Here is a 144,179-nt window from a genome sequence, read left to right on the forward strand (position 1 = left end):
CCTTGAGGTACCTCTGATTCACAGAGAGCAATTTAAAAGCTCTCCACCATTTCTTCCTACTAGGATAACCCTTAACTGTGTTTAGAAAGGACTGTGAAGAACTCAGTTGGATAGAAAAAGTTAATTAAGATATGTTTGTTTGAAGCACCTATGCTTTGTCAACATAATGTTAAAGTGCTTTTGGAATTCAGTAGTTACAACTATTTACAGAAGTACTGAACCGGAACTAGCTTTACCTGGAACTTGACTTTCCCAGAAACTTGGTCCTGTATCAAACTTGGCTCTCCCTGCTTTGTGGACCCAGCCATTGTGGTTGACAGGTGAGTACTAACCTTGAAGGGACTGTTTGAATGCTTGAAACTACTCACCTTGAAGGAAAGGCTTAGGCTAGGACTTATTTGAGGTGACAAAGTTGTTTTTTTTTTTTTTTCTTTTGGTGCTAGGGGTCTAACCCAAGGCTTGGTTAGCACAGGCTCTAACACTGAGCTATACTCCTAGCCTTAGGCAAAGACTTATTGTGATCAGGGGATTTAGAACCCAAAGAAAAATAGCAGTGAGGGGTGGGGGATACTAGAAAACACCAAGCTCTCCTGCAAATATAAGGAATCTGTCAACTGGAGTCAGTGGAATTCAGGTGGAAGATAACAGCCCCAGTTTGGGGATGGGGGTGGGGAGCTGCACATACAGTAAAAGTCCACCTCAATAAAGCATGTGGGCAGGGGTTTGGGTATGTTTTACCCTTTTCTCTTCCCCATATGCTACCTTGGGAGCTCCTTTACCCTTATTTGCATATCATTTGCTGCTCTTTCTCTTCCCCTCTATAGCTTGGCCCAGTGCTGGAATTCTCAAAGGAGAGACCCCTTGAGCTAGTGTTGATATCTTAGACACACAAGTCCTTTTTCAGGAAAGCAGAGCCTCCCGGGAACTACTTCATGTCCCCCTCCCCCTGCCATAACTAGACCAGACAAAGGACCTTTTGCTGGCCTATAGACATCAAACAAAGCCCTGAAAATTAAGTGGTAATGATTTTATTATATGATGAGAAAAAGACTGAAAACTCAAGGTGTAAGGGAGCTCATTTGGAGTGTTACCCCAATTTTGAAGGCCAGAGGACCCCTGAAGGCAGTGATAGGTACTCCAAAAGAAAGGCAGATGATAGATCCCTAGTTCCTTTTCCTTATGCCCTCCAATGGGGAGGCTGGCATGGGAGAAGCACAAGGACTCTAGCTCAGTTTTGCTGTCCCTCATACCTCCATATTGGTGCTATATTCCCACTCCCTGTCCAGATCCTTCACTGGGAGACAGAGTGGGCATGGGGTGGGGGCAGGTACTGACTTTAGAAGCAGCAAGCAGGCTTTCTGAGAGGTCAGGGGGAAAAAAAGATTTTTCTCACATTCCATGAAGTTGAGTGGAAGCACCTTGGAGAAGGGGTTCTTAATTTTGGCCCTTGATTTCTTCCTACTGGCTTAACCCTTAACTGTGTTTATCAAGGACTGTGAAAAACTCAGTTGGATAGAAAAAGTTAATTAAGATATTTTTGTTTGAAGCACCTATGCTTTGTCAACATAATGTTAACAACAAAAGTCAACAAATGGCATTTGGCTCCCACTGGGCCTCAATTTCTCAATCTGTGAAACAAACTTAAAAGCAGCTTCCTCAGGCTGGGGGTGTAGCTCAGTTGATAGAGTGCTTGCCTAGCATGCACAAGGCCCTGGGTTCAATCCCCAGCAACACACACACAAAGCAGATGCCTCTCTTGGCTGAAGAGAGAGGGTCAAGTGTGATGAAGGATAGGAGAACACATGTGAACTGTAAATTGTCCTCCCACAGGTGAGGGAGCCCTTGTTACCATTAGAGGGGGCCTCTGTGTCCAGCTATGCTGGGGGAGGCCCTTCATTCAGGAGCTGAGGGATGGAGTGTCTGCAGTGTGTATAGAGTACAGAGGTGTGAAATAAGCAGGCAGCTGGGAGATCCCAGACTGACAGGAGGAAACTCTGGCCTTAAGAAAGAAGGATCTGTGAGGCTGGCCCTCCTCAGAAGCCTCCACCTTGGGCAAGGGAGTGTTATGTGAGTGTGTGGGTAGTGCAGGTGGCTGCCAATCCACCTTAGTGGAGGTTCCTCCGCTTGAGGAAGCAGGTTGGTGGAGAATGGGTGGAGGGGTGTCTGTGAGGAGCAAATTGAGGAGGGCCAATCTCAGACACAAGGTGTTCCTTCCCACCACTACCACGAAGAGAGTTCTCCCGCCTAGGCAACGGTGCCTGCTCACCTGTGTGATCTCTGGGCAGTTGGTGGGACTGTGTGGTGGGCCTGCCTGAGCCCGTGAGGTGGAAGCCCAGAGTTCTGAGGAAGTTTTGTTTTTGTCGTTCCGTTTCACTTTATGCTCTGTATGTGTACGCGTGCACGGGCCTCGAGCATGCAAAGCGTGCGCTCTACCCTGAGCCACACACCCGCTTCCTCTGGGACTGACTCCTCGAGGCTGGGCGGGGGATTGAGCGGTGGGCCAAGTCTTTGGCTGGTGCAGCGCCACTGGCTGACCTCAGAGAGCAGGCGGCCCCGCGGGGCGGGCCCAGCGTTGGCGGTCGGAAAGGAGGGCAGAGGACGGCAGGAGCGTTTCCTCCGGGCGGTCCCCGCCCCCAGGCCCCTCATCCTGGCGGCCTCGAGCCTGGGCTCACGTAGGCCCTTCGCTAGCAGCGGCCAGACTTCACCCTTGGGGCCTTGGGGCCTTGGGGACGGCGCTTTCGGGTGGAGGGAGGAGGGAGGCCCTCGGAAGGGGCTCTCAGGGGCCCAAGGGGAGCGCCTCGTGTAGTAGTCGCCCTGCTGGCGGGGGGTGAGTTCGGGGCGCCGTGGCCGCTGCAGCTGCAGCCACTGGTGGCGGTGGCACGAGCCGGGCGGTGGGGGAGAGAGGAGGAGCAGAGCCCGGCTAGCGGGCAGCTGCCGTGTACCCCTGGGGCCCTCGGGCCAGTTGGCGCGCGGAGACTGGCTCCTCCTGCCCTTCTCCCGCCCCCTTGCCCCTGGGCGGGCCGGATTCCCGTCTGAGTAGCAGGGGCAGATGCGTCTCCGTGGCGCGGCTCCCGGGTGGTCACCCCTCCCCGATGGGGGAACGGAGAGAGGCCCGCCGAGGGGCAGCAACCCCGTGCACCCCCAGCTGCCCTCCCAACGTGACCAGAAGCCGGCGACAAGACCAGGAGCCACAGCCGGGGTCCCCAGCCCCATCTCCATCCCAGGCGCCACAGCCGGGGTCCCCAGCCCCATCTCCATCCCAGGCATCCCCAGAGTGCGGGGCGGGCCAGGGGACCTGGGGGTGAAGGGTACCCATTAGCACCCCTGGGTCCCGGTGTGTGTGTGTGTGTGTGTGTGTGTGTGTGTGTGTGTGTGTCTGCGAGGGCAAATAGAGCGGGAGTGTGCTGGGTAGGAAAGGGGGGCAGGGGTCGCCCCGCGGGTTTCTAGGTCGGTTGGGGCCACGGTCTCCGGCAGGAGCAGGGGAGCCAAGGGGCCCTGGGCAGGGGCCGCACGACAGGTGCTGCCAGTCGGCTGGTGGCACTGGCCCCAGCGGGCGCGAAAGAGGCCCGGCTGGCTCCGCCTCCCCTCCCCCAGCTGGACGGGGCTCTGACACTTGTTAGATGTGAGCAATGGGCTAATTTTATCCGGCTCGGGCTCAGCAGGAAGCCCACGCTGAAGCTAGATTTGTTCTTCCGGGCGACTCTGGCCCCCTGGGGGCCAGTCTCGGGGAGCACAGGGGGGAGGGGACGCGCCCGCCTCGGTGGAAGTGGGGGCGTGGTGTCCCCTATCTGCTCCAAAGTAGACCGAGTTTTGACGTCGGGGGTGGGGGGTGGTATATCCAGGACACTAAGACCCAGAGGAGGAAGATATTTTGGAAAAAAGATAGTACAAATTCCTTCTTGTGTTGCCTCACATTGTTGTCTCTAATTCTGTTTCTTTTCTTTTTTCTTTTTTCCATTCCTGAAGTCCCTGAGTTCTAGCAGTGCCTGACACACATTAGGTTCCTAGGATATACTGCTGAAAAGACATGAAAACCAGGCCTGGAGCTCTGTATCTGATGACCACTAGAGAGAGCTGAAAGGCAGGAATCAAGGGCCTTTGAAGAACAGCCTCCTCAACCTCCTGGGTATCTAATCCCTTTCCTTGTTCCTCTGGGGTCTCCGCTACAATTGAAGAACTTGTTTCAAGTGTTCTTACTCTAACCAGTCCCACTCTATGGGGCACCAGCTGTCAGACACCCAGGATTTGTAATCCCCCTCAGCTGGCTTGCTGTGCTACTGTGGAGAAGTGGCAGGGAGCTGCTGGCTGCCTTTTCAAACATGAAAAGGCCCTGGAGGAGAGCATATGCTCATAAAAATTATGGGATTCCACAGCTTTGAAATCTAAGGATCCTGAGTGATCAAACACAGACTGAGCTCTTCGGCTGCTGGGGGAGGGACTGGAGGGGCAGCAGATCTTGGGTGGGAGAGCCTGAGGCCTGGCAGCTGGACAAAGTAATTAGCCTCAGTGGGAGGAGATGAGGAGGCCGGCAGCCTGAGGGTGTCTGCACTAAGCAGAGGAGAAGCAACAATAGCTAAGAACTGGGTGGTAAACCACCCACTCCCAAAGGAAACCAGTCTCTTCTCTTTGTCCCTGTCTTGGCCATTGCACAGCCAGAAGGAGACGGACTTTATTCCTTGCTCTTGGTGTTCAGAGTAGAAAAGCAGTTGGTGGAAAGAAGCCTCCAAGGCCAAGGCTTCCTGAAGGTCTAGAATGAATGGGAGGGAGAAACCAAAAGTTTGTGTAGATTGGGGAATGAGAGTAATTGTGAAGCAATGGGGTATGCTGAGAGTCACACTGCTCAGCTTTTATTTCCACTAAGAGCTGGTCCTGCTGACACCCTTTTAGAAATGGGCTTCTGTGTGGTTGAGTGAAGTGGACGACTCCTTTTTGCCTTTCTAGGGCCAGTGTCTTCATCTAGCAAACAAGGGGTTTGGATTGGACTGGAAGTTAATTACCTGAGTTCAAGTCTTGTTCTGATGAACTGTGTGAACCTGCAGCAGGCCCTTCGTTTCTCTAGGCCTCAATTTCCCCACTTAAATTCAATGCAGAATATGGACAAGTGAGACTTTAAGTTTACTCCTAGTTTTGTCATTCTTGTAGGTCTCTCTGTTGTATCACCCTCCATTCCAGGCTGTCACTGTAGGGCTATGTAACCCAGCTAGACTAATCTCTTCAGGTTCCCTATCAATAAGGGAGAGAGAAGGGGTTGAATTGTAATATTGCTAAGGTCATTGCCAATTTTCAGGAAAGCACATTTATAGCAAGGTGGTGGCCTTGGCAGGCTTTTACTCTGACTCAGCCAGTAACCATGTTCTCATTTTGTAAAGTAGCCACTTTTCCACTTCAGAGCTCCCTAGCAAATGAAGTTTCAAACAGTCCACCCAAACCCAAAGCCTTATATAGCTCCTCTCCTTTTCAAATGTCCGCTCTTTCAGAGAGCACAGACCCTGGCAGAAATTTGATTTGGAATGAGGCTTCAGTTCTGAAGCCAAACTTCTTGCTGTTAACCAGGTTGACTATTTCACCCTTGTAGGCAACATCCATACCAAAACCAAACTTTTAGATCTGTTTATTTTGTTCCAAACCCCTTGAGGATTTAAATGTCCCAGGTCTCAAGCTCTGAAATTTTGTTCGTTCTCCTAGGTTTAACTGTGGTGCTTAAGAGGCTGCATCCTACTCTAAATATTAATACTGTGCTGCTTTTGCCAACCAACAATTCTCTCCAAAAGCACACAAGCCCACACATGCACATGCACATGCACATGTGTGGAAGAAGTAAATTGACACCCTGTCAATGTTAAGTGACACCTGAATAGGCAGATTTGGGACCTGTGAATATCTTTCCTTCAACTGGAGAGAAGTGGGTGGCAGCCTGATTTTTAAAAGCTATCCAATCATGAGCAACAAAGGAGGCCCTGCGGGACCACCCTCCAGCATCTCAGTGGGGGCGGGGCAGGGAGGAATGGAAGCAGGGGCATTGTTGCTCTGGTATTTCCAATGGTCTCTCTCAGGAGTTACAGGGCTCCTGCAGTCCATCTTCTCCTGTTCCACTGCTGTTTGAGCCGACAGGCTACTAACTAGGCCCTTTCCTACTTACAGAGCCAAGAACCAGTGGATTTTCCTTCAGGGAGTTGATAAGAGCTGGACTAGGACCAGCAGAGGTTGGGGGGGGGGGCTCAGACTTTGGCCTTGAATGAAACTTTCAGAGGCCAACCATGCCCCAGCTGCCTGTTTGTAACGGAAAAATTCATGTGTGGGGACCATTGTCTTCTTTGGAGCCCCTCAGGGCAACCTCATCCTCCTGGCCGTAGGATGACCCTGGTTTAGGGTGGCAAATTACTATTGGCTCCAAGTGACAGTCAGGGGTGCCTGGCAAAAAGATGATGAAAGGTTGGGTGACAGGAACACAATAAACAAAGGCCCAGAGAGGGGAGAAAGAGACACAAAGACAGAGGGAAGAGAGAGGCTGAGCTCCTAATGAGGTGAGCTGTGCTAGCTGGACACAGCCTGGCAGAGCCCTCTGCCCCTAGCCAGGAGCACCTGGAATGCTCTTCAGTAAGATTGTTGCGCAGAGCCTGGGTATAGGGAAGCATCTGGTACCTACTTCAGAGGGAAGAAGGTGGTCCAGAATCTACCTTTCCTGGCACCATTAATGCCCACTAAGCAGAGTGGCCCAGGATGTCCAGCATGGGGGGAACACTGGGTGGTAAAAGCTAGGGTGGCTTCCCCTTCCTAAAAGAAATTGTCCAACCCTGTGTGCAGCTGCTGCCTGTACCTTTGGGGATCCAGGTTCTGAATGAGGTTTTTCCTAAAACAGTCCATTTCCTGTCCTGGCCAGGTGGAAATATTGACCTGTCATGAAAACTAAGAGATGGAGGAGTTGGTCTTTCACTATGTCAATAGCCACTGGCCCTCCATGCACCACGCCAGCTCACTGTCCTTAGTCCTCCTCTGCCTGCTGAGATGAAAGGAGTTTCTTCACATTTGACAGGTGGATACAAGGATGGGGGACTGGGAAGGCCTCCAGGTTAATGCATTGGCTTGGAAAATCTGTAAAAAACAGTGGGTGGAACATGGAACTCTGTGGTGTTTAAGGTTCTTTCCCTGTGTGATATTCTACTCTTCCAGTCTATGATTATATCAGCTTGAGCCAAAAAATGAGATGAGGCTCAGCCTGAGATGAACGGGATTAATGCTAGTGTTAGGGCTGGACTGAGCCAATATGAGGCTGATTGGCCCAAGCTCTGGGTCCCTCCTTACTCCAAGCACCTATGTATCTGTGACAATCATAAAAAGAAATAGAGAGGGAAAAGAATGGAAAGGAGGCAGTAGAGAAAAATCAAAGGAAAGGAAGAGAGAAGCAGACTGTTAACCAACCATATCATGGGGATACTACCTGTATACAGCTCTCGGGAAGCCACAGCCCTCAGGAACTTGTGAGACTAAACAAGGCTCCTTGTCTCATTCTGCCTCCCTTCCCCCACCACCCAAATGGCTTCCAAGGATGAATGGCAATAAATTTCTCAGTAATCAGAGGCTTGAGTCTCTCCCACTAGGCTCCTGGGGACACAGTAGCACCTTTGGCAGTTAATTTTAGTGGGCGACTAACAAGCTGGGGCCTGGAGGTTCTATCATCCTCCTCCCCCCCGGGGTTAGAATGTATATGGAGAGGTTCCAAAGGCCAGGGGGAAATCTCAAGCTTTCCCAGTTCCTGGGAGAAGAAGGGCCCTGGCAAGTTTAAAGGCATTCATGGGGAAAATTTGGTTAATGAGTTTGGAACACCTAGAGCTTTGGCTCCAAGGGGATGGTCAGGTGGCTGAAATGCTGTGTGCACAGGTTTGGGAACTAGTGTGCTGGTGGCAAAAAATGTAAATGCTGAGCAGGGTGGGATAAGGGGAAGAGCTGGGGAGGAGCACACAATGGCAAGAAAGAGGCATTAGATTGGTTCCTCAGGGTTGGGGGAGCCTGGCAGCAGCTCCCCATTGGGGTCTGGATCAGGGACCAACATCTTATCCTTGCTGGAATCCCTCTGCTCTTTCTTGAACATCCTTTGATGCATGAGAGGGACGAAGAAGAGGATTACAGCCCCAATGATGGGGGGCACACCGGCAAAGTAGAAGGCCACATGGTAGTCCCCAAAACAGTTGCGGAGGAGGCCTGAAACAGTCAAGAGACACAAGTCAAGCTCGGCTTTTCCCTACCACCCAAAGTTGCTCTCTGCCTCTTCTAGGGGCCATCCCAGTGCCTATCCAGAGAATCTTGGCCTGTACTGTCTTGACTCGGGAGTTCCCTCAACTTAAAGGCAAGTGGTTCCTCCCTGAGGTAATGGGGTTATGGACCCTTGAGCTGAATGCTTATTATGGAAGGAGAGAATGAAGCCCCTCTTAAGATTTCCACGTTTGTAACTTTCATCAAGCTATAGCTACCTTCCAGACACTCCTAGGGATGGTGTTAGGAGGGAATCTAGTTTAAAATAATTCCAAGGAATTATTTTAATCTGTGAAATATTTGAATCTGTTCACAGTGATATTCCCCACCCCTACTCCCATTTATTCTCATGGAACAATTTAGCTGAGTCCCTATTTACTTTTTCTCTGAGGTTCCCTTTCTCTGAAGTTCCAGTTCCCCTAGGAAGAAGTCACACATGTCTTTTTTTTTTCAGTTATAGATATGGTTGGCCCCTCTGGCTTCTTCTAAGCTACCAATACCGTGGATGTGTTTGGCATGGGATGCAAGGCCTCTTCCTGTTCACCTCCAGAAGCTAACATGAGCTACCTCATAAGGAGGATGAGCCCAGAAGCAAAGGCAAGGATGCCCTTGTCCCTTTGCTTACTCAGGAGATAAGCAAAAGGGAAAGAGTTGTGGATTCTGGACCACTGTTGCCATCAGGGACTGGATAGAGTCTCCTCTCCCCCAGTAAGCAGTGTGACTGTTGCACAAGAGCCTGATTGAAACCTTTTGCCACTGTCACATGGCACCCTCACAACACCTTGTACATAATTGGTGTTCAAGGAGTATTTGTTGAATTAGCCCATTTGACCAACTTAGGGGAGACTAACCCTTGAATCAGTGTTTGTAGTAAATCCCTAGAAAGGAAATGAACTTCTCTTTTCATTGGGTTTCTTATTTCTTATGTTCCCTTGGTTACCAACAGTGCTCTCCTGGGAGGATGGAGGGGGAAACTAGGAGTGCTGAAAAATGGCACACCAGCCTGCTGCCTGCTGGAGGTGAACTTCACTGGCTCAGTCTTGGGGTGTTTCCTTAATAAGTTTAATTCTTAAGCCAGTAGAGGAGGAGGAAGAGAAGGACATCTCAAAGTTTTAATAAAACTAGGGCCAACTTTCTTTTTTTCCCTACCTCTTTTACTCAACTACCTTAAATAATCACTTAACTGTGAGCAGAGCAAGAGAACACTGGACAAATAGAATGGTCAAGAAGGTCCAACCCATTTTTCCCTCTACTTTCCTGGAAGGAGCCATGCTGACTATAATAAAACCCCACTGAAACACCACCATGGAAAACCCATCCCCCCAAATGAATCCATGCCTGTGTACTGTGTTTAATCTCCTTCACCAATGGTGGTAAGGGGTTTCATGCACTCTGACAAGGCTGCTTATGCAGAAAATATGAGGAAAGGGGATCTTAAACAGAGATAGAGCCTATGGAAAACAGGCCTCTGACTCATGCCCTCCCTGGAAATCAACCTCACCTGCAATGGGGGGCCCAGCAATCATCGGCAGGGCCATCATGCCCAGGAGGTAGCCAATGGCCTGTGAGGCCTGCATTGGGCCCACCAGCTCAAATGCGATGGGGGCCATGATGGTGATGAAGAAGCCATCGCACAGGCCCAGGAAGAGGCAGACAACGATGAGGCCCCCGAAGTCCCGGCACAGGGGAATCATCATGGACATCAGGCCCAGGAGCAGGAAGGAGAGGACCTAGGGGAGCAAGGGCCTGTGGTCATGTTGTGCTGACCAGGCAAGACCACATAGCACATAACATGTCCTTTTTCAGATCTTCATTTCTACCATCTATAAAATGGGTTGGGGGAAGCAGGGTATCAACAAGGACAGCAGTTGGACTAAGTAGTTACTCAGGCCCCTTCTAAGTTCTTCAATGAAGGGTTCAAAGTCTTTGTGAGAGCCCCAACTTAACTGAATCTAGCAGGACTAAAGAAAGGGAGGACATGGCCCTGGCCTCAAGAAGTTGGTCTTTGCATTGGATCCTGAGATAAAGGGAATGCCGTTTCTTCTTTCTGAGCCTATGTCTGAGTGTCTCAGGTATCAGGACCTGGAATCAGGTCATATTGATATTCTCAGATTCAAGTAAGGTATGGGAAAAGGAAGGGGAAGAGGGAGGATGGCTTGCACGATGACTAGATAGGGGGTACAAAGAAAGGTATGGCTTTCTAACATGTGGAAGGAGCCAATGCCCATTTTGGTGGTGGTAGATTTTAGAAAACACCTTGACATGAAAGAAACCATTAGGGGGTTCACCCAGGTTCTTTATGCTTTAGGTACATTCGACACATCACCTGTCTCAAACACCTCAGGCAGCATGTCCCTGGGGGCCTCTGGGCTTGGCTGGATACCCTGAGAAGGCGACAAAGGGGCCTTTCAGGAAAACTAAGCTAGTAGGTGGGTGTCTAGGAAGCTTAAATCCAGACCAGGAGCACTGACTAGTCACTGGGCCTTCTTTTGGGCTGAGAAAAAAAATTGACTCCAAAACAAAGATAATCACTTTGCAGTGGCTGGTTTTTCCTCTCTCAACAGAGAAGGGCCACAGGAAACAGCCGATCTTTTGATAAAGGTCATTTGCAACTTGTGCCTGTGAAGTTGACTGAAGACCTTGGCTGCAGGCAGAGAAAAGAGCACTGCCTGTCCCTCCACCAATCTCTGCAGCCAGCAGAGTCAGGTTATCCCAGGGCCAAGGCTAAGACCTGATCTGTTTACTAAGGCCTTAAGAGGCCCAAGGATTTGCCAATAGTTTGTAGTTGGTCAATTTGCCCAGGAACTTGTGGGAGGAGTGGAGGTCAAGTCTGTTTAAGGCTCTAAAGATTTTTTGTGTTGCAGCCAGGTGTGGTGAGCATGCCTGTAATTCCAGAGACTCAGGAGGCTGAGACAGGAAGATTGCAAGTGGGAGGCCAGCCTCAGCAATTTAGAGAGACCCCGTCTCAAAAAGTAAAAATAAAGGCCAGGCACTGTGGCGTAGGCCTGTAATCTCAGAGGCTTGAGAGGCTGTGATAGGAGGATTGCAAGTTCAAAGCTAGCCTCAGCAATGGAGGTGCTAAGCAACTCAGTAAGACCCTGTCTCTGAATAAAAAACAAAATGGGACTGGGGGTGTGACTCCCCGTACAAAAAAAAAAAAAAACAGAAAACAAAGGCTGGGAATGTTTCTGGGTGGTAGGTGCCCCTGGGTTCAATCCTCATATCTACAAAGAGAAAAAAAGATTTTCTGTATTGTTGCTCACAGTGGGTTTGTTAGGTGGATTAGTTGGGTTTTTGAGAGGATAATGCCATCTGAGGACATCTCTTTGTTGGGGAAACTTTGAATTTGAGCAGGTTGTTTTGAGGTAGGTAGGCAGAATTTAGGAATAAGAACAGGAGACACTCCAGCTTCACACACAACTATGAGATAAAACCAGATCCACCTATCAACCAAGCCCATTATGGTAATTAAGAGTTAATACCATTATATAACACAAAGGATGGCATTAACTGATTTTAATCAGCTCTAATTGCTACCTATTGTATCTAGTTGCCTCTTAACATCCTCTAGAAGGCCTTGCCAAAGTTTGGAAATAAAAAAAAAAATCCCTCTTGGAACTGGGAATTAGGCCTCAAGAACTGGTCCAATGTGGGGCTCTCTTGCAGGTTGTCACCATTTCCTTGCCAACAAACTGTGCAGAGGCTAGATGCCAGGCATGTATGCCTGTCTTCACGAATAGTAAGAACCACAGGGTCTAATGGGTGGTTTTTCAGAACCTGAGGCTGTATATCCTCCTTTTCTCTCCCAGACCTGTACTCCTGCATCTGACCCAGAGACAAAAAAAAAAAAAAAAAAAATTCCTGTGATGGAGTCTGTTGAGAAACTCAAGAGAAAGGAGTAGTTTATCCATTGTCTTATGCTCTTGGCCTGAAAGGAGTAGTTTATCCATTGTCTTATGCTCTTTGCAAAATGAAAGAGTTGAACTATAAGTTGATGAAGATGTATTTCAACTATAATGTTCTAAGATTGTTTTATATTATTTTAAGTGGTAAAACTGGGTCAAGTAAGACTAAGGAAAAGAAGCAGGAGCAGAGGGTGGGAAAAGTTAGCAGAAACACTGAATTCCAGCCTAACTTGGCCTCCATCCAGCAATGCTTCCCAGTGCCTTGGAAATCCTGCTGCACAACAGAAAGCAAAAGCTGCTGGTGCCTCATCTCTCTCCTGCAGACTATAATGAGAAGCATGTGAGCTATATGGCTAGTCAGGGGCTGCTGCCTCTCCTCAAGATAAAGCCCTGGCTCAGTGCCAGATTACTCTGATTTCCAGAACCCTTTGGCATCTTGGCTAATAGTGGCAGGGAAGACCCATGGCGAGTGGGGGCTTGTGAAAGAGGCTGGAAGAACATGCATATTCCCAATGCAGAAAGCCACCCAGATAAAGCACTTGCTGTTATTTGCACAGAAATTCAAAATTTCATAATCCCAATCATAGGCTCTTGGTTTGACCTTGGTCAAGTCAATTATTATTTCTGAAACTTGACTCTGTCATCCGTCACTTAGGGTAAGGTATGATATGAGAAGAGTGCTTCACAGGAGTTCAACTCTGCCATTACTGTCTGAGAAGCCTTTCCCTCAGTTTCTCCATCAGTGCCATGAGAATTTAGCCTGGCTGGAAATGAAGGGCATCTACAGCTCTGGCAAAAAAGATTGGCCAGATCTCTCAAACTAACAGGAGTTAAACACAACAGGAAAAAATTAATCATGTCCTTATCCAAAACAACTGAGGGTATTTAGGAACACACTTGGGACAGATAAATCCCTGCTGTGAGTATCTTCAGGGCCTCTTGGAAGTGCCCTTAGGGCTTTCCCAGGTGTTCAGTCCAAACACAACCACCTTCTGGATGGATAATTCATGACTATTTGTTTCTTGGGGCTGCCTTTGCCCTTCCCACAGGCTTCCACACTTAGGAACCTTCTGATAAGACCAGCTATAGGAGTAAAAAGCATGAGACAGATCAGGAAGACATTATTGCTGCCAGCCAGCCAAAGACAGACAACCTGAGTAGTAGTAGTCTGTACTTGAATCAAAACAGGGCCCAGTGCACACAGAAAGTGGCCTCTGGAGCATCCATGTTTCTGCTGCCCACAATATGAGGAAACTATGTCACTATCAGAAGGATTAAAACCTGGTAATACTGCATTTCTTTTGATCTTCACCTGTAAGGTGAGATAGGAAAGAAAAGAATTATCTCGTTGCATAAATTAGTACAGTGAGGACTAAAGAGGGGAAGTGAGGTCTGGCCTTTTCTGGCCTTTTGTTTTTGATTTCCACTGAGAGGATGGCAATTGAGAACCATTGCTTGGGCGGGCACAGTGGCACACACCTGTAATCTCAGCAACTTGGGAGGCTAAAGCAGGAGAATCACAAGTTCAAGACCAGCCTCGGCAGCTTAGCAAGATCCTGTCTCAGAATAAAAAATAAAAAGGGCTGTGGATATAGTCCAGTGGCAAAGCACCCCTGGGTTCAATCCCTAGTACCAAAAAGCCGGGGTGGGGGGCTGGCAGGATTGGTGATGTAACTCAGTAGTAGAGGGTTCAATCCCTAATACCAGAGAGAGGAAGAGAACCAGTGCTTGATGCCAAGTAGCTCTGGAAGTATGAGACATGATAGGCTTGAGCCTGGGCCTAGAGGAGAGAGATGCTGGGTCACACGGAGTGTTATAGCTGCCTACAGTCCTCCAAGAGAGTGTACGGTAGCAATGAAATCAGTCCTTACTGGGGTCTGCATTTAACTTCCAGCCTCAGTTTCTTGTTTTCAGATGAACAGCTATTATTAATTTTTTAAAATGCCTGTAAAATGTTCTAAAAGTTTCCATATACACTGATTTTACTGGATACACATTCCATCTTGGTAAAGGAAGCATAACAAGGATGATTGCTTTTGCTTGAAAACAAGGGAAACTGAGGCTCAGAGAATTGGATTGACTTTCTTGTGTCACATAAGGGCCCAGGGAACTACAGTGGCACACCCTACCAATCTGTTCCAAAGCCTAGAGATAACCTGTGGCAGGCTATTCTTCCTCACAGTGTACATATGGTCACACTCACCTGCAAGTAGATCTTCTTAAGTCCAGGAATGGAGTCACTGACATGGCCTGACACAAGACGCCCAAGGCCTGAGGTAGCCCCAATACACACCAAGAGCACCCAGGTCTCCTTGATTTCCAAGAACTCCTCTTCCACATACTTCATCTGAAAAGCAGGACACCAGGACCCTCAGAACACAAGGTGGAAGAAAAGCTGACTGGTTAACTGTTGGCATATTCAGGACTCTCTACTGCTCACTTTCCTGGAATAGGACAAGAGCTCCTCCTGTAGTCCTCTCCCTATACCCCTGGCTCCAAGACAAACTTTCTACCTGCTTATAACAGCCCCAAAAGCTGTTTATCTCTCAGTCATCTGGATGTTGAGCTTCTGAGAAACAGCCAAGGAAGGTGGGCATCTCCAAGCCCCTTCTAGGCCCTGGTAGGACACAACACAACCTCTACAACTGAGAAAATCCAAGTGTTCCTCTGTAATCTCCTCATTCCCTGGCCCAACACTGACAGCTGGAACAGTATCCAGTCACCAGGAGAGAATAATCTACCAACTTCCAGGTAACTCTTCTAAAGCATGTTTTAAGAAACAGTCTATGGAGGATAACAACTAGATTACAACTGAAAGTTCTGTGGCATAGAAGTTTAGTGAATGCTGGAGTAAACAAAGCTGAATGGGTTCTTTTAATGCAGGATTTGTTATTACCTTAAAGAGGTTACTATACATCATGAAGTGAGATCTAATATGTGCTATTTTCAAAACAAAATCATGTGACCACAAAGACCAGCATTCCACACAGCCGTAGAAAACTCTCTCAGGGGCTGGGGCTGTAGCTCAGTGGTAGAGGGCCTGGGTTTGATCCTCAGCACCACATAAAAATAAATAAATATATTGTGTCCATCTACAACTAAAAAATATTTTTTAAAAATAGTTAAAAAAAAAAAAAAAGAAAACTCTGTCAGACCATCTGGGGTCAGTCTCCTATATCCCAATCTGCTTATCTCCCCAAAATCTGTCTAATTGTTTTTGCATCTTATTTTTATTTACTTAATATTTTATTGACAACCAGGCTTTTTTGTCAATTTTTTTTTCACTGTGAGGGAAACCATAATGTATGGACCTTCCCATAAGGAACTCCCCCCATTTTCCTTTGGGGTCCTCCCTTGATCTGTGCTCTGTCCCTCTCTGGTTATCTCCAACCACGGTTCTGTCTCTTTTTCCAAATGTCTCAGCTCTGCCCTTTCAATATCCCCCACCCCTACCCTCTGGACTCCAGGCAGGTTCAGGGCAGGTCTTCCTCACCAGGTGTACATAAGGAACGAAGTAGCCAAGGGCAGCAGCAGCAATCCCAAAGGCCCAGATGCGGTAAGTGCGTTGGCGGAACACTCTCATGTTGAAGTACTTCCTGAGCTGAGCCAGAAAGCGCTGGTGCAAGGTGCGGACACCTCTCTTGCTTGGGGTGTCCTGGGAGCTGGGCAGGAGGGGCCGGTAGGTAAGTGAGAGCAGCATAAGAACAAACATGAAGGTACTCAGCACCTGGAAGGTTTGGGCCAGCTTGATCTTATCCCCCAGCATTTTGATGAGGAAGGGGAAGGACATGGAGAAGATGCTACTCCCAGCAGACACCACACCATTGGCCAGACCCAGGCGGCGTTGGAAGTAGTGGCCCAGGATGACGAGGGATGGCTGAAAGGCGAAGGAACAGCCACAGCCAAACAGAATTCCATAGGTGAAGTAGCGCAGGCTTAGGGAGCTGTGGGAGAGACACAGAGAGCTATCCTCAGCACCCTGACCATCTGCCTCCCCAGTTTGGCCTCTTGAGACCTCCATCCCTTAACCCAAGCCCCACTTGCCATTGACCCTCAGAGCAGGCAAGGAATTGGGCCTTCTTTTTTATTTACTTTTTTTAAAATTATACATGTCAGTAGAATCTATTTTGATACAATTATACAAGCATGGGATATATCTTATTCTAGTTAGGATCCTATTCTTATGGATGTACATGATGGTGGGATTCACTATGATGTTTTCATACAAGTACATGGGAAAATTATGTCAAATTAATTCCACTGTCTTTCCTTTTCCTATTCCCCCCTCCCTTCCTTCTATTCCCCTTTGTGTAATATATTATACTTCTATTCTTCACCTCACCCCAACATTCAACCTTTGGTTTTTGGGGACTGGCTTACTTCACGTAGCAGGATAGTCTCCAAATCCATCCACTTACTGGCAGATGTCATAAAGTCATTCTTCCTTATGGCTGAGTAATACTCCATTGTGAATATATACCACATTTTCTTTATCCATCCATCTGTTGAAGGCACTTAAGTTGGCACCATGACTTAGCTATTGTGATTTGAGCTGATGTAAACATTGATGTGGCTGCATCACTATAGTACACTGATTTTAAAATTCTTTGGCTATATACTGAAAGTGTAATAGCTGGGTCAAATGGTGGTTCCATTCCTAGTTTTTTTGAGGAATCTCCATACTGCTTTCCAGAGTGGTTGCACCAAAGGAATTGGGCCTTCTGATCCCCATTTTGCAAGTGAGGAGGCAGATGCTCAGAGAGGTGATTTACCCAAGGAAATGTAACTGGGGATCAATTATGCTTGGACTTGAGTACAGGTCTTTGTGTATCTAGCATGAATTGCAGCACCCTAGCAAACATGGTTGTTCAAAACAAAGCCATAACCAGCCTATGCAAAGGCTATATAAGGGGCTACAGGGAGTTAAGTCAGTGCCTTAAAGCAGTTTTGCCCCTGATGCCCTACCCCATTTGCTCTTTCTGTAAGAACATTTCTGGATGGCTTCACAACCAGTGGAAAAATGGTTCTACTTGTGGCTAGAGCTCCAAGTCATCCTTCCTGTTATCTCAGTCAGAGCTCTGAGTTCCTCTGGATGACATGGAACTGGTCATGACTACTGCTCACCTAGACACCACTTTGGCTAGTGGCCAAAGCTTTATTCCAAGTAACAACAAAGGTCTGCAAGGAACCAAAATCCTTGAAGGCTGAAACTTCCATAGGATTCTTCAATGTCTTTCTCCACATTCAGGGACCTTAGTATTTTAGAGAATGGCTGATGATTTGAGAGACAGCCACTCCCCAACTCTTCCCAAGGTCCAGTGACCCTAGGTCCTGGATGATATCCATGGGGATAACAGGGTAATGAGTCCCTTTAATTTCCAGCGTCCTGCCTATCTTTCTGGACATGGTATTTATTAGTTCTCCCAGAGTAGAATGGCTGCTTGAAAGAAAGTGTAGCCTCAAAGAAGTTGTGGGCCTGGTCAAGTAAGACAGGTCCTGCCTTAAAACCTTAGGCCCTGCTGTGGCCATAAGCCTCTGTAACAGAAGGCAAAGTGTCAGAAGGGGAAAGGCCATGGGAAGGTCAGCTTGGCCGGTCATCTGCCCCCAGACAATATTGGCACAACCTAGTGAAGAGTTTTGTTTCCCTTTTGATGCCTCCATATATTTTGCAAGAGTTCTTATCTGGCCACTTTATTACCCAATACTCTTCTTGGCCAGGCAGTTCTTCCCTAGAGATAGACCCAGTCTTCATACTCAAGGACTCAGCCTATGCTGCAGAGAAGATGTGGTGTTAGCCCCCATGATTCCAAGATAGCTTTCATAACTGTTACTTTCTGTCTGCTTGTAATCACTGGATATGGGCAGGGGTTCTGGTTTCAAACAGGCTGTTTCTACCTGTTACACATAGCTAAGCCAATTGCTCTTCTGTCAGGTTCCTTGGGGCTTCCTCCATTAGATTCTAGGTACCCTATGGGATTGGTCTGGGATGGGACTTATCTTAGGGAGAGAAGCTAGACCTTCAGAGAGGGGCCTGTATGGGCAAAACATGAGATTTAGTTATGGTGCTATGTGGTGAATTTGTTTCTAGCTGGGCCACAGGACAGTAGGCTCCTGAGTTGGGCTTGCCAAAGCCTCATCAGCCCTGCCTGTACTCTACCCAGTTCCGTGTCATCCAGAGGAACTCAAAGCTCTGACTGAGACAACAGGAAGGATGACTTGGAACTCTAGCCACAAGTAGAACCATTTTTCCACTAGATGTGAAGCCATCCAGAAAGTTTCTTGGCTCTGGAAATGTTCTTACAGAAAGAGCAAATGGGGTAAGGGGTCAGGGGCTAGAGAACAGAACGCCTACTCCAGTGTGCCTAAAGAAGAATTCCAGAAGAAAATACCACATCTGAGCTCCTTCCCCTCCTGTGACTGAGCCCATGTGAATTGGAAAGGAAATGGGATCCATATGTTGCTAATTTGTTTACACTTTGCTCTCCGTGCCTCAAGCAACAGGCCTCTGCTATGCAGTACTGAGAATGGAGTTGCTAGCTCCTCCCCACAAGAAACCAGGCACCAGCTTGCTGGGGGCAAATGAGGCTGACCATCAGAGGGGTCTTGAAAAGGTTTGAAGCTGCTGTCCTGGGAGGGCTGACCAGGTTCCAGGCAGGGCATGGTTTTCCCTCCTCTGTCCCAATTTGATGGGATGGAGCCAAGAAATCACTGCAAGCCAAATCTGAGCTCTGCTGGAGGGCAGGCTGAGCAGCCAGAAATGCTGCTCACCCTCATGGAGCCCAGTTGAACACAATTATCATTCTCTACCGTGAGTGGAACCTTATGCCTTGAGAGCAAGTTTCTGACAAGTTAGCTCTGCCCCCATTGCAAACATGTCACTGTGGCCACTTCCTTGTCTCCAGCCCAGCATTTTCCTACATCAGCCCAGGAAGATTGGAAGGAGGAGGTGCCATAAGTTCTAAAGTGTCTGGAAGAAAGAAAATGGAGTTCTTTAGGAACCCCATATTCCTCCAACTATGATGTAGGGTCTTTATTCTCCCATCCCCTATACACATACTTCTGCAGGGCTGGTTAGAAAGCACAGATGAACTTAAAGCCTATTTCTTGATTAATACTACCTAGTTCTGCCAGTGGGGAGCAGTAGGACTAGGGTTCAAATTTACCTTTGATCAACATTAGTATGTTAGCCTATACCCAGCTGGGTTGCTGGGTTCTGGGTCTGTAACTCAATGAGGGATGCTGTTAAACATCTTTTTTTTAATCTTTGTTTTTTAGTTGTAGTTGTACACAATACCTTTATTTGTTTTTATGTGGTGCTGAGGATTGAACCCAGGACCTTGAGCTTGCTAGGTGAGCACACTACTACTGAGCCACAACGCCAGCCCTGTTAAACATCTTTATCATGTCAAAGACATAAATCTTTATCTGCCCCAAATCATCTATCCATTGGCAGCCGGAGATATCTGGGAAACGGCCAGACATGTTAAATGGCTTTGGGCTCAGCTGACTGCTTTTTCAGGATTGGATCCCTTCAAGAATTCTCGAATACCAGAGGCTTACTCAAGAGTTCACTCCTGGGAAGAAAGGCAAGCTCATGACATGTGTGGTACATTGAAAGGAAATAGAGTAGTAGAGCTTGGAGAATCCTGGAAAGATCATTTGGTTTAATTCTCCCATGTTATGGATAGACAAATTGAGGCACAGACAGGGGAATGATACCCATCAGTTTTCCATAAGCCATTTAGTGGCAAAAACTGGGCTTGGACCCAGGTCTATGAACTATCAGGCTTAGGCTCCTCCCAACTCTTTGGAACTCTTGGGTCCTCTTTGGGGATATTCCCTTCAAATGTGTCCTTCAGACCCTATCTAGATGAATCCATTGGTTTATGAATCCTGGGAGCAGGGTCTTTGAGAGTCCCACATGGCCAGGGCCATAGAGGATCCTACAATGAGAAGAGTGTCTCTAGCTGAAGTCCAAAAAGAAGCCAGTGGAGAAACAGCCAGCAACTCCTAGCCTTACCTGGTGAAGGAGCTGGTATGGAGGCCAATGAAAGCAACAGCAGCGCCCGCAGTTGCTGTGATTCGGCAGCCCAGTCGGTCAGTGAATATACTCACAATGGGAGAACAGAAGAAGATCATACCCATCGCAAGGGCTCCTACCCATGCTGCAGAGAAAAGAAGCACAAAGACACTGTAGCTTAATGTGGTACCTGGTTATGCTGCTGGTATCTCAGTTCTTCTTCTGTGGATGTTCAAGGGGGTCATTGCATTGGTCTGCATTGTCAGCCTGCTGGTCCCTGCTGGTCAGAAAGGTATGCAAGCAGATGCTAGATATTATGAAACAGGGGATCCCATTGCTGGGGTCACATTTGGACTTGCCAACATTTTAGGCCTTTCTGGGGGACACTAAGCCAGATCTGTAGCACTGGGCTGCCTGGATTCAAGGGCAAGGAGCATGGGGGTTAGCTTTTAGGAGCTATAGTCAGGTTTGTCTTAGTCATTGGGACGACTCTGTGAAGATGCTAAGACTAAGGAGCAGAGAAGGCCAAGACAAAAATCTTCTGGAATTGTACTAGGGTATAAAGAAAATTCAAGGGCTACCTAAAGATTTCTAAGGACACTGTGCAAGAGGGCTATGTAACCTCATCCTAAAATCCTGCATCAGAACCAATGTTTGGCAAATCTCTGATTCCAACTCAAACAGTAAGTCCTGTATTTATTTTATTTTGGTACTGCAGATTAAACTCAGGGACACTCTATCACTGAGATATACCCTTATCCCTTTTTATTTTAATGCAGGGTCTTACAAGGTTACTGAGGCTGGCCTCAAACTTGTGATCCTCTTGCCTCAATCTCCCAAATCTTTGGGATTACAGGCATGTACCACCATGCCCAGTGAGAGTATCCTGTTTTTAAAAGCTAAGTATCAGCTGGGTGTGGGAGCCAGGAGGATAGCAGGTTCGAAGCCAGCCTCAACAACTTAGCAAGGCTGTAAGATACCTAGAGAGATCTGTCATGAAATTAAAAATAAAAAAAGGGCTGGGGATAATAATAATTACTATTATTAGTATAATAATAATAAAATAAAATCTAAGTATCTATAACAATCCTGACCAGGGAGAAAGAAATTTGCCATTTTACTTAGATTCTTCCAGACCATTTCCCCTTGCTCAGCCCTCAGAAGGAAAACCTAAATTTTCTTTTTTCATTTGTTTGTTTGAAGGCTGTTATCAAATTTCATCTTGAGCCTCTCGTTTCCAGGATAAATAATCGTAGTTCCTTAACTTTTCTTCTTAGCTTTAATTTCCAACTCTGTATTTTCAGAATTCTCTTCTGAACAGGTTCCAAGTCTTCATCATCATCATCATCAAAAAGTATTCATTGAGTGTCAGCTAAGTAGGGCTCTGGATCAGCTTCTGGCTCTCTTCAACCGTAGAGCCCCAGGTAGGCCAGAGGAGCACAACTGGAGTGAAGTTAGTGCTAGTCTACAACTTGTGTCCCATACCTTAGTGCCAAGTAGGATGCTCAAATCCCCACCAGGAATCTTCACTTCTGGGCCCTGTCCTGAGCCCGTGATGCCTGACTCGCAAAACACTGGCTGGGGGCATCAGGAAATCTGAACTTTCATTACAATTTTACCTCTTATCAGCTGTGGAACCTTGAGATGGTACATAGCACTTCTCTAATTAATTTTTTCATCTGTGAAATAGGGATTAAAATTCCTATTGTGCCTTCCTCAAAGTTTTTAAAAAATATTATAAATATATATATATATATATATATATATATATATATATATATATATATATATATATATATAGAGAGAGAGAGAGAGAGAGAGAGAGAGAGTGTGTTTTGGAAATATTAACAGTTACATCATATACCAAAAAAACAACGTAAAATGGATCATTGACTTAAATGTAAAAAACTATAAAATTTCTAGAGGAAAGTATAGGAGAAAAAATCCTTCTGACTTTTGGTAAGGCAAAGATTTCCAGATATTCATAAAAAAGTATGAGCCAGGGGCTGGGATGTGGCTCAGCAGTAGAGCACTCGCCTAGCACGGGCAAGGCCCTGGGTTAGATCCTCAGCACCACATAAAAATAAATAAGTAAAATAAAGGTATTGTGTCCAACTATAACCAAAATATAAATATTTTTTAAAAGTAAAAGTATGATCTATAAGAGAAAATTTTGACACATTAGACTTTATAAAAATTTAAAACTTCTATTCTTTGAAAAAATAGTTACAAAAGTGAAAGGCAGGCCATAGACTGGGGGAAACATTTACAATGCACATATCTGGCAAAAGACTGGTATCACATATCTGGCAAAAGACTGGTATCACATATCTGGCAAAAGACTGGTATTCACAAGTGTGAATTGACTCTCACAATTCAAAAAGAAAAAAAGCAAGCAATCTGATATAAAATATGGGCAAAAGACTTGAAAAGACATCGTACACACAATATGAATAGCAATTAAACACATGAAAAGATGCTCAACATGATTAATCATTTAAGTAATGCATATTAAAACCACAGTGGGATACCCCCTACATACCCACTAAAAAGGCTTTTAAAATGATAATACTTAGTATTGGGGAGGATGTGGAGGAAATGGAAATCTTATACACTGCTGGGAGAAATGAAAAATAGTAGACTTTTTTGAAAAGTCTGGCAGCATCTTGTGAGGTTAATCATATATTTACCACATCATATACCACTCCTGGGTATTTAATCAAGATGAACAAAAACTTATGTTCATTCAAAAACCTGTACCTAGACAGTTATAGCAGCTTTTTGCATAATTGCTCAAACCTGGCAACAACCTGAATATACCTCAACTGATGAATAAATAGACAAATGGGTATTACATTAATGCAGCAGAATAAAATTCAGCAACAAACCAGAATGAACTATCGATACTTGTACAATTCTCAAAGGCCTTATACTTGGTGAAAGAAGTCAAACTCAAGTGACTCATAAGAAATTCTGGATAAGGCAAAACTATGGGACAAAAACACCCGCCAAATTGGTTGGTATCAGGGGAGGGGATGGTGTGAGAGGGTTGAATATGGAACGAGGCATGAGAGAATTTGGGGGATAATGGAAGTGTTATATATCTTGATTGTGGTAGTGGTACTCTTTGGGGGATATAGCTTAGTGGTAGACCAAGTGCTTAGCATGCAGGAAGCCTGGGCTCTAATCCCCAGCACCAAAAATAAAACTGGAAAACCAAGTATATAAAAAGCATAAATATTATCATACTTAAATTATATCTCTAAATTTGATGTTATTAAAAAGTGAGGGCAGGGGCTAGGAGTGTAGCTCAGTGGCACAGCATGTGTTTAACATGTGTGAGGCCTGCAGTTTAATCTCTGGCACCAGAAAGTGGGCAGGGGAAGGTACAAAAACAGGGAGTACCAGTTAGAGATCTCATTTATGGGGCTGGGATTGTGGGTCAGCGGTAGAGCGCTCGCCTAGTGTGTGTGAGGCCCTGGGTTCGATCCTCAGCACCACATAAAAATGAATAAATAAAGGTATTGTGTCCAACTACAACTAAAAAATAAATATTAAAAAAATCTCATTTATGGTATATATACTTTTGTTCTGGCCAGATTTAAAAAAAAAATAGCTTAGATGCATTGTTGAAGAGGAAAACATAGCTGAATTTAGTAAATAATTTTACTGACATTCTATAGCCAGAACTCACTATTGATTGACCCTTCTGAGTATATACAAGATAATGAAAACTGATGATTCAGCTTGTAAGGTACTTTTTGTACAGTCTAAGAAAGTGTAAATTGAATTTGATGTAGCTTTTAAAAATTAATCTGCTTTTTTGTTTGTTAATTTTTTTTGGTATTGGGGATTTAACCCAGGAGTGCTTTAGCACTGAACTACATCCCCAGCCCTTTTTGTTCTTTGAGACGGGGTCTTGCTAAGTTGCTTAGGTCCTCACTAAATTGCTAAGGCTGACTTAGAACTTGCAATCCTCCTGCCTTGTCCTTCTGAGTTACTGGGATTACTGGTGTGCACCACCACACCTTATTTGGGGGAGGGCATTACTGGGGATTAAACTCAGGGGCACTTGACCACTGAGCCAATTCTCAGCCCTATTTTGTATTTTATTTAGAGACAGAGTCTCACTGAGTTGCTTAGTGCCTAGTTTTTGCTGAGGCTGGCTTTGAACTCACGATCCTTCTGCCTCAGCCTCATGAGCCTCTGGAATTACAGGCACACACCACCATGCCCAGGTATCTGCTTAATTTTGGAAAATATTTTTATTTTGAAATAATTTATTGATTCACAGAAAACAGTTGAAGTAGCTCAAAGGGGTTTAATGAACCCTTCACCCAGTTTCCCCTTATGTAACTATAGTACAATATAATAGGAAATTGATGGTGGTATAATGTGTGTGTATAGTTCTGTATCATTTTATCATGCGTAGATTCCTATAACCATCATCACAATCAAGGTACACAAGAATTCCAAAACTACTAAGGTCTCCTTTGTGCCATCCATTTGCAGTCACACCTAGCCCATTCTCCCACCATCCCTAACTCCTAGAAATTATCACTGATTTGTTTTCCATATCTATTATATTCTTATTTCAAGAAAGTTATATAAATGGAGTCGTATAGTATATAACCTTTGACATTGGCTTAACCTTTGATGTTGACATTTTGACACCCAACATAATCCTTTGGAAATACATATTTGAAGTGGGTTTCTTGGAGACAACATATAGTTGAAGCATGGCTTTCCCCCCACCCATGTACTCTGCCAAACTCTGTCTTTTAATTGATGTATTTAGAGCTTTTACATTTGATATAATCACATATATGTTAGGGCCATTTTATTTTTGTTTCTTATGAACTCTAGTTTCTTTTGCCTGAATGCAGTTTACTTAAACAGTTTTTAGAATTCTGTTTTAACTGATAGTGCCTGAATGCATCCCTTTGTATGATTTTTTAAGAGGCTACTAAAAATTCAAAGAATTCACATATGTATATAATATCCCAGTCATCTTGAATATTTCCTCTATATAGATTGATAACTACATCAGTTATAGTTATAATTTTTCCTTAACTGTTAAACATAATTTAGAAAATACAAAAACAGAAGGAAATCCCATTATATTTACCCATTATTTTACCCTTTTCACTGTTATTTCTCCCTGTTTTGATTTGAAAGTGAGGTGTTCCCCAAAAAGTTCACATGTGAGACAATGCAAGAAGGTTCCGAGGAGAAATTATTGGGTTATGAGAGTCTTAACCCAATCAGTGATTTAATGCCCTGATAGGGATTAACTGAGTGGTCACTGAAGTGGTAGGGTGTAGCTGGAGGAGGTGAATTGGGGCGTGGCTTTGGGGTATATTTGTATCTGGCTAGTGGAGTCTCTCTCTCTGCTTTCTGATCATCATGTGAGCCACTTCCCTTTGCCACACTCTCCCACCATGATGTTCTGCCTCACCTCGGGCCCTGAGGAATGGAACCAGCCTTCTATGGATTAAGACTCTGAAACTGTGGCCCTCAAATAAACTTTTCCTCCACTACACTACAGTTGTTTTGGTGGAGTCTTTTAGTTACAGCACCAAAAAAAAAAAAAAAAAAAAAAAAAAAAAAAAATCTGACTAAGACACTCCCTGATATTTCCTATCCCTTCTTTTATTATTTCTTTTCTAGTTAGAAAAACTCCTTTAGCCATTCTTTTTATTTCTACTTTTTATTGGTACATTATAATTATACATAATAGTGGGATTTGTTGGCTTTACCCTTTCTTTTAGGGTAGGTCTATAAATAACAAATTCTCTTAGTTTTCCTTCATGTGAGAATGTTTTGGTTTTCCTATTCATTCCTGAAGGATATTTTCACTGATTATACAATTCTAGGTTTTTCTTTCAGCATTTAGAATATCATGCCACTTCTTCCTTTTGCCTTCCATGATTTCTAATTACAAATCTATTGTCTTAGAATCGTTTCCCCCTTAGAATTAATGTGTCATTTCTCTTTCACTGTTTTCAAGATTATTTTTTGTGTATGTATGTTTATGTGTGTATTTAGTTTTCAGAAGTTTAACTATGATGTGTCTTGGCATAGATCTCTTGTAGTTCAATTGTCTTTGGGGTCTACTCAGCATCTTGAAACTAGACACTTATATCTTTTTCCATATTTGGGAAGTTTTCAGCACTATTTTATTTAGTACTTTCTCAGCCCCATCTTTTTTTCTCCTCTCCTTCTGGGAATCCTCCTATGGCAGAAATGTGAGACCCTTTGTTATATCATCACAGGTCCCCAAAGCTGTGTTCACATTTTTCCCCAATCTATTTTCTCTAAGTTTTTCAGATTTTATCATTCCTATTGTTCTGTTTTTTTAGTTCACTGATTCTTTCCTTTGTCTTCTCTAGTCTGCTGTGGAATCTACCCCATAAGGCTTATTTAATTTTGGTTAGTATTTTTTTCAGTAGTGAGGATTGAACTCAGGGCTTTGCATATTCTAGGCAAGCACTTTAACACTGAGCCACATCCCCAGCCCTTTGTATTTTTTTATTTGAGACAGGGTATCAGTAAGTTGCCCAGGGTGGTCTCAAACTTGTGATCCTCCTGCCTCAGCCTTTGGAGAAAGTTGAGATTACAGGTGTGGGTCACCATGCCTGGCTTATTATATTTTTCAGTTCTAAAAATTTCCATTTGTCTTGTCTTTATGACTTTTATTTACTTGCTGAGACTTTGTGGCTTTTTTTTTCCATTTATTTCAAGTATGATTTTAATGGCTTGTTATAGCATTTTTTTATGATAACTGCTTTAAAATCCTTGCCAAGTCTAATTTCTGTGTCATCTTGGCCTTGATGGTCTTTTTAAATTGAAGTCAAGATTTTCCTGGTCCTTGGTGTGACAAGGGATTTTCTATTGTATCCTGGGCATTTTGTTGTGAGACTCCAGAGCTTATTAAAATCTTGTGCTTTAGCAGGCCTCCTCTGACAACATGCCAGCCAGGCAGCACCAGGCAGCACTGCCAAATGAGGGTGGAAGTCCATGTTCCCGGCTCGGCCTCCATTGAAACACTGGGGAGGAAGGTTGCCTTGATATTGCTGAGTAGGCGCAGCAGTTGGTCAAGATCCCCACTAGGCTTCTTCTGATAGAAAGGAGTAGGGGTCCCTTGTTACTGTTTCCCATGTGGTATCAACTGACACTATACTAGGGGATAGTGAAAGTCCCAATGTCCTACTTGGCCTTCACTGACACCACTTTGGCACTTTTCCAGGAACAGGAGGGGTGGTCAGAGGTTACAGTCTGGCAAGGGTAAAAGTCCAGGTTCCCTACAAGGTCTCCACTGACGCTGTGGGGGAGGGGTAGGCCTTGTTACCACTGAGAGGGGAAGAAACTTCTGAATCCCTACTTACTTTTCTCTGACACCACTTCAGCATGGGAGGTTGGCATGTTGGGGCACCTTCTGAAGCTGGGTGAATGTAGAAATCTAAGATCTCTCCTAGGCCTTTGCTGACAAAGTGTGAGTGGGATGCATTTTTTCCTCCATGGTGTTTGCCTGGAGTAGAGAGGTTGTTGTCTAAAGGTTTTCTGTCTTGCTAGGCTGCCCCTTTCCTGGTCCTTTAGCTAAAGAATCAATTTTTTTTCTGCTTCCACTAGCATTTCTGGTCCATCAGTTTTAGATGTATTTCATGCAAGGAATAGGAAAAAGTGCCTTGATATTTTTTAAAAAAATTTTTTAGTTGTAGATGGATATGATACCTTTATTTATTTATTTTTATGTGGTGCTGATGATCGAACCCTCATGCATGCAAGGCAAGTGCTCTCTCACTGAGCCACAATGCCAGCTCTTGATACAGTTATTAATGCTAAACATATATATATTTTAAATTAAGTCACCCATGTATAATATTCATTTATTGAACAGTTATTTAACATTATCTTTGGCCCAGACACATGGCTACCCCACTTGCATTGAGGATGCTAAATAAGTAACATACAGATATGGTCTTTGACTTCAAGGATCTGACAGTGGGGTAGGGAACATGTTTTTTTTTTTTAATAATAGGGCAATACAATTTATAAAATCTTGTGATTCATGACCAGAATTAAATTGTCTAAGGATTTTTAAAGAAATCAAACACTCCAAGTGAAGGAAAATTTACTATATTAAGGGAAAGAAAAGTAGCCTAATAGATTAATGAATGAAGAACAACATAGTATAAGACTTAAAGGATAGTGGGATAGGTTATCAGAGGAAATTTAGTAAGAGAAAAATAACCAAGCAATGGACAATTTGAAAAAAAGAACCAACAGCTGGGCACAGTAGCGCATGTCTGTAATTCTAGTGGTTTGGGAGGCTGAAGTTGGAAGATCGCGAGTTCAAAGCCAGCATCAGCAAAAGTGAGGTGCTGAGCAACTCGGTGAGACCCTGTCTCTAAATAAAATACAAAATAGAGCTGGAGATGTGGCTCAGTAGTTGAGGGCCCCTGAGTTCAATCCCAGGTACCCCTACCCCAAAAAGAATAGAACCAACAGTCATATAATAATGATATGGTCTTTGACTTCAAGGATCTGACAGTGGGGTAGGGAACATGTCGTTAATAAATGAGCATTATTACTTGCCTTTGCCCTTTTTCCACTTGGTTTCTGTTTTTTGGAAAATGCAAGGAGTAGTCAAAGTTTTTGACAACTCTGACAGTTTTCAATCTGGACTCAAAGTCCAGATTCTATTTGTTTCTTATTATTACCCTTGCTGTCACATGGGGAGGACAAAGAGATTTTGATGAAATAGCTGAGATTATGGGAGAGTTGGGAAGAGTGAAAAGTAGATTTCAACAAAAGAATACCATATTTCTAAACAAACTTGGAAAAATCAGATGGGACTCCATAATTTCCCATCATGCAGAGGGCATTATTTTCAATTCATAGCTGTACCAAGTGCTAAGGAAGTGCTTAATTTCTGACAAATTTTCTTTGCAACAAAGCCCTGGTCTCTGAGGTTCAACTATATATATAAACCCACTGATATGGTTTAGATATAAGGTGTCCTCCCCAAAAGCTCATGTGTTAGGCAATGCAGGAATGTTCAGAGGCTAAATGATTAGATTATGAGAGCTATAACCTAATTAGTGGATTAGTGGATTAATCCATTTGATGGATTAATAATTTGGATTACTGGGCAGTAACTATAGGCAGATAGGGCATGGCTGAAGGAAGTAGTTCACTGGGGTCATGTCCTTGTGGATTATATATTTTGTTCCTGACTTTCTGTGTTTCTCTCTCTTCTCCTCCTCCTCCTCCTCCTCCTCTCTTTTCTCTCTTTCCCTCCCTCCATCCTTCTCTCCCTCTGTCCCATGCTCTCTCTCTCCTTTCTCTCTCCCTCTCTCCCTCTCTGTCCCTGACTGCCATGAACCCAGCAGCTTTCCTCCTCCACACCCTTCTACTATGATGTTCTGTTACACCTTGGGTCCCAAGCAATGGAACAATGGAAGAGGCTGATCATGCACTGAAATCTCTGAAGCCATAAGCCAAAATAAACTTCTCCTTCTCTAAGTTGTTCTTGTCAGGTATTTTGTTCACAATGATGAAAAACTGACTAACACACCCACCATCCACTCCTTTCATCTAGTAGTCCCCAGAAAATTTTTTCAACCTCAACCACTACCTCCAGGTGAATGACAGTTCACCCCAAAAGGCCTGTATTTGAAATGAACACAATGGCTGTATTCAGCAGGCAAGCCCTTCCTTTCCTCCTCTAAGCACCCATAGCTGTGGGGTTTCTGTTGGGCCTGGGCAGCACAAGGTCAGAACCCTGGCTTTTTTAGCTCTATCCTGGACCTGTTGGCCTTCCAGATTCCTCATCCTCAACATTTTTTTCACTCAAGTGCCCAATTAGTGCCCTGGATCCTTACCCAGGCACTCAGGCAAATGTCTTTGAAGTATAGGGAGACCGCTCAGAAAAGAACTCAAATGTGGGACCAGATTCCTTATTTCTTGTTTGCCAAAAACCAAGCACTCCAAGCTCTCCCCCTGAGTTAAAAGAGGGAAAGAGGGTACTCCAAGAGCCAAACTCTCCAAATAAATTACAGGCTTTCACAAATTCCTGTTATTGTGAGAAACTAACAAAAGTTTAAATGAGGGAATGATGGAGCATAGCCAATGAAAGGCCAAAACTGGTTAAGGGATAGATGGGTGAGAGAGGTAAGGAGGGGTGACATGAGGGCAGAGGTGGCTCTATTCAAGAGCCCCCTGCTGCTTCCTGACAAGGTGCATAGTATAATGAAAGCATAGCAAATAGGATTAAGAGATCTCATTCGAAGCTTAGCTATACAGCTGCTATGCGCAGTGCTAAGTGGAGAGAATAGCACCATGAATTGGAGTTTGTGTTGCCAGAAGTATCCCTCTCCTTCTGTCTCATCTCCATATGCTTTCAGAGTTCTCAGAACCTGGTGGAGAGTCTAAATCTAGTGGGAATAAGTGACGGTGGCTGGAATGGTATAGGCAGGGTAAGGGGAGAGTGTGGAGTAGGTGGCAGGCAGGTCAGGACTGTGGTGACTATGCTAGCACATCTGGTCAGGTAATCATCACTCATTAACTAGATGACTGGAAGCATCAGTGGAACACATTTAAAAGGAGGCGGGTGGGTGGTCATTGTGGCATGTACTATCATTCAAATACTTGGGAGGGAGAATTGCTTGAGACGAGGAGATTGAGATCAGCCTGGGTCACACAACAATATCCAGTCAATCAATCAATCAATCAATCAATTGATCTTCTGCTCCCCTCCTCTCCTCTCCTCTCCTCTCCCCTCCCTTCTCCTCCTTCCTTTTCTCCTCCTTCCCTTCTTCCTTCTTCTCTCTCCTTTTTCAGTGCTCAGAATCAAACCCAGGGCCTTCCACATATTAAGAAAGTATTCTACCACTGAGCAACCCCTCCAGCCCCCTTTTCCATTTTCTGACATACATTATGTTGAAGAGCTCTTTCTTCCAGCTCCCAGTTCTCTAAACCCATTAGCTTTGTTAGCAACTCATGATCCATCCATTGTGTCTGGGACTCTGCTCCAGATTTGTAGTACGCCTTTATTTAAAAAGTCAAAAACTACTTTCATATTTGCCCTGGCATTTGATCTTCCCTGTGTTCTTTTTTTCAATATTAAAATGCAGTGAGGGTTTTTTATGGTATGACCCGGCAATATTGGAAAACATTCTTTTCCAAGCATTCGACACCTAAACAAACCCTGTTTTTATTCTTCCATGCCTTGTCCCAATACATGGATTATCTACTTTTCAGTTTCAAAACTTTTGAAACCAAATAATCATTGAAAATATGTTAATGTTTCACCCCTTATTCGGTCATTTGGCCTCCTTTCCCTTGCTATTATTGTTTATTTACTTCCTTTTTCAGAGTACAAAAATCTAGAGGCCTAGTTCCTCATTTTACAGATAGACTGAGGCCCACAGAGACCCATCTCAAGGAGTGACCATGCCAAATTTGAGATAGCAGGCTAACTACTGTCCCAGTCCTTCAGGTATAACTTGGCTTTACCTAATGGCCTATGGCTTACTGATTTGGCACCCACTGTTTTTCAAACAATGGTCAGTTATCTACTCTAGTTACTAAGGCAGATTATAGGTGGTTATATGACCAAAACATACCAGAGTTGGAACAAACTATGAAATGAAAGAGTTTCCTCCACTTTCCTCTGGGAAGGCAGGACAAATGTGTACAGACTCAGACTGTCAGACTCAGATTGTCACTTAATAGAGGATATGGGAAACTGAAAGGAGATAGACGGATAAGATATAAAGAGACAGAGGAGAGATACACATCTAAACTGGAAAGAATCTTACTAGAATTGCAGAATGTCCAAGATGAAAGGGCCCTTAAGAATCATAGAGGGGACAACCAAAATGGCTTCATGGGTGTATTACAAACATTTAAGGGTGAAATGATACCAATTCTACACAAATTCTTCCCCCCCCCCCATAGAAGGAAACACTTTCCAGCTTATTCTAGAAGCCTAACCAGATAAAGTTATCACAACAAAAGTACAGAAAATGTCCCTTATAAGTGCATTTAAAAAAACACCTTAATAGCATTTTAGCAAATTGAATTCAATAATATATAAAAAGGACAAAACATCATGACTGAGTAGGATTTATCCAAGAAATGTAAAAAATCAATCAATGCAATATGCAATTATAACAGACTAAAAATAAAAAATATAATCATGTCAATATATGGATAAAAAGCATCTTACAAAATTCAATAACCATTCAAGATTTTTAAAGATTTTCAGCAAACTAGAAGTAGAAGGGGACTTTCTCATCCTGATTAAAGGCAACTATAGAAAAGCCTATAGCTAACATCATAATAATGAAAGGTTGGTTCTAAGATAAAGAATAAAGAAAAGATGTCTGCTCTCACTGGTTTTATTTAACATTCTGCCAGAGGTTCTTACTATTGCACTAAGAAAACAAGAAGAAATAAAAGACAGACAAATTGGAAATGAAGAAGTAAAGCTGTTTCCCAGGCTGGGGTTTTAGCTCAGCGGTAAAGTGCTTACCTAATATGTGCGAGGCCCTGGGTTCAATTCTGGGCATCACATAAAAATAAATAAATAAATAAAGGTATGTGTCCAACTACACCTAAAAAATAAATATTAAAAAACTGTTTCCATGATTATCAACCTAGAAAATTCAAAAGACTCTACCAAAAAAGCTACTAGAACTAACACATGAGTTAAGCAAGACCTCAGGATACATGCTGGGTGCAATGGTCTGTAATCCCAGTGGCTCAGGAGGCTGAGGCAGGAGAATTGCAAGTTCAAGGCCAGCCTGGACAATTTAGCAAGACACTCAGCAACTTAGTGTGACTCTGTCTCAAAATAAAAAAATAAAAAGGGCTGGGGATGTAGCTCAGTGGTACAATCTCCTAGGTTCAATCTCCAGTACCAAAAAAAAAAAAAAGAAGAAGAAGAAGAAGAAAGAAAAAGATCCCATGATACATCAACATGCAAAAATCAATTGTATTTTTATATATCAGCAATTCATAGCAAAAAAATTAAAATGAAAATAACATTTGCAACATCACAAAAATTTGAAAGACTTATGAATAAACTTGATAAAATTGTGTAAGCCTTCTATCCTGAAAATTATAAAATGGTTCTTAGAAAATTAAAGAAGACTTACATGAATGGAGGGAAACACTTTGTTCATGAGTTAGAAGACATGATATTGTTAAGATGTCAATTCACCCCTAAATTGTCCTTGGATACAATGTAATCCTAATAAAGATTCCAGGAAAGTTGTGGGGATTTTTAGAATTTGGGACATTTATTTTCAAGTCAATGTGAACATAAAGGACTTAGAGTTGAGAAAATAATTTTGATAAACAAATTTGGGAGACTTACATGACCTGATTTTAAGACTTTTTATGAAGTTATAGCAATCAAGACAGTGTGCTATTGGCATAAAGATAGACATACAGATCAACGGTACAGAATAGAGAGTCTAGAAATGGGCCCACACATATAAATCTAGTTGGTTTTGGCAAATGTGTTGAGACAATTCAACAGGGAAATAATTTTTCAATTATTATTCAGGGTCAACTGAATATACACATTGCAAAGAATAAAGTTGATTTTTATCTTACACAATATCCAAAAATTAACTCAGAATGGTTCAGACATGTAAATGTAAGAAATGAAACTATAAAACAGGAGAAAATCATACTGATCTTGGGTTATGCAAAGATTTCTTAAAGAGAACACAAATAACATAAGGTGTGAAAATACATGAAATTGACTTAATTGAAATTTTAAAATTTACTCTTCAAAGACAGTTTTAAGAGAATTAGAACATAAGCCACAGACTGGGAAAAAATATTTGCTGGTTATATATCTGGTAAAGAAGAGTGTGTGTGTGTGTGTGTGTGTGTGTGTGTATGTGTGTGTGTGTGTGTGTGTGTGTGTGAGAGAGAGAGAGAGAGCATGCACATGGATGCACTCTCAAAACTCAAAAATAAGAAAGTTTAAAAAACCAATTAATTTGAATCCACATTTCACCAAAGAAGACATACGAATGCTACAAAACTCATGAAAAGATGTTCAATATTGTTGGTCATTAGAGAAATGCAAGTCAAAACCCAATAGGACGTTACCACATGCCTGTTAAAACATCTAAAATTTTTAAAACTGACTATACCAAGTGAGGATTTGAAACAACTGGAACTGTCAGCTCCAATTGCATGGCTGCTGTGAATGTAAAATGGTGCCGTCACTTTGGAAAACAGTTTGGAAGTCCCTCAAATGGTTAAACACAGACCCAACAACCTAAACAAAATGAAAGCATGTGTCCACATCGGGACTTGTGAATGAATATCCATAACAACTATATTTGTAATAGTCAAAAACTAGAAACAACTCAAATGTCCATCAAGATGTAAATGGTTGCACAAATTGTGATATAGAAATACCAAGAAATACTACTCAGCAATAAAATGAATGAACTATTGATACATGCAATGACATAGATGAATCGCAAAACAATTATGGTGAGAAGAAGCCAGAGTAAAAAAGTAACTACTTTTTATTCCATTTATATAAAATTATAGAAACTGCATTCAGTGACAGAAAGAATGGCAGTGGTTGCCTGTGCTTAAGGAGAGGACTTTTGGGGATGATGGATATACTCATCATCTTGAATATAATGACAGCTTCATAATATATACATAAATAAAATTTATCATATTGTGCACTTTAAATATAGGCCGTTTATTATATATCAGTTATGCCTCAATAAAGTGACTTTAAAGATACAGTAACATTTTTCTACTTATTAAAATAGCTATAACTTTTTACAAAGTAAATAGGCCAATCCTGAAAAGCCAAAGGTTGAACATTTTCTCTGATATGTGGTAGCTAAACCACAATGGGGGAGGGAGATAAAGAAAGAATAGAAGTTCAGTGGATTAGACAAAGGGGAATAAAGAAAAGGGAGGAGGGATAGGATAAGGAAAGATAACTGGATGAATCTGACATAATTTTCCTATGTACACATATGAATACTTCACAGTGAATCTCACTATCATATACAACCATAAGAAATTAATTTAAAAAACAACTATGGGTAAATGGCAGAAAGATGAATAGAGAGAAGGGAGTAGGGGGTGTGGGAAGGGAACAGAGGGGAAGGAGAGGTACTGGGGACTGAATTACAACAAGATATATTCCATGCTTCTATAAATTATGTCAAAATGGATTCTATTGTCATGTATAATAAGGCCAGGCATAGTGGCACAGGCCTGTAATCCCAGTGGCTTGGAAGGCTGAGGCAGGAGGATCATGAGTTCAAAGCCAGCCTCAGCAATTTAGTGAAGCCCGAAGCAACTCAGCAAGACCCTGTCTCTAACTAAAATAGAAAAAAGGGGGCTGGGATTGTGGCTCAGTGGCAGAATGGATGCCTCGAGCATGTGAGGAACTGTTTGATTCTCAGCAACACATAAAAAATAAATAAACAAAAAGACTGTGTCCATGTATAACTAAAAAAATTTTAAATAAAATATAAAAAAGGGTTGGGGATGTAGCTCAGTGGTTAAGTACACCTGGATTCAATCCCTGGTACCAAAATAAATAAATAAATAAATAGGAAACAGAGAAGCAAGGGAAAAAATCCAAAATTCTAATTACTAGGAGACAAATATTTTTACCTTGGTATGTATTCTTCCAGATACACACACACACACACACACACACACACACACACACACTTTTGTCAAGACAGCATATTGCATACTTACCACTTTATCTACTTTTAAAATTGACGTATGTTAAATTATATATTTTAATATACCTAATTTTCAATATTGTCCAATATTTTTAACTACTTTAATATTCTAGAAAAATTACATGTGTATGAAATATTTTTATATAGCACTTATTATAATTAAACATTTAAAACACATAAAAATATGCTTGGGATGAGCATTTTTCTTTTTGCCTTAAGTTGTATTATGGTATGGTATGACAAATCAGATCTTGTTTTTAACTAAAATAGTATTTTGCTCATCATGGATTTTTACATTAATTTGGACTTTTGAAACTACTGTATTAAAATGTTACTTACCTTGAAAAAAATTGATGTATGTTTTAGAGACCTTTCCATGATTATAAACTTCCACACTGGAAATAATGGGAGGATGGGAGGAGGGGAGGGAAGGAGAAACTACTAATATATGCAACAATATGGATAAATATCAAAATAATCATGTTGAATAAAAGAAGCCAGATCTTGCCAGAAAATACATACTGTACTGTATAATTCCAACCATGTAAAACTCTAGAAAATACATACTAATCTATAGTGGCAGAAAGCATCTCAGTGGTTGTCTAGGTGTGAGGAGGAACAGGGAGTAAGATGGGAGGGATGAATTAGAAAAAGATATGACATATAATAATAAAACAATGTCAAAATTGTGTGACCTTTTTACCACAAGTTAATCTTGGAGTCAATCCTAGAGGACTGATACCTAACCATATTTGGCAGATGAACGTCACACACTTGCCAGAATTTGGAAAATTAAAATATTTACATGTTACAGTTGATACCTCTTCTGGATTTTTGATAGGCTCCCTTCATGCCGGAGAAAAAACTAAAGATGTTATAGCTCATTGCTTACAAAATTTTGCCACTGTGGGCATTCCTAAACAGTTAAAAACTGATAACGGTCCTGGCTATACCTCTACCTCTTTTAAACAATTTTGCTCATCATTTGGTATTACTCATATAACAGGAATTCCATACAATCCACAGGGACAAGGCATAGTTGAAAGAGCTCATCAAACTATTAAAACGTACTTATTAAAGCAAAAAGAGGGAATTGGAAAGGGGTATATATCCCCCAAAGATAAACTTAAAATAACGCTTTTTACTCTAAACTTTTTAAATTTGGATTCATCAGGACTTAGTGCTGCGGAAAGGCATATGTATCCAAAAAATGTGCATAAGCCTAAAGTTCTTTGGAAAGATATTCTAACAGGACAATGGAAAGGTCCTGACCCAGTAATTGTCTGGAGTCGGGGCTCTGTTTGCGTGTTTCCACAAGGAGAACAGCAACCGATTTGGATTCCAGAAAGACTAACCAAAACGATTTCTACAGATCGAAAAGAAGGTGATTTGACTCAAATCCATAACAGCTGATATCCAGAACTCCAGCTTGGCCATTCTTACATCTGCGACTGTGATTAACCAGGATGCTTTTTTCAATATCTATTTTATTATTGCATTTTTCCCACATCATAAGGTTCTATTTTTATTTTTTGAGCTCATACAAACCTAGGTTAATGTTTTTTTTGATCAGTTTTATTTTTTGACTATAGAGTTTTTAAACATTGCAATGGAGATTTCACCTAGGTAAAGCTACAAGGCCTTTATTATTATCTTATGTGTTGTACGTTTGTTTGCACATTTGTGTTTTCTGTTGTATGTCTGTGTGTCCATATTTCATATATGAGGAGCGCTCATGAGAAAATGGATCCAAATTATTACTATTTTTATTCACGTGATTTAAATGGCTTAATTTAAATTAGGTAAACAGCTGTTAAAGATTGTTTTTAAAGGTGGTTAACAGATCTGCTTGTTTACTAATTTAAATCAGGTAAACAGCTGTTAAAGATTGCTTTTTAAGGAGGTTAACAGATCTGTTTGTTTACTTTCACCTTTCCTTTTCATTATATTTAATAATTCTTTTCAGGATAATGTCTTTTTAGCATCATTGCCAGAATTCCTATCTTCATCCCAATGAATATAACTCAACAAGTATGCTCAATCAAGGAGTCAACTTACTTTGGGAGGCAACGGACTTTGGGAGGAGACGGACAGATTGATAGATTCCTCCACTTTGAACTGCTTACAGAACTTGCCTAGACTATGTAACTACGTTTAGTGCAGCAAATTGTGGTAATGCTGGCATATCTTTGCTGATGGTGTCACCAGTGATGCAATTTTTATTTCCTTGCCAGCGCACCACATGTTAATTGTGGTAATGCTGGCATATCTTTGCTGATGGTGTCATCAATGATGCAATTTTTCCAAAGGAACTGTCAATTGGCTTGGTGTCGTGGCATTTCTGTATCCTCCTCCCTTCTGCTAGTGATGGTCTAAATTTGGGGGCCAATGGCTATATGCTGGACCAGTAGTCAGTGACAGGTATGATCCAGTTGCAGTGGTATCAACCTAAGACAGGAGGCTGACGCCTAGAGGTCAGTTTTCCAATGACGGGTAAGAACCATATATTGAATTGGACAACCTACCAGGCATGGTCCTTAAGCCACATTACTTGTTGTTTAATTAATCAGAAGGGGGGAGATGCTGGGAGCCATCAGCCAAGTAGGTATGACAATTTCCTTGCCAGCTTACTCCCATGCTGTCTAGTGGAAGGACTTCTGAAAGGTGACCTTGCTCAAGGACCAGGGCAGGATCCGTGTTTAGGGTGTTCCCTCTTTAGAATAGGGCAGTTTAGCATAATAGGAGATTAGGGTGTTCCCCCTTTAGAATAGGGCGGTTTAGCATAATAGGAGATTAGGGTGTTCCCCCTTTAGAATAGGGCGGTTTAGCATAATAGGAGATTAGGGTGTTCCCCCTTTAGAATAGGGCGTATCCTGCTGCTGAGTTCCTCTTGAGTGCTTAGGGTCAGACAGTATATTTTGGGAGACAGAAGCCCATGCGGATTGGATTTGGGCAGAGTAGTGGATTAGGGCAGAGTGTGGATTTGGGCAGAGACCGTGGATTCCCCCAGAACGTGTTTGTAGACGGCCGGTGTGAGTTCGGGAATAAAGAATTGCTGTTTGAATCTACAAGCTGTGTGGAGACTCGTGATTTGTGCCCAGCCAGAGACTGCGGCAAGTAGGGGCTGGGGCTGTAGCTCAGAGGCAGAGTGCTTGCCTGGTACATATGAGGCACTGGGTTCAATCCTTAGCACCACATAAAAATAAACAAATAAAATAAAGGCATGCTAATCATCTATAACTACAATTTTTTTTAAGTGTAACATTGTGTTTATTTAAAAAAAAAAGATATGAAGAAAAATTTGGGGATGATATGTATGTCCATCACCTTGATTGTGATGATGGTTTCCTGAGTGTGCACAGATGCCAAAACTCATCAAATTGTATACTTGGAATATGTGTGGTTTATTGTTTTTTTTATTGGTTGTTCAAAACATTACAAAGCTCATAATAAATCATCTTTCATACAACTTTCATACATTTGGATTATGAACTCCCATTTTTACCCCAAATACATATTGCAGAATCACATCGGTTACACACTCACCTTTTTACATAATGGCATATTAGTGATTGTTGTATTCTGCTACCTTTCCTATCCCCTACTATCCCCCCTCCCCTCCCCTCCCATCTTCCCTCTCTACCTCTTGTGCTGTTGTTCAATTCTCTCCCTTGTTTCCCCCCCTTTCCCCTCACAACCTCTTCTATGTATTTTGTGTAACATTGAGGGTCTCCTACCATTTCCATATGTTTTCCCTTCTCTCTCCCTCTCTCACCCCCCAATCGTCTTTGTTTAATGTTAACCTTTTCCTCATGCTCTTCTTCCCTGTTCTGTTCTTAGTTGCTCTCTTTATATCAAAGAAGACATTTGGCAATTGTTTTTTAAGAATTGGCTAGCTTCACTTAGCATAATCTGCTCTAATGCCATCCATTTCCCTGCAAATTCTATGATTTTATCATTTTTTAGTGCTGCGTAGTACTCCATTGTGTATAGATGTCACTTTTTTTTTTATCCATTCATCTATTGAAGGGCATCTAGGCTGGTTCCACAGTCTAGCTATTGTGAATTGTGCCGCTATGATCATTGATGTGGCAGTATCCCTATAGTATGCTCTTTTAAGATCCTCAGGGAATAGTCCGAGGAGGGTGATAGCTGGGTCAAATGGTGGATCCATTCCCAGCTTTCCCAGGAATCTCCATACTGCTTTCCATATTGGCCTTACCAATTTACAGTCCTACCAGCAGTGTACAAGTGTACCCTTTTCCCCACATCCTCGCCAACACTTATTGTTGTTTGACTTCATAATGGCTGCCACTCTTACTGGAGTGAGATGGTATCTTAGGGTGGTTTTAATCTGCATTTCTCTGACTGCTAGAGATGGTGAGCATTTTTTCATGTACTTGTTGATTGATTGTATGTCCTCCTCTGTGAATTGCCTGTTCAGGTCCTTGGCCCATTTGTTGATTGGGTTATTTGCTTTTTTGTTGTTTAATTTTTTGAGTTCTTTGTATATTCTAGATATTAGGGCTCTATCTGAAGTGTGAGGGGTAAAAATTTGTTCCCAGGATGTAGGCTCTCTATTTACGTCTCTTATTGTTTCTCTTGATGAGAAAAAACTTTTTAATTTAAGTAAGTCCCATTTATTTATTCTTGTTATTAACTCTTGGGCTATGGGCGTCCTATTAAGGAATTTGGAGCCCGACCCCACAGTATGTAGATCGTAGCCAACTTTTTCTTCTATCATACGCAGTGTCTCTGATTTGATATCTAGCTCCTTGATCCATTTTGAGTTAACTTTTGTGCATGGCGAGAGAAAGGGATTCAGTTTCATTTTGTTGCATATGGATTTCCAGTTTTCCCAGCACCATTTGTTGAAGATGCTATCCTTCCTCCATTGCATGCTTTTAGCCCCTTTATTGAATATAAGATAGTTGTAATTTTGTGGATTGGTTTCTGTGTCCTGTATTCTATACCATTGGTCCACCTGCCTGTTTTGGTACCAGTACCATGCTGTTTTTGTTACTATTGCTCTGTAGTATAGTTTGAAGTCTGGTATAGCTATACCTCCCGATTCACACTTCCTGCTTAGAATTGCTTTTGCTATTCTGGGTCTTTTGTTTTTCCATATGAATTTCATGATTGCTTTATCTATTTCTACAAGAAATGCCGTTGGGATTTTAATTGGCATTGCATTAAACCTATAGAGAACTTTTGGTAATATCGCCATTTTGATGATGTTAGTTCTGCCTATCCATGAACAGGGTACATTTTTCCATCTTCTAAGATCTTCTTCTATTTCTCTCTTTAGGGTTCTGTAGTTTTCATTGTATAAATCTTTCACCTCTTTTGTTAGGTTGATTCCCAAGTATTTTATTTTCTTTGAGGATATTGTGAATGGAGTGGTTGTCCTCATTTCCATTTCAGAAGTTATGTGTGGTTTATTGTATGTTCAATGTTCCTCAATAAAGCATTGGGAAAAATCACAGATGGGGAAATTGAGGCTCAGAGAGAATACAAATTGCTCAAATTCATTGCTGAGACAGAACTAAAACCCCCAGCTTTGGATTCCTAATCCAGTGTTTCTTCCACTGCATCATGATACCTGATAGGCTTTCAGTAAGACTGCTGTTCTCAGATCCTCTCTTCCATTGCCCTACCCTTCTGAGTCTTTCTCTCCTGAAGAGTCATGGGAAAGTCCCTGAGATATCCCACCCCCATTGCAGATCTGCTTTTCTCTGCTTACTCATCCAATTATTTTGACCTCTCTTAACTTAGACATTAACCAAATTCCAAGTTGCCTCTCCTTTCAGCCAAGTTTGCCTGCTTCAGGGGTGCTCTTCCTGTGCTCAATTAGGTAATGGCACTATTGGCCTTGACATTCCTGAACTCTAGGGCAGTGCCTCTCAGCTTGGATCTACTTCAAGGTCTCCACAGTCCCACTTCCAAACTCTCTGCCCCAAATCAATAGGAATCTTGTGGCATTAAGAAAGACTGATCAGGGGCTGGAGTTGTGGCTCAGTGGTAGAGGGCTTGCCTGGCATGTGTGAGGCCCTAGGTTCAATCCTCCAGTGCCACATATAAATAAAGAAAGAAAGGAAAAGGCTAATCAGTGATCTCCCTATTGTTTACAGATGATGAAACAAGGCTGACATAGTTAGTTCATGGCAGGGCAGGGTCAAGGCCTCTGGTCTCCTCCATCACTATGCCTTGTCTACTCCCTTGTCTGGCTCCTTGCCATTTTAGCATCTCTCTCTTGTGACCTCTAGGTGGTAGCTAGAGGCCTTATCCTAACCAGAGTTCTGTGAGATTGGGAAAAGGAACTCCAAACCCATGGTTTAGAAGGAACAAGTGTGTAGTTAGGCCTGGGTAATAGTGCCTAGAGCTCACCAGCTGCTCCCTACTAGATTAGCAAATCTCCAGACCCTCCTTGGAAACATGTGGCAGCTTCAATGATCTGTCCAACCACCAGAAAAGAAGTATCATGGGTCAGATGGCCAATTTTCTAAGTTTTGCTTTCACCAAGCATCAATGCCTTTGCAGAGCTAAAACAAGAAGAAACAAAGGCAAAAATGATGATCCCCTTCCTACCCTAAGACGGTACCTAGATCAGGCCCCAGACTCACCTTTAAGGACACTTTTGAGTTAAGGAGGCAGCCAGTTTGTGCAGCTGCTTCCAGCAGTTACACCAAGGAGACAAGTCTCCAGAAGCAACTGTTCTCAGGCTTGTAGTTCAGTATTAGAAAGGAAACCTGGGATAGTCTGCCTGGGGAAGATGACAATCTAATCAATCTAGGGAAGATTGGCTGCCAGGATCAATATGGCTTTGATCCTCAGAGCTGAGCCAAGCATTAACATTGATTTCACGGGGGCCTGCTGCTATGATGTCATGAAGCATCAAAGCCCAGAAGAAATATCAAGAGGACAATTCAGCCATGTTTCTGCCTTTGAGCAGGAATCTGCTGACAATTCCTAGGTCGTTGGATCCCTTATTAGAGCAGAGGTATGGAAGTAGGGGGAAAGAAAAAAGAGACAGGAAAAATATGAGCAGAGCTCATTTTTCTATCTAAAATGTCTTTCCCGGGTATACTGCCCCTTTCTCTTAAGTGTTTTCTGAGGAGGTGAGGAAACTGAGGGAAAGAGCAGAGGAAAGAAATCAAAAGTCCCTTCAGGCCAGAGAATATTACAGTGGTTTGTAACTTGCTCCCCTGTTGAAACAAGGAACCTGAAACCAGGCTGAAAGCTGTACCACTACAGGAGAGTTCTGGGCTGAGTTCATCTTTCTATAATGTTAAGAGTTCAGGCTCTGGAGTCAGAGAGACATGGGTTTGGTTTTCATTTGGTTTTGGTGCTGGGGATTGAACCCTTACACAAGCTAAGTATGTGCTCTACCAAAGAGCCATGCTCCTTAGCCCAAGCATAAGTTTAAGAACAAGATCTACTTACTCACTAGTTGACCTTGAGAAATTTTACCTCGTATCTCTGTCAGTTACCTCATCTGGAAAATGGACCCTACAAAAGTACCAAGTAAATGTTTGTTTTGTGAAGATTAAGGCAACATAAGATATCTTGCATTTAGAATTAAATTCTGTCCTGAGGCAAGAGATGAGGACAGTCAATCCTCAGAGGCTGCTACAGAAAAGGAACCCACCTACCTCAAACGTACACCCCCTCCTTTAGCTAGTCCAGGTTTATCAATGACTGTTATGCAATGGAGTATTTTTGTGTGCAGAAGTTAATGATCCCTCAGTGTGGTGGGTCCTGACACAACTGCATGAGCTCCAGCATGCCCTAAAACCTGAAATGTGGCAGCAGGAAGCCTGATCACTGGTAAGGACGAGCTAGGCCTTCAGCAGAGCAACCACAAAGTGAAGTCTGGGCCTAGGCTGAGCACTGGCTACTTGTCTGAGAAGTACCTCTGCAGTAATGGGGAGGTGGCAGAGTTGGCAGAAGGATGGGGGTCAAAGTTTCTAATCCCTTCCTCCACTGTCAGGAGGAGAAAATCATCACAAAAGCAGGATGCATGGGTAGGAGGAGGGGAAGGCAATAGCCACTCACACCAGTACTGAGCAAGACAGAGTCCATAGACTCAGGATAAACCTCTTGACAGTGAGGTGGGAAGACCCAATGCCTCTGTCTTTTAATGTAATTCCACTGAACATTTAAAGAGTCCTTTTATCTTCCAAAATCCTTTTCTAGAATTTATTTCATTAGATCCTCAGAATAAATGTGTTAATTAGGCCAGCAAATGTCTTCCTATACATCTTCTTTCCCTTCATAAAAAGCAGTAGTAGTAATAGTTAACACATATATAGAACTTACTAAATGACAGGTACCATGTCAAAATTTTTACATATTTTAGTTATTTTATCTCATTTAATTCTCAAAACAACTTCATATTGGTGTTTCATTTACTTTCCCTCAGTAAATAAACAAACAAAGAGACATTGATGAGTAGATGTTGTAGTTTGGGTCCTAAATGTCCCCTAAGGGCCATGTGTTTAAATATTGGTCCTCAGGGTGGTGCTATTGGGAAGTGGTAGAACTTTTAAGAGGTAGGGCCCAGTAGAAGGTCTTCAGGTCTCTTGAAGATATGCCCTGAAGTGGGTAGGAGGATTTTAGCCCCTTCCTCTTCCTCTTTATCTCTTTCCCTTCCTAGCTATGAGGTGAGTGGTTTTGCTTTGATGTATGCTCCGTGCCATGATGCACTGCCTCGCACCAGGCCCAAAAGCAATGGGGTCAATGGGTCATGGACTGGAATCTCCAAGTTTATGAACCAAAATAAACCTTTTCTCTACAAACTGATAATATCAGATATTTGTTATAGTAATGGAAAGTTGACTAACATATTAGAATGGGTGACACAGCTAGGAAGTAGTAGAGGGGGGACCCCAATACAGGTCTGCCTGACTTTAAAGGCCATGCTCTTAGCTACTATGCTATGTGTACTCTCTTTTGCAAAGAAATTAGAGTCAAAGAGATTGAGTGGCTTGCTCAAAGAAAGCTAATACCAGAAATAGGCCTAACTGAATTTTATTACTTTTTCTAATATTCTTTCCCTTATTCCCAACTGCATCGTCAATGGCAAGCCTTCCCACCCATGGGAACTGTGCTCCAGGCATCCTATGGTCACCATGACCTTGGAATGTAAACATGCCATCTTCTGGCAATGTCAGAGTTTAATCTCATTATTCATGATATCCACTCAGTAGATGAGGTAACCAAGGTGCAAAGAAGGCAAGCAGCTTACCCTGGCTCCCCACTGTACCAGGAGCAGAGAAATTCCTCGAAGTTCTTAATTCTCAAGTCTGGGCTTGTTTCACTTGAATATCTATGCATGTGCCCACAGGGCAGCAAAGAAAGCAGTGTAGGTCTAAAGAAAATCAGACAAAAGAAGCCCAGTCTGTTCCCAGTCTCCTTTTAATTGGGTCGTAGAGGCCTCCTGGCAGGGACAAATAGAGCTGACACAAAATTGAGGTGGCTAAAGAGAAAGAAGGTCAGGGGCCTGCAATGAGAGGACAAGAAAAGTTTGAAAAATCATATACTTTGGTTAGAGGTAGAGGGAAGGTAATGTCAGAGTCTTTTTAAAGGCTTGGAGTGTCTTTCTGTAGAGATTCTGTGAGGTCCCAGAGAAGGGCAGGGTGAGGGCAGGAGTACAGGCAGAGTTGTAAACACATTTCCACCCTGGTCCATAGCCATGAAACCAACACTAAGAACCTGCCAGGATTTGGGCCTGGCGCTCAAGGATGCGGTGGCTATGGAGCAATGCAAGCCAAAAGGTCTGGCCAGTCCAAGCAGAAGGCTAACTTAAAGGAAGCTTGTTCAGTGTTGCTGAATGCCAGCCTGTGGCCCATGCTTGAGCTGCCTCTGCATCACCTGGGTAGTCCAGGGACACTACCAGGTTTGGGAAGAACTGGGCTGAATCAACTAGTATTGTCAGGGTCCCTTGTGGAGACTGAGGAGAGCAGAAGAGGAGGTCAAAAAGGCCATTTGGCTGGAACACTCCTTCAGAAAAGGGCTCCAGTGTAGACCTTACTAATCCTGTAATTATCTTGTGAATGATATATATTGCGTTGTATTTTGTGATATATGTTAGAATATGTAGTTATTAAAGGTAAATATTTCAAAAAGTGCCACAACTTCTAGTGCTGTATTTTGACATTTCTTCATTTTAGAATATCCACAAAGTCTCAGAAAATTGATGTGTCCTGCGTCTTTCTTCAACTCTTGAATGTGGAGAGCTATGAATGACAGTGTCAGGAAATGAACTTGGATCTTGAGGTACTAGATGCCATACACAAGGTCCAAGTGGAATTTTAAAAAGATGACTGGTTGAATTCGTTCATTTTCTGTTGCTAATAACACAATACCACAGATTGGATATGTTTTTAGAAAAAGAGGTTTATTTTGGCTCACTGTTTTGGAAGTTCAAAATTCAAGATTGGGTGGGCCCCATTGGTTTGGCCTCCGGTGATGGCCTTGCTGATGGCAGAATCCTGAGGCAGTACAGGATATCACATGGCAAGAGACAGGGAGTGCACGTGTTGTCTGTGTGTCTCCTCTGGTCTCTCACTCATAAAGCCATCAGTATTCAATCATAGGCATTCCACCCTGATGACTATCGGATCATAATTACCTCCCAAAGGCCCCGCATGTAAACACCATAGTCAGATGAAATTTCTACATCACAATGAGGATTCAATTCCAACATGTGAAGCTCTGGGGGACACACTCAAACCATATCCACACCATAGCAGTGGTCATTGTGTACTGAGAGGTGTGGGGGTAGGACTGGAAGCTACCACCGAGGAGACTGATGTCACTTTTTTAGGGAAGGTAAGAGGCAGCCTGGTCTGAGGATCTGCCCTGGGAGGAGAGGTAAGACAGAATCAAACAGATGAGAGTTTAGAGAAATGACACTTAGTGCCATTTTACACGTGGAGAAACCAAGATCCAGGGAAGTGAAAATGTACTGCCAAAGGCACCAATCTGTTGGTGCCATACTGTATTTTTCTATTACACAAAGACAAGATATTAAACAAGACAGGACTCTGTCTGGAGAAGTGGGGAGGAGAGAGCTGAGAAGGACTGCAAAGTTTCAAGCCTGTACCTGCATTCTGGATAATGCTTGAAGACAGGACCCCTAACATGTTCCCTGGCCTTTGGAAGGTAGGCGGAATTTGGAGGAATACTTTGAAGAGAGTTGCTCTGCCCTCAGGACTGAGTCTTGGGTGCTTGGAAGATCCCAGAGGCTCTTCCATGTGCTGGGTAGGTGCCGGTCTGGGCTCTGGTGAAGGGTGCCCATCTGGTAGGTTTGGGTGGAACAGCAAGTGTTAGTAAAAGCCAGACTGCCTAGCCCCTACGGCGGCCTGTTGCATTCTTCTATATGGGTGGCATTCCCCAGGGGTGGGGGTGGGGTGGGGTGAACAAACTAGCAAGCACCAAGGTAAAGAGGAGTACAGGTTGTTTGTTAAGACATGTGCTCTTTGGATGGGGTGGCCTCCATGCCAAGACAAACTCCTTCAGAAATAAATATTTGACATGAAAGACTGATCATGGGTTTGAGTTTGGGGCTTCATAGAAAGACATATGGCTCAATTCAGGATGAATTTTTGCAGCCTGTAGTACCAGGTTGGAGAAGGCAACAAATGAGATGGAAGAGTGGGAAGTGAATATTTTCAGTAGCCCTCAGAAATTTTACAAAATTGGATTTCCCAGAAACTGATAGCAAACAGATCTGAAGCAGATGTGGGGCGCACCAGAGATGGCAGCAGCAGAATGCGGTTCTTGCATCTTGCCCTATCTGCTCAGGGGTTACAGCTACACCCTTTCCAACCTCCCCACTCAACTGGCCGGTGCCATTGTTAGCAGGTGCCATTAAAAAGGCTCTTCACCAGGCCTGGAAATAGTGCCCCTACCCACCCACCTAACATGCTAGCTGTCTGCACTACCCTCCAAGCCCAGGTACACTGTATTTCCAACAGGGCACAAATAGAGGCCAAGAAAGTTATTCTGTGCATTTCCCTGGCCTCTCTAGTGAAAGTTTGGTCTAGAGACAGTAAAGAATACTGTGGCAATTGAGTGCCTGGCTGAACCTCTGCAAACTAAATCTAAAGGTTAGCTTCACTTGTTACCTTCTACATCCCTTCAGACATATAACTTAACCCCTTAGAACTCATTTTCCTACTGTGCAAAATAGGGGAATTATAGTTACATTACAGGATTATTGTAAGGACTATATAAAATGATGTATATGAAGAAAAATGAATGGCACATTAATAGGAGAAACACATAATTTATGATCTAAACCATGGCACTTTTTTAAAAAAGAGAGAGAGAGAGAGAGAGAGAGAGAGAGAGAGTTTTAATATTTATTTTTTAGTTTTCGGCAGACACAACATCTTTGTTTGTATGTGGTGCTGAGGATCGAACCCGGGCCGCGCGCAAGCCAGGCGAGCGCGCTACTGCTTGAGGCACATCCCAGCCCTAAACCATGGCACTTTTAAGAGGAAATGTTAACAATTAGAATGGAACAATTGTCACAAACTGAGACATCCAGTCATTCTATTTATAAAGATTACATATTATTAAGAAAACCTGGGCTGAAGATGTAGTTCAGTGGCCAAGCATTTGCCCAGAATGAGTGAATCCCTGAGTTCAATCCCCAGGACTGTGAGGGGAAAAAAAAAAGAAAGAAAACCTGAGTTTGAGTTCTTTATAATTGATTGCTGTGGAACTTGGAGCAAATGCACACCCTTCCCTAGAACTAACTTTGCCCAACTGTGAAACAAAGCAAACAGAATGCAAAGGGTAGGCTGAAAGTTACACTTTGAGATTCGTTGTGAATTGTGCATTCTATTCTAGAATATAACCCTGCAACAAGCACTGTTTTAAATTACTAATAACTGTAAAATGAGGTTTTCCAGCTTTCAGGTCCCATAAACAAGGGCAAGTGCCCTATGTTCTCTGGTCCTCAACTCCCAGCTCTGAGGATGAACATGATGTATACCACCCTGTTCAGTTTTCTCCCTTATCCAAGGTCTGGTGGGGTAGGGCTTGGCATGGAAGAGAAAAGAGAGGTGAACCCAGGACCCAAAATTCTGGACAGCCACTGTTTTCCAAGGGCATAGAGCTTTTACTAGTGCCAGCAGCAAAGACAGAACACTTCCACATTGCTAGGAAGCAGGTAGAGGACATGCTAGGGACTAGAGGGCCCATTCTCTTCTTGTCCAAGAAAATACACAGCTCTTCAACAGCTCAGTATTTACAAATCAGCCTGGAAAACAAGGTTCAGAAACCAAATAATGGGACTGACCAGACAACTAAAATAGGTATTTCACTTAAACACCTTTGTATGTCACTGAGGACAGTGAATGCAAAGTTCACAGGACATTTTCCCACGTGTTCACTATGGCTTCCAGTGTCATCCCCCAGTCCCTACATACATAGGAGAAGAGCAGCAGGGATGGACAAAATGAGCATCTTGCTCAGGCACCTTTATGACAATTAAGTCAAGGACGATGTACACTACATCATAGATATAAATTTGGGGAAGGACACTTTTGGCTTTCAGCATCAGCAGAGAAAGAAAAGAGAACTCTTTTCAGAATCATTGAACTTGTGCCATGTTTTGAGGCCCTAAGAACATACTTCATATCATGAACCAATGAGAGAAAGGGTACCCAGTTCACATGCGACTTCTGGGAATGGGGGTAGTCTCAATGGTAGACTATTTACCTAGCATGTGCAAAGCCCTGGTTTGACCTCCCAGTAGTGGGAAAAAATAAAAGAAATATGAAACATCCACACTTCTACTTGGAAAAGCGATGGAAGCCTCCACAGTGGGCTTTGGGATTCTAACCTGCTACCTGGAGGTGAACCCAGGGCCCTGGCCTAAGGAAGGGGAGCCAAGCCTGGTGAGGTGGTACACAACTATAATCCCAGTGACTCAGGGGGATGAGGTAAGAGGATTGCAAGATTGCAGCCAGCCTCAATAACTTAGTGAGACCCTGTCTCAAAATGAAATATAAATGATAGGGGATTAGCTCAGTGGTAGAGCCTAGTAATCTAGCATGGGCAAGGTCCTGGGTTTGATCCCCAGCATTGAAAAAAAGAAAAGAAGAAAAGGAAAGAAATATATAGGCAGTTTCTACTTTGAAAGATCACTGAAACCTCCACAGTGAGCTTTGGGGTCCCATCTTGTTACTTGGATAACTTCTGTCCTAAAGAAAGGGAAATTCACCTCTCCACCAAGTCCCAGAAGCTGCCCAATTCTTGCTGACATGTTAATTGTCAAGGACAAAGTACACCACATCACAGATACAAGTTTGAGGTAGGAAACATTTTGACCTTCTGCATTAGCAGAGAAAGAAAAGAAAACTCTTTTCAGAACCATTGAATTTGTGTCATGTTTTGAGGGCCCTAATAACATACTTCATATCATGATAGCCAGCAAGAGAAAGTGTGTCCAGTTCCCATGCTATTTCAGAGGCTGTCGGAATGGCTCAGTGGTAGAACACTGGCCTAGCATGGGTAAGATTCTGGGTTTAATTCCAAGCACTGAAGGAAAAAAAAAACAGAAAAGAAGTTAGCTTCTGCTTGGAAAGGTCAGTGAAACCTTCATAGTTGAGAAAGGTCACAACCTGCTACTTGGAGAATATCTGGCCTAAAGAAGGGGAGCCTTATCTCTGCCCCAAGTCCCAGAAGTGACCTAATTCTTCCCATCATGACAAAAGTACCTGAAGGTCAGCCACATCCTTGGCCTTCCTTGTCTAACCTGGAGATGGAAGAAGACCAACTGCTCTCTAGGGCTACCTTCCTTGACCAGTCAGAGCTAACTTCTCCAGAAATGGACATAGCCAGGGCAGTGTCGGCAGCATAAGACTGCCCATGAACCCCTGAGATGGGCTCTTCTGGGTTCCCACTGCCTTCTGGGGTTAGCCTGGGTTGGAATTGCCTCCCTACTAGGGTACAGGCTCCAAGTGGTGGTGGGGGCCCGATTCTCTTGTTCACTCTAAACTTCCCAATAACTCAGCCACTATTGGTTGAATAATGAAGCTGCCAGGAGACTCAGTGGTTCTTGGGTGGGGTGGTCAGGTTTGAGTCTCAGCTCACACCCCTGGCCTCTTCTCTGCTATGTGCATGTATGCAGGCATGCACGTGTCTGGTCCCCCCCAGGAGGACTCAGGAGCTCCTGAGTGTGGGGGCTACAGACTGGTTTTAGTTCACACCCCAACTGTTCTCTCCTAGGTGACTGGCTCTCCATTTCACAATTTCCTCCCTGCCCAGGAAGGATCTCCCCTGAGGGGGTAAGTGTCCATCCCTCATGTACCCCAGGCTCCCCCTGTCTCAGCTCTGTGCCACCTAGAGCAGGTTCCCAGTTCCTTGTGTGGAAGTTGGGGAGCAGGGCTAATTGCAGAGCTTTGCCTAGACACTGCTGCCTCCTGAATCTTGGGATCAGGAGCAGAGACTCAAGGGCATAGACTTCACTCTCCCACTGTGCCTTGAAGTGGGGTGATGAAAATGCCCGTCACTCACTCAGGCACTTCTGGGATGATCAACATACACAGCCCTTGACCAGAGGAGACAAGGCTAAGAGACAGTAGGCATGAAGCAGGAAGACCCTCCTGACAGAAAGGTCATTAAGGCCAGAAACCATTTACCAAGTCTTGTGAGGGTCTCCTTTTGCTGGAGGTGATAGAAACTTGGAAGTTAATGGGTCTCTCAAGATCATCTGGCCTAGGCTCTTCATTTTCCAGATAAGGAAACTGAGACCCACAGAGAGGAAGTTGCCTGTTGGGGGTCACAGAGCTGCATGATAAAGAGCAGAGACCAAGCCCTGAAGCCAGGACTCACTGGCCAGAGTGGTTTCCATTACTCTAAGCTGAGAAGCCTCCTCAACTGCAGAACAGCCAGGCTGACTCTGGAGCATCTTCACTGTGCAGGTGAGAACTCCCCGTGGTCCCCAGAAGGTGAATGGCCAGTGGCAGGAGGGTTAAGATCAAAGCCCTTATCTTTAGGGTAGTCAGGGCCAAGCTGTTCCCTGGACACTGCCTTGCCCCCTCTGAGGACAAGATCGGCCACTGTAACTCTGGAGTGTGTGATGGCTGGCTCCTGCTGGGGTCTGGGATCTCTCCACAAAGACTGGCCAGTAATTTCCACCCCACCCAAGACCTCAGGAAAATAAACAGTTGGCTCCCACTTGGGTAGCACCTTCCAAATGGTTCTGGCTGAGATTTGGCTGGGGTGGGAGGCGCAGGTACCCAGGAGCCAATGTCCCTCCCTGCATGTGCATGGCTGCTGGATCCAGGGAGACCAAGGCACATGCACCCAAGGGTAGATATGTGGGAGGACAGAGCTGGGCCAGAGATGAGAGGAGATCACAGGAGGTGGGGCTGCATTGGCCTTTGACAGATGCTGGGTAGGATCTGGACCAGGCATGGGGTGTCAATGGTGGAGCCTCCCCTGCCTTCACCTTCCTGCTGGGCAGGCAGAGGTGGCAGAATGTGGGGGTCAGGGCATATGCAGAAGTCAGGATGCCTGACATGAGTTAAAACCTGACCCAGTCACTCCCTCACTGGGTGACAGAGAGCTCTTCATTTCATTGCTTTGAATGTCAGTCTCTTCTGGAAACTTGGGAGCTAGTATAGCCTGAAGTGGGGAAGGCAGAGCACATGGTGGTCTCAGGAGGAGCCTGAAGGTCAGTGGTTATGGGACAATTCTAGTTCCTATAACTTCAGACTAATCAAGAGGGGAAACTGATGGATTAACGTGTGGACTTCATGTAGATCCTGACTGAAATAAAGGGAAAAATAACCCCACAGGGGCTGGGGTAGAGTGCTTGCCTAAAACATTTGAGGCATTGGGTTCGATCCTCAGCACCATATAAAAAAATAAATAATCAAGGTGTCCCCCCACCCCCCCAAAAAAAAAAGAAAGTAACCCCACGAAAACCAAAGCCTTCCATTACATTGATGAGACAGACATTTGGATACTGACCAGGTATTTGATCGTATTGTGGGATGATAGTTATTTTAGGCTTTATAATGATATCTTACTAGTGTTTAAAGAGGTGCAATCTTTCAGAGCTACCTTCTAAAATTCTTAGTGATGCATCGATAAGATGAGTAGCCAGGACCTGATAATCGCTGAAGCAGGTGTTGTGTACAGCAGGGCTCATTATGCCACTCCACTTGTGTATAGGCTTGAAATTTTCCATAACAATAAGCTTTACATATGAAATAGAGAAGGGTGCATGGGGAAGGTGTTTACCCAAATGTGGCTTATCTGTCCCCCTTTGGAAGACCTTTTACATGGAGAACAACATTGGAAAGGTGAATAAAGTCTTGTGTTCATGTGATTGTAAGTACCAGAGGCACTGCTGGAGGTGGCCTGTGTCTACAGACAGCCATCACACCCCCTAGTTTCAGCCCCCTCATTCTGACAACATCTGTGCTGCTCTGCTCAGCTTGTGGTGGCAGGTTTGGTTGCCAGGCAATGGAAGGCAGAGGCCAGAAGCCCTTTTCTTGGGAGGGAGAGAAACAAGAAATAAGATCTTCATGGAAGGCTTGTTTCTGTCCCAGAACCCAGCCTGGGGGAGATGGGGTGTCCCTTGATTCCAGTTTTCCCAGGGCCCCACTTTCGTGGTTTGCTCCTGGGGGCAGCCTCACTGTCAGGGCTTGAAGTCCTGGGTAATGGATGGGGAATGCCAGCACCTGCACCTCCTGTGAGAGCCAGGCAGCTCTGTGACTAAGGAAGATACCCATGATCACCCTTTGCACAGAGTCAGAATTCCAGAGAGGCCTCTTCTGGGCACTTCCAAACTGTTGTTTTCAAAACTTCCAGGAAATCAAGCTCATCAAATGGAGAATCTGCACTGGTAATAACCTTGAGCTGGGATTATCCCAAAAGACAGGAGGGATGGGGCTTCTTTGGGGGTGAGAAATCTATCTTAGCTATCTTCTGGGGGGAAGAAGCAGAAGGCTCAGGAGCTGCACAGGGGCCTGGCAGTCTGTCTCACATATATTGACCTGTTGGGGGATCCTTTGTTCTGGCATTGAGTGAGATCTTGTGAAAGGCTATATGGGACTGATCCAAGCTCTGATTCTGTTTTTTGAGCTCTAATAGCAAGTTATTTTTTATGGCCCCTCACCATTTTGAGGCTTAGTTGAACTGGGATTACAGTGTGCCTCTGCCTTCACCCCAGGTAGGAACTGCTCTTACTCAGGGTGAAAATAAGCTGCCTGCCCCCCACCCACCCACCAGGCCAGCTGGAGGAACCAACACAGTCAATGGCTTCTGTCTCTGTTTAGTGAGGGTACTTCCTAGAGCCACCCTATTGTGGTCAGGAAGTGGCCTAGGAGGTGGGATTCAGAGAGGCTCTAGGCTGGCAGCATGTGTAGGGTGAGGTTTTTCAGTTGCCTCAAGTATCAGCTTTTCAAGACCCAACACCCAAGAAAAGACAGTTGTCTATGCTCTTTAAGAAAAACATCGGGGAGACCAGCAGTCAATAACTAAGTAAGAGCAAGGCCCAGACAGCCCCCTCTTTCTGCAGCATCTCTGTGACTCCTGGTTGCTAGGAGCTGGTGCTTCCGTTGCTAAGCAACGGGAGCCTGGTGGATTAAAATCAATTTCCTGAGCTTGCTGGAAGGGGGAGGGAGAAAACCTGGAATGCAGATGCCTTGGGAAAGCTCATTCCTGCCTCCAAGCTTTGCTGGATGATGCAGGCGGAAGGTGAATATGCACCAGGTAATCAGTATAAAGACCTAGAGTAAGGTTGACAAATAAAATGACGTTTAGAGCACTAATAAATGCTAATGGTGCTCCTTTGTGAAACCCCAGAAAGGCCTGCAGTCCCTGGGGTCTTTCCAAACCCAACCTGGGCCAATAGGACTGGGCAGATTTTGACCTCCAAACACTAATGATCTGAGCATTTTAGGGTCAGTAGGACTCAAAGTTCTGGGGTCTACTCTCTGGATGAATGACAAGAGGCTCCTGCACATATAGGCCTCTGTCCTTTGTTTGGGTAATAACCACAGTGATCACAGGAAGTTCACTTCCTCCTTCTGAACCTTTCTGAACATAGACAGTGCTTTGTCTTGTTCAACCCAAATCAGTCTCCCTGTGGCTCCTTCCTGTGAGAACCAAGTGAGCTACTCCACTCTGCCTCTGTATAGGGACCTGTAGCTTCTTTTTTCTGTGAGTTTCATCCCCCACCCCATCACCTCTTGGAGGACAGACTTGGTGTGGGGAGTGTAGGGAGGTGGCTTCACTTTGCTCTACTTGATCCCTGATCTCCCACTTTGTCTTTACCCTTCTTAAAGGATGAGCCACTTATATAGATTAATGTGCAGAGTGTCCAGGACCCAAGTCTTACTCCAGGTTCAAGGTTTCTCCCACTGCCCTGCTTAGGTGAGACCCTCTTGCCATAGGACAGTCTGTGAGTCAGAGAAACAGAAGAAGTCTATGAGGGAGAAATTTACAAACTTAACAAAGAAGGTTCCAGATTCAGAATGGGGATATATAGAGCCCTGTAAACCCTGGAGAAACAACGATAACTGCTGAAATTTATTTTAAAGACTTTAAGTCTTTGTAAATTGTCTAATTCTCCTACTACAAAAGGAATAATGAAGAAACTCTAGTAAATTTTGAACCCTGACTTTCTCCCATCCCTACCTGCAAGCTCAGCATAATGAAGTTCTTTTCTGGTGGGGTATGACCAATAACATGGAGCTCTCTCTTTTTCCAGCTCCTCCTATAGGGAAACAGTTTGTTCCAGGGGGATAGGCTGCTGGGATCTCTCATCCTCACCAGATCCATGTTGCACAGGCTTGGTTCCACTCAAGCATGGCTGAAAGGACAAGGGAGCCCTTCCTTTACTCAGCTCCCATTGATGGGATAGAATCTCTACTTTAGGCATGGCAGGGCAGTAATATTATGCCTCTGATAATTTATACCCCATACTTCTCACTCATAATGTGGAGGTTCCATGCTGGGAAAGAAGTTAAGAAAAGCATTGGCTACCATTCCTACCCAGCACCTACTTGTAGAACAGGTGTGTCACTCTGGGGAAAGTAGGCTTCTCTCCTTGTCTCCAGCACCAGTGCAGTGAGTAGAAGTTCTTCCCATGAGAAGATACAAGCTTTAAGAATAGGGGCTGGCAGGGGCTGGGGCTGGGGCTGGGGCTCAGTGGTAGCGCACTTGTCTGGCATGTATGAGGCACTGTGTTCCATTCTCAGAACTGCATATAAATAAATAAAATAAAAGTCTATCAACAATTTTAAAAATATTTTTAAAAAAAGAACAGGGGCTGGGGCTGTGACTCAGCAGTACAACACTTGCTTCGCACGTGTGAGGCACTGGGTTCAATCCTCAGTACCACATAAAAACAAATAAACAAAATAAAGGTATTGTGTCCATATACAACTAAATATATATTTTTTAAAAAAAAGAATAGACAGCTCCTTAACTCTACCTAAGGGGAATACTTCTACTTGGAAAAAAAAAAAGGAGTGGTGACATTTTTGCCTAAAGGAATTGTCAGGAACAAGGAAGCACTTGGGATGAGCAATTAAGAGGGGATTGGGAGTTCTCTGATTCTAGGAGCAACTATAGAATAGTAGACCACATAGAGAGTTAATAGAAAGAACCGTGGTGGGGGGCACATGACACTAAGAAGAACCCTCTTAATATGTGAACAAGCATCAAGCATGTACCCCTGCAATGCGCCCAACTTTAATTGGATCAGATTGTAAAATAATTTATACTTTGAGAATTTCTTTAAAAAACAATGGTGAGCCGGGCATGGTGGGCCAGGCTAAGCAACTCAGTGAGACCCTATCTCTAAATAAAATACAAAATAGGGCTGGGGATGTGGCTCAGTTGTTGAGTGTCCCGAGGTTCAAGCCCCAGTACCCCCCCCAATAAAAAAATAGTGAAATTAAAAAACAATTAGTGGAGGTTAATAGTTAATAGTGATAGATCATTCCGAAGCTAAAAAAGGGATCTCAGGGAGAGAGACAGAGAACCCAGCAAAAACCATAGTAATCACTGTGATACATACTGCAGACATGCTCAAGACTCTGACCCCTGAGGAACAACATAAAGGCTGTATACTGCAGAGAAATAGACTTTATTGAACTAGTCTAGCAAAGTTAGCGACAGCATCTAGAGTTGCTATTTTATTTGAAATGTCCAGCCTTTAACAAAAAAAATTATGAGATGTGAAAAAGAAAAAGAAAAGTGTGGCAAATAAAAAGAAAAAAAGCAAGTAACAAAGTAGTTTGAGGGGGCCACATGTTGGGCTTCAAGGATAAAGCAGGTATTATACATATGTTCAAAAACTAAAGAAAATTATGCTTAAATAACTAAAAGAGGGCTGGGTTTGTAGCTCAGTGGTAGAGCGTTCGCCTAAAATGTGTGAGGCACTGGGTTCAATTCTCAGCACCACATAAAAATAAATAAATAAAATAAAGGTATTGCATCCATATACAACATATATATATATAGAGAGAGAGAGAGAGAATGCATGATGACAATGTTTTATCCAAAAGAGAATATCAATAAAGAGAAATAACAAAAAATAACCAAACCAAAATTCTGCATTGAAAAATGCAATAACTAACTAAAAAATTTGATAGTGGGGCTTGTCAGTAGATTTGAAGTGGCAGAAGAAAAAAATTAGCAAATTTGAAGATAGATTAATATATATTATGCAAATTGAGTAAAACTTAAAATATAGTATTAAAAAATGGACAGAGCCTTAGAGAAATGTGGGACACCATTAAGCATACTAAAATACATGCAATGGGATTTCAGAAAAAGAAGAGAATGGGACACAAGGAAATATTCAAAAATAATAAAATCTTCTCAAATTTGAAGAAAAACATTAATCTCCATATCTAAGAAACTCTACAAATAAAAAGTGGGCTAAACACAAGGAGATACACTCAATTAAACCACAGTCAAAAATGTTTAGAGGCTGGGGTTGTGGCTCAGTGGTAGAGTGCTCTTCTAGCATATGTGAGGGCCTAGATTTGATCCTCAGCACCACATAAAAATAAATAAATAAAAATAAAAGTATTGTGTCCAACTACAACTAAAAAATAAATATTTTTTAAAATGCTGAAAACCCCAAAATAAAGGGAAATCTTGAAAGAAACAAAAGAAAATGACTCATCTTGTACAAGAAAAATGCTAATAAGATTAATGGTTAACTTCTACCAAAAATAATAGAGGTCAGAAGGCAGTGGGATGACATATTAAAAATGATGAAAGAAAATAAATGTCAGCCAAAAACACTCTATATGAAATGACTAGTATAGGCAAATTTATAAAGACAAAGTAGATTACCAATCATCATGGACCAGGGGATGGGGGTAAGGGGAGATGGAGGTAAGTAAGGTACAGAGTTAATTTGGGGGACTATGAAAATGTTCTGGAATCAGATAGTGATAATGGTCATATAACATTAGAAATATGGTGAATTTTGTGATCTGTGAACTTTTTCTCAATGAAAAAAATAAAAAATAAAGATCTTAAATCAATAACCTTATTTTCTACCAAAATAAACTAGAAAAAAAGAGCAGACTAAACCAGAAGTAAGCAGAAGGAAGACAATATCAAAGATTGGAATAGAAATAGAGAATAAAAAACAATAGAGAAAATCAGTGAAACCACAAGTTAATTCTTTGTAAAGGTCTATAAAATTGACAAACCTTTAACTAGACTTCCTAAGGAAAAAAGAGAAAAGATTCAAATTAGTAAAATTAAGAATAAAGATGGAGCTGGACACGGTGGCACACACCTGTAATCCCAGCGGCTGGGGAGGTTGAGACAGGAAGATGACGAGTTCAAAGCCAGCCTCAGCAAAAGTGAGGTGCTAAGCAACTCAGTGAGACCCTGTCTCTAAATAAAGTACAAAATAGGGCTGGGGATGTGGCTCAGTGGTCGAGTGCCCCTGAGTTCAATCCCCAGTACCAAAAATAAATAAATAAATAAAGATGTGTATGGCACTAAATTAGATTATTTAGATAAAGTAGAAAAATTTCTAGAAAGCCACAAACTACCAAAATATATGCAAGATGGAAAATTTAAGTGGAATTGTAACAAGAGGTAGAATTATTAATTAAATCATTACTCCCCATCCCAACTCAAATAACCTCATTTTGGTGAATTTTACCAAACATTTTTAAAATAGTTAATACTGATTCTTTACAAACTTTTCCAGAACAGAAGGGAATATTTCCCAGCTCATTCTATGAAGTTAGTATTATCCTGATACCAAAACCAGCCAAATGTACTACAAGAAAAGTATGAATCAATATCTTTTATGAATATTGATATAAAACTCCCCAACAGAATCCAGCAAATTGAATCCAGTTACATATACAAAAGATTATGCACATGACCAAGTAAGATTTATTCCAGGAATGTGAAGTTGACTTAACATCTGATGTGTAATATACCACATCAATAGAATAAAAGAAAAAAAACACATGATCATTTCAAAAGATGAAGAAAAAACAGTTGACAAAAACATACCATTCTTCTATGATAAAAACATTCAACAAACTAGGAATAGAAAGGAATTTCTTCGATGTGATGAAAGCCATCTATAAAAAAACAAGTCTAACATCATATTTACTGGTGAAAGACTGATTGCTTTCCCTCTAAGATCAGAAATGAAACAACAATGTCTGCTGTCATTATATCTTTTCAACATTATACTTGAGGGTCCAGTCAAGCCAACTAGGCAAAAAAAAAAAAAAAGATATCCAGATTGGAAATAAATAAATAAAACTACCTCTGTTTTAAGATGACATGATCATGTACATAGAAAATACTAAGAAATTTACAAAAAGACTATTAGAAGTAACAAATTAGTTCGGAAGGTTTCAAGACACAAGATCAATTTTATTTCTATACATTAGCAATAAACAATCTGAAAATAAAAATTAATAAAACAATTTCAGTTACAATAGCATCCAGAAGCACACAAATTTCTCAGGAATAATTTTAACATAAGAAGTATAAAACTTACACTCTGAAAAATACAATCATTGTTGAAAGAAACCAGAAATAAATGGAAACACATCCCATCATCATGGATCAAAAGAGTTAATATTGTTAAGATAGCAATCTCTCTAAATTTACTTACAAATTCATCACTATTCCTATCAAAATTCCATCTGCATCTTCTTTGTAGAAACTGACAGATCGATTCTCAAATTTGCATAGAAATGCAAGAGAACTAAAATAGCCAAAACAATTTTGAAAAAAAGAAGAGCAAAGTTGGAGTACTCACACTTCCTGATTTCAAATCCACTATAAATCTACAGCAATCAAGGAAGTGTGGTACTACCATAAAAACATACAGATAGGTTAATGGAATAAAATTGAGAGTCCATTAAAAATTTACGTTTAATGTTAACTGATTGGGAGCAAGGATGTCAAGATAATTTGATAAAAATAGTCATTTCAACAAATGATGATGAGATAACTGGATATTCACATGAACAAAAATGAAATTGGACCCTCTACGTGACATCACAGAGAGAAATTAACTCAAAGCACAGACCTAAATGTAAGAACTCAAACTACAGAACTAGATGGAAGCATAGAAGCGAATCATAACCTTAGATTAGGCTTTTGGTTTCTTTGATGTGATTTTAAAAGCACAAGCTACAAAAGAAAACAATAGATAAATTGGACTTCATGAAAATTAAAAGTTTTTTTTCTGGGTGTATACCCAAAAGAATTGAATTTGGAGACTTGAGCAGATATTTGCACACCAATGCTCAGAGTAGCACTATTCACAATAGCCAAAAGATGGGAAAAACCCACGTGTTCATTTATAGATGAATTGATAAACAAATTGTGATATATACATACAATAGAATATTGTTCAGTCTTTAAAAAGAAGGAAATTCTGGCACATGTGCCAAAATGGATGAACTTTGAAGACATTATGCTCAGTTTTGTTTTGTTTTTGGTACTGTGGATTGAACCCAGGGGTGCTTAACCATTGAGCCATATTCCCAGCCCTTTTTTATGTTTTATTTTGAGACAAGGTCTCACTAAGTTGCTCAGGGCCTTGCAAATTTGCTGATACTGGCTTTGAACTTGCAATCCTCCTGCCTCAGCCTTCCTAGCCATTGAGACGATAGGTGTCCACACTGAGCCCAGCTATGTTCAGTTTTCTAAAGAGGCACAAAAGGAAAATATTATATGATTTCACTTTAATGACATAGCTAGAGTAGTCAAATTAATAGAGATTAGAAGTAGAATGATGGTTGCCATGAGCTGAAAGGAGGAAAATATGCAGAGTTATTTTTTAATGGACACCAAATTTCAGTTCAGAAAGATGAAAATTTTCTGGAGATGGATGATGGTGGTGATTATATAACAATGTGAAAACACTTACTGATGCTGAAATATACATTTGAAATGCTGAAACTTGTAAATTTTATGTTATATGTATTTGACCACAATACAATAAGTTAAAAATTTGTTCTTCAAAAGATACAAGTCAGAAAATTAAAAGATAACCCATAGAATGACAGAAAATATTTGTAAATTATTTATCTGATAATATCCAGAATATATAAAGAATTCATATGATTCTGCAATGGAAAGACAAATAGTAACATTTAAGGAGTTTGGAAGTTGTCACTCTGTCCTAACAATAAATAAAAAGCTAAACTAACTGAAAAATCAATAATTCTTTTTTTTTTTAACTTGGCAGCTATACTGTTACTCATATTGATGTTTTTATAATGTTATTATATTTTTATACCTCTATTTTATTTATTTATTTTTATGTGGTGTTAAAGATTGAACCCAGTGCCTCACACATGCTAGGCAAGTGCTCTGCCACTGAGCTACAACTTCAACTCATATTGATGGTTTTATAGATATACATATACATATTATATATATATATATATACATAGATATATTATGAAACAATGGATAATTATTTTGATTTCAACAAGGAACTAAGATTTTACTATAAGAGAAGCAAATGTAAAAATCAAAGAAAATAACTCTAAAATTATATTTTAAGTTTGAATTTGAAACCTTTTTTTCTTTTTTAATTTGTTCTTTTTAGTTCTATTACATGAAAATAGAATTCATTCTGGCATAATTATAAAAGCATGAAATATAATTTGTTCTAATTCAGTCCCAGTACATCCCCTTTCCTCTCTTCCTCCAAACCCTGTTCCCTTCCCTCTACTCCACTGATGTTTCTGCTATTTACTTATAGTTTTTTTTAAATTAGTATCTTGTGGATGTATATTGATGGTGAGATTCACTGTGATATTTCATATATATACAGAGATGTGTTAGTTCAGATTCATTCCACAGTCCCATATGTCCTTTCTTGCCTTTTTTCCTCTTTGTCTATTCCACTAGTCTTTCTTCTATTTGTTTTTTTATCCCTCCATACCTTATTTTGGATTAGCTTCTGTGTATCAGCAGAAACATTTGACCTTTGACCTTTTGGGAGTGTCTTATTTCAGTTTGCATGATAGCCTCCAGTTCCATCCATTTGCTGGCAAATGCCAGAAAGTCATTCTTCTTTATGGCTGAGTAATATTCCATCATGTATATACACCACATTTTCTTAATCCTTTTATCTGTTGAAGGGTACCTATGTTGGTTCCACAGCTTACTCATTTTTAATTGTGCTGCTACAAATATTGACATGGCTGTGTCATTGTGGTATGCTGATTTCAAGTCTTTTGAGTATATACCAAGGAGGGGGATAACTGGGTCAAATGGTGGTTCCATTCCAAGTTTTCTGAAGAAGTTTTCCAGAGTGGTTGCAGCAATTTTCCATCCCACCAATAACGTATGAGTACCCTTTTCCCCACATCCTCACCAACATTTACAAAATAAATAATTGTTCTTAGAGTCACCAGAGAAAATGAATTCACAGGGTAAACAAATGCACCAAAAAAATTGAGACAGACAAGAGAATACAAAATATCACAATACCAGAGCAGAAAACTACAGGAACCACCACTGGAGTAGTACAATCTGAACTGTAACTGACAAACTGCTGGAGGTTCACTGTACACAAGTCAGAGAGCTAAAAACTCCAGGGGGTGCCTAATCATAGAAGGATTCCCCCCCCACCTCACATTTTTTTTTTTAATTTTGCCACTAGGAGCAGGTTCTCATAGTGAAAATTGGAAGAAAAAAAACTTATGTTTCCAGCAGAGAGAAGGAGAAATTAACCATTTTGAAATACTTTAGAGCATTATATTCTTCTTAACAGGGCCTGTCTGTACTCCAGAGAAAATATTTTAGCAGAGCTTAAACTACTGGGGTTTATCAGAGCTTAACTGACCTGGGGAAAGAGAAATACTCAACTCCAGCCCACTCTAGCCAACCTGTTTCACATGGATGAGAAGAACTGAGAAGCACTTGTGAAGTTCACAGCCCAAAAGCACAGGTTCACTAAAGACTGAGGCTTAATCATAGGACTACAGAATGTTTCTCGCCTCCCTCCACACCTTATTACCACACCACTATTTACCTAGGCCTATTTACTAGAGTTCCTTTTGCTCAGTACATCATGTTCAGCTTTCAACTTAAACTTTCCAGACATACTAAAAGGCAACAAAACAAAACAAAACAAAAAAACAAACCTGCAATTTGAAGAATTAGACTAAACATCAAAACCAGACTCAGTTGTGGCAGGGATGCTGGAATTATCAGACTGAGAATAACACAATTATGACAAATATGCTAATGGATACAATAGACAACATGCAAGAACAGATGGGCAAAGTACGTAGAAAGATGAAAATTCTAAGAATCAAGAAGAAATACTAGCAATAAAAAAAAACACTCTATAACAGCTAGGGATGCAGCTCATGGTAGAGTACTTGCCTAGAATGTGTGAGTTCCTGGGTTTTATCCCTAGCACTACAAAACAAAACAAAAACCACTGTTAGCAGAAATGAAGAATGCTTCTGATAGGATCATTAGTAAACTGGACATGGCAAAGGAAATAATGTCTGAGCTTGAGGATAAGTCAATAAAAACTTCTAATATGGAAAAGCAAAAAAAAAAAAATAAGATTGAAAAAAAATGAAGCAGAATGTCCAAGAATGGTGGGACAACTACTGAAGGTATAATGAGTAATGAATATAAAAGATAAAAAAGGCAAAGAAACAGAAGAAACAATTGAAGTGATGATATGTGAGAATTTCACCCAAATTAATGTCAGGCACCAAATCACAGATCCAGGAAACTCAAACAACATAAATCAGGATAAATGCCCCCAAACAAAAATCACATGCAGGTATATCATAGTTAAACTGAAGAAATCAAAGACAAGAAAAAAATACTGAAAGGAGCCAGAAGAAAACCCACTTTAGCTCTAAAGGAGTAAAGGAAAGAATTACATTTGACTTCTCTTTGGGAAGAAAACATGCAAACAAACAAACAAACAAATAAAAAAGAGTGGGATAAAATATTCAAAGTGTTGAGAAAGCTGGACATGGTGATACATATTTATAATCCCGGCAACTAGGAATGTTGAGACAGGAGAATCTCAAGTTTGAGACCAGCCTCAGAAACAGTATTAAAGCACCCCTGGGTTCAACCCCTAGTACCAAAATAAATAAAATAGAGAGCTGGGGTGGGGGGTGGGGGGAACCAACAACAATAAGACCAATCTAGAATTCTGTACTCTGTAAAATTATCCCATAAAAGTGAAAAAGAAAACTTTCTCAGAAAAAAAAAAGAAAATGAAGGAATTTGTTGCCAGTAGAACTTCCACAAAATAAATGTTAGAAGTTTGGTGGCGCATGCCTGTAATCCCAGCAGCTCACGAGGCTGAGACAGGATGATCATGAGTTCAAAGCCAGCCTCAGCAACTTAACGAGGCCCTAAGCAACTCAGTGAGATCCTGTCTCTAAATAAAATACAAAATAGGGCTGTGGATGTGGCTCAGTGGTTGAGTGTCCCCTGAGTTCAATCCCTGGTACAAAAAAAAAAAAGTTTGTCATAGAAAAGGAAAATGATATAAGTCAGAAATTTCAAGTCTAGGGACTGAGGGTGTAGTTCAGTGGTAAAGCACTTACTAGCATATGTGAGACCCTGGGTTCAATCCCCAGTATCATAAAAGTGAAAAACAAGTTCAGGTCTACATAGAGAAAGGAGCAGCATTGGAGAAAAGTATAAGAGAAAGTAAAATAAAAACTTTTTGTTCTTAATTGTTTCAACATATACCTATTCATTCAAATAATATCAATGATGTATTTGATACAGGCTTATTTGTAAGTGTAAAGAATGACAGTAATGATACAAGTGATGGGAGGAGGTATTAGGATTATTTAGTTATTATGAAGTACTTGCAGTACCCCTTGAAGTGATATTCTATTATCTGAAATTAGATTTAGATCAATTTTAAATGTATATAATATACATTTGTATGTTGCAAATTCTAGAGCAACTATTAAAAATTAAAAATGAAATATAATTGATATACAACAAAGGGAGAGAAAATGGAATCATAAAATTCTAAATTAAAACCATTAAAGGCAGAAAAAATGAAATACAAAAATTGAAACAAAGAACAAGGATAATAAATGGCACACAGTAACAAATATGGTAGATGTTAATTCAACTATATCAACAATCACTTTAAACATCAATAGTGTAAATACCCTAATTAAAAGAGCTTGTCAAGGTGAATTAAAAGACAAGATATATGTTTTCTTTAAGAAATTCATTTTTAATATAAACACATAGATTAAAAGTAAGGGGATAAGAACAGAAGTATTTTGGATTAGACAAAGGGGAATGAAGGGAAGGAAGGGAGGATGGGAATGGGAAAGAGAAGAATGAATTGGACATAACTTTCCCTGTGCTCATATATGAATATACAACCAGTGAAACTTCACATTATGTACAACCACAAGAATGGGAAGTTATACTCCATATACGCGTAATATGTCAAAATACATTCTACTGTCATGTATAACTAAAAAGAACAAATTTCAAAAATACAAAAAAGTAAGGAGATAGAGAAAGATACATCACATTAACATTAATCAAAAAAGCTTGAGCAAATATATTATATTACATTTTATATAAGCTAGAAATAGAGATACCATATGACCCATCAATCCCCTACTGAGTATATATTGAAAGGAATTGAAATTAGTATGTCAAAGACACATCTACACTCATACATTTATTATAACACTGTTCACAATAGCCAATATATGGAATCAACCTAGATGTCCATTAATGGATGAATGAAGAAGATGTGATATAGATATAGATAAAATAGAATATCATTTGGCCATAAAAAAGAACAAACTTCTGTCATTACAGAATTTATAGCAACATGGGTAAATTTAGAGTACATTATGCAAATGATATGTCAAGTGAAGAAAGGCAAATACATTATACAATGTGTAATGATCATATCAGGGTAATTGGCCTATCTATCACCTGAGACACATATAATTTCTTTGTGCTGGGAAACATCCCCTCTACTCATAAGTGGAAGCTAAAAAGTTGATCTTGAAGTAGAGAATAGAATAGTGATTATCAGAGCCTAAGAGGGGTGTGTGTGGAAGGGAGAGTGATGGAAAGAGGATGGTTAATGGGTGTACAGGAATGCAGTTATATATGAAGAATAACTTCTAATGTTCTATAACACAATAATTATGGTTGACAGCAATTACTTGAATGTTTCTGAGTAGTTATTAGAGGGGATATTCCTAATGCAAAGAAATGACATGTGTCTGAGGCAATAGATATGCCAATTACCCTGATATGATCATAACACATTATATACATATATGGAAATGTCACACTGTACCCCATAAATATGTAAAAGTATTATGTTTCAATTAAAATTAAAATATTTCTAAAAGCTTTCATACAGAGCAAACTTCAGAGTAAGGAAAGTTATCTGAGATAAAGATGGGTGCTATATAATGATAAAAGTGTCAATTTTCCAAGAAGACATAACCATCCTTAATGTGTATGTGCCTTACAACAGAGTGTCAAAATACACAAGTAAAAACCATCAGAATTATAGAAATAAATAAGCAAATCTATTATAGTTGGAGGCTTAGAATTCAACACTCCTCTATTAGAAATGGACCACTCCAGCTAGCAGAAAATTAGTAAGACATCCTTTCCAAACTCACACCAAACATTGACCAAGATATACCATATTCTGGACTCTAAAATATACCTTAACAAATTTAAAAGAATAAAATCATACAGCATCTGCCTTCAGTCTAAAATGGAATTAAGCTAGAAATTAATAAAAGAAAGCTAGCTAGAAAATTTCCAAATATTTGGATATTAAACAACACACTGGTAAATTACACATGGGCCAAAAACTAAGAGAAATTTTTAAAATATTTTGAAGTAAATGAAAATACAACTTATCAAAATTTGTGGGATGCAATAAGAACAGTGTATCCAGGGAAATTTGTACCATTGAATGGATATTTTAGAAAAGAAAAAAAGATCTAAAATTAATAATCAAAACTTCCACTTTAGGAAATTAGAAAAAAGTCCTAATTAAATTCAAAGTAAGCAGAAGAAAAGAAGTAACAAAATTTAGATCAGAAAATAATAAAATTGAAAGCAGGAAATAGAGAAAACCAATACAACAAAAGCTAATTCTTCAAAAAGATCTGCAAGTTCAATAAACCTCTAGACAAGCTAACTATGAAAAAGGAGAGAGAAGACACAAACTCCTAATATCAGAAGTGAAAGAGTACATTAGTATAGATTCCACAGACATTAAAAGGATAATAAAGAAACATTATAAACAATTCAATGCCTACAAATTTAATACTTAGATGAGAAGGGCCAATTTTTTGAAAGACGCAATCTGTAAAAAGTCACACTAGACATAGTAGGCAACCAGAACAGCCTTATATTTATTAAGGAAATTAAATCAATAATTTTAAAACTTCTAAAGCAAACCCAGGATCAGATGAGTTCACTGGTGAATTCTACCAAACACTGAAGGAAAAAATCATACCAATTCTCTACATTCTCTTTCAGAAGACAAAAGTAGAGAGACTTTTTCCTAACTCATTCCATGAGGCCAACATTACCCTAATATCAAAACCAGATAAAGACATTACAAAAAATATGACCAGTATCTCTCATGAACATTCATGCAAAAGTTCTCAATAAAATTTTGGCAAATTGTATTCAATAATGTACAAAAAGAATCATATACCATGACCAAGTGAGATTTATCTCAGGTATGTTTGGCTGGTTCAACATTCAAACATCATTTAGGTAATCCATCACATCAAGAGATTAAAGAAGAAAAGGTGATCATATCAATAGATGCAGGAAAAGCATTTGGCAAAATCCAAAACCCACTCCTGATACAAACTCCAAGCAAACCTGGAATAGAAGGGAACTTCCTCAACTTGATAAAGAACATTTACAAAGAACTGACAGCTAACACCATACTTAATGGTGAAAAACTGGATGCTTCCTCACTACAGTGAAGAACAAAGAAAGGATTCCCCTTCCTACCACTCCTTTACAATATTGTACTAAAAATCCTAGCCAATGATACTGTAAAATAAATAAAATAAAATGTGTACCAATTGGGAACAAAGAAACAAAACTGTCCTTTTTGCAGATGATAGTATTGTCTATGTAGAAAATCTGAAAGAAAGAACAGACAGAAGAACTTCTGGAATTAATAAGTGATTATTTTGGCAAGGTTGTAGGATACAAGTTCAGTATACAAAAGTAAATTGTTTTCATTTCTACCAGTAAAGAACAAGTAGAATTTAAAATTAAAAGAATAATTTTAATTTTATATAATATAATTTACATTTTTACTTCCCCCAAATGAAATACTTTGGTATAAATATAACAAAATATGTACAAGATCTAGGTGAGGAAAATTATAAAATTCAAATGAAATAAATCAAGAAACTAAGTAATTGTAGAGATATTCCAAGTTCATGGATGGAAATACTTGATGTTGTCAAGGTGTCAGTTCTTCCTAAACCTCAATGCAATCTCAATCAGAATCCCAGAAAGTTACTTTGTGGATACTGAGAAACTGATTTTAATATTTGTCTGGAAAGGCAAAGACCCAGTATAGACAACACAATATTGAAAGAAAAGAATAAACCTGGAAAAGTGACACTAACTGACTTCAAGACTTCCTATTAAGCTTCAGTAACCAGGACAGTATGACACTATTGAAAGAATAGACAAATAGTCTAATGGAACAGAATAGAAAATCTAGAAATAGACCCATATGAATACAGTCAATTGATCTTTGACAAAGAAGCAAAAGCAATACAATGTAGCAACAGTCTCACTGGAACAAGTGGATATATACATGAAAAAGCAGACAAATAAATGTAGACACAGACCTTATATCCTTCACAAAAAATTCACTCAAAATTAATCATATGCTTAAATGTAAAACACTAAAACTCCTAGGAGATAATATAGGAGAAAATTTAGATGACCTTGAGTGATGACTTTTTAAGATACAGCACCAAAGTTTCAATCCATAAAAGAAAGAATTGATAAACTGGACTTTATTAAAATTAACAACTTTTTTTCTGGTTGATGAAAAACACTGTTGAGTGAATGAGAAGAAAAGTCACGGGGAAATCTATTTGCAAAAGACACATCTGATAAAGGACTATTAACCAAAATATACAAAGAACTCTTAAAACTCAACAAAAAAAAATGAACAACTAGATTTTAAAAACAGGCAAAAGACTTGATTTCCTCACCAAAGAACATATGCAAATGGCAGATGAGCATATGATATCATATGTCATTAGACAAGTGCAAATGAGATACCACTACAAACCTATGAGAATGGCCAAAATCCAAAACACTGGCAACATCAAAGCCTAGAAAGGACATGGAGCAACAGAAACTCATGCATTGCTGTTGGGAAGGCAAAATGGTACAACCAATTTGGGAGACAGTTTGGCAGTTTCTTACAAAACTAAACATACTCTTACCATAAAATCCAGCAATCACATTCCTTGGTATTTATTCAAATGATTCAAAAACCTATATCTACACAAAAATCTACACTTGTTTGTTTATAGCAGTTTTATTCATAATGGTCAAAACTTGAAAGCAATCAAAATATTCTTCAGTAGATGATTAGATTAATAAACTATGGTTCTTGCGGACAATGGGGTATTATTCAACACTAAAAAGAAATGAGCTATCAGGTCATAAAAATGTATAGAGGAATCTTAAACACACATTATTAAGTGAAAGAAGCCAATATGAAAAGGCTACATTCAGTATGATTTCAACTATGATATTCTGGGAAAGGTAAAACTATGGAGATAGTAGAAGGATTAGTGATTGCCACTGGTTCAGAAAGAGGGACAGATGACTAGATAGGGTACAGATGATTTTTTGGGTAGTGAGGCTATTCTGTATGATACTCTGATGGATGCATGTCATTATACATTCATCAAAACGTACAGAATGTACAACATCAAGAGTGAATCTAGTGTAAACAAAAAGTTTGGGGCAATAAGGATGTGTCACCATAGGTTCTGGATTGTAACAAATATACCATTCTGGTGCAGGATGTTAGTAGTGGGGAGGCTGTACAATGTGTGGGGACAGTAGGTATATGGGAAGTTGAACCTTTTGTTCAACTTTGCTACAAACCTAAAACTGCTCTAAAAATAGTCTTTAAAAAACAGGCCAAGGGTTTGAATAGCAAATTCTCCAAAGAAGATATAGGAATAGCCAATGAGCACCTGAAAAGATACTTAACATCTTTAGTCATTAAGGAACTACAAATCAAAACCAAAATGAGATAACATTTAATACCCACTAGGATACTAATTTAAAAAATAACAAATGTTGGTGAGGATGTAGAGAAACTGAAATTTTCAGGCATTGCTGGTAGGAATGTAAGATGTTTTAGCCACTTCAGAAAATATTTTGGCAGTTCCTTAGAATGTTAAAGAAAGTTACAACAATTCTACTCTTAGGTATGCACCCAAGATATATGAAAACATACATCTACAACAAACCTGTACAGAAATGTTCATAGCAACATTATTCATAATAGCTCCAAAGTAGAAACAACTCAAATATCTGTGAATTGTTGAATGAATAAAAGAAACATGATACATCCACACAAAAGGTATTATTCAGCCACAAAAAAATGAATTACTAACACATGCTGAATATAAAATAAACTTGAAACCACTCTAAGTGAAAGAAGACAGTCAAAAAGCACCATATGCTGTATGATTTCATTTACATGAAATGTCCAGAACATGCAAATTTATAGAGACATAAAATACAGTACTATTTGCTAAAGGTTGGGTCAGAAGAGTGAAGAAATTGGAGGATGATGCTAAAGGACGTGGGTTTCTTTTGGGGTGATAATGTTCTAAAATTTATTGTGTTGGGGTTGCAATTCTGTAAATTTAATAAAAATCATAGAACTATACTTTAAATGAAACATATGAATATTGTCTTGATAAAGCTGATATTTTTTTTAAAAAAGCCAAATAGAATAGAATGTATCTTTGAGTTAAATCCTGAATGATAATCAAGTAATCAAAATGTAGAGAAAGAGCCAGGTGTGGTGGTGGTGCACTCCTGTAATCCTAGCAGTTCGGGAGGCTGAGGCAGGAGGATCGTAAGTTCAGAGCCAACCTCAGCAACTTAGTGAAGTGCTGAGCAGCTCAGTGAGACCCTGTCTCTAAAAAAAGTACAAAATAGGGCTGGAGATGTGGCTCAGTGGTTAAGTACCCTCTCCAGTACCAAAAGAAAAAATGTAGAGAAAGGTATTTCAAGCAGTGGATTTGTATATACAATACTTTGGAGGCTTCAGATATGAATGATAGAATGTGAGTAAAAAAGATATCTGTGGATGGTTCAGGTAGAGTTGGGTGGAACAAAATGAACCGGGGAATGTCACTTGAGAACTTAAATGGTGTCCTCAGGAGTTTGGGTCTAACCTCATCAAGCCTTTAGAGATTATTGGGTGATTTCTGGGAGGGTGACTAACAAAGTCAGATTTCTATGCCATGGAGCATGTCTGACAACAATCAGTCTGCAGAATACATGGAAGGAGGCAAGAATACCTTTTGTAAACTGTAACTGGATTTTGTAAATTGTATAGTTTCCAAAGTCTGTTAATGGGGGCTTTCTTAATTGTCTTCTCTGAGCTACCTCCCTCAGGGCCTGCCCTTAGCCTTGTTCCCACAGGGCTTTGCCTATTGTAGGATTTTATTTTAGGAAAATTAAATGTGCACAGGCTTCAAGCTCCAAAAGAATTAACCTAGAGGCAGATTTTCTATTTCTGAGAGATGCTTTGTGTGTCAATGCCAAGAGTCCACCAGGCTAACCAACATTATATGGGGCCATAAAGTCCAGGTTATGGGTCTTGACCTGCTTTCTACATCCCCTTCCCCTAATACATACACTAATTTAGGATATCCTCTTTGTTTTATAAGCTTCCCTTCTACCCTTAGCCATAGACCCCAATTCCAAGCTTTACCACTAACCTGATGTGTGGTTTGTCTATATCATGAAGATTCTAAAAAAAATTATCTCTAAAGTTCCTTACCACTTTATAGCTTAACTTTACCTAGATGGAGCTAAGCCTGAGCAGACAGAGAGACAGAAAGATGGAAAAAAACAGGAATATGAAAGACAGACGTAAGCCCTTAATGGGCCTTAGATCTTTCTTTCTGGCTGAGAACTATCTGGTTTTGCATGACCTAGTTTAGAAGAGTGGGGACTGTTCCCAAGCTAAGCATGCTTACCTTAAATTGGCCTACGGCCCTAAGATTTTTCCACTTTCCAATCCAAAATGCATTTCATATTTTCCTTTGTTTTCTGTAGCCCCAAATCTCACCAGAGCATATTTCCCAGCAGTGCATATTGTTTTGGGTAGGCTAGGAAAGCATGTCCTTCATTAACAACCCAAATGATCCATTGAATAATGCAAGGAGAACCAAAAGGGCATTAGAACTTGGGCTTGACTGAGCTACAGTGAGGATCCTTACCCTGGGCCCTCTTGCCTGTCTTAAAAGGGTTTCTGGATTCTAGTCCATACTTCATAAAGTGCCTACTAATATAGAGAAATGACCCAGAGCAAAAGGCCTACCACTTGCACAGGGAGCCATGGCCATGTTTGGAGGTAGCAACCAAAGTGGAACAAGCAAAGGACACAGGGACTCCTGGAGCCCCATAGAGCTAACAGAAGCTTAGGGATCATCTACTTTAGCAGCTTCTAACTAAGAATGGTATAAGGTAAGTGGAAATGGAAATCAAAAAAGAAGACTTCAAGTGAATCCAAAACTCTCAAAGAAATTCTAGGTTGACCCAGGATGAGGTGGCATGTGGCAAAAGCTCACTAAATTGCAATTTCTTTCTGGTTCTAATGGTCATTATCTTCTGCTGATTAGGAGTTCTAACTGGCAGTTGTATCTTTGGCTAGTAAAGGACATAAATTATTGTATAATCAATGTATTTATTGGTAAGCAAACTTTTAAAAAATACATGGCTCAGGAGGAGAAATATTTTAAAAGGGGAAAAATTTGGCAACTGCTGATGGAACCTACACATTTCATTTTACTCATGAAGAAACCAAGATCCAAGGAGGAGAGGTAACTTATCCAGAGTCACATCATGAATGGTCCCATCAAAACTGAAGCTTTGAACCATCAGCTAGAACCCTTTTTTGTCTACTCCACTCTATTCTAAAACTGCCTGCTCCTCTACAATATAATGTAGATGCCCAGGAAAGTTTTGTTGAATTGAATGAAACTCAACAGTTTTGCCAGGAAAGTGTCTGACTTGATTGGTTCTATGGCCTAAAGTGATCTAGCTTGGCAGAATGGCACTAAAAAACCAGAATCTGGGTGTCTTTGTTTTCTATTGCTACAACAAGACACCTGCAACTGAATAATTTATAAAGGAAAGAAATTTATTTGGGCTCATAGTTCTGGAGGCTGGGAAGTCCACCTGCATGGCAGCAGTGTTTGGTGATGCTGCTTCATCTCATGGTAGAAAGGTGGAATGGCAAGTGAGCACATGTGGAAGAGACAAAATATGAGGGGCAGCCTCACTTTATAACAATCTGCTCTCATGAAAATTAATCCAGTCACCAGAGCAAGAACTCACTCCTATAAGAATTAACCTAGCCTTGCAAGAGTCGTATTAATCTCTCCCACCACCTCTCAACACCATTGCATTGGGAATCAAATTTCAACATTAATTTTGGAAGGGACAGACCATATTTGTCCCATAGCACTGGGCTAAAACGTCTAAAACTCCTTTAGAGCCATGTCTTTTACCAGTGAGCATTGCGACAAAGCCATGGACTTCTGGACCATGCTAAACCATGGCAAGCCTAACTTAGGTTAGGACCACAGCCTGGTCTAAACCCAAACTAGAGGTTCCAGAACTCTTAGATCCTTCTTACCAGGTAAGTGTTTTATTGTGCCCCCAGCATCACTAAAGTTGTACTCATTGTGGCTCTGGCCCAGGAGGAGCTTGTTAAAGCAAATTAGAGAAGGGCAACTTTGTTTTTACCAGATAGAAGGAAGCAACTGTTGTATGACAAGGAGAAGCACAACAATCCTGAGAGAAGCATGGGTTTGCAGCAGACCCCAAATAAAATATATCCAGGTGAGAAGAATGGCAAGGAGGGAGTCAGGGGAGGGTATGAGAGAATGCTGGAGCTTGAGTAGCTGTTTGGTTTTCATAAGCTTTTTAGGAGCCAGGTCTAGAAAAATCTCATAAAGACAAAGTAAAAAAAAAAAAAATCCACACCAGCCAAAAGCACCAAGGCTTTGAAGCATTGGTGGGAGGGTATGAAGTCTGAATCCACCGCCCATCCGGACTCCTGGAACCCTGGGGGCCTTGGATGGAGCCTGCCTTCTTCTTCCTAGGCTTTCCCCAAGAATGGTGCTACCTGCTGGGTTTCTGGTACTCTTGGCTCTCTTGGATCCCTTCTCCTCTCTCCTTAGAGGTGGTATTGACCAACCCTCTCCCACCAGATAAGGAAGTCTTGTTCTTCCTGATCTAGGAGAGCAAAACAGTCTTCATTCCCCGGGGGTTGGGAGGGCCTGAGAGGGGAAGTTCTGATGATTGTAAGCAGATCAGTCAGTGGTTTGGGCAGCCCCAGGGGCTCCTGGTCCCCATATCCTCCACCACCTCCTACTGGGTCCCCTCCCCATCTTTTCCCTGCTTCCTCACTGGCCATTCAATTCTGTGGTTCAATGCCCAGAGACTTGCTGCAAGCTAACAACAATGTATTTCACCTCTCCAAAATTGTCACCCCAGTACTGAGGTTGGCTGGGAAAGAAAATTGTGATGTGCTTCTCACTCTGCTTCTATCCAACTCTGTCCATCCCTTTTCTACCTTCCAGTGGGGACTGCCCTGCTGCACAAATGCTATCTACAAAATTGCCTGAGCACCACCCCCATCCTCCCTGGCAGTCCAGACAGTGAAATGTTGCTCAGGCCTATCTTAGGCCCAGAAAAAGAATCTGAAGAGTGAGCAAGGGCCACAAGAAACTGTGGTGTCACAGAATTGGATGGGCCAGTGCTTCTCAAAGGGATGTGTTTCTGCCTTTATCTGCAATAATTCTTTCTCCAAAGGACACATGCAAGGATTCTACAGTCCAGGCAAAGTTTTTGTGCTTGGATTCCCTATTCTAGGCTGCCCATTTCCACACTATGGCAAAATCTCCTCAAGCCACTCATTCCTTGTGGCCTGCAAAGTCACCCTTGGTCTCCAAATAGCCCCCTAGGGCCATTTTGAATTTTATTAAGGAAATATAAAATAAGAATGAAATACAAGTATAGCCATTTCCTTGGAGATACTTGCCTGGAAGGAAAAAATGAAAGGATTCCATATCCTGTTCTGTTAACAGTGTTTATGCCATGCAATCTCTCTCTGAACCCTTTTCCCAAAACAACAGCTTTTACTGGCTGTAGTCCAGAGTCCTCTGTGCTTCCATATTTCCTGACTCATTGGAGGAGCAATAGGTCTGAAACTACCTTAAGATTGTCACTTGTCCACTCATGATCTTGTAGTCTCTGCTAACTGGGAGAACACTCAAGCCTTTATTTAGGTTAGTGAATTTAAAAAGAAATTAACACCCTCTGTATTTGCTATTATAATCTATTGGTTTGTTTTAGTAAATAAAAAAATGTTTATACGGGCTTTGCTTCTCATTTTGCCCCTAAGACAACGCTTTATACATAAAGTCTTAAGTTCTTCAACTGAAATTCTTCCTTCATGGATTTTCAGAAATCCATTCACAATGCTTAGGGAGGTGCTACTGTAGGATGTGTGATAACATCAAAGGATATAAAATATCAACAACAACAAAAACTGCCAAAAATAGCCTTCGGTACAAAAGAGAAACACCAATGCCAAGTCAGCTTCTGCTTAAAAAAATTTTTTAATGGAAGTGATCAATGATCAGTTAAAATTTAAAAATACATTAAATTACTTATACATAAATGTTCAGAACAACTTAATTTATGGTAGACCCAGACAGGAAACAACACAAATGTCCATCTACAGGTAAATAGCGGAAAAGAACTGTGGTATGGTCACACAGTGGAATACTATTCAGCAATAAAAAAGAAAAAATATTGGTACACACATTATTCTGAATTTCAAAATAATTATGCTGAGTGAAAGAATCTCTAGACAAAAATAGTACATACTGTATAATTCTGCTCATATAAAATTCTAAAAAATTCCAACTAGTTTATAGTGACAGAAGATCAGTGGTTGCCTGGAGATAGAGGTGCAGAGAAGAACTGACTGCAAAAAGAGTATGAAGAAATTCTGGGCTATGATGATGGATATGGACATTATCCAGATTATTGCAATGATTTCATAAGTGTGTAGACTTGTCAAATTTTGCTAAATTATATGCCTTAAATATCTGCTGTTATTATATATCAATTATACCTTAATAAGCTGTTAAAAGGTAAATAGATTTAGAGCAGAAATATTAATTTTAATACATACTGTTGAGCTGACTAAATATCCATTTCCAAGTCTCTTTATTTCTGTCACTGTTACAGAAGCTACAAAATTAAATGCTTATTTTTCAGACTCACTAACAAGTAGGAGTTAGAAAGCTAAATCAATGGAACCTCTTTCTTTTCCAACTGAAATCTTTCACTGATGTATATTATATAAATCATAGAAAAGCAGGAATGCTCTGGTGTGATGGGGGTGCTTTTCAGCTTACTGGAGTCTCCACTGACTTTCTCATTTACTTTCTCTATACCTATTATGGTTTAGATCTTGGAGGTCTCCCAAAGACTCATGTGTTAAAAGCTTGGTCCACAAACCAGCAGTGTTCAGAAGCAAGGCTCTTGGGAAGTGATTAGATCATGAGAGCTCTGACTTCATCTGTGGTTTAATCCACCTATGGATTAATAATTTGATGGTATTATTGGAAGGTGGTAGAAACTAGGAAGTGGAGCCTAGTTGGAGGAAGTAGGTCACCTGGAAGGGTATATCTTGTCCCCAGCCCCTTCTTCCCTTTCTGTTTTTTGGTTTTGTGGCTGCCATGAGACAATGAGCTTTCTTCCACTTTGCCCTTCTGCCATGATGTTTCTGCCTTAGAGCCAGCCAACCAATTTCAGAGTTCCAAGACCTCTGAAACTACGAGCCAAAATAATCTTTCTTCCTCTAGCTGGGTGTAGTGGCACTCGCCTTTAATCCCAGCAACTGGGGGTGGGAGGCTGAGGCAGGAGGAACATGAGTTCAATACCAGCCCCAGCAACTTAGCAAGGTGCTGAGCAACTCAGCGAGACCCTATTTCTAAATAAAATATTTTTAAAAGGCTGGGGATATGGCTCAGTGGTCGAATGCCCCTGAGTTCAATCTTGGCACCAAAAACAAAACAAATCTTTCCTCCTCTTAGTTGTTTTTCTCAGATGTTTTTCACAGTGAGGAAAGGCTGACTAACACGCCACCCATCCTCTCCCTCTGCAGTAGTCACTAAGGAATTCTGAGCAATCTCTGGAGTTATACAGATCACTTCTTTCTTAGGCTAGCTACTATCTCACTTCTATCCTAAAAGATGATAGATTCTAACTGTCCTGTTTTTTACAAAGTGAGTCACAAAGATGTAAAGAGGTGACCTACACATGGTCTTACAAGACAGAAGCTCAAGTTGGTGGCCCAAATGTTTTGGGTATCTCAGACTTGGGTCCTCTTGTTGAGCCTGTGTGTGGCATTTCTCAAGGCCTTTCATTTCATGAGATTTTTTTTTTTTTTGCTTCAGTTTCTTCACAGATGTCTTGAGCCCCTAATGAAGTCCTACAACCCTAGTCCTAAGCACAACTACTTTTCTGTCCCATGCTCATTCTTGTTTTTCTTTGGTCACGGTCTTCCAAGCCTATGAACCTTCCCCCTGCCTTTGGAGGAGCCCATTCTCCACAGATCTGCTGCAGACTTGCTATTAGAAGTTGTGAGATGCTAGGATAAGAACACCAAACTAGAACTAAAAGCTCTGCGTGAAACACTGGTAGTCAGGAGGCTACCCAGGAAACAAATACCTCAGACCCACCTCTATGAAGAGAGCCTCAGGCCCCTAAAAGAAGCTGGGAACCAGAAAGCACAACCAACCATGATTCATCTCAGCAAAGGGCTCCACCCAAATTTAGAAGGACACCTCAGGACCCTCTTTAAAGACACTGGGCCAACAACAGAGGCAAGGTTTCTGTCACTAGAGGGAAGAGAAGGCAGGAAGAGGGAGTTCAGGGGAGACACCCCCTATTAAAGGCCCCAACTGGCAGGCTTGGGAGGAGACACTCCTCTGTGTGAGGAGACAGAAGACAGTGGAGGCCACTTAGGGGACAGAGTTAGATTTAGAGGAGTCAGGGGCTTGGAACAAAGCATCCTGGCCTCTCCAGATGGAGCTAGAGATGGGATTAAGCTTGAATCCCTCCTAGGAGGAGTTGTAAGTGATTAAGTTTCAAATCTCTAGGGTGGTTTCTGGAAACATAAAGCTAAGAACTGGAATGCCTTTCAACCTTACAATTTCTTTAATTTGGTAATTATACCAGAGTCACAGATCTTGTGTTCCTTACATTTGTATCTGCCAGACCCATCCTGGGCAAAGGAGCAAGGTAAAGAAGACTGTAACTCCAAGAAGAGCCTTCTTGCAAAAGTAGGTCACCATGTGTGTTGCCTAGCACTGCATGTGAGGGAACCGCCAAGCAAAGCTGGAAACAAACTGCACAAAGATGTCTCACTTCGGAGCTTGCTCTCTCCCTCTTTACCCGCTCTCTCCTGCCTCCCCAACCATCTCTTACACACCCTTTCCAATAGGCCACTGCCTTTTAGAAGAACTTGAGTTCTACAAGTTCTGAGGAACGCAAGTGAGGTAACAGAAAAAGAGGTAGTTTGGGGTTGGGGATACAGCTCAGTTGGTAGAGTGTTTGCCTTGAATGCACAAGGCCCTGTTGGGTAAAAACATAAAGACAGAGAGAGTGATAGTTACCAAAAAAAAAAAAAAAAGAAAGAAAGAGAGCTAAGACCCAGAAAGGGGAAGACATAGGGAGTGTGGGATCTAGTCCAAGTTAACATGGTTTGACAATGATTTCCTTGATTCCCAGTGCAGAATGAAGAATAGGAAGAAATGAGTGCTTCTTAGGTGATATTACAAACTAAAGAAAGATCTTCCTCCATAACAAGGCACATAGGACACTGAGTTGGAACAATTTTTAGACAAATAATTTTTAAGACAGTGATTTGGAGTAAAGTAATAAATTTGGATCCCTCACAAATCTCTCTAAACTTTAGAGCTACTTCTTCAATGTTTAGAAACTTGCTTTTTTCTAAATGTGACCCAAAGCTTCCCATTACACAGGATCCTGGGTAAAGGTCCTGAATCCAGGCCAATTTGATTTTAGCTTGGTCAGAATTTGTATTAACCTGAGACTTTAAAGAGGCAGACAATAAAATGGGGTTAAACAGGGATAGGAATGTGGCTCAGTGATAGAACACTGAGGCCCAGCACCACAAATAAATAAATAAAAATTTTAAAATAAAATGGGGTTAGAGCTGGGCACGTGGTGCACACCTGTAATCCCAGCAATTTAGGAGGCTGAAGCAGGAGGATTGTGAGTTCAAAGCCAGCCTCAACAATTCAGTGAGGCCCTAAGCAACTTAGCAAGACCCTGTCTCAAAATAAAACATAAAAAGGGCTGGGTTTGACAATGATTTGACAACATGGTTTGACAATGATTTGTCAACATCATTTTGGTAGCAGGGATTGATTAAGGTTAAGTGCCCCTTAATCAATCCCTGGTACCATAATTAATTAATTAATTAAAGTGGGGTTAAACATATAAGAATGTATTAAGGGAAATGAGAGCAGATATGGAAAAAGTCTGAGAAGGCCAGGATAGCCCTAAGACCATAATGTAAATCTGACTCTGAGAGAAGGAGAGAGGGAGGGAAGGTTGGGTAGAAACATCCTAGCTTCCCCTAAACTATAAATAAGGTTTGGCAAGGCTGTCAGGGATTCATGAGGTGGTGGTCAGTCATCAGTCAGAGGAGTTCTGCGTTTCTTAGGAACGGGCCTTCCTAAGTATTCCTGCCATCTAGCAAGAGTGACCTCAGTGCAAATGCTGGGATAGATTTCAGAGCATGAGGACCAAGCTTTTGGTCAATCATGCTCTCTGTAGTTGGAGGTCTGCAAGGCATATTCTCATGGCAGCCACAGAGCTTCACCTTTAGTATCTATCATACCCCTTCATTGCCCAGCTGTGAGGGTCTTTTCCGCACACCCACAGAGGGCAAAAACAGAGGAAAATGGGAACCAGCAAGCCTTTACCTGCAGCATGAAGTTAGAGCCACCTTGAACCTTGGCTCTTTCCATGTGACATCCCAGTACTTGCTCTGATGTGGACTAACATATTCATACTATCAAGGCTAATTGTTGAGCAAAGCCATTCAATTCATGTGGCCCTTCCAAGTACACTGAATGTAGAGGCCCTTTTCTGCTCCAGACATCCCTTGTCCTTCCTTTTCCTACACTTCTAATCACCTAGGTCTGGAGAACACAGAACAAAGCATAACGGCCAAGTCTATGGGGCAGGAGTTGGGAGAACATCAGATGCAACTATTAATTCTTCCAACAGTGGATATGGTAGGGAAAGTTTAGGAAACTTACATTTTGTTGACACTTTCCTCTCTTGGGAAAAAAAAATGGTACTGAGGATTGAACCCAATGGCATTGAACCCAGTGGTAACTGAGCTACATCTCTAGTCCTTTTTACTTTTTGAGACAGAATCTCACTAAATTGCTGAGGCTGGACTCAAACTTGTGATCCTTCTGCCTTAGCCTCCCAAGTAGCTGGAATTATAGGCCTGCTCATCTATGCCCCACTACCCTCCCTCCTCTATGTATTTTACCTGCTTTACTTCACATAAAACTATACTGAGAGGTATAAATATACATGCTTGATGGGTGAAAAACTGAGAATACATGTAAGACACTTCATAGTGACAAGAGCCCCAAATTTCACAAAGAACCAGAAACCCAGTGAGGGGGGACAAACTTCATCCTCCAGTGAATGTTTCTTCTTTCCAAATCCCAAGAACTTGCAGGGTTGCAGTCCTCTCTGCAAGCAATTTCCACTGCAGGCCACCACTATCAGCATTTCTGTCTCCTGACTGACATGATTCAACCCAGCTCCAGCCCATTGGGGTCTTTCACCTGTGGTCTTGATAGGAGGCAGGGAAAACCTGATTAAGACTCTGGTCAGGACACTGTTACAAGTACAGGCCAGAGCAGAGGTCTGTAACTACCATGAGAGGATCCAGGGAGATGTTGGTGAGCCAGCTGGACTTTCTGAACTCTCCAGACCACTCACGACCACTGCATTAAATAGAAGAATAAGCCATTGTACAACGGTGGCCTATGGAAAACAGTATGGAGGTTCTTCCAAAAATTAAAAACAATATTGCTATATGATCTAACTATCGTATTCTTGAGTATATATACAAAGGAATTGAAATCAGTATCTCAAGGAAAGATCTGCACTTCCATGTTTGTTGTAGCATTATTCAAAATGGCCAAGATATGGAAACAACCTAAGTGTCTTTCAATGGATGAATGGGTAAAGAAAATGTGGCATATACACAATTGAATATTATTCAGGCTTAAAAACAAAGGAAATCCTGCTATTTGTTTTTTTTTTTTTAAAGAGAGAGAGAGTGGGGGGGAGAGAGAGAGAGAGAGAATTTTTTAATATTTATTTTTTAGTTATTGGCGGACACAACATCTTTGTTTGTATGTGGTGCTGAGGATCGAACCCGGGCCGCACGCATGCCAGGCAAGCGCGCTACCGCTTGAGCCACATCCCCAGCCCCGGAAATCCTGCTATTTGTAACAACAGGGGATAAACCTAGAGGACATTCTGCTACATGAAATATGACAGACATAGAAAGACAAATACTGTACCATTTCAAGTGTCTGTGAAATCTAAAAAGTTGAACTTACAGAAGCAAAAAGTAGAATGATGGTTACCCGGGACTGGGAGGTGAGGGAAATAGGGAGGTGTTGGTCAAAGAGTATAAAATTTCAGTTACAACATTAATAAGCACAGAGACTATAGTTAATAATACTATATTATATAAATGAAATTTGCTAAGTATATAGATTTTAAGTGTTCTTACCAGCAAGAAAAAAAAAAGAATAACTATATGAGTGATGGATATGTTAATTAATTTGATTGTTGCAACCATTTCACAATTTACACATATATCAAATCATCACATTGTAAAACTTACATATATACAATATTTATTTGTCAATTATACCTCAATAAAACTGGGGAGAAGACCACTTAAAATAGCAAAGTGATGAACACTATTAATAACACCCTTCAGCCTTAGTATTTGAGGAAAGATTTATGTAGTATGTTGAAGAAGATGTTTTATTTAGTACCAAATGGTTAATTTTACCAGCGGAATATTTCAGTAAATCTTATTTTCTGAACAAAGAAAAACCATTAGTAGTGTAGAAAAGACACACATATGTACTTTCTCATCCTCAGGCAAGTCAAGTTCATACATAACTATTGGCCCAGAGCCAGCAAGACAATAAGGCAGAAATGAACAGGCATTGAGTATCCCAGGGCCCAGCGTCTCCCTTCTCCCTGATCTGTACTGGGTCTCCCTAATAGTCTCGTGCTTAAAAAGCAAGCTGTATATGTGAGAATAGGAAGTAGACAGGGGTGAAGACTGCTGGATGGTTTCAGGTACTCAACACAAGTCCTTTGGAAGACTCAGGGAGATGGCATGGCTCAAATGGAGGATGCCAAGAAAAGTCAGAAACATGGGCAAATTGTTTATGGGCTTCCTGTTAGAGGCAGGCAGTTTCTTCAGAGGCCTTTGTGATGAACCAAAAAAAAAAAAAAAGAGTAAGAAGGCTGGAAATGAAACATTTATAAGATATGATGAGGGAAAGGCAATGACAAGAGTGTTAATGGGGCTCAGGACAACACCAATGACCCTGAAACTCCTATTCCCAGACTCCGAGGCCCTCCGCATACCAGAGTTCAGGGCTATGTTGAGGTAAGGGCAGTCTGGACTGCATGGAACCATGGCTGGGAAGCCTGCTTCATTGGGAGTCTGTCCTTTAGGTTTCCTCACAGATGTGAGATGTGTTTTCTCTAGAGCAATGATTTTTTTTTTATCTTGCCTGTACATTAGAATCACCTAGGGAGCTTTTTAAAACATCACACCATCCCTCAGAGATGAAGATTAAATTGGTCTGGGGTAGGGCCAGGATGTCAGTATTTCTTTAATGCCCCCCAGGGGATTCTGATGGTCTGCTGAGGTTGAGAATTGCTGCTCTAAAGGAAGCCCATAGACACAGTATGAGGCTACACTGGGGGACAGATCAAGGGACAGGAAGTTGGTGGAGGTAGAGGGATACAAAGTAGAAAGACAAGGATGCTGTGGAAAGCACACGCTGGCCTATAAGCCAGGAGAAAATGGGTTAAGGCCATTTCTGTCACTGCTTTACTATGTGACCCTGGTCAGGTCCATGTCTCTCTCTGAGTTTCTCTGCCACTAAACTAAAGGGGTCAGACTCAATGGCCTCTCAGAGTCTTTCTGAATTCCTCAACATTCTAGGAATTTACCAGGCAGAAGAAACACCTGGTACCCTTGTTGGTACTGCATGGGCTTAGCCTGCAGAGAGATGCAAAAGAGCACCTCCAACCCAGTCATGGGAAATTGTTGGTCCCAGGGAAGTGCCTCCCCAGAGCCCAGAGTAGAAGGCATAGAAATGGTCTTCAGGGTTTCCTCAATTGTGAGCCCACTAAGCAGGGTCAGTGCCCAGGTTTAGGCTTTTTAGAATGCTGGTAGCAGTGGTGACATTACTTATATTTAGTAGTAATAATAGGAGTAGAAGTAGTAGAATAGTATTAGTTGTAGTAGTAGTAGTACTAGTAGTAGTAATGGCAGCAGTAATGATGATCTTAAGCTGACATTTAACTTTCCCATTCTATAATAATGACAGTTCAAATGTGTCTACAGCAGCATCCCAGGAGCTGAAAACATGTTCGTTCTCTCTTCTCTCTCTCTCTCTCTCTCTCTCTCTCTCTCTCTCTCTCTCTCTCTCTCTCTCCCCTCTCCCCTCTCCCCTCTCCCCTCTCCCCTCTCCCCTCTCCCCTCTCCCCTCTCCCCTCTCCCCTCTCCCCTCTCCTCCCCTCTCCTCTCCCCTCCCCTCTCTCTCTCATTCCTATCATCGCTCTCCCTGAGGAATGAAAGCCCAGGGAGGTGAAGTAAAAGTGTACATTAAAATCTTGTGTTTTTAATTCACTAATTTCTAAGCCCAGGCCTGGCCAAGATTCTTGGTCCACACATTGGACTCTAAGACTGGCTCAATGCCCATTTGGGAAGGGTGCAAAGTATCTTCTCCCACCTCCAATCCAACCCTTAACCTCCATTCTCTGCACTTTGTTCCCCAGCCAGTGTCCTTGCGCTACCTGGAAGTTTTGCCACCTATTTCTTTCCTCTCCCCTCAACCCTGTCCTGCTTATGAATTACAGAACACAATCAATGAATAACAACTCCACTATGGAACAACCACAACTCACACATAATCAACCATAGTCAATTACCTAGACTAGAAGCTTCTTGGAAAAGACACCTTGCTTCTCCCTTCTCCTCAGTGTCCCACAGCCTAACACAGAAGTGAGCACACAGTGGGTACCATTCGAAGAGATCAGCTGGCTCATCTGATAAAGATGCCAGGCCTTATTAATCAAGGATTATAAGAACCCAATGCAGTAAGCAAATAGTCATGAATTTTATGAGAAGGTATTTTGGAACACCAGGTCCAAAACATTGGCTTACCACTGCAAGTTCTTTTCCTCCCTCTCCCACAGAGCATACTCTGCCCATATCATAGAACTACTCCTGGCTTCTCCCCATATGCATGCTCTAGTGTTTCCACTTCAGATTCCTTTTGCTTTTACCTCTGACCCTCTATACCAGATATAAAATGCAGGAGGAGCCACACCTCACTCTAACCATTACCCCACTTGGGTCCCCCTTGCCTAGAATGGCTAGACAGATCCTTATCAAAGTCAGTCAGATCCTACCCTTTTCTCATTGCTTTCCTATCACCATCAGCAAGCCTTCCCTATTCTCCCTAGCCAAAAGAACTTCACAACTAAAAGATAAAGAAAAGAAGGAAGGAAGGAGCTGGGCTCAGTTGCACACGCCTGTAATCCCAGCAGTTCAGGAGGCTGAGGCAGGAGGATCACAAGTTCAAAGCCAGCCTCAGCAACTTAGTGAGACCCTGTCTCTAAATAAAATATTAAAAGGGCTGAGTATGTGGCTCAGTAGTTAAGTACCCCTGGATTCAATCCCCAGTACCAGAAGGAAGGAAGAAAGGAAGGAAGGAAGGAAGGAAGGAAGGGAGGGAGGGAGGGAGGGAGGGAGGGAGGGAGGGAGGAAGGAAGGATAACCTGAGAGCAGAAGAGGAACTCTTGGGAATGGGAAAGGGGCCAAGGAGGTGGGAGAGGGTAGGAGGAGAGGGCAGAAAAAGGGTGGATGGACATGATCGATGCATGAAAATATGCACATATGAAAACATCATAATAAATGTCATAAATTTGTATGATTAAGATGTATTAATGATTACAATAAAAAAGAAGATCTTCCAAATTGCCAGGGGCCTTTTTCCCCCCTCTATCTTGGCCTTTAGCATTTTCTACTATACTTTATAGTTAATCCCCTAATAACCCTAAAATAACTCACTTGTTGTATGATCCTAGACAAGTCACTTAACTCCTCAAGCTTTAATCACTCATCTTTAAAACAGGGATAAAAAGCCCCGCTCTAACTTTTTCCTACCAGATCAAATGAGATAAAATATCTAAAAGTATATAGTATATAATCATAATGATAGTTGATAGTTATTGAACACTTACATGTATACACACATACACACACACATACACATACACACATACACATATGCTGAAACCACCAAGCAACCTTCTGCAATCAGGATTCATTATCCTGATTTATGAGGACACTAAGAGACACAGAGAGATTAAATAATTTGCACAAGGACATGCAACTAGTGAATTACAGAACTGTAGAATTTGATTTGAACCTAGGCAGTCTGGCTTTGGAGTGACTACTTATATGACTCAGTCACACATCTCCAATGTATGCAATAAGACATTCACATATATAATTCTTAAATAAAATTAAGTGTTTTAAAATATATAAAAAATACAATGGAAGTTTACCAATTCAGAGATAGATCAATTTTATCTAGAGCTATCAAATAAAATATCATGTAAGATGTAATGATTTAAATTGGGTCATGAAAGATATACTAGAGAAGGGAAGGTATCGTAAGTGAGGGCTTAATTTAGTCAAAAGCCCAGAGGTAGAAATATGTTTGAGATACAGAAAGGAAAGTAATGATAGCACTAGTTTGGCTAGAGTGGGGGCATCATGATAGACAAAGGATAGATGAATGGTCTGGAAAAAATAAATATGACCTGCTGAGCAATAGTTATGTAGGGTTTAAATGCAGCTCTCTCTGAGCCAATGAAACCAAATTTAAATATGCATGAAGACAGTCAGGGATGGGATGTGTAAGTGGATTAAAAAAAGGTGAGTCAGGTGAAAGGTAAACTGTAACAGAGATAAATGATAGTTTCTATAGTAGGATTAAAAAGCAACCTGCACAGAAGTAGGATAAGAAAGATAGGGCTTAGCAGAGACGTGTGTAAGAGACACCTCAGGGTTTTGGACAACTGTCACTTCATTAGGTAGCAACCTGCAATGTGTTGCCTTATTGGAAATCTTGAACTCAGTTGTTTAAAATGTACTGGTCAGAATAAAAAAGGAAATAGCTGTGTATTCTTCTGTTTTGAGCAGACTACATCTACAAGGCTACCTGGTTCTGGGGCCCCCATATCTTATACCAACTTGGGTGTTTAGAGGAGAGTGGACTGTAGACTGAAGACACTTGAAACTGTGTTATGTGAACATTAGTGAAGGGAGGCCTGTGTATATTTATATATCTGTGTATAACCATATATGTAATAATATGTATATGTATTATAGAAATATATGTCACATGTATATCATATATACATATTTAAAATTATATATGATATTTATATACACCTTAAGCAAATTTCACAAAACAGTAATCATTCCTACTCTATGTGACAAATTGACATTTTCTATTGCACTTTAGTTTTTTCAAATATAAATTGTGTCTTTCTAAATTGATATTATAAATCACTAATGGGTTATAATGCAGATTTTGAAAAAACATTGTTACAGAAGACCTTTGAGGTCCCCACATGCACTAGGCCTTCCCCTTCTGTGCTGCTCATTTTTTACTCTCTAATTCAAAATGGTACCTGGACTGTGGGCAACTCCCTTCTTGTTTTCCCAGAATGGAAGCCAACACAACTGCTTCCAACAGGACAAGAGGGAAGGCCTGCCACTCTACAGGACAGTAACCAAATCCACTACTGAGTGCAGTAGTTGGAGGAGCACTGGCCCAACCTCAATGCATGTTCAGTCCGGAGGACGCCTGGGGGGCTTGCCAACTCTATTCTGGTCATTTCACTATGGTCCAAGGGGGTCAAGGACCAACCTGCTGCTAGTCACTTAGCTCAAATTGTGCCCGGACAGGGACGTTGAACTTTTCCCTTCTTGAAATAGAGGGCCTCCTTTGGCCCCTTTCCCAACTATGACATCCTCCAAGCCCCTTACTAATAGTAATACATCACTTCTCTTTCTGACTGCATGACACATTTGAATTCAAGCTCATCCCTCCTATTTATAACACCAGGAAGGCTCAAGTAAGCCAAAAACATTTGATCAGTGTGACACATTTACTGTCACATTCTCATGAGACATTTGTCCCATGACAGGTGGAGGAGGAACCCCCAGGGAATGATATTTTAATATAAATTGACACATACCTATAACAGATTTTCCCTATACTCTTCCACACACTTCCTTTATGACTTATTTTTTAGTTACTGGGCCCTGGGAATCCAAAAGTTTCTCTTACCTCATAGCGCATGCCCCATCACTAATCATCAACCTTCTATCTCACTTTATGATCAAGCCCACCTAGGTTTAGCCATTTCAGTTATTTGCTCTTTGCCTGGAATCAAACGTTGAAAGTAACCACAGGGAAGTCCCTGGAAAAACACACTGAAAGTCTGAATAATTTCATAGGTTCAGAGAAAGACCAATAGAACTGGAACAAACCTCAAAAATTATTTAGCTTAACTGATATCTGATCATAGAGACTAATCATATATGAGGGAAAGAGGAAGGTGTGAGAGATCAGCTTCTCAAGTTATTGATTACACATTTTAGGCTTCTGATACTATTCGTCTGATAAATAAATATGCTTTTCTTTTCCTCAAACAGTAGCCTCTACCTCCCATCTGAAATTCAGCACATATACACATAGTCATTGCCCAATTCCAGCTCCAGCCTGACTCACCACAATAAAATAACTTACACAAAACAAACCACCTTTCTACTGGTTACACATTTGGAATCAGAGAATCATAGATTTCCAGGATTGGGAGGTCTGTTATAGGTCATCTTTAATTTAAAATAAAAAAAAAACTAAAGTTCATGTGCTTTACCCATAAAACCCATGGAAACTCAATCCAGAGAGACAAGAAGAGAAAGGCAAACTAAGATAGATTCTACCTTTACTGGGTTTCTGCCTGGTTCTGTTTAACACCAGGAAGGTTGGCATATGCATATTTCATGGACAAGACTTTCAAACTCAAAATCTATGTGCTTGCAACAGGGGACAAGTATTTTGTTCTGCCATGATCAGAATTCCCACATCTCCATAAGCCTGCCACTCCAACCACTACCAAATCCCAAGGGATATACCACTCAACATACTTCTCATTGGACATCAAAAGACAGGGTAAGGGAGGCAAAGGGGGCCTTTAAGTTACGGAAGCAAAACCTGGTTAGCAACCCCATTGGCATGGTGGGAGGCACTGACCTCTCTGAAATTGGCTTGGTCCTGAATCCAGAATTTTGTCCCTTTTTTTCCATCATCATGAGCCCAATTCTATCTGATGACCTAGATTAATGTTTCTTTTGCTTCTTGGGGAAAATGGAGTAAAGTGGTATTTGGCACATGAGCATAGATCACAAAGTCATGAACTACCAGAGATAGAAGACTCCTATGGGATCATTGAATTTAGCATAAAATTCTAGAGGGAGAGACACAGGCTCAAAGAAAGGAAAGAATATGCTCAAAGATACAAGATAGGCTGGTGACTGACCCAAGTCTCGTGACTCAGCTAGCACTATTTCCTTTGGGCTTTAGATCTGTTTAGACTTCATCTTTTCAGTCATTATTCATTCAACAAATATTTATTGAGTATCTATTATGTGCCAGCCAGACTTTGTGCTAGGCCCTGGAGCATATAATGGGGGGGTCCATAATTTCTCAATAGGAAGGACTTAGGGAAAGCAACTGGTTGGAAGGAGGTGACTAGAGGACTTGTCTTAATGCTTGCTGGCATGAGTTTTGCTTAGATTATCTATTTATTAGTCATGGCTTTGGAGGATGCTAAAATTCCCCCAAGCTAGCCTTTGATGCTATCACTGATGATGGAGGAAGGATAGACCTTTCTGATAGTACTCTATTTCAAGACAAAGATCATCCCCTTATTCCTGGAGGGTAGGAGGAGAAGGGAGTATAGGTTGTTAGGAGGAGAAGGGTTAGGCTGAGAAGAAATCCCCAGAGCAAAACAGCTGCCAAATTTAAGAGTTCCCCACAACAGGATGAATCAAGGCCTTTCCAGTCAGAGAAACCACAGGCCGCTGGCACTGAGCCGGTGCCAGCAGGGGACCTAGTTAGAGGGGTGTGTGGCTAAAGGAGTCAATGTGCTCAAAAGACCTGCAGATGTTGCAGAACAGGGCAAGAGAGCACCACAGATGGGATCCTGAAAAGTCAAGTTAGCTACATCCTCGGGAACCCAGGACTGGTAGAAAAACAGTCTTCAGATGTTGCCTTTGAGAAGTTAGAGTATCCAGAGTACAGTACAGCCAGCCTGAGCTGAAACATTGTCAACCAAGGTGGGCTACAAACATATGCAAATTGCTTCAGAAGTCATATCTTGAGCATTTGAGGATAATATATCTTCTCTAAGAGTGAACTCAGGATATGAGATGAACAGGACCCGTGAGGACAGGGAATGAGCATCACCCCCCTGACCTTATAACTTGAATCATTGAATTAACATGGCTCAGTCATATCTGAAAGGCTCCAAGTCTATGCTCATTGTGCAGGTAGAGACACTGGAGCTTAGAGAGGTAAGAGCCTAGTCTATAGTCACACAGTTAAGTGAACATGGCAGTGGTAATGTTAGAGCTCAGGTCTAATAATAGCACTTCTTCCATAATCCTCTCTTGCACTTGGCATTGAACTCATCTCAATGCACACAAAAAATGCCACTAGCCCTGCCTTGCCTTCCACCAGCCATCATTCCATTCTACTTTCTACCCGGGCCCTGAAGACAGCAGACCAAGGCTCTGGGCAGCCTTGCAGACTTAGGCAGGGTGAAACACAGTGCTGTGAGAGTGATAAGCACAGCTAAAGATGTGGACATGAAGAAACAACTCCCAGGGGTTGTCTCAATGCCGGGTAATTGAAGTTTGAGGCATTTTTCAAACATGTCATTATCCTTGCACTTAAGGCTGCCGCCGGCGATAGTGTAATGGGAATGAGGCCAAAATTCCCCAAGATAAACAAACAGACATTCAGCTCCAGCCTGAGCTTCAGGTAACCTGTTGCCACCAGACATTCTGGCTCCCTTAGCACAAGAACTGGACTTCTAGCTCCCACGTGGCTCTGGACAGATCTCTACCAGCACACACACTTTGAATCTTGCAGTTTTCCCTGCTTTGTGCTTCTGCCCCAACCGTTTGTCTCTGGGAAAATGGAGGCATAGGGTCTAAGAATGTACATCTGCCCCAAAAAGTTAAGAGGCTGGTTTTGGGTGGGGGGATGTGTAGTTTGGTGGTAGAGTGCTTACCTAGTATACATGAGGCCCTGGGTTCAATCCCCAGCAAAGAGAAGACAGAGACAGAGACAGAGACAGAGACACAGAGAGAGAGAGAGACAGACAGACAGACATACAGAGACAGAGACACATCCTGGCTTCAAGGATCAGGTTGAAAGACTTGGAATCCTCAGATATGGATCTTGACATGATCCCACCATCAAAGTACTCACAATTCTGAAGACATGGAAAGACAAGTAATTGATCAGGCAGATAAGGAAATGTTATATGGGTGTTCTATGCAAAGAAGGAATAATGAGAACCAAGGTACAGGTGCTCTACTCTTATTTTCCTGTCTGGCACTTTGCTACAGGCTACTGACCCTTTGAGCCTCAGTTTCCTCATTTAAAAAAATCAAAGGATTCAACCAAACATAGGGTTTCCAAATTGTCTTATTGTCGGAATTACCTGATTATATTATTTTAAATGCAGAGATTACAGCCCCTCTTCAGCGATTCTGATTCAGTTAGTTTATTATGAGCCCCCAGAGAAGTTATATTTTTAATACACTCCCTAGGTAATTTTTTTTTGGAGTGCTGGGGATCAAACTTAGTGCCTTGGGCATGCTAGGTATGTGCTCTACCACTGAGCTTCATTCCCAGTCCTTCCCAAGATGGCTTACTGAACTGGATGACCACTGAGGAGTTTCTAGCCCTGACGTGAGCAAGTACTTTGTCACAGTTATCAATATCATCAGCGAAAAAGCTTTTATCATGCAATTACCTCCATATGATTCAGACCTGGGCATTTCACACAGGAAGTTAGTGAGCCTCTGAAAATTCACAAAGATTGAAATTGATTATGTATTCAGACCTTAAGGACATACCTAAAGTCTCTTGAATATTGGATGACATTTTATTTGAAAAAGAAAGTCAATAATAACCTTATTAAGGAAGAGAAGGGCAAAAGCACACTGAGGGGTGGCAAAGGGAGAGGTGTTCAATTACATGTTGGGGCAGGAATGGGTGGGGAGGAATGCATTCTCTGTTGCAAACAGTTAGGTAACTCTGTCATTCTGTCATTCTCATCTTCACCAGGGCCTTGCACCAAAATCTGTACTTCCTGCTCTAAGAGAATAGGCAAAGACCATCTTTCTGGCATGACTGGAGGCAGGAGGCTGAACCCAAAGGCTTAGGGAAAACTATATGTCATAGCATCTTAGAATTCTAAGTTGAGAAGTTCTTTCCTCTAGGTTTATTTTCTTATGCTACAAGCAAACCTCACCAGTACTCTGGTCTTTGGGTAAAAGGGAGACAAGTTTAAATAGCCATTTCCTGGGTAAGTATGTGACAGAATTCTCTTGAACTCAGGATGCTAAATGACTGTCCCACTCAAAGTGTCACTGGGCTGGCAGGAGTGGAGCCTGTCTCCCCAGTCAGCTTTTCTCCTGAAGAGGAATAATGGAAAGAATTGACTTAGGTTAGATCTGGAAACTAGGACTAAGGAGGTAAGGCTGTCAAGGGAAGGACATGACAGATGTACATTTTTCCTGTCTATCTACGCCTGGAATGCTGATGAAACACGTGGTGCCTTGGTAATTCCAGACTGCAGCCAGAGGATGGGTGAGAGTGTGGCTTTACTCTGGATTCAGAAATCTGATTGGACCAAGAGGAAGAAGAGGAGGAAAAAAATCTTGGCCTCCACAGTTCAAAATTAGAGTCCATAGACAGGGTAAGGAAATTGGAGAGTCATTTTCCAAGTGTCCAGAAGCAAAGTGAATCTTGGGGGCTTCCTGTGGGATTTCTTAGGCAGAGGGGTATGGTCAGCAGTCAAAGGAAAAACCAAAAACCCTGACCTTGGTTGCTAAAAACAATGATTTGTAAAACAAATCCAAACACATCACACCTTGAAAAGTAGCCTTGCAAATAAGGGCTGAGAAGGCAGCAGTAGATAGTGGCTTTGACTAGCCTGCCTGGAGTGAGAGGCACAAACCATTGTGGGTCTTCTTGCCCACAATGCATTAACCTTTCCCCAAACATATCGTGTTCTCCCTCATTTAATTTCAATACACTTTAGTCAAGAACAAACCATTATAGTGCCTTGTGTTAGCTGCCAGAATCACTTTATTTCTCCTTATAATGCATTATACTCAATGGTTACCTCTTATTGTTATCCATCATGGTCTACCTTGATTCAAGTATGGTGTGTGGGTGTGTGTGTTTGTGTTTGTGTGTGTGTGTGTGTGTGTGTGTGTGTGTGTGTTCATATAGACTTCATTCTCTGTTTCTCTTTGACCCTCTCCCATCATAGCACTTAGCAAAATGTGCTGTTTCTAGTGAAGTGAAAATGAATCTTCTTGCAGGAACCCAAGCCAAAGAGAGAAAGAAAGGCAGAAAGAGTACATAGTCAGTATCTTTTTGTTCTACTGCCTAATTTTTATTGGGCTTGCTGCCTGGTTTTATTGGATTCCTGGAAACTGATGGTTATCTTAATAGCAAATCCAGATTCCTCACCTCTTGTATGCCTGTAGATAAACTTACTACCCACTTCAATGTGCACACATACACACACAACTTCAAGTCTGCCACCTGTTGTCTATGTGCCCTTTACTTCACTTCTCTGAGCTCAGTTTGCTCATCTGCAATAATGGGCTAATAATAACATCCCAAGACAAGCTGCATCTTCCCAAATAGATCTGTCCTACTGGTTTGCATAAACTCAAAGTTGTCATTGCTCCTTTGAGTGAGATGGGAAGGCCCTTCTGTACAGAAAGGCCTAGCTAAGTTTGTCCCTAAGAGAGGGAAAGGGACCTCGTGGGAAGCCTGTGATTCTCTATTATAGACACAAAGACTGCAGAAGCAGACAGCCACCGAGTCTTTAGAGCAAACATGATAGGGGGACAGGACATTGGCCAGGCTGGGCAAATTTGAATTCTTGTGTGTATGGAAGGGCAGCCAGGGAACACAGAATATTCACAACAGCAACTTCTCCTGTGCCAATGGGACTTCAGGGCTCACCAAGTATTTCCAGATCATTCCCTCATTTGATTCTTAAGATGAGCAACAGAAATCTGGATGTTTTTGCCTACTTTTTTTTTTTACATTTAAACTTTGGGTCAAATCTTTAAAACCAGGCTGATTTTTATAACTGAGGAAACTGAAGTTCAGGGCAGTAAATCACTTTGCCCAAAGTCACATGGGATAGTGGTGAAGTCTGCAGAGGGTGACAGAATCCATGTTTTCTGATTCCTTGTGGTGTGCTCCTCCCCCTGTACCAAATAACAAGGGTGGTGTAAGTGGCAGGATACGGTGCCAGGACTGCAGAGATTGAAGAGGGAGGCAATATGGAAGGGGAAGACAAAGAGTGTGAGGGCAAAGGATGGTGAAGAGTGAATGGGTCTGGCATCTGAACCATAACCCCTCCCCGAGACATTTTAGAAATTTTAGTAATTTTTTAAAGGCCTCTTAGGGTTCTTCCAGGGAACACCTCTCTCCCAGATGTTGCCTCCAGAAGCAACCTGGCTCTTCCCAGATCCTGGCCACTGGGCACATTTGGGTAATGCTCTACTGAAGCCAGACAAAAATCCCTGCCCCTCCCCCAGACACACATGCATACGTGCACCAAGTACCTGACCCTGGCCAATATCACTCTATGAGCCAAACTGCCTTCCTCTTCTGCTCAACATTCAGAAGGGGATGGAAAACCCATCATCAGCTTCCCATAGGAAAAGGCTGATGAGATGGGCAGGGAAGGAAATATTCATCTCAGCCCATCAAGGAGGGCTATGGACAATGCAAAATCAAGGTTGACCTCTGTCTGTAATTTCTTCTGACTGTATCATGCACCTCAAGAAGTACACACACTGATATGAGCACAGGCACAATTACAGAAGGCATGGAGGCAACTTCCCTGGGGCCCTTTTGCAATGTAAGGAGATGTTTCCTGTTTTTCAGAGGGAAAGAGTTACAGGCCTGCTTAGAGCCCAGAGCAGCTTCTGAATGTTGTTACAGAAAGTATCTTACCTGAGATCTGGGGCCAGGAGTGAGGGAGTTGAGTCAGAGTCCCAGACTGAATCCAAATGAGCTGACTGGGAGGCGGGAGCACTCACTCATTCTACCCTGTACAATACACAGAGAGACCCTAGACAAGGAAGAATGAAAGTGGACCACAGCCAAGTGACCCCAAGGCTGCTTGAGTGCATGGGAAAGGATTACCATAGAGTTGCTGACCTCTAAGATATCAGAGTTGGAAGGGGCTTGGGAATCATTTGGATGTGGAATATGATATCCACAGAGGAGCAGGGGAGAGATGGCCCTAGGCTTGGGAATCAACAGGCCTGTATTTGAATCCTGGCTCTACTGTGAGTACTAGCACTTGACCTTGGATAACTTACCTAATATTTCTGTTCCTTATATGAAAAAAGGTGGGAAAAGTATCCCCCCTATAAAGGTATTTTGAGGATTAAGTGAGATAATCCATAGAAAAATTTTAGCATAATGCCTGGCATGCAGTAGGTTCTCAGTAGTCAAGCAGAGTGGTGGTTGAATTCTTACTCCCTCATTACTAGCTATTTTACTTGGAGCAAACTGTTCTACCTCTTAGAGTGTCTTAATGGGATTAATCCTACTTCACATGGTTTTTGTGAAGACTCAGTGAAATAATGCAAATCTAGCATGATGCTAAACACACAGTAAGTACTCAACAAATATTGCCTGAGTCTAAATTGGGTGTCACTATCCATAAGACCTAGAATGTTTTCTTGTTTTTGTTTTTTTGTAAATATTTTTTTAGTTGTAGATGGACACAGTATCTTTATTTATTTATTTTTATGTGGTGCTGAGGGTCAAACCCAGGGCCTCACACATACTGGGCAAGGGCTCTACCACTGAGCTACAGCCCTAGCCCCTAAGACCTGGAATGTTTTCCCAGAATTGTGCTACAGCACCCCAAACTCTTGCCTCATCCTTTGTGTGACATGTCAGAAAAATGGATACAGCCTAAACAGGCTCAAGTAAGCTGAATTTTCTCAGATGAAGACTGAACCACAGTTTGGGGTTTGGACTTTATTAGTACTGCACTATCCTCACTTGCATGACCAATTCCTCAATCACAGATAAAACAGACCAAGTCTAATGAGATAGCCACCTACCATTCTCTGAGGGCACACATTCCCATTCTGATACTCCTAGACCTCTCTAGCTATTTTCCCTGTCAGAGCCCAAAGTGAGAGGGCAAGAGCAAGGAGCTCAGGGTCTGGGGAGAGAGAGGCTTTCCTGTCTCTTACTGCACAATCTAAGGACACTTTTGGCTTATGTCTGACCTGTATGCTCTGAAGGCCTCTAGTGGATCTCTAATGGAGATCAAGGTTTGTCTCCAAGGCAAACCACATCTGTAGGTTGTGGGATGAAGAGGAGGGCACTGAATGATATTCAAAGCCCTGGAAATCTTCCATCACTTGATAGGATCCTTCAGAGACACAGGTCAGGCGGAATCACCCATCTGTTAAATCTTCCCTTTGCACTCAAGTCTAGGCCTTGCAGGCACCTCAAAGTAACCCTTAAGAAGCTTCTTCTTGGCCTTGTCAAGCAACTATTGTTTGTGAAAACTTAAAAGAAGTAGCTAGGCTTTTATACCAATGCATGGATTGGCAGCTGGTTCCCAATCAGGATGATAGTGACTGTTGCTAGTCTACCCTTTACTACGGCCAAGCAAATAACAAAACTGTGTCGGTCTGAAGACACATGCCTCAGTTTCCTCACATGTAAAATGAGATGGTGGTCTATGTGATGACTATCTGGAATTTGAGTCCACAACTCAATGAACAAGTGGTCACAGGCTCTACCCTGCATGTGCATGAATATGTACAAATATGCCCTTGTGCATCCTCACCACATCTACACTGACACAAATCTATATACACACATGTCTGTAGTTGTACATGGTTGGATATACTCAAATACCCATTCACTTTCATACATACATACTTTCACAAGTTTGACTGAAAAACACACACATACACACACACACACACACACACACACACACAAAGCATCTCTTCTAAAGCTGACCAAGAAATCAATACACTTGGAAAGGCACTCTGTTACATATTTATGGACAGGTACAAGAAAAGAAATTCATACTCAGAGTAAATGATCCCCAATCCTAAGGCTGAAAAGACTAAATCTCTCTGCTCTACTCTCCACTGCCCAACCACAACACACAAACACACAATCATACACATACTTTTAAGTATATCTTGTGAGGATGGTTTCCCAGAAAACTTGAACAAAATGTCCTAAACCTAGAATGAATACACACCTTGGTTTCACTAGGACAATCCTAATTTTTAGTAAATACTTTGATTATTTTTTTTATTTTTAAAATTTTTTAATTTGACAATCCTATGACTATTGTCTTTTTTAAATTTTCTTTTAGTTGTAGATAGACACAATACCTTTTTTTGTTGTTTATTTTTATGTGGTGCTGAGGATCAAATCCAGTGCCTCACAAATGCTGGGCAAGCACTGTACCACTAAGCTACAACCCCAGCCCCCGACTGTTGTCTTAATAAAATGTTAAACAGTGTCCTTTTTCACCCTCAAAGGCATCCAAGTTTGCATAATAAATGATATGATAAATCGTACCAAAACCCCTCCTCACCCAGGACCATTGTTGGGTTACCTATGATGGGGCCTATCATATTAGACCCAGGACTACTCTCTTCCTTGGAAACCATCTTGTTCCCTAATCATGCTTTCCTTTTCAACTCTATCACTAGAGACGCTTTTTAGTAATCTAACCTTGCAAATAAGCAAAACAATTTACTGATCCCTGTCCCAGAGATTGAGGGAAGGCTGGAACACTCTGCCATTTGATTTGAGAAGTTATCCAGCCACCAAAATTTTAGTTGGCCTCAAAATGGACATTAGCCCTCCTCCTCTCAGTCTCCCCCTCCACTTAATTCTTCAGCTTCCCCTCTGCTGCTTATAATCCTCAGTACCCTTTTCTTCCTCCTTCTTTTTTTCCCCCTTCCTTTCTCCCAAAACTTTGATGAATCCAGGCTCTCTCTGAAGCAAATATACTCCATGGTACCACACTGCCACACCCTAGATTCAGAAACCCTTGGAATAAAGAGAGAGAGATTCAACTTCTTTTAGGCTCTGTGACTAATTTTCATTAGGCCTGTTGCCTAATTTCTTTTAGCTTCAGGGCATGTGGGCCAGTGACTATTTTCGTGGCTGGATTAACTGTGTTTTGAAAAAAATGTGAAAATGCTGTCAGCTCTTTGCAAACATGGCTATAAATATATTGTGAAGGATAGAGTCCTAGTGCTATTCACAGAGCAACTGGACAGGGATCCGTGTTTTCCAGACATGTGGATACACATACTGGAGTTTGAATTTTAGCAGCAGCTGTGCTAATGTGCAAACAAGATGGAGGCAGGGAAGAGGCTTCAGCAAGGGCAAAACGGACATTATCAGAAAGAAATGGGGGAATTTACAAATAGAGCCTGTGTCAGACCCCTAGAAAACTAGACAGTCTTGGGGAAATCTGGGTGATATGGCATGCCCTTTTATAGCTATGAAGCTGTACATACACGCACATGCATACACATAAATACACAGATACATACACATCTGTTTGTGTTAGTGAGAAAAACAGTAAGAGGCTATATGGGGGATGGGGTTGTGGCTCAGTGGTAGAGCACTTGCATAGCATGTGCAAGGCTGGGTTCAATCCTCAGTACCACATAAAAATAAATAAACAAAATAAAGGTATTGTGTCCAACTACAACTAAAAAATAAATGTTAAAAAAAAGTAAGAGGCTATCTGTCCATGTGGATAAATAAACATGTATGTATGCCTGTGGGGGTTGTGCTTTTAATTATCTATGTCATGAGTTCAGGCTTAAAGTCAGAGATATATGTGAAGTTTTGTACATATGGGAAGATATATATAATGGGAGTTATCTCAACCCACCTATACATGCAAAGGTACATATGCAACTCTACAGATTAATTTATTAATGTGGTGACCATGATGATAATTCATATGGAAGGTTCCAAGCAATTTTCAAAGGATTATCATATCCATTCTGTCATTTGAACTGCATCAAGAGGCAATGAGATAGGAATTATAATCCTATCACTGGCTCAGACTTGGGAAAGTGAGGCTCAGACTTGGCCAAGATTGCAGATCAGGCAAATAGCAAAGCTAGGACTTGCACTGGTCTATCTGATGTCAGATCCTGTGCCTTACCATATACTACACAGCACAAAGAGAAGTGAGGCAAAGAAGAGTTGAACTTTAGGGTCTTCTTTATGACTTCCCATCCCAAGGCCATATTTTCCATAAGTGCTAAAACAAATTCCATAAAAAAGAAGACAGTGCTATTCTTTGTCAAGCCAACCTAGAAATACCCTTCAAGTTGCTGGGCCTGCCTGGAGATACTAGCCAAGTCCACTCACAAGACATAGATGAGCTATGGCCTCCTTAAGCAGGTACTCATTGGTGATACCTTGAAACCCATGGAGTGAGGGGGTTTCCTGGAGCTAGAAGCTGAAACAATAAATTTGTTTCCTCCTTATTCTCTCCTCTGGCTGTCTGTAGATGTGTCATTTTCTTCCTAAAAGCCACAGGCTCCCAGCATCTGGTCTGACCGGTTCCACTTGAGCCTTCCATGTTTGAGACATTCTATGAAGAAGGCAGGTAGGACAGGCCAGGGTAGGCCTGAATGTGAGTGGTGCCATCCCCAGGCAAGGCAGCAAATGAATCCATCTGGGTCCTGCTGACCTCTCTTACCCAAGACACCAGGTCCTTCCAGCTGTTTGGTCAACAGATCTATGGAAAATTTGCTTTGGGCTAGTCTTTCCATAGGCAAAATATACGTCAAGGCAAAAAAAAAAAAAAAAAAAAAAAAAAAAAAAAAAAAAAAAAAAACCTTTAACTCTTAGAACTATCCTATTGTTCACCATTTGCATGATTAGAACCTGGTCAACTTCATAGAGTAATGGAGATACTGATAGTGATACCAAGGTTTCTGGGATCACTGATTTAAAGTCTTTGGAGGAGTCAGGGCTCAGGGGTGGGCTTTAGTCTCCTAATAATCTAGAGGTAGAAAAGCTTCACCATTCCTCTTCTCAATAATGACCATGTTCAGTCATCCCAACTTGTTACCAAAACTTTAACTTGCCAATGTTTAGAGCTTACTGCCAGGTGCCTTATTGAGACTTCCAGGTTTTCTTCTTTCTTGCCCCCACCCAGAAGATAAACCATCATTCCAAGTAATAGATGTGAGGTCCTAATAGATGTGAGTAATAGATGTGAGTAATAGATGAGATAGTAATAGATGTGAGTTCATGCAGCTCAGCAGAATAAGTTCTTAGGAGCTGGGATACCTGTTGTGGGTGGAGCTGCTTGGGTTCAGAACTGTTTGTGGATGTGTAGAGCACTTACAGTCAATGGTTCCCTCCAGAACTTAGAGAGGAGTTTACAGGCTGGTGGAGCCAGTGCAGGATCACCCAACATGTGAACTAAGCATGAGCGTGGAATACCAGTGAAGCAGGCCCACTCCAAAATGAGAAAAGTATAAATTTAATGAATTTTTTTCTGAAATGTAGCATCCAGAAAAAAATAGTGCTTAGGGCCTTTAAAGGTCTTAATCTGGATCTTGAGCATGAGCAACATCAGAGCAGCCCAGATGATGCCTTCATGAGACATCCCTACCATCCAGAGTTCCTGACTGGGTAATACTGTGCTCCCTTAGGCTCACCTGGGATCACACTTGCTCTCTAAGGCTCAGCTGTAGCCTACTACGGAGATAATAAGAACAGTGAACATATATATAGTACTTACCATGTGCAAGAAACTGTTCTAAGCTTATTAGCTATGTAGAGAGAGACACAGATATCAGCTCACTTAACAACCCCATGTTGTAAGTACTTTTGTTATCTTCCTTTTACAAATGAGGCACAGAAAGGTTAAGTGCCTTGCCCAAGGACACACAGCTAGTGAATGGTAGAGCCAGGATTTATTCAAATAGTTTGGTTCTAGGCCATTTCTCATCAAGCTGGTTTCATGAGAGGAAAACTCCCAGTGGTACCCCACCCATAAGACATAAAGCCCTTTTGAAAAACAAAATCAAGGTCTTAGAAAAGTGATCTAGAAGATTATTTCGCAGAAATTTCCAGAGATATTGATTCAGTATATCTCAATCTATTCCACCAAATCTCATTTTTGCATTGAGGTATTTGCTCACTTACAAACACATTTTCTCTTTGCTCCTCTTGATGGAATTCTCCAAGGAGATATAATAAGAGACCATGGGATAGTTACCTTTTCAGAAGTCATCTTTGCTTAGATCTGGGAGAATCTGCTTTCCTTTTTCATCAAAGAAGTTGTTCTCTTCTGTTCACCACTCGACCACTCCCAATCACCCTCATTAGGCCCTTGCTAGTAAATTCACAAGACCTCTTTGATTTACACAGATTTGGCCCAGGTATCTAGGGAAGTCCAACTTTCTCATTTCATAAATAGAGAAACTTGAGGTCCAGAAAGGGAGATGGGTTTGGTAAGATCACAAAGACAGCCAGTAACACAGCCAGAACCAGAACCCAGATATCCTGAATCCCAGTCCACAAGTGTTCTTTCTTTCCATGCTTTTTTTTTTTTTTTTGAGCTAGGGAAAGCATTTTTCCTGATCCCAGGCAGCAAGATTTAACTATGCCCAGATCCTCCTTTTCATGTCCCCCCCATTCCCATGCCCCTGAACTTTGTGACTCCTAGTTGTGTGTTTCATCATACTATATGTACTGTTTTTTATCCTTAAACTTCAGGCTGCTACCAATTTAGGGGAAAAAATCTATCCCAGCTTTCTGGGAGCTCCTACATTTCTGACCCCATGGAACATGAAATTGGAAGACCTAGGTTGTAGTCTCAGCTCTGCTGAATATTAAATGTGTGGCCTTAGGCCACACACTTACCCTCAGTCTGTTATCCATTTTCTGCCACTATAAAACAGGAACATGAATCTCTACCCTAATAAATACAAATCATGTTGTCTTTTCATTTTCCAGGCCCCTTCAACATAGCACTTGATGTGACCAAGTGCTATGGTCACATTATGAGACATTATGGCACAATATGGGATTCAGCTATTTTATTTCATAACTGTCTCTGTTGCAAGGATAAACAAAAGCTAAGATGTAAACTACAATGTGCCACACACAGAGGGGATCAGTATCACTCAATAGACTTCTCTCTTCTGGGGTTCACAGGATCTGGAGGTCCATTTGGGATCTGGAGTGAGGGATTAAGAGCTGCTTCTAGTTATATTCTTCTCAGACCTCTTAGAAAAAAGTTCCTGGGCTGCTGACATGGAAGAGCAGGTGGTGTGGGCTGGGCAGGCTGTGCTACAAGTCATTTACAGGCATCTCATTCTGTGGCTCTATGCCCAGACATCCCCCCGCCCTGTGCCCTTCTCTCCAAATGTCCTTAGTATTTTTCTCTCCTTCTGCCCCTCCACCTCACCCCACCTGTTGGATAGGGCTTGATGGGGAACAGTGACTCACTGGGTTCCCAGAGGGCAAAGACCCAGAATCTGAGCAACAACCAAACTATCTAGTTTTTAATTCCTATCCCACCATTTCTCAATTTTCCACTCCATTTCAAATTCCAACTCGACCAGCAAGATTTGTGATTCCTCTGGTACTCACATACATCTCTCCTTTTCCATATCACCACATGAAAACTGTAAAAAACTCAATTTAACACACTTAGCAGTGATCTATGGTTGTTTGGAATGTTATATCTTCTCAAAGAAATTATAAACTTCTTAAGGCCTTCTCTGGCTCATCCAATGTCAGCCCAGCACTTAATAGAACTGAACCTACATTAATTGAATTGGAGGGAGAAGGTATGGGGAGGAATTGTGAGCAGGGAGAGAGACTAACACTTACTGAACACTTAGTAGGAGCCAAGCTGTAAGTTAAACATTTTACATGTGTCATCTCACTTAATCTCTACACCAGTAATAATACATGTTATTGTTACCCTTATTGTACATATGAAAAAAACTCAGACTCTAAGAAGTTAAAAACCTTGTCAAGTACAGCCATGTGGTAAGGCATCTGAATGTAGTGCTGTTTGATTCTAAAGCCTATAGTCAAAGATGGATTAACAGCTCAAATGTCCATTAGTAAGGTGTTGATTAAATAAATTATGATTAAATATGGCACAGTTCATAAAAAAGAATGAGGGCTTTATAGATTGGATGTGTAATCTATAAATACCCAAGATAGATTTTGAAGTATAAAAGGCAAGGTAGAAGATAATGTGGATTACAGTCCACCATTTGTATTTTAAAAACAGGATATAGGCTGGGGTTGTGGCTCAGTGGTTGAGTACTTGCCTAGCACATGTGAGGCACTGGGTTCAATCCTTAGAACCACATAAAAATAGATAAATAAAATAAAGATATTGTGTCCATCTACAACTAAAAAATTAAAACAAGATATATACATAGTTGCTTATACACATATGGAGTATCTCTTAAAGGACACCAGATAACACTGGTGGCCTCTAGGGAAGGAAACAGAGTCACTGGGAAACAGGAGTGGGAAAGACACTTTTCACCATTGTACCTTTTGAATTTTATTTCTATCTCTTTCCACATAGTAGTACCTGGGGATCAAATTGGGGAATGCTTAGTATGCCAGAAGACCACCCCTGGAACCCATTTACTAACACTCTTAAAAACCAACCTCCACTACAAGCAGCTACCCACAATGTGATTAATGTCACCTCTTTTCAGATCTCAGTTCTTTACCTGGAAGATAGGAACCAGAGAGAACAGGATTAGATGATCTTCAAAATGTCTTTCAGCGCAGACATTTAAAAACCTGAAAATCAAGAGAGTCCTAGTGTATTTGAAATCATAGTCTCAGAAAAGGGCTTGGAGATTTTGTTTTTGCTTTTTGCAACAAAAAAAGAAAAACGTTTCCATTCTGATTTGCCAACTAGTTGTACTTAATGGAGGCTCCTTAAGTGGCCATTGAAATGCTTGCTCAAAACTGCTATTGCAATCCTCCTTTGTGAAGTCCACAATCCTTCTGTGGCCTCTGTTCTCTGGGGCTATCCTGTTTAGAACACAAGGAAACTGGCCTACACCAAAACTGAGTACAAAGGAGCAAATCTCCTTCTATGCTTAATGTCCCCTGGCCCAGACCTTCTGACCCTAAATATCCCTTTCCTTCTTCCTTACTACCTGCAGGAGAACAGAGGCTCTGTTAGAGACCCTCGGGAGGAAGTGACACCCTAACTCCACCCCACCATCCACCCCCCATCCTTAGCAATTGCTACTAAAAGAACTTAGTCCTTGACAAACTAGGGAGGTTTGTGAGCTCCTGCCAAGGCTGTAAATATTTCAACATGCCTTGTTTCCTTGAATGTATATGACCTGGGATCTGGCCCCTCCTCTCTCTCTCTCTCTCTCTGGGCTCTCAGAGAGCTGAGGAACAAAGAAAACACAGGCAGTCCTTAGCTACAGGACACCCGGGTCAAATTGCAGAAGAATACAAGGGGAGATGGGGAAGAGATGGAGTGGGGAGGAGGCGACAGATGGCGAGGAAACATTTAGAAACAAGTATGAATCCATTTCTAGGGGCTGGAAAAGTATAATAATAATAATAACCATTTCATTTCACAATTGACAAAGATCTTTCATATACACATAATCTCATTTGACCCTTTACAGTCCTATCAAAGTGATACTATTTGTCTCAATTCATAAATGGGAATCCTAAAGCCCAGAAAGGTTATGTGACTTATTCAGGCTAAACAGCTAAGAAGTGACAGTTTCCCTTGTCCTTTTTGGACTCAAGGATTATGACCCTTTGCATAAAGATGCTGGGTAAAGTAAGATGGGTAGTTAGAAGATCATGTCCTGTATCATGAGATTGTCTATTTTTTGTTTACTAAATCCCTTCTTGGTCATTTCTTTTTATTTCTTAATCGTAATGATGTCCAGAGGCTATAGGAATGAAAAAACTCTGTAGCAGTCTCCCTTGGTAGCTCCCCCCACATCTTCACTATGTATTAGATGATGTCTAAAAGCAGGAGTTCTAAATTCATACTGTCTGGGTCCAAGCACTGGGTCTGCTATTATTTGGCATATGAACTTGGACAAGATACATAACTCCCATGCCTCTCTTTATCTACAAGATGAATGAAGTAATGGTACCTACCTCATAGGGTTGCAGAGAATTAAGATGGATTGGTACATGAAAGTGTTTAGTGCCTTACACATTTCATTGCTAAGTGTTAATTAAACATTGTTACTACTACTACAACTACTACTACTAGGGTGTTTGGTAGGAGTAAGAAACTAAATGTCAAAAAATTTCATTTTGGAATGCACCAGAGGTAGCCATCACCAAGTTCAGTGCTTCACATTTTTCTTCAGTATCAGGGAAGTCTTACAAGTCATCTCCATTCTTCTACCCAGTTCCCCTTGGGATTAGTGACAATCCAGCATGAGGGGCATGGGTCATGAACAGAAGAAGAGTTCTTTTGTTTGTGAGAAGCTCAGTGACCCAAACAAGTGGCTGAACCTGTGACCTCAATGTCATAGGCAACATGATCTTAGCAATTGTGCTAATTGACTGGGACACACACCACACACCAGTTATACACACATACACACACATCTGGACACATGGGTACATGTGCATACCCTTCCAGCCTGGGTGACAGAGTGGACAGTCAGATCCCAGGATAATCTAAGCAAAGAGTCTGTGTGGGGACTGCTTATTTAACAATACTTACCTTCCCCTTTTCTCTTCAGCTGCACAGAGGCTGGAGAGCATCTGACCTGGGTGCTTCACTACCCCACTCTCTACCCTCCCTAAAGGCACTTCTAACTTAAGTTAGGTGCTTGAGTATCTGTGTCCTCCCTTCAGTGACCCCTCTACAAGCAACTTTGTGGCCTTTTTGGCAAAAAGAAAGATGCTAGAGGCTTAAAATATAATGAACCAGAACCCTCCAAAGTTACCAAAAACCAATATGAAGCCGAGCATGGTGTTACACACTTGTAATCTCAGCAACTCAGAGGTGAAGGCAGGAGGATAGCAAGTTCAAGACCAGCCTGAGACTCTTAGCAAGACCCTAAGCAATTTAGTGAGACCCTGTCTCAATATAAAAATAAAAAGGATTGGGAACATAGCTCAGTGGTTAAGCACCCCTGGATTCAATCCCTGGTACCAAGAAAAAAAAATCTGAAATCTAGAGGTTCCACTGGCTCAGGAGATGGGGGACAATGACAGTGAGGACTTGAAGATAAAGAGACTCAAGTGACCAAGACATTTTTTAAATACTACTGAGTACAAACCAGTTATAATACTATCTTCTGGGCAGGAGTCCTATGGCTGTGAAAAGAGGAAGTATGGAAATGACAAAAAAAGGTTTATTTATTTTGTTTTATTTATTTGTTTGTTTTTTGGTACTGGGGATTGAACCCAGGGGCGTTTAACCACTGAGCCACATCCCCTGCCCTCAAGAGACAGGGTCTCTCTGAGTTGCTTAGGGCCCCGCTAAGTGTCTGAGGCTGGCTTTGACCTCGCCATCCCCCTGCCTCAGCCTCACGAGCTGCTAGGATTACAGGAGTGCACCACCGTTCCTAGCTGACAAAAAGATTTTATAGCAGTTATCTTACTGCAAATATCCAGAGCTAATGACTTCCATACTCTTGAGTACTCCACAGAAAGTCACCCTTCATTCAGAAAGTAGAGAGCAAAAGTGGAGAGAAAGGCAAAAGGGAAAGGGAAGTAGTGTTTGTGAGATCTATAGGGGTTGGCCTGGGGCTCCAGCTGGAGTTGGACCTGTTTGACATGTAAACTCCAGATGTTCTTCTGAGTGGTAGAAAGAGAGGTAGGGGAACAGTACTGAGAGGAAAGAGGTGGTACATCCAGCAAACATGATAAAAATGCACTGTAAAAATAGGAGAAGCTGAGAAAATATGTGGTGGTAAGCTAATTTCATACTTTGCTCTCAGCAACCCTGAAACTGGAGCAAAGTAGAGTGAAAAGAAGGCAAGACTACCAGGGTGAAGAGGCTGCACTCCCTCAAAGCACCCAAATATGCCACATTCCCCACTCACAAGTAGATGCCAAGTGATTTTACATTAGCCACAGCACCCACCTTCAGAGCAAGTGGTTACATGACCCTAGGTTTGCTAGTCCTCTACCATCTCTGAAACCAGAGAGGTCTGGGGTGGGCCTAAACCCTCTTCCCAGAAACTTTTGAATACTAGGAGGGATGAAGAATAGGGGAAGATGAAGATAGAAAGAAACTTTCAATAAATGTTTCCCAATCCCATGTGGAGTAGAAAATGGGTCTAGGTCAAGAGGTACAATCCAGGCTGCCCATATTCTATCATTCTCACCTAGCAAGTCTCCCAGGCTGGGTCCTTTACACTAGTCCTGCAGAACCTTCTTTAGAAGCCCCTGTTACATTAAACCTGACCCACAGACAGATGGAATAGTCATAATCCGTGTGTGAGTGTGTGTGTGTTAAGAACAAAACCCTTTCTCTAAGATTTATTCATTCAATTCCAGGTAAAACAGCTTCTTTCAACACAGTAAATCCCACCTCATCATTCACATAATCTGAAAGAGTAAATGATTCTTTCTTTTCAAAATGCAACAAAGCAAAAAGATGCTGGTAGGAAAAACAGTGCATCCTCCTGGGAAACTGGACTGCTCCAAATGTTGTGAGCATCTTTTATGTACTTCTGCCACTGTCAACAGTTCAGCTGCTTGTTTACTCTTCATGGGGCTGGAGGAAATATTGTCAATGACAACAAAATGTAAATCTAAAGAAAATGAGTGAGCTCTGTGCATGCTACTTCCTTAGGCATATTTTCAGCTAAGCTGAAGCTGAAGTTGACCAGGGATTGTGGACACCCAAGAGGGCCTTCTCTAAGATCACAAGCAGCAGCCCTCCCTTCCCCCACCACAGTGGGATCCAGGCAGCAGCCCTGAGCCAGCTATAAAGACGCCCTGTGCTGTCTGAACCCCTCTACAGGGAACCTCTGTATCACTTTTAGGAATCCTGGTTTACTCTTCTAGCCTGCAGTAACAGCAAACCAAGGTCACACTGACCATGCATTTCTGAGAAATGAGAGCAAGCTGTGGGAAACTAAATTTCAGAAGAGGAGTCCAAACTGAGGCCTGAGGAAATACTTATAGTTTATATTTTTAAAGAAGAGATTCAAATGCTGAGAAACAGGAACATACAGACCCACCCTGCTAGTCTGAAGCAGGCCAAGTGGAGGGATTTCTCTTGGAGGCCCAGCTTTCTGTTGAGCAAGGCACTATGGGAGAAGCAGCCATATGCTCAGAGTTGTCCTGATATACTCAATAAAAAGGAATGGGTCTTTTTTTATTGGTTCTTTGTAGTTATACATGACAATAGAATTCATTTTGATATAATTATACAAGCATGGAATATATCTTATTCTAATTAGGACCCTATTCTTATGGACGTACATAATGGTGGGATTTGCTACAGTGTATTCATATATGTACATCGGAAAATTATTTCAGGTTCATTCCACTGTCTTTCCTTTTCCTATTCCCCCTCCCTTCCCTTCATTTCCCTTTGTCCAGTTTACTAAATATCTATTCTTCCCCTCTCCCCCTTTATTGTGAGTTAGCTTCCATACATCAATGAAAATGAACCATATCCATATGCATGGGAAAATGATGTCTAAATGGTTTTTCCTTGCTTTCCTAATCTCCTCCCAATCCTTCCTCCTCCATTCAGGCAGGTTTACAAATTTTCATTTGCCTGAACCAGTCAACATTTATGGTAGTTAAGTAGTAAAGAATAAGATATCACACAATTCTAGAAGGATAGATGGAAGAGCTAGAAAGTTCATATAGTCAAATCTTTTCATTTTACAGATAGATAAACTGAGATACTGAGAGGTAGAATGCCTGCTCAAAGTCACTGAACAGTTAGGGGCACAAGTTATCTAACTCCTAGTCACTGATTAGCTGATATCACTGAGATTGCCAGCTTCTTTGGGGTCCATATTTGGCCTGAAGTCTTCCTTTTTTAAGATTTAGAATAAGCATTTGAGGCCACTGCTCAGTGAGCCAGGGATACAGCCTCAACCAGTTAACCCAGCTCAAACAAGCATCCTCTTATTTGGCTTCCAAACACCCCAACCTCTCTTTCTCATCCTTTACAATGAATCAAGATTGTAGTATGGGATCCAGTTTTCTTGGAGAGGAGGCAGGGGAATAACTCAAAAGATATTTGGCTGATGGCCCTGTGACCTGAAGTTCCACAGTAGGCTCTGAGTCAACACGATCTAGCTCTGCTGGACAGTAGCCTTCAGCCAAAGTCAAAAGATTGGTGGATTTGGGCTGGGGTTGTGGCTCAGAGGTAGAGCGCTCACCTAGCATGTGTGAGGCACTGGGTTTGATCCTCAGCACCACATAAAAATAAAATAAAGATATTGTGTCCACCTATAAGTAAATAATAAATAAATAAATATTTTTTAAAAAAAAATTTTAAAAAGATTGGCAGATTTGCTCAAATGATACCTTAATCCCAAAGTCAGCAATGAAAACCCCTAAGATGGGGAAGACAAAGATAGCCTACTCTGCTCTAGCCCCACTCATCTTGAGTACTCTGGGTTCACCTGAAGACAGAGTGGACCCTTCTTCTCCATGCCTAGAAAATTCAGTCTCCATCAGAGTGATCCAGCAGCTTGAGTAGTGAAGCTTCTTGACCATTTTCCCTTTCCCTAATAGTGAGAACCTTACTCTCCCCCCACTCAGGAGCTTGCAAGGGCCATGCTTATAAACTGCCCAATAGCAGGGCACAGTGGTGCATGCCTATAATCCCAGCAGCTCTGGAGACTGAGACAGGAGGAGAGGATCGCGAGTTGAAAGCCAGCCTCAGCAAAAAAACAATATGCTAAGCAACTCAGTAAGACCCTGTCTCTAAAAAAAAAATAGGGCTGGGGATGTGGTTCAATAGTCAAATGCCCCCCAAAAAAACTGCCCAATAAAAAAAAATGCTTCTCATCATATTTTACCAGTCAGTATTAGACTCACAGTTGAGGTGGAAAATACAGGGTAATGGGTTTACTCTGGAGCACTTTCAAAAAAAACTTTGGTTTGGATCCAATGTTAGCAACTTTGTCTTGTTCTGCCTTATCCTGAGCCACCAACCCTAACCCTACCCCCATTTAGGATTCTGATAGTGAGCTGAGGCCTGCAACCTATGCCACCTTGCTCCTCTTCCCTAAAAACCTCACTTATCATCCCAGGAAACATTCTGGGCCTATAGTTTCTACAGATTGCCTGGTTGCCTCCTATCCTGTCTGTGGCTTGATCTGGGTTGGAGAACTCCCAAATTTTCCCACAGTCTCCACAAAAGTATAGACCCATTTCTCACCTGATCTCTACTGCTTCTTCCCAAAACCAGATGATGGTTACCTGCCTCACTTTCGAAAATCCTTTGACTGCCAGTCCTCCCAGGCCTAGAACCCAGGAAAAGTTGGCTCTGCCTCTAAACAGGTAAAGAGAGGACACTTCATATACTTCTGTTGACACTACAGAACCACGCACATCATAGAGTCCTCAAAGATTGTACATTGTATGCTCTAGTATGTCCTGAATTCCACTTCCCTCCTACCTCCTGTGGCCTTTGCCCATGTCCAAAGGCCCCCTAAGGGGGGCCCCCAAACATCAAAACTACCTTTCTCTGGGATTCTCTCACATCTGTAGAATCTTAGATCCACAAAACCAATCAGGACAGCTTTAGGGTTATGATGATGTTAAGCTTAACCAAAAACAATCCGGATTATGAAGTGCCTCCAAACAGTAATTTCATCGATGTTTAGAGATAGAAGTCATGTTAGACATTAATAGAAATGGACCATGCATCAACCTCCTGGAGTGACCCCCATAATGGCTATTGGGCAAATACTGGCTGATAAAAATAATAGCAAACTTCTATTTGGCTTTGTGTCCTTTTGGGACACCAAGGCTGTAGCACAGGTGGCCAGGACAGTTTGAGTAAATTGCAGACAGTATGTTCAGGCAGAGACATTTGGAATCTCAGGATCTAAATGGTGGCTTGAGAAAGCTGAGGAGATGAAGAAAGGTAGTGCTGAGAATGAGATTTTCTGGAATGTAGTAGGGTGTTCCTGACTTTTCCAAAATAAAAACTGAGGTGTTCCTGAGAGGCTCTTGTATCAAAAATAACTTCAGTGAATTCAAGATACACCACAGCAAGGACCCAAGCCAAAGTACTCTGAGACCCTGGGGACATACCAAATTCCTTTCTGTCGCTTCCTGACCTATTACTCTCCATAATTTAAGCTAGTAACCTCAATTCCTCAGTGGACCTGGTCTGTGTCAGAATACACACTAGCCACACCTCTGCATAGACCATTGCACCACCGCCCCCCTCCAGCTGCCGTGAGGTCTTGACCGGAAAGTCCCAGCCAGCCCTCCCCCTGAGTCCCCTATGATCACCTACTTTGAAGTCTGTTCCCCAGCAGTGAACCTCTTCCTGGTAAAATAGTGGTTTTTCCAAGTTTTATTACACACTCCTAAGGCCCCAGCTCTAGGCCTGCTCACACCACATAAATGCCAGGGCCTAGCTTCAATCCAGCCTCTGCTGCTTCTCTTCAAGTTGCACTCAAACTTTGCCACTAATCCCCCAAGACCAACAGTCTGCTCTCAATCACAGGGCAGCATTCAGGAGGTCCCTCCACCCATCTACCCACACACACACCCCCCAATAACCTAGGCAACAGCCTGAGGCCCTACCCTGGCTGCCTTCCTAAGAGCCCCTGAACTACATCAAAGCAAAAAAAAAAAAATGGTGGTCCCAGGGATGAGTGTGGCTGTGACCTTCCCCCTAGAAGTTGTTCCACATAGGCCAGGGACCCCCTCCATTCCAGCATCAGGTGGCCTGGGTAGTGCTGAGACTGCCCTTGATAGCTACTGACATAGACTTTCTTCAAGAGGGACCTGCACACTGTAGCTATGCCAATGAGTCACAAGGTTTGGGGCACCAAAAGCCCCAAAGCCCCTTCTGCCAGGGCAGTCTAAAGAAGCTGCAAACTAAAAACACAAGTTCTCAGTTGAGGGCATTGAGAGAAGCTCTCCAAGGAGAATCCACAGGTGGGTGCCCCAGAATTCAAGGTTTCTATGTTCACTTAATAGTCTCCAAGCCCCCTCAGATGGTAGCAGAAGTACATGCTGGGAATTGGCAAGAGCAGAGAAAGCCTCAGCTCCAAACCAACACTGAAAATCCACATTTTCCAAGCTGCAAACTTGAGGTGGTGGCATACATAGAGTTGTCCTGGAGCCACCAGAGGAAGTGAAACTTAGGGGGTATTCCAAGCCCCCGACTCATGGGAGACGTCTCACAAGAACTGCCTAAAGGGCTTCTCCGGCAAAGCAGATGGCACCTTTGACTGTTCCAAGCTCACAGGCGGCCACAGTGTGAGGATCCTGCACGAGCTTTGCAGCCACTGGCCTGGAGAGAAAGGGCTATGCCCCCAACCCTGTTAATCTTAGGGAAGGAGACCAAGTTAGCCCCAAGTCACAGCGGGAGTGGCAGGGCCAACATTCTGGCTTCAGATGGAAAAGGGCACCCTCCCCACCCCCGCCATAACAAAGAGACACGGGGTTGGGGTGAAGGGGCATGGCTGAAGTTGGGGGTGGTGCGAAGTGAGCCACAGGGCCCAGCCTGCCGGCGCCTCAAGCCTCAAGCCTCACGCCTCTCTGGCAGGAGACCACCTCCCTGCCAACTTTGGGGCTCAGCTCAAAGGACACCGAAATCCGCTTGTTCCCCCAGGGCTGCTTGGGATGGCCGTGGTCTGGCTGGGCCGTAACCATGGCAGGCAGAAACGCGTACACACCCCCAATCGCACTCCCTCTCTCCTCCCTCCCTTTCCCTCCTACAGACACACGCCTTCCATGTGTTTGACTCTGAGCAAAGAGTCACCAGGATTCCCAAAGTGTTTTTGACAGAAAACACCTCCGCTCTTCCAAAGGAACAAGGGCTGCTGTGGAGATTCGTGGTATCGTGCTTCTCTCCCACCTCCCAATTCTCTCTACCCCACCTCCCAATTCTCTCTACCCCACCTCCCAATTCTCTCCACCCCACCTCCCAATTCTCTCCACCCCACCTCCCAATTCTCTCCACCCCACCTCCCAATTCTCTCCACCCCACCTCCCAATTCTCTCCAGTCTTCATGCCTTCGCCCCCTCTGTCCCCCAAAATTCCTGCAAATATTTTCTTCAAGCACACATGGGCAAAGTACTTTAAACAAATCCAAAAGGTGAGTCTGGATTTGTCCCAGGGCAAAAAAAGTTCATTGCTTGCCTGTGATCAATGAATGATGTCCCAGTTCCCACTCCCAGGACGTCTTGCACCTAGTCTCCACAGCTGAGGCTGCCCAGAGCCCGGCAACCCGCGTCTCAGCAGGGCCATGGGCAGAACAAGGGAGCGGCGCTTTGGAGGGGCGCCTCGTACCAGGAGGTATGGAGGTGGAAGCAGGAGTACACACTCTTGCCTAGAATGCCAAGTGGGGCGCATGGAGCTACTCACCTGCTTGGAACTCCACCTGGCGATTTTTCTCTTTTTCCTCCTCTAGCAGCATGGAGTAGAGGATCCCGACGGAGTTATGGATGCCGAAGATGGAGCCGTTGCACCAGGTGGCAGCGAATACCACCATCCAGCCGAAGCCGCCTTCGGGAGGCTGGAAGCCACGCGCGGTGCCGCGAGTCTCCACTGTGGGCGTGGGCTCGGGTTCGTGCACCGGCTCCGGCTCAAACTCCAGCTCCGGCAGGGGTGCGGGGTCCGGTAGGGGCTGGGGCTCTGGTTGGGGCTCGGGCTGGGGCTCGGGCGGAGGCACTGGCACGGGCTCGGGCTCGGGCTCAGGCTCAGGCTCGGGCTCCGGCTCCGGCTCCGGACTACCCACCGGCTCCTGCTGTTCCTGGTCTGTCTCCTGCCAGGGCCCCTTGGCTTCCTCGCTCGCTGGGATTTGCTTCGCCATCGCGGCCGGGGGACTGTGGCTGCTCGGGCCGGAGGAGCCTCTGTGTGGCTGGTACTTGTTTCTACTGCTGCTGCTCCGAGCACTGCTGCTGCCACTGCCTCTGCCTCTGCCTCCTCCTCCTCGAGGCTCCGCGCCCCAGCTGGCCAGCCCGTCCCGCGACAGACGGTCCCTCGAGCCCTCTCCTCCTCCTCCGCCCCCGTCCAACCCCCCTCCTCCTCTCCCCATGTCATCTCTCTCTCCTCCCCCTCCTCCTCCCCCCACCTCTTCCTCCCTCAACAGGCAGCCGCTACAGCCTCGCTCTTCTCCCCAGCCCTTCCTCCTCCTCTTACTCGCCTACCTACTCTAGCCGTCGCTGCTTCTCCTAAACTCCCCTTCCAAACTACTGAATCCTGTTCTCCTTGTCCAGATGCCCAGTAGAGGAAGAATTTAAAAAGGGAAAGAAAAAAAAAAAAGAGCACAAACTATTCTGCTTCTCTGCCCTCTTCTCCCCTCAGGCTCCAGAACCCACATTGATCAACCCCGAGTCTCCCAGAAAAGACCCTGCCTGCCCTTCCCTCTTCCTCACAAGCAGCCTGCAATTGGGGTGCCTGGGGAGCCCAAGACGACAGCTAGCCCGTGAGGGACCCCACCCTGCCTTCAGGAGTCCCTATGTCCCCAGTTGGGCTTGAGGGGGCGACCCAGAGGGGACAGCCTGGGCTTCGGACAGAGGGTGGGCACAATCTTCTCGAGCCCCAGGTCTTGGCCCCCCCACTGACCTACACGCACCCCACCCCCCACCCCCGTATCCCCCTACCCCCGCCCTTCCCGGCAAATCCCTGGCGGGGCCGAAAGGGGAGGAGGCGGCTCCGCAACGAGGCCCGCCCCTCCGGGCAGTCAATCAGGGCTTTGTTTGCGCCAACCTGGAGCCCAGAGGAGCCGCAGAGGGCCGGGTCTGGGCCGGGCCAGGGCAGAGTCTGGGCTAGGGGCCGGGCCAGGAAGGGAGGGAGGTGTAGTGGCACTAGAGGGGGCCGGGCCCAGGCCAAGGCGGGAGTCGAGCTCGGTTCGGGCTCCTCCTGGCTCTCTCTGTCCCAGACTGTGGAGCAAGAAGTCGGAGCCGGGTTAAGCCGCCAGTTTGGGCTAAACCTGCCCCGCCCCCGACATCCCGGCTAGGCTGGTCCCTTGGGCTTCGGCCTCCGTTTTTCGCTTGCTCGGGACTGCGCCAAGCCGCAAGAGTAGGGATGCCTTCCTAGCACCCACTGCCCCCTTCCAAGGCCCACCTCGGGCACACAGAAGTGGGAGTCCCACTGAACGTCCTCTATTCGGGTCCCAGCTTTAAGAAGATAAGGGAAAGTTTGCACCCCAAAGAGCGCATAGATCCCGAAAGTGGGTAAGGAGATCTATACTGCAAGTGGCAGGGCTCCCAGCCTGGTAATTTCGGAAAACCACCTCCCCTAAGGGTCTGTGTATTGAATACACTGAACATGCGGCCACGGTATTATTACCAAGCCACTGGGCTCCCCATGAGCAGGAAATCGAGCTCCAAGCCTTTTTTACCCCTTATCTCATTAACCCTCCTGCTAGGTGAAAGATTGCTCTCAAAATGGAAATGCAGCCCAGGTGCCTCAGGTGCTTAATGACTGCCAATATACCTAGTCATTAAGCACCTGAGGGCAGGCAGAGCTGGATGGGAAGGTAGAGACTTCCTGAGGGGCTTAGGGTGCCAGGAGAGGAAACAGCCAAATTCACAAAGCACCTGCGGTGCCACTCAACATTGCTCGATAGACTATAAAGAACGTCTCTTATTGCCCTGAGAGAAGTATTATCACCTGCTTTTTGCAGACCCCCAAACTGAAGTTTAACAGAGGTCAAGGCATTTATCACCCTGAGGTCATGAGGCAAGTCAAAGACAAGCCAGAATTCAAGGAAGGTCTCCATAGGCAATGCCTCCTGATGCCTCTCTAGTTCTTCACCACAAGAGTTTAGAACTTGGCCTCCAAGGAAGGACACAGAGGAAGGAAGGCATGATCTGGCTGAGAAACTCGGTAGTAGGCTTAGGGAGAAGGTGGTATCCACCATAAACCTTGAATATTGAGAAGGATTTTAACAGGCTGGGTGGAAGTGGCCTCCTGCTTCAGAGCATGCCCTGAACTCAAAACACAGAAACACAGAAGGACTAGAGGAAAGTGAAAGCTAATCAGGCCAAAAAGTTATTATGTATGCTGCCTCTCCCCAGAAACATTTACATTTTAATAAAAATCCACAATTCTTCAACCATTAGAAATGACAAAACACGGACATTGTGAGCACTGGGGCTTAAGGTTCACTTTTTCATCAGGCTTCTCACAATACATGCAGCAAACTGATGCTCCAAGGGAGTACTAACTTTGGTATTCACTTGCAGAGAACCCGACTGAAACCCTGAAAAGGTTATTTCCAACCCCAGAGCTAGGAATAGACCCTGGAGTTCTGTACCCCATCTAGATTCCCACTATCTAAATTCTACTTCCCTCGTTGTTTAAATGGGTTTTTTAGATCACCAGAATGGGATACTGGTGAATAACGATACCTACTGAAGATCTCCTGTGAACCTAGCACTATGCTAGGCCCTTTACATCCATGATCTTCATAAAAATACTACCAAGTAGTGATGATTTGTCCTTATTTCATAAATGATGAAATAGAGGCTCCAGGAGGTTGTCAGTTGTTTAAGTCTACAAAGCCAGTAAGAAGTAGAACAGGTATCTTTGATCATTTGAGTGAGTTTCAGAGTATGCGCCCCACCCAGGAGACAGGATTATATAACCACCATCTCATCATTCTAGCAAATACATGCAGCATCTATCATTTCTCCCCACTTTAGAAAGTGCAGGTACGAATAATGACTAGAATGCTGGCATCAGGAGACCTGGATTCTAATTGGAGTTCTACCATTGCATGCCTGTGTGATCTTGAACAATTTGTTTTCCCTCTTTCAGTCTCAAGTTCTTTATATGCAAAATAAGAGTTAATGCCTACTTCAAAGAGTAGCGTTAAATGCATAGACTTTACTTTGGCTATACAAGTGCTATGGTTTGGCTAAGTGTCCCCCAAAGGCCCATGTGTTAAAGGGTTGGTTGCCAGCCTATAGAACTATTGGGAAGTGGTGGAACCTTTGAGAGGTGGTGTCTAGTGGGAGGAAGTTAGATCACTAGGGGGGCATGTTCTTGAAGGGAATATTGGGACTCTGACCCCTTCTTATTTGCTTCCTGGATGTCATAGGTGAGCAGCTCCTCTGCCATGCATTCCCATCATGATGTAGTATGCCACCACAGGCTGGGCCCAAAAGCAATAAGATCAAGATACCATGAACTGAAACCAGGAGGCAAATTAAATCTTTTCTCCTTAAAAGTTGATTATCTCAGGTATTTTATCAGAGCAATGGAAAACTGACTATCACAAGATTGCCACTGAAGACTTTTTGAGTAGTAGAGCTGCATCTTAAAGAGAAAATTATGGCAAAAGAAAATAGAAGATGTCTTGGAAAGATTCAAAATAAAGAAAATAGGCATTATGGGCTGGGGCTGTAGCTCAGTGGTAGAGCACTCGTCTAGCACATGTGAGGCCCTGGGTTCAATCCTCAGCACCACATAAAAATAAATAAATAAAATAAAGGTATTTTTTAATCAGACTTGGTCAATACACATCATCAACAGCAACAGATCTTTAGAGACACCGACTGTAGAGACTCATCAGTTTTGCTCATGCTCACAGCAAGTAAGTGACATGTAGCTGCTGTAGTCCTTTATTTTACTTGATACAGGCCTTGGAAAAAACAGTTGAGATCTCCAGGTTACATTGCAAGTAAGAGGATGTGCTTTCATTCTATCCCTAAAAGAAATGAGCCCACAATGGAATCATTCCAACTACTTATGCCCTTGACTGTTCAATAAGCAGGTAAAGTAGAGCAGTAGTTTTATAATCTAGTTGAACTTCAGAACCTAAGAGTTTTGTGAAAATACTAACTCCTAGGTCCCAATTCAAATTTGTTGAATTATAATATCTGGAGGTGGAACCCAGGAAAAGTTTAACAAGGATACACTACCAAGTATAAAAACCACTAGACAAAAACAACGATTCCCCAAAATTTGGATTTCCAAGACTAGTAAAATTTCTCCCAAAATTTTGGAGACCCAACATGATGATGCCAAGCTTTTAATGTTGTCATGTATCATTATTATCATGTAATTAATAAAATGATATTTTAACACCAAAATATAGAAAATGTACAAATAACATAATCTTTTATAGAGGAAAGTCACTTTGTTTGTGGGAGTGGATACTTGGGAATGAAACCAGGGGTACTCTACCACTGAGCTACATCTCCAGTCCTTTTTATTGAGACAGGGTCTCACTAAGTTGCCAAAACTGGACACGAATTTGCCATCCTCCTGCCTCAGCCTCCTGAATTACTGGGACTACAGTTGTGCACTGCCATACCCAGCTAGGAAAGTCTTTCTCAAATCAGTTGTCAATAATTTTTCTCATGTGTCAGCAGACTGATGAAAATATCACAGACTGTCATGGGTATGCTGACTAGTTCTTGGGAGTTCCTGGACTGGATGAAAGACCTTTCTGTCCCTGAAGTTCTCTATTTTAGCCCAAATGCACTCTCTTGCTTTGGGCTTTTCCTATTCTTCAATATATTTTTTTTTGTCTTGAATGGAACTCAACAGGTCATGACATCATCTCCCTGCTCTGTTTCTAAATCATCTGAATAAATACTTGAGAATGGGTGAAATATTTTTAAATGGTTTTTAATTGTAGATGAACACAATACCTTTATTTTATTTATTTTTATGTGGTGCTGAGAATTGAACCCAGTGCCTCACAAGTGCTGGGCAAGCACTCTGCCCCTGAGCTGCACCCCCAGCCCCTTGAGAATGGGTGAAATGTTGGCATCATTCTCAAGAAGGTAAGTACATAATCTTTCCCTCCTTTGCTCACTTTTCTTTATTCTTTTTTATGAGGGTAACTTAAGAGTTCTGATGACACAGCATCACCTTGGACTCAAGAGCCAAATGGGATTGATTGTGAAAAGGAGCCAGGATGCTCCTGTAGTAACAAAAAAGATCCAAGCAGAAAAGACTTTGGTTTTATTGTTCATAATCAGGAAGAGTACTTATGGGAACCTACATTACTGGGAAATGAATTTGAATGTTGACACCTTCTGATGGCCAAAGTGGAAACATGAAAGGGAAAAGATATTGGACATAGCCTGATTTCAGCTTGAGCCAGAAGGCTATTCATAATAATAGGTGCATTAAAAACGAATCAATTGGCCATATGCATGGAGCCTGCTTCCTGAATGCCAAGGAAGCAGTCTGCTCAATAGTTAGTCTATTATTAGAGCAGCCATAGAGGGGAAAAGATGACAGAAGCAGCAGGAGGATTGTGGAAAAGAAAGAGATAGGAAATAATTAACTCTCTGAGAGCTAGCGTAGAACAGCAAAGCATGAAGTAAGAGAAAAGGTGACATGAATTGGTCTTTTGATAATATTCAAGGGAGAAATGGAATGGGTTTTAAGCCTTTTATTAATTCATTTTTTCCATTCATTCAAGAGATTTGCCTACATGATTTATATCGTACTAGACCCTGGTTAAAAGTTTCCCATCCTGAAAAGTGGAACCTCTGTAAGGGCTGGAAAGGAGGTATCCAGGATGCGTGGTTACAAAAGCAGTAAAAGGATGGGCCTTGCCTTTGTTATATGTTTAGCCCCTCTAGTACACAGGGTCAGCATTATTTGTTTTTATATCCTTAGCATTTGACACAATGCCTTACTCAAAGAAGATGTTCAATAAATAGATAAATAAATTTAGCTACTTGATGTAAAAAGCCTCAGCTTCTTCACCCATAAATAACAGGGATGAGACCATTTCTCAGGATTATTGTGAGGATTGGAAATAAAGTATGGAAAGCACTTAATATAGCATCTGGCATGAAAGGCACTCAATGTTAGCTTGTAGTTGGTGCTCAAAAATGTTAGTACCAAGGTGACTTGAAGAGTGCTTACATTGGAATAAGAAAAAAAAAACAGCCCCATATGATTTTTGGCATTGATTCAATTCCAAAATATAGAATATAGAGTGTCAGAGCTGGAAGAGTCCTTCCATAAAGTACAATCTCCTCATTTTACAAATGAGAAAACTGAAACCTAAACAGGCAAAAAGACTTACTTAGGTTAACTTCTAAATTATCCCAGTTGTTCCTTCTAATTACCTCTAATCATAATGGAAGGTGGTGATATGATATGATCTACATACATATGGGGTAGGGACGTCATTTTACAAATGAGAAAATTAAATGATATGCCCAAGGGCCTATGATTCCCTACGATTCACACTATGGCAATCTGGCTCCAGAGTCTGTGATTTTTTACTCTACAATTCTCTATCAGAATTCATGAGATTATAGTAAAATTGCCCATTTAACTGTCTCCTCACTATCTTCCTGCTCCTTGGGAGTAGGAACAGTTTCTGACCTCTACTGTGGATAGATATTCATTCCCTTAACAAAGATTTATTAGCAACTATTACATAATCAGGACTTGCTAGTCCCAAACAGCAGATAAATCTTTGAAAGCAGATAAATCTTTGAAACCAGATAATATGGCTCTGTGGTACTATTGGTGTGTTCATTTCCTTTTGTTATCTCCTACCCTTTACTACTGTCTTATGGAATGTTGCAGTCTAGTCTCATCTATTCTACAAGTCATAAGGTTCTGTGCCCATGCTGGAATCAGGCTGTTCAAGGAGAATACCTGGTGAGAAACTTTGTGGGACAAGTGAACTGCCAAAGACTTGAGATATGAGGGTTTCTTACCATCTGGAAAGGTTTCTTTCAGTAAAGGTGCTGGGGGTATTTCATTTGATAATTCTTAATTTTACTTTGATTCACTCATTTTAGGAAGTGATCTGGCCATACAATACCTTTTGTCCTGTTCCCCCACTCCTCCCATTTGGCTCTTTGAGAATTTACAGTCTAGGAGCTGGGGATGTAGCTGAATGATAGAGCACTTGCCTAGCATGCATGAGACCCTGGGTTCAAGTCTAGATAAAAAGATCAGTCATATATATTCAGAAAGATAATTGCCCCTTAGCACCAGGTCAGTGGTAGAGACACTAACTATGGAAGAGGCCATAAGAGGGCAAGGTTAGGGAGATCTGGAAGTAGGACCAAGTGAGATTCAGGATAGCAGAAGGAAGGCTGGGAGTGAACTTTGTGTGACTGCATTCTCAAATATTGCCTGGTTCACCTTTTGGAGCATCACTTCTCAGACTCCAAAATAGCTAAAGACTGGAGAGCCTTAGGAACCTGAAGGCCCTAGTACAGGAAGTTTCTAGAAAGCAAAAGAGAGAAGAATGAACAGTGGTGAGCCTTTGAGCCAGAATCAGGTATCAGGAGCTGAGTTAGAAGAAAGTGACTGACTAATAAGTATTCTCTAGCCCATGGGCCAAGTTTCAAATCTAACTTGCTGACCCTGCAAATGAAGAAAGCTAGTTAAAGGGCAGGGGAAAATCATTCAAATGTAGCAGGGGCAAGGGTGCAAGGGGCAGGGGCAAGGGAATTAGGTGGAGGGGAAGGACAAAGAGGAGGCAGTTTATTTTTCTCCTTCAGTACATATTTACAGAGTTCCCTCTGTGCTTGATTGCACCCAGTTTTCCCAGGGCTTCTTTTTTGATGGAGAAGGGGACAAAGGGAGAGGAATGTATTTTATTGAAACTTTCTGAAACCTACAGATGTTAATCCATTTGCTCAAGATCATACTGTGAATGGGACCAGAAGATAAGCCTCACTTAGCTCCTACCCATAAACATTCCTCCATACAACACCACCTCCTATTAAGTCATTGGATGATTTAAGAATCTGAGATGAGGGCTGGGGCTGTAGCTCAGTGGCAGAGAGCCTGCCTAGCATGCATGAGGCACTGGATTTGATCCTCAGCACCACATAAAAAAAATAAAATAAAATAAAATAAAGGCATTCTGTCCATCTACAACTACAAAAGTTTTTTTTTTTTTTTAAAGGAATCTGAGACAATTCCTCATTGCCTAAAGGGTGAAATCCAAACGTCTGAATGTGTCTGTCGCCTTGGACCTCTCATTATCTGAGCCTTGTTAAACTCTCGATTGCTTCCTGGACCACTTCCCACAAGAGTTAAACCTAAGCCTCACAGAGCTCTCCTTGATGTCACTTCCCCAAATGCCTTTGTTTCCTTTTCCTCAATTTCTTGCCTTTACAACAAATTCAAATAATTTTACAGTGAATGCTCATACACCCACCACTGAATTCTATCATTAACATTTTCCTATACTTTCTTTATCACATATCTGTCCATTTATCCAGCTCTCTCTGTTGATCTATCAGCAATCTTAATGTTTATACATTGCAAAATAAATTGAACACACAACACATACCCCTCTTCCAATACTTCAGCATCAACCAGTGTTGTGGTTTGGATCTTAAATGTCCTCCAATAGTTCATGTGTTGAAGGCCTGGTCCCCAGCTGATGGTGCTATTGAGAGGTGGTGGCACTCTAGGAAGTGGGGCCTGGTTGAAGAAAGTAAGTCATTGGGGGTGTATCTTGAAGGGTATATCTTGTCCTGGTCCCTCTTTTTCTCTCTTCCCACCCTCCTATATTCCCTCTCCCTCTCTTTCCCTCCTTCTTTCCCTTCTTCCCTCTCCTTCCTGGCCCCCACCATGAATTGAGCGGCTTTGCTCCACCACAGACTCCCTGCCATGATATTCTGCCTCCCCACAGGCCCCAGATCAATGGAGCCAAGTGATCATGGACTGAAACCATGAGTCAAAATAAATCTTTCTTCCTTTAAGTTGATTCTCTCAGGTATTTTGTCAATAATGGAAAGTTAACAGAGTTCGATTTTGAAGTTTTCTTTTTCTTTTGTTGTAATATATACAATGACATACAAAAAAAAATTAAGGAAACATTTGCTGAGTTTTGACACATGTAACCCAAATCCCTATCAATATATAAACTATTACCACCATTCCCAGAAACCTCCATGCCCCCTTCTCAGTCAAATTCATTCCTACCTCATCCTCCTGTGAGAACCACCTGGATCATTTGTGTTTATTCTAGAGAAGTTTTGTATACATTGAAACACAGTATGTAGCCTTTTGAGTCTGGCATCTTTCACAGCATGATGTTTTTGAGGTTCATTCATGTTATGCTAAGTACAGTGCCATTGTATTTATCTATTTATCTATTTACCAGTTAATGGATATTTGGGTTGTTTCTAGTTTAGGCCTGAATACAGCTGCTAAGAACATTTACATGCAAGTCTTTTTATGGGCATGTTTTCATTTGTTTGAGTAAATAACTAAAACTGGAACTATCCGGTAATAGGATAACATATGTGTTTCACTATATAAGAAACTGCCCAAACTGTTTTGTTATGGTTTGGATATAAGGCATCCCCCAAAAAATCCTGTGTTAATGCAGAGATAGTCAGAGGTAAAATAATTAGATTATGAGAGTTGTGACACAATCAGCCCATCCTTTTTTTTTTTTTTTTTTTTTTTTGGTGCCAGGGATTGAACACAGGGGCACTTAACCTGAGCCACATCCCCAGCCCTTTTTGTATTTTATTTAGAGGCAGGGTCTCACTGAGTTGTTTAGGGCCTCGCTAAGTTGCTGAGGCTGGCTGCTTCAGTACATATTTACAGAGTTCCCTCTGTGCTTGATTGTACCCAGTTTTCCCAGGGCTTCTTTTTGATGGAGGAGGGGACAAAGGGAGAGGAATGTATTTTGTTGAAACTTTCTGAGACCTACAGATGTTAATCCATTTGCTCAAGATCATACTGTGAATGGGACCAGAAGCCTCATCTGTTAGTTCCTACCCATAGACATTCCTCCATACAACACCACCTCCCATTAAGTCATTGGATGATTTAAGAATCTGAGATGCTCCTGAACTGCTGGGATTACAGGCATGCGCCATTAATAGACTAAATGGGTGGTAACTACAGGCAGGTGGGGCGTGGTTAAAGGAGGCAGGTATGCCCTTCAGAATTATATCTGATCCCCCTGGCTTCTCCTTTGCTTTGTCTGCTTTCTGATCGCTATGAGCAAAGCAGCTTTCCTCAGCATTGCCCTTCTGTCATGATGCTCCACCTTATCTTGGACCCAGATCAACCATGAACTAACCCTCTGAAACCATCAGCTCAAAACTTTTCCTTCTCTAAGTTTTCTTGTCGGGTATTTTGGTCACAATGACAGAATGTGGACTAATACATTTCCAAAGAAATCACTCCATTTTACACTCCCACCAGCAATATATAGGAGTTCTGATTATTCCACATCCACACCAATGGTTGGTATTTTCATTTTTAAAAAACTACGTACATACAGACTTTTGTTATTTTCAGTGGATGTGTAGTAATTTCAAATTAGTTTCCTGATGACTAATTATGTTGAGTAGTTTTTCATGTCCTTATTGGCCATTCATGCATCATTTGTGAAGCATCTGTTCAAATATTTTGTGTATTTTTAAATTAGGTTATTTCTTATTATTGAGTAGTACATATCCTGGATACCAATCCTTTGTTAGATATATATTATTCAAAAATGTTCTCCCAGTCTGTGGTTTGCCTGTTGATTTTCTTTTTAAATTTTGGGGGAAAGATTTCAATATTAAACTACATGATAAAAAGTGATGTAGACACACAGCTACTTGAGTAAGATTATATGGGTGGTTGACAATATATACAAACCTCAGATATTTAAGTATCTGAGAAAAAAACTTCTCTAGACTATATAAAGAAACCTCAAATTCAATAGTAATTTTCCTGATAATGCCTTTTGATGAGAAGACATTTTAAATTTTGATAAAGTCTAATTAGTCTTTTTTCTCTGATTTGGGTATTGTGCTCTGTGTCCTATTTTAGAAATCTTTGCTTATTCCCAAGTCACATTTTCCTGTTTTTCTCTAAAAGCTTTATGATCTCAGATTTTATGCTTGGGTTTATGATCCATTTCAAATTAATTTTTGTGTACAGTGCAAGGTAAGAGTTGAGGTTCATTTTTTTATATGGATATCCAATTATTCTTGTATTATTTGTTGACAAACTTCATTGGGTTGCTTTGGTTTCTTACCTTTTATTGTTAGCCTTTTTATTTAGAAAAGTAGATATATAGGCTCAATTTTCATTTATAGAACATTCCCATTTAATCAGCCCCCAAATCCTAGCAAATGTATCAAGAAAACAAATATTACCAGCATCCCAGAAGCCCCCTTCATGCTTTCTTATAGTTACAACCTCTCCTTCCACTGCAGCAATAACCACCATCTTGATGGGTGATAGCAAAGTTTAGTTTTGCCAGTTTTTGTACTGTATATAAATGGAATCATAGATTGTATATACTTTTGTGTCTGGGTTCTTTCTCTCAATATTGTATTTATGAGAGTCATCCATGTTGTGTATAGCAATAATTCATACATTCTTCATTGCTGCATATTATTTTATTGAATGAATACACAAAGATGAGCATTTGGATTGTTTCCAGCATTTGACTATGACTTTTTTGGTTTTTGCACATAGGTATGCATTTCTATTGGATGTATACCTAGGAGTAGAAAAAATAGATCATAAAGTATACATATCTTTGCATTTTAGTAGATGCTGCCAAAAACTTTCTAAGGTGATTATTACAATATGCATTCTCACTAGTAGTTGCTTCACAGCCTTGATAACATTTGGTATTGTCTTTTTAATTTGATCTACTCTGGGACAAATGGCATTGTGGTTTTAATTTCATCTCCCCTCTTAAAGGATGGAATACATTTTCATATGTTTATCAAACATTTAGTTATACTTATGGAATTGTCATCTTTTTTATTTATGACCATTCTGGTAGGTGATTCACTTCCCTTTCTACTTCCTAAAAATCTATTGTACCTTCAAGGTCCAACTCAAATCTCACCTCATTAGTGAAGTTTTCTCCATATCCTAGGCCATATAATTTTTTTTCCTCAGAACTCTCATATTCAATTATAATATTTCACTTACTGGGCATCTACTTTTACTTATTGTTGGATTACAATATTTATTAGAGCAACTCCAGGTTTCTATCATGGGGCCTATCTATTTATTTATTTATTTCCCTTACTAGGCTTGGAGCTCTTTAAGGAAACTCTACCTTGTTTAATCTGTACACTTTTCTTCACTATCCCCATGCATACACAGTGACAAGCACTCAATAAGCATTTGTTGAATGAAATGCCTGTTTAATACCTGCCATATATTATTTTGGATCTGCACAGGGCCTTCACAAATGACTGATATTGCCTAATTAATACTAAAGATTTGAGGCAGGAAGGATTAAATCAAGTCACTAAAGGCCCTTCCATAACCTTAAGGCTCAGAACTGGACCTGTTCTTCTTAGGTCTCTGCCATGCTCCTAGCATGTCAACTCCATGGAGGCAGGGATTTTGACCCCCAGTATCTAGAAGAGTGCCTAACACATAGCAGATGTTCAATAATTGCTTGTCAAGTCCTCATCCTCTATCTCATCCTTCCACAGTGTTTAAAATGCTATATTAGTGTGACTCGTTCTTTTAAGTGATGTCTTTTCAGAATGCCAGTCCCCATGGGCTAGGGATGTAATTCAGTGGTGGCACACTTGCTTATCATGCATCTCCAGCTCTGGGGGGAAAAAGGAATACCAGTCCCCAAAGATGATTAACTCACTCAACCTTTCACATGTGTATTGTGATTGGCTCTTCATAAAACAGCTTCATATCCAGTATCTCTTTTGATCTACAGAGCAATTTCCAAGGACAGGATAGAGATTATCATGCCCAATTTTGCAGAGGGGCAACTGAGACTCAGAGAGGTGAAGTTATTTAGTTCAAAGTTATTCAGCTATTAAGTAGAAAGGACAAGTCTTGAACCCAGGTTTTCTTCTCTCCATCCAGAACTTTTTCCACCACAAATGAATGTAATGAATTGGTGAAGATAGATGTACTTAAGGATCCTGGAGATGAGGATAGAGTGAGAAGGAACAAGGGAAAAAATAAAAACAGGAAGAAGGATTGCTGAAGGTAGAGGTGAGGGCAGATAGTTGAAGATAGTTCCAGTGTTGTGGCTGGTTGGCCTCTTGTCCTGATCATTGCTTCAGGAGTCCCAGTTTTGTCAGAGTTGGGGTGAAGGTCAAGCCTGATACCTAGACCATAAAGTTCCCTCAAGGTGAGCATTTCCTTGGCTTGGAGAGATCCAATCCAAGGAGCACTTTGGAAAGAAACAATATTTTAGGCCCTCTTCCTATTAGATTTTAGTTTTAGAAGTTTGTGGATTTTTGTTTGTTTGTTTGTTTGGTGGGTAGGTAGGGACAGGAGTGATGATAAAAATAGCCCTCGGGACCCTGCCAGCAACAAGTAACCAGCAACAAAATGCCTATGTCCAGATTTCTGGGGAAACACCATGTGTGTAAAGGCAGTGGGAGTGGGTCTCCAGTTTCTCATCCAACTAGGGAAAGCCAATTAGAGTTACCAGAATCCAGATGGCACTTAGCAGTTAAAGGACCCATTTCCAACACTTCCTTTTTGAAGTGTCTCAAGAACAAGTCTGAGCAGAAAGGAGATTAAGAGAATCTGCAGGGGCTGGGATTGTGGTTTAGCAGTAGAGCGCTCATCTAGCATGTGCAAGGCCCTGGGTTCGATCCTCAGCACCACATAAAAATAAATAAACAAAATAAAAGTATTGTGTCCAACTATTTCTAAAAAACAAATATTAAAAAAAGACGGTCTGCAGCCCAAGCTCACTACTGATAGGATTGAGTACCCCCTGATCACATTCAATTTGTCCATTTCCCTTTGGACTAAGGATTCTTTGCCTACATATGAAATGAAGAATCAGGGGGAAAGGAAGAGGCTTAAGTGACAATTGTCAGTGATTTAAAAAAAAAAAAAAGCAAATGACCACATGGCTATGACCTCTGGCTGACAGTGCATTGCCAACCTCAGACTCTGAAGGGTATTTAATATCTATTAGTGTCCATGGTTGGTTGAGCCTTTGGATTAGGGCTGCCAAATCTGTGTAGGGAAGGACTTGTGCCCACCCTCATCCCCCTCCACACCTCTAACAAACCTTCCTCTGTTCTCTCAAATCACTCTAATCATCTGTTTACTGACTTGTTTCCCCTACTAGATTGTGAACTCCTTTCTTTGTTCCCAGACACGTGATAGGTACTTTATAAATTCATGTTGAGCGTATGAGCAAATGAGGCCAGGCTTGGAAAGATGGGGCCTCACAAGTGCTTTGGCTCAAGGAGATGGAAAATTGTTCCACTTCATCTGCCCTAGCCCTCCTAAACTAAAGCTTCTGTACCAGTCCCAGTTCAGTAAGCAAATAGTCTCCCCCCACCCCCACCTTCTTTAATCCCTTCCTATAGGAAAGTCTGGGTGATAGAGGGACTTCCTAATGCTCTTGGATTTTGCTGCAGTGGAAGAAACAAACAACTGGGAGTCAGTTGACTTAGATTAGGTCCCAGCCATTCATCATCACTTCACTGAGTAACCTTGGATGAGTCCCTTATTCTTTATGGGTCTCTCTATGTCTTCACCTATCACTAGGATGAATTAGGATGAGTACTTTCCCAACTGTGTTCTTTGGTACCATAGATCATCAGCTCTCAATGTGTAATTGAGAATGACAAGAACATAAGAAATTTTAGGTATTACCAGAAACAAATTTTAAATTCCAATAGCTGGGGCTGGGGCTGTAGCTCAGTGGTTGAGTGCTTGCCTTGCATGCGTGAGGCACTGGGGTCGATCCTCAGCATCATATAAATAAATAAATAAATAAAGATATTGTATCCATCTACAATTAAAAAAATATTTTTAAAAAACTGAGAATTGAATCCAATAGCTGCAGATATATTTTAGTATGAATTAGAAAAAATATGTCTAGGATATTACACCTGTAATGTTACTAAGGATAAGGCTGAATTTTTTAAAGTGAATCAATTTAAAGGCATGTACTAAATAAATATTAGCACACTGGCTGGTAAATATGGTGAAAATCATATGGGATCTCTGAGAAGAATTGACGGTTGGACAGCACTGTCTTGGAATTCTGAAAATCCCTTCAAGGCAGGATTAGTTCAGGGTTTTCCACTGCCACCACCACCTGTACCACTTAACCAAGAGTTGCACTTTTAATTTGAAGAAAAAACTCTATGGCTTAAATATCCTCCAAAACAACAACAGGGAGGAAAAAAGCCTGGCCCAGGTAATCCCCAAGGCCTCATAGTGCTGACATTCAGAGACTCTATATCATAACAGCAGATCTTGGGTGTTCTCTGGCCTGACAAGTAACTTGATGACTTTGTCTAAGTCAGGTGATTTGAAAAGCAGCCTACTTTTCTGCAGTTGCCTTAGGCTCCAGGCAAAGTTATAAGGAGAAATTAGGAAACTGCCATTCAAAATTTGTTTTAGGGATGTGGGTGGGAAGAATAGTCTCCAGAGTCCAGCTGCCACCTGGTGGCCATAAATATCAATGGGAATGGATAGTGTTCCTTTTGGCCTAGGTTGGCATCCATTCTGAGCAACGAGTTCCAGAGCATGGTGTTTCTCAACAATCCTCAGAGAATGTGGATTGGGTTGGGGAAGTGGATAACCCAAAGAACCCTTTATAGTTCTGGCTTTTACACCATACCTTTTTCAGCCTAAGAGCAGGATAATAGAAAAAAAAGGCTCAATAAATCCTAGGCCTAACCCAAAATTCAGACCTGTTTGCTTAACTCCCAAGTCCTCTCAAGAAGGGACTATCGGTGGTCCCTCAGGTTTGTCTTTATCCTGATTTGTATTCTCAGAAGCAGCTTTCTAGTGAACCACTTGCTACTTTAGCAGCACTGAGGGAGTCTGGGAAAGGTTTTACACTCCCTTCTATTACTTTCTATCAGTGCTCACATGTCCATGATATTTACAGTTGGTGTTTTATCAAATTTATGTAACATGCCTTGCAAACAGGTTGAAAAAGTGTTCCCTATTCCCTTCTTCAAGTCAGTCCCTTCTGCCACCCTTAAAAACTGCCTGTTTGGAAATTGTAGAACCATTTCAGCCTTCAGGCTGCGTATAGCACTTGTAACTGTTTGTTTTGGCCAGGATAGTGTTTTAAAACTTAGGGTACATTAGTCACTGAAAATAATGAAGCAGGTCCACATTCCTCCAGAAAAGAAACTAATGAACTAGAAAAAAATGTCAGAATCAGCTTTTGAAGAAATTTGTGATCTAGTCATAAACTTATAACAACCAGGACTTGTGAAGAAAGAAAATGTTGTTTTATGGTAAGAGTGCTCTGGTGTTTTAAATCCCCTGCTTACCATACCCCATGCACCAGATTAGCAGTGGCTGTGAGAAGAGAATCTGGTAAAATTGTTAGTGTGAGAAGAAGCAGACCTTACTCTTAAAGAACTTTGATGTGGGCTTCAAACTTCAGGGAGTCTCCCTCAAGAAATGGCACAAAGGTTTTCCTTTGCTTTGCCTAACTCAGAGTGTTCACAGGGCTCAAGTGGCTATCAGTAAGGCTATTGCTGAAGGCACTTAAAAATAAAGTATCATGGGTTGTGGCTCAGTGGCAGAGCACTTTCTTAGTTTATGTGAGGCCCTGGGTTCCACTCTCAGCACCCATATATAAATAAATAGAATAAAGTTCTATTGACAACTAAAAAAATTTTTTTAATTGAAAAAAAAATAGTAAAGGTATCAGCTACAGCAGCCTGGGGTGAGAGACAACACTTGAGACAAGCAATAGATATACATAGAAGTCTGGATAAAAGAGAATGAAACAGGAATATGTGTGGAAAGAATATTTTAAAACTCCTATGTATACCATGGGATCAATAAAATCATATGTATTCCCATGAAAGAACATCTTCTTGAAAAGGGCTGAGAAGATCCTAAGCTTTCACCTCTAGCAGGCCTTCAGGTTTCATATATGTAGGCAGTGAAAGCAAAGTCAGTGTTATCAACAACCTGCCCCACAGAGCCCATATTCAAGGGTATTTTTTTCTTTTTTCTTTCTTCTTTCTTGTTTCTCCTCCTCCTCTTGGTCCTCCTCTTCCTCATCCTTCTTCTTCATCATCTTCTTTATCTCCTCCTTTGTCTCTTTCTTCTTCCTTTTCATTTCTTGGCTTCAGGCATTTAAGGAAACTCCACCAAAATACCAACTGAACATTAAGCACATATAACATGGTCTTCGGTCAAATACACACAACAATGAATAGAGACTTCAAAAAAAGTTGTTTAGAAAAGTCATTAAGCAAAGAAATAGCAAAAATCCACAAGAAGCAACAGAAACAAGCCTTGGAGAGGTAGGAGAATCTGATTCCCAGAATTGCTACATTATAACATTCAAAATGTTCAGTTTTTATTGACACACTATAGTAATACATAAGAGCTGAATTTATTATGCCATATCTGTACCTACACATGTAATTTTATCAATTTCATTCCCCCTTATCTTCCCTTTCCCTCTTTTCCCTCATCCTGCTCTGCTAAAATGTCCAGTTTTCAACAAAAAATTATGAGGCATGCAAGGAAATAAAAAGTATGGTCCGGTCTCAGTTAAAAAACAAATTTAAGAGAAATATTCATGAAAAAGACTAGACACTGAACTTAAGAGATGAAGAATATCTATAGTTGTGATATGCTCAAAGAGACCGAGGAAGAATTGAAGGAAATCAGCAGAATTATTTCTCAAAAAATACAGACTATAAATAAAGAGAGAGAAAAATATTGGTTCCTAAAGAAACCAAATAGAAATTCTGAACATGAAAGATATAATCATTGACATGAAAAATTCACTACAGGAGTTCAACTGCAGATTTAAACAGGCAGAATAATCAGTAAACTTGATAAGTCAATAGTCTGGAAAGTAGAAAAAGAGAATGAAGAAATGTCAAACCTGATGAACCTTTGGGACATTATCTAAGGTACTATTTGTACATATAATGGAATTCCATACAGAGAGAGAATGAGAAAGGTGCAGAGGGAATATCTGAAGAAATTATGACCATAAACTTCCCAAAGTTGAGGAAAGATATAAAACTATATATCCAAGAAGCTTGACCAAGTCCTGGGATAAACTAAAAAAGATCCACACTGAGACATTATAATCAAATTGTCAAAAGACAAGGAGAATTTTGAAAACCAGAGGGAAGTGACTCAATACATAAAAGTGATTCCATAAGATTAACATTAAATTATCTCATCAAATCATAGAGGCCACCCTCTCCTTCCCCTTTCCCCTCCTTGTTTTACTCTAGCTTCTGCATATGAAAGAAAACATTTGACCCTTGACTTTCTGAGTCTGACTTATTTCATCCATTTACCATCAAATGCCACAATTTCATTCTTCTTTATGGCTGAGTAAGACTACATTGTTCATGAAAATAGAGTGAAGATCATGGGGTAGAAGAAGGAGATTGAGGGGGAGGGGGAGGGATGGGGAAAAGAAGAAAATGTGGAATGAAATTCATAAAATTATACCATGTACATATATGAATATATCACAGTGAATTCTACCTTTATGTATATCTACAATGTACCAATTGAAAACAATAAATAAATAGAATATCAGTAGAGAAGATGAAGGGGAATAGGGAGAGGGAGGAAGAAAGGGAAAAAAGAAGCACTGGGGATACAAATGGAGCAAATTACATGCATGTTAAAATGAACCCCACTATTATGTATAACTATAATGTACTAATAAAAAAAACATTTTAAAGAGGGAGAAGGAAGATAGATTCTAAAATTTTTAAAAAGAAATCATGTAAAGAAACTGGTATATACTGGAATATACTGGTATATACTGGAATATTACTCAGCATTAAAAGAGAATAAAATTTTGAGTATTTGCAAGTAAATGGATGGAGTTGGAGAATATCATGCTAAGCAAAGTAAGCCAATCCTAAAAAACCAAAGGCCAAATGTGTTTTCTGATAAGTGGATGCTGATCCATAATGGGGGTGGGGGTATGAGATGAGTGGAGGGATTTTGGATTGGGCAAAGGGGAGGGAGAGAAAGAGAGCATGGGGGTAGAATTTGTTGAAATGAGGGGTAGATGGTGGAATGAGGCAGACATCATTACCCTAGGTGCATGTATGATTGTACAAATGGTGTGACTCCGTGTACAACCAGAGAAGTGAAAAATTGTTCTCCATTTGTGTACAGGAAATCGAAGAGCATTCTGCTGTCATTAGAACAAATAAAAATAGATATTAAAAAATAATTCCAGAAGGAAAATATATTTAATAACCACACAATTTAGGAAATACCAACTGTAAGGAAAAGACCTCAAAGCACTTTTAAGGATTTTTTATCTTACATTTTTGAAAGGTATTATAATAGTGAGTTCTGTAAAGTAAGAATGAAGAGAGAGGCAAAAGAACATCTGCTTTGGAATTTTCTGTATTACCTAATCCACAATCCTGGTAAAAACCTCAACAACTGATGGATGCAACTATAGGTATCACTGCAAACTCTGTGGTAACTTATATACTTTTTCTTTTTATTTAAGAGAAACTGTTTACCAGTCTAAACTAATGGGGTTTTCTTTTCTTTTTTTTTTTTTTGAGGGGGGGGGAACCATGGATTGAACTCAGGGGTACTTGATCACTGAGCCACATCTCCAACATTTTTTTTTTGTATTTTATTTAGAAACAGGGTCTCACTGAGTTGCTTAGCACCTTGCTTTTGCAGAGGCTGGCTTTGAACTCACGATCCTCCTGCCTTAGCCTCCTGAGCTGCTGGGATTACAGGCATGTGCCATCATGCCCAGCCCAACTGAAGTTTTCTGAGAGCCTAACTAACCTGAGGAAGGGAAATACCCAACACATGGCCTTTCTGACCCATGTAAGAGAAAACCTGAGAAGCACTTGGAAAGGTCATAGCCCAGGTGCACAGGTTGAAAAATTTTTTTCTTCTCCTTCTGGTGTTCCCATTATATTACACACACACACACCATTATATATATATATTTTTTCACCTTTCATAGTTGGCCTGCAGTTCTTATATGTTCTGATATATGAATTTTTCATTACTTTTTATCTTTTTTCAGTTTGGGAAATTTCTACTTATATATCCTCAACTTCAGTGACCCTCAGTCATAATTAGCCTGCTACTGAGCCCATCAAACACATTCTTCATTTCTGTTATGCCATTTTTCCTATCAATAGTATTTTTCTTAGATTTTTCATGTCTTTCCTTGAATTGCCCATTTCTTTTTTGCATGTTTACTTTTTCCTCTAGACCCTTATCATATTAATCATAGTTCTTTTGTTAAATTAGTCTAATAATTCCAACATCATTACCTTATCTGAGTCTTGTTCTGATGTTTGCTATGTCTCTTCAAACTAGGCATTTTGACTTTTAGTATGACCTATAATTTTTTGTTTAAAGCTGGATATTATGTTCTATGTAAAAGGAACTGGGGCCCTTAGAGGTGTGGGGAAAGGGAACCCATTCTATGGACCTATACATTTCCTATAAGAAATCCACTCTAAATAAAAGACACAGATAAACTAAAAGTGAGGGGATAGAAAAATATATTTCCTGCTAAACTAAAAAAAAATAAGTAGTGACTGTATTAATTTCAGACACGGCAGACCTCAAAGCAAGGGACACAGGGATAGGAATGTAGTAGCTCAGTGGCAGACACTGACTAGCATGCACAAAGCCCTTGCACTGATCCCCAGCACTGAGTTTGGCAATTTTAACCTCCAGCCCACACTTGGGAAAAATCCATAGAGTACATGTTCCACTGAAAATAATAGGAACATTATCAGAAATAATAAAAGACATTACATAATGATAAATGGGTCAATTCTCCAAAAAGATATAACAATCTTTAATGTGTACATGCCTCATAACAGAGTCAAAGTATGTAAGGCCAAAGCTGATAGGCCTGCAAGAAAAAGTAGATGAATCTACTATTATGGTTAAAGAGTTTAAATTCCTCTACAGTAATGAGCAGATCCAGCTGATCAAAAATCAGTAAACACATAGTTGAACTAAGAGCACCATCAATCAAATGGATCAAAATTGACCTCTATAGGTCACTTCATCCAACAGCAACAGAATGCACATTCTTCTCAAGCTTACATAGAACATTAACCAAAATAGAACACATTATGAGACCTAAAATATACCTTAACAAATTTAAAAGAATAGAAATAATGTAATTTCTGCTCTCAGACTATAATAGAATTAAACTAAAAATCAATAACACAAAAACAGCTGGGAAATTCCCAAATATAGGAAAACTAAACAATACAATTATAAAATTATACATGGATCAAAGAAAAAATCTCAGGAAAAAATTAAAATTATTTGAAATAAATGAAAAAACAACCTAGCAAAATTTGCAGGATACAGCAAAAGCAGCACAAACAGGGAAATTTATATTAGAAAAAATGAAGATCTAAAATCAATCATCTAAATGCTCACCTTAGGAAACTAGAAAAACAACAGCAAATTAAATCCAAGATAAGCAAAAAAAAGAAGAAGCAGAAGAAGAGTAAGGAAATAATAAAATCTTAGAGTAGAAATCAATGAAATTGAAAACAAAGAAATCGACTGAGATTATCAAAGAAAGCAAAATCTAGGTCTTTGAAAAGATCAACAAAATTGACAAGCCCTTAGCCTAAGAAATAAAAAGAGAGAAAACACAAATTACTAATATCAGAAATGAAAGAGGAAGCATTGCTATAGATCCAGGAAGGATAATAAAGAAATATTATGAGCAACTCCCTGCCTACAAATTTGATTACCTAGATGAAATGTACCAATTCCTTATAAGATATAATCTGCCAGGACTCACACAAGGTGATAGAAATCTAAATAGATCTATACCTATTAAAGAAATTCACCAATAATTACTAACCTTCCCAAAGATACAGCACAAGTCCCAGATGGGTTCATTAGCAAATTCTACCAAACATTTAAGGAAGAATGTATATGGATTCTCTATAATCTCTCCAGAAAATAGAAACAGAGGGAACACTTACCGGTTCATTCTACCAGGCCAGCACTAGCCTAATACCAAATACAGAGATACTAAAAAAAAAAAAAAACCTCTACAAACCAATATCTCTCATGAGCACAGATACAAAAATCTTCAACAAAATATTAGCAAATATAATCCATGATGCATAAAAAGAATTATATACCATGACCAAGTGGTAATTATTCCAGGTATATAAGACTAGTTCATGGGCTGGGGATGTGGCTCAAGCAGTAGCGCACTCACCTGGCGTGTGTGCGGCCTGGGTTCGATCCTCAGCACCACATACAAACAAAGATGTTGTGTCCGCCGATAACTAAAAAATAAATGTTGAAATTCTCTTTCTCTCTCTCTCTCTCTCTCTCTCTCTCTCTCTCTCTCTCTCTCTCTTTCTCTCTCAAAAAAAAAACTTTAAAAAGGTATAGTTTCAATTTAAAAAAAAGACTAGTTCAACATTCAGAAATTAATTAATGTAATACATCACACAATAGGCTAAAGAAGAAAAATCACATGATCATATCCATGGATGCAGAGAAAGCACTTGAGATTTGGATTTAATTTTTTCTTATTTCAGACAGTTCCAAAAATAAAAACTTGAATTTGCCACACACAAAGCACCTGAGTTCCTGTACATGAAATGATGGGTAGGCATACCCTAATGTAGCCTCTCACTATTTTACTGGTCCTCTTTCTCTCCAGCACTCATTGAGGACTGTTTACCTTGCATCTCATTTGTACCCCATGTTGTTAGGCCTACAATGATAATGTCTATGCTAAACATGTACAGACTTTTTTCTTGTCATTATTTCCTATAACAACTATCTATGTGGCATTTATATTGTATTAGGTACAATTAATCTAGAGATGATTTAACACAGGAGAATGTGCATGAGTTATGTGCAAATACTACTATACCACTTAATATAAGGACTTTGCAGATTTTGGTCTCCACAGAAGGGGGCAGTCATCCCTGAAATAATCCCCTGTGGATACCAAGAGATGACTGTACGTATAATAAAATATTACTTAGCTTTAAAAGAGTATATCCTGCCATTTGTTACAGCATGGATGAATCTAGAAGACATCACACTAAGTGAAATAAGCCAGACACAGAAAGAAAAATATTGCATGATCTCATTTATAGGTGGAATCTAAAATTAAATAAATGCCAAATGTAGAGAGATAGATAAGGAAACAGTGGTTATCATGAGTGTAGGGGGAATGAAATGAGGAGACATAGATGAAAGGATACAACCAGCAGATATGTCTAGCGAACAAGCATAGAGATTCATTGTACAACATTAGGATTATAGTTAATAAAATTTGTTATGGTCTGAACCTGTTCCCCAAAGTTCATGTGTTGAAAACTTAATCCCCAATGCAACAGTGTTAAGAGATTGAACCTTTAAGAGGTGATCAGATCATGAATTATTTTCCCTCACAAATGGATTAATTCTGTTATCATAGGAATGGGTTTGTTATCAGAGGAGTGAGTTCCTGATTTTAAAAAGAATGAGTTTGGCTCCCTTTGTCTCTCACTTTCATGTGCTCTTTTGCCCTTCCACTATGGAATGATGCAGAAAGAAGGACTTCACCAGACGCTAGCACCTTGACATCAGACTTTCCAGTCTCCAGAACTATGAGAAATACATTCCTTTTCTTTATAAATTATCCAGTCTATGGTATTCTTTCACAGAAAACACAAATCAGACCAAGACAAAAATGTATTCCATTAGGGATTTTTGTTAAATAAATGAATTTTAGCTATTCTTGTCACAAAAAAAAGTAACAATGTGAAATGATAGATATGTTAATTTGCTTCACCATAGTAACCAATTTACTATCCATGTGTATCCCATAACAACACGCTCTAAATCTCAAGTCTGTACAATAACATTTAATTTTTTAAGAAAAAGAAGTGCTAAAGGGAGTCCTTCAGACTGAAATGAAAGAACACTAGATATTAACTTAAGGACATAAAAAGAAATAAAGAACAATAAAATGTGCATGTAGCTCAGGAGTAGAGCACTTACCTGGCATGCATAGGTCCTGGGTTCAATATCTAGCACTGCAAAGAAGAGAGGAAGGAAGGACCAAAATTCATAAGTTCTAACTCCCAGAATCTCAGAATGTGGCTATGTTTGGAGACAGGGCATTTAAGAGGTAGTTCAATTAAAATTACACCATTGGGTGGGACCTAATCCAATAAGACTAGTGTTCTTGGGCTGGGGTCATGGCTCAGTGGCAGAGTGTATGCCTTGCACATGTGAGGCACTGGATTCGATCCTCAGCACCACATAAAAGATAAATAAACAAAATACAAATATTGTGCCCATGTATAACACATATATATATATACACACACATATATATATATATACACACACACACATATATATACACATATACATATATATATTTTTTTAAATACTTCAGGGGCTGGAGTTGTGGCTCAGCAGTGGAGCACTGAGCCCTAGCCTAGAATGTGCAAGGTACTGGGTTCAATCCTCAGCACCACATAAAGATAAATAAATAAAATAAAGGTATTGTATCCAACTACAACTAAAAAAAATTTTTTTAAAAAACATACTTTAACAAAAAGACTAGTGTTCCTTTAAGAAATGCAAATTAGAGCCAAGCATGGAGGGGCGCCTATAATCCCAGTAGCTTTGGAGGCTGAAGCAGGAGGATCACGAGTTCAAAGCCAGCCTCAGCAACTTAGAGGTGCCCTAAGCAACTCAGTGAGACCCCATTTCTAAATGAAAATATAAAAAAGGTCTGGGGATGTGGCTCAGTGGTTAATCAACTCTGGGTTCAATTCCGGGTATCACCCCACAAAAAAAAAAAAGAAAAGAAAAAGAAACGGAGATTAGAACACAGACACACAGACCATAAAAAGAAGTTTCTGCTGTTTAAGTCATCCAGTCTGTGGGGCTTTTTTCTATTAGCACACTAACTAATATAATAGGTAAACATAAAAGCCATTAATATTCCACATTGGCTTTGTAGCCTTCTTTATCCTATATAATTTAAGGGATAGATGAATAAAATAAGAATTATAAAGCTATGTTAATACGTATATAATGTATAAAGATGTAATTTGTGATAATACCAACTATAAAGGAGAGACAGAGCTATAAGGGACCAGAGTTATTTTTAATAACATTAAAACTAAGTTGGTATCATTCAGAGTTGAATCTTATAAAGTTAAGAAGTTCATTATAATCCCCAATGTTGCCACTGAGAAAAAAACTGAAAAAATGAGCAGATAAAGAAAAATTAGGGTATGCTAGCAAAGATAAAATCAATCACTAAAGAAAGCATTAACAGAATAAGGGGGAAAGTTACAAAATATGTTAGTTCGCTAGGGCTGCCATAACAAAGTATTACATACTGGGTGGCTTAACAACTGAATTTTTTTATTTCCTTACATTTCTGGAGGCTAGAAGTCTAAGATCAAAGTGTTAGCAGGTTTGGTTTCTCTTAGGGGCTATCTTCTTGGCTTTCAGATGGCCCCTTTCTCACAGTGTCTTACATGATTTTTTTTTTCCTCTGTGCATGCACATCCCTGGTGTCTTTAATGTGTATCCTAGTCTCCTTATAAGAACAATTTCATTAATTTAATTACCTCCTGAAATGTCATGGTGAGCTTCAGCATAGAATTTTAAGGGATCACAATTCAGCCCATATGGAGACATACAGAAAACAATAGCAAACTGGCAAAAGAAAGTTATTTCTTGTCAATAATTATTTTAAACATAAATGGGTCAAACTCTTCAATAAAAAGGCAAAGTTAGAAGACTGGGCTAAAACATGAACAAAATGTATATTGTCTACAAGGAAATCATTCTAGATTCAAAGACACAATGAGGATGAAAGTGATAGGATAGCAGTAGCACTTACCTGTAGTTTAAGCTACTCAGATGGGAAAATCACCTGAGCCCAGGAGTTCAAGACCAGTTCAAGACCAGAAATATAACAAAACCCATTGCAAAAAAAAATGAAAGGATAGAAAAAGATGTTTCATGCAAAGAGTAACCAAAAGAGAGCTGAGATGCATAAACTAATGTTAAAGAAAATAGAATTTAGGTCAAAAATTGATAGAGACAAAAAGAACATTAAGGGGCTGGGGTTGTGACTCAGTTGCAGAGCACTTACCTTGCACATGTGAGGCACTGGGTTTGATCCTCAGCACCACATAAAAAATAAATAAATAAACAAAATAAGGATATTGTGCCCATGTATAACTAAAAAAATTAAAAAGAGCATTAAATATTGTTTAAAGAATCAATCCATCAAACTCTTCAATGTAGGGGCTGGGGCTGGGGCTCAGTGGTACAGTGCTCACCTAGCATGCATGAGGCACTGGGTTTGATCCTGAGCACCACATAAATGTAAAATAAAGATAGTGTGTCCACTTAAACCTAAAAAAAAAATTAAAAAATAAATAAATAAACATGTCTTTAAAAAAACTCTTCAATGTAACCAATTGCAAATATATCTAAAAAAACATAACCCCAAAATATGTAAATCAAAAAAAAACAATAGAATTGAAGTAGAAATAGACAGTTCTATAATGAAAACTAGAGACATCAATATCCCACTCTCAGTAATGGATAGAATAACTAAATTGAAGATCAATAGGTAATAGAGGAATCAAATAACACTAAATCAATTACATCTAAAGATATAGCGAGAACACTTCACACACACAAAAAAAAATAGCAGGATACACATTTTTCTCAAGTGCACATGGAGAATGGTCAGGATAGACCATATAATGGCTACAAAAATAAGTCTCATTTTAAAAGATTGAGATCATACAAGGAATCTCCTCTGACACAATGGGAAAAAAATAGAAATCAATAGAATGAAAACATAAAAATTCTTAAATATGTAGAAATTAAACAAACAGTCTTAAATGGTCAGTGGGTCAAGGGAAAAATTACAAGTGAAATTAGAAAATACTTTTAGACAAATGAAAAAAAAAAAAAAAAAAACACCTCACCAAAACCTATCAGATACTAGCAAAGCACTGCTGATGGGAAAATATTTAGCTGTAGATGCTTACATTTAAAAAGAAGGAAGATTCTATATCAATAACAAAACTTTATGCCTTAAAGAACCAAAAACATAGAACAAACTAAACTCAAAAGTAATAGAAGTAAGCAGATAATTAAGACCAGAGTCAAAATGGATTATATAGAGAATAGAAAAAACAGTTAAGAGAATCAGTGAAACCAAAAGCCAATACTTGGAAAAGATAACAAAATGGACAGAACTTTAGCTAGACTTGTCAATAAAAATAATCAAATTACTGATACCATCTATGAAAATGGAGACATTGCTAACAACCTTTTAAAAATAAAAAGGATAACAGAATATTATGAACAACTATATTTCAACAAATGAGATAGGCTAGATGAAATGGACAAATTAATATATAGAGAGAATAACTTGAGAGATATATCTGTATATCTCTCTATATATACAAACTACCAAAACTGACTCAAGAAGAAACAGAAAATCTCAACAGACCTATAACAAGTAAGTATATTGAATAAAAACCCTCCCAACCAAAAAATAAATAAATAAAACAAAACCAGATGGCATCACTACTAATTTCTACTAAACAATCAAAGAGGAATTGACCTCAATACTTCTCAGTCTTCCAAAAATAGAACACTTCCTAACTCATTCTGAGGCCAGAATTACCTTAAATGGAAGCCAGATGAAGACATCACAATAAAACTACAGAGCAATATTGCTCAAATGTAAAAATGACAAAATAATCAACAAAAAAAAACTAGCAAACTGAATCCAGAGGCATATCAAGAAGTTTGTACATATGACCAAGTAAGATGGATCCTACAAATTCAAGGATGATTCATCACATGAAAATAAAAATATACCACATTAATAAAATGAAGGAGAAACCCCATATATAATCATCTCAATTTTTGCTGAAAAGGATTTTATAAAGTCCAACACCATTTTGTGATACAAGCATTCAACAAACAAAGAATAAAAAGAAATTTCCTTAGCCTGATAAAGGACATTTACGAAAAACACGTAACTAACATTATATTTGATAGACTGAAAGTGTCTCACTTAGGAGCAGAAAGAAGGTATGGATTCCTGCTTTTACCACTTTTAATCAACATTGTGTTGGGAGTTCTAGACAGAGCAATCAGGCAAGCTGTTATGATTTAGACCTAGAATGTCCCTCAAAGTCTCGTGTACTCAAAAATGGAGCTTTTGGGAAGTGATTAGATCACAAGGACTCCGACCTCATCAGAGAATTAATTCATTGATGGCTGAATGGACTAGTGGGAGCTGAGATCTAAGTGGACCAAGTGGGTCACTGAGGGAGTACCCTGGAAGTATTTATCTTTCTCTAGTCCCTTCCTCTTTGCTTCCCAGATTCCATGAGTTAAGCGGCTTTCCCTCCCCATGCCTATCATGATGTTCTGCCTCACCTCAGGCCCAGAAAATAGAGTCAAATTGCCATGGACTTAGATCTCTGAAACCATGAACCCAAATAAACTTTTCCTCCTATAAATTGTTCTTTTTGTTTGTTTGTTTTTTGTACTGGGAATTGAACCCAGAGGCACTTAACCACTAAGCCATACCCCCATACCTTTTTATATTTTATTGAGAAACAGGGTCTCACTGAGTCACTTAGGTCCTCACTAAGTTGCTGAGGCTGGCTTTAAACTTGCGATCCTCCTGCCTCAGCCTCCTAAGCCACTGGGATTACAGGCATGGGCTCTCACACCCAGCTCTATAAGTTATTCTTGCTGGATATTTTGGTCACAGTAATGCAAAGCTGCCTAATACATAAGGGAAAAATAAAAGGCAAACAAATTGAAACGGAAGAATTGAAGTGACCTCTAATGACAGATTATATATTTAGAAAATGCTACAAATCTACAGTAAAATTTATTGGCATATCCACATCAAACATTATACCCAATGGCAAAAAACTGAAAGATTTTCCTCTAAGATGGGACTAAGACAAGGATTCCCAATTTTTCTACTTCAGTTCAACATGCTATTGGAAGTTTTAGCAAAAGCAATTGAGCAAGAAAAAAATAGACTTGGAATAAAATCAGAAAAATTACCTTTTTGCACATTATGACTTTATATAGAGAAAATTCTTTAAAATCTATAAAATACCCTTTTAGAATTGATAAACACTTTTAGCAAAGTTGCAGAATACAAATTTAACACACAAAACTGTTTCTATACACTAACAAAGTACATTCTGAAAAAGAAATTAAAGAAATAATTCCATTTAAGATAGCATAAAAAAGAATAAAATACTTAGGAATAAACCTGACCAAAGAAGCAAAAGACTTATATATTCAAAACTACAAGACATTTGGGGTGGGGTGGTACTAGGGATTGAACTCAGAGATACTCAACCACTCAGCCACAACTCCATCCCTATTTTGTATTTTATTTAAAGACAGGGTCTCACTGAGATGCTTAGAGCCTTGCCATTGCTGAGGCTG

At 41.2% G+C, this 144,179-nt stretch overlaps 1 protein-coding gene and 1 long non-coding RNA gene across 2 annotated transcripts; one reads left to right on the plus strand and one right to left on the minus strand.

Moving 5' to 3' along the window:
• Positions 1-3,811: 3,811 nt before the first annotated feature.
• LOC143638974 (uncharacterized) lies at positions 3,812-9,327 on the plus strand. Its single transcript, XR_013154651.1, has 3 exons — positions 3,812-4,126; positions 8,273-8,344; positions 8,705-9,327. It is a non-coding gene; the product is annotated as an uncharacterized LOC143638974 (long non-coding RNA).
• On the minus strand, positions 5,596-114,788 carry Slc16a2 (solute carrier family 16 member 2). The gene is made up of 6 exons (XM_077107029.1): positions 114,171-114,788; positions 20,176-20,320; positions 15,649-16,099; positions 14,359-14,502; positions 9,752-9,980; positions 5,596-8,199 (listed from the first exon to the last, which is right to left on the minus strand). The coding sequence occupies exons 1-6, from the start codon at positions 114,616-114,618 to the stop codon at positions 7,979-7,981; spliced, it is 1,638 nt and encodes a 545-aa protein (XP_076963144.1). The 5' UTR covers positions 114,619-114,788; the 3' UTR covers positions 5,596-7,978.
• Positions 114,789-144,179: the final 29,391 nt, after the last annotated feature.

The sequence above is a fragment of the Callospermophilus lateralis genome, chromosome X (assembly GCF_048772815.1).
Source record: "Callospermophilus lateralis isolate mCalLat2 chromosome X, mCalLat2.hap1, whole genome shotgun sequence".
In the NCBI taxonomy this organism is placed as follows: Eukaryota; Metazoa; Chordata; class Mammalia; order Rodentia; family Sciuridae; genus Callospermophilus; species Callospermophilus lateralis.

Coding starts and splice junctions, on each gene's coding strand:
- Slc16a2 (XM_077107029.1), bottom strand. CDS start 114,618: ATGGCGAAGCAAATCCCAGCGAGCGAGGAAGCCAAGGGGCCCTGGCAG. Junction 9,981..14,358: donor TTAAGAAGATCTACTTGCAG/GTGAGTGTGACC, acceptor TTGCTCCCCTAG/GTCCTCTCCTTCCTGCTCCT. Junction 8,200..9,751: donor TGCTGGGCCCCCCATTGCAG/GTGAGGTTGATT, acceptor TGACTGTTTCAG/GCCTCCTCCGCAACTGTTTT.